Source organism: Argopecten irradians, chromosome 9 (assembly GCF_041381155.1).
Source record: "Argopecten irradians isolate NY chromosome 9, Ai_NY, whole genome shotgun sequence".
In the NCBI taxonomy this organism is placed as follows: Eukaryota; Metazoa; Mollusca; class Bivalvia; order Pectinida; family Pectinidae; genus Argopecten; species Argopecten irradians.
Window position 1 is genome coordinate 42323864 of NC_091142.1, and position 144179 is coordinate 42468042.

General features: G+C 34.6%; 3 protein-coding genes and 1 long non-coding RNA gene across 4 annotated transcripts; 1 reads left to right on the forward strand and 3 right to left on the reverse strand.

The window, feature by feature from the left end:
* The first annotated feature begins 6313 nt into the window (after window positions 1-6313).
* LOC138332377 (antigen WC1.1-like) lies at window positions 6314-18001 on the forward strand. The gene is made up of 10 exons (XM_069280457.1): window positions 6314-6447; window positions 8196-8261; window positions 8934-8984; window positions 9325-9463; window positions 9658-9845; window positions 10257-10352; window positions 12822-12965; window positions 13589-13706; window positions 13838-13989; window positions 14707-18001. The coding sequence occupies exons 1-10, from the start codon at window positions 6444-6446 to the stop codon at window positions 14775-14777; spliced, it is 1029 nt and encodes a 342-aa protein (XP_069136558.1). The 5' UTR covers window positions 6314-6443; the 3' UTR covers window positions 14778-18001.
* A 1958-nt stretch (window positions 18002-19959) lies between these two features.
* LOC138332382 (uncharacterized) lies at window positions 19960-49202 on the reverse strand. Its single transcript, XR_011209827.1, has 3 exons — window positions 48840-49202; window positions 25117-25343; window positions 19960-22938 (listed from the first exon to the last, which is right to left on the reverse strand). It is a non-coding gene; the product is annotated as an uncharacterized lncRNA (long non-coding RNA).
* A 3973-nt stretch (window positions 49203-53175) lies between these two features.
* LOC138330782 (lipoxygenase homology domain-containing protein 1-like) lies at window positions 53176-83062 on the reverse strand. The gene is made up of 5 exons (XM_069278302.1): window positions 77748-83062; window positions 77340-77451; window positions 58867-59093; window positions 58459-58570; window positions 53176-58327 (listed from the first exon to the last, which is right to left on the reverse strand). Exons 1-5 carry the CDS (start codon window positions 77904-77906, stop codon window positions 58320-58322), a joined length of 618 nt encoding a protein of 205 aa, XP_069134403.1. The 5' UTR covers window positions 77907-83062; the 3' UTR covers window positions 53176-58319.
* Window positions 83063-84689: 1627 nt separating this feature from the next.
* On the reverse strand, window positions 84690-119569 carry LOC138332375 (uncharacterized). The gene is made up of 14 exons (XM_069280455.1): window positions 119439-119569; window positions 118604-118720; window positions 116181-116407; window positions 115030-115141; window positions 114310-114426; window positions 113744-113976; window positions 108556-108667; window positions 107654-107770; window positions 106631-106857; window positions 105181-105292; window positions 104790-104906; window positions 95972-96198; window positions 95322-95433; window positions 84690-94626 (listed from the first exon to the last, which is right to left on the reverse strand). Exons 1-14 carry the CDS (start codon window positions 119542-119544, stop codon window positions 94619-94621), a joined length of 1944 nt encoding a protein of 647 aa, XP_069136556.1. The 5' UTR covers window positions 119545-119569; the 3' UTR covers window positions 84690-94618.
* Window positions 119570-144179: the final 24610 nt, after the last annotated feature.

A 144179-nucleotide genomic window follows, 5' to 3' on the forward strand; every position in this document is an offset into this window, starting at 1 on the left:
TCGATCTTGTTTTACATTCCCATTTTAAAAATTAAAAGTTTCGGAAAGGTAGTGGGTCTTTAAAACGAGATAATTAATGCGTTAAAACGATATAACTATCGCGTTAAAACGGGATAACTAGCGTGTTGAAGGGAGATAATTATCGTGTTAAAACGATAAAATTAACGCGTTAAACTGTCAGATAACTATTGCGTTAAAACGAGATAAATACCATGTTAAAACGATATAATTAACGCGTTATATCGACATAACCATTTCGTTAAAACGAGATTTTTGTGTTAGAATACGTTATCATTGGTATGCGTAGTCGTGATCTAAAATTTCTGTAATCGTCCTCGTGAATTCTCCATCCTTTCGTGATTATCTGCTCCTTCTTTATATTTTGTAAATATATTTTATATCTGATGACGGTATAATAGCTCTGCGTATCATAAACCCTCAAGTTCCATATCGTCATCACCCATCGCCCAAGGTTGTAAATTAGTCAATGAATTTACATAATGGATTGAATAGGTCAATGATCGATGCGGATGTGCATGTAAACAATTAATGCAGTAAAGCTAGCGATGAATTCATGGTGTATAACGCGTAAACAAACCTTAATGATTTTATATATATTCAGTGATTCACTATACCAAACAAAGTCAACCATGCGAAGCTATGCTCTAAACAACACAGCCAAAACTAAAAGGGTAGCACACGAAAGTTCTCAGTTATATTTGTTATAACCAAAGTCTCTGTAATACTTGCTATAACCAAGTTCCCTGTAATACTTGCTATAATCAAGTTCCCTGTAATAGTTGCTATAATCAAGTTCCCTGTAATACTTGTTATAATAATGTTCCCTGTAATATCTGCTATAATTATGTTCCCTTTAATACTTGCTATAATCAAGTTCCCTGTAATACTTGCTATAATCATGTTCCCTGTAATACTTGCTATAATCAAGTTCTCTGTAATACTTGCTATAATCATGTTCCCTGCAATTCTTGCCATAATTATGTTCACTGTAAGACTTGCTATAACCATGTTCCCTGTAAAACTTGCTATAATTAAGTGCTATGTAAAACTTGCTATAATCAAGTTCCCTGTAAGACTTGCTATAGTCATGTTCCCTGTAGTACTTGCTATGATCATGTTCCTTGTAAGACTTGCTATAATTATGTTTCCTGTAATACTTGCTATAATCATGTCCATGTATCACTTGCTATTAAGATTCTGTCATTTTTGGCGGGAAAATACTCAGCCATTTTGACAGATATGCCCCTGAAAATTGGCAGTGTTGTAGACTTTTATACCGACTACAAATATGCAAAACATCAGAGAGATATATTAAAACCCCTTGAAACAGGAAGCCGGCAAAGTGATGTGCAGAGACGCGTCTCATACGTGACGAACTTTACGGAGCCATATTTTGGCCATTTTTAAAGTTATGCAACCCGGACTTTGTGGAATTGTCATCATTTTTTACCATCTATCGTTGTACAAAAAATTAGCGCTCTAGCTCACAAATGCTATGTTATCTTATAGAAATGCACAAATGAGAAGAGGAATGACTATGTCCTTCCGTTACAACAGTTACACCATTACCACCATTGAAAAGTTTGAGCTTCTAATTTTACTTGAAGATAAAAATATTAATAATAATTAATTGCATCCCGAACGAAAATCATGGTACTATCTCCATTATGGAATAAAGTGAAAGCGTATGCACCAAAATGAAAAAAAAAAAAATCATCACCAATCTACAGAGTACTGAATGAACCCTGCCCTCCTATCATCAATCGAAAAAATAATTGAATATTTAACGAATCCTGCTATTCTATCAACAATCTACAGAATACTAAATGAACCCCGTCCTTCGTTCATCACACTATGGAATACCAAATGAACCCCGTCCTTCGTTCATCACACTATGGAATACCAAATAAACCCTGCCCTTCTATCATCAAACTACATAATACCAAATGAACCCCGCCCGTCTATCATCAAACTATATAATTCCAAATGAACCCTGCCCTTCTATCATCAAACTATATAATACCAAATGAGCCCTGCCCTTCTATCATCAAACTATAAAATACCAAATGAACCCTGCCCTTCTATCATCAAACTATATTATACCAAACGAACCCTGCCCTTCTATCATCAAACTATATTATACCAAATGAACCCTGCCCATCTATCATCAAACTATATAGTTCCAAATGAACCCTGCCCTTGTATCACAAAACTATATAATACCAAATGAACCCCGCCCTTCTATCATCAAACTATATAATACCAAATGAGCCCTGCCCTTGTATCACAAAACTATATAATACCAAATGAACCCCGCCCTTCTATCATCAAACTATCACATACCAAATTAACCCCGCCCTTCTATCATCAAACTGTAGAATATCATATGAACCTTGCCCTTCTATCATCAAACTATAGAATACCAAATGAACCCCGCCCATCTATCATCAAAGTATGGAATACCAAATGAAACCTGCCATTCTATAAGCAAACTATATAATACCAAATGAACCCCGCCCATCTATCATCAAACTATATAATACCAAATGAACCCCGCCCATCTATCATCAAACTATGGAATACCAAATAAACCCTGCCCTTCTATCATCAAACTATAGAATACCAAATGAACCCTGCCCTTCTATCATCAAACTATATAATACCAAATGAACCCTGCCCTTCTATCATCAAACTATGGAAGACCAAATAAACCATGCCCTTCTATCATCAAACTACCTAATACCAAATTAAGCCCGCCCATCTATCATCAAACCATAAATATACCAAATGAACCCTGCCCTTCTATCATCAAACCATATAATACCAAATGAACCCTGCCCTTCTATCATCAAACTATGGAATACCAAATGAACCCTGCCTTTTTATCATTAAACTATATAATACGAAATGAACCCCGCCCTTCTATCATCAAACTACATGTATATAATTCCAAATGAACCCTGCCCTTCTATCATCAAACTACATGTATATAATTCCAAATGAACCCCGCCCTTCTATCATCAAACTACATGTATATAATTCCAAATGAACCCGCCCTTCTATCATCAAACTACATGTATATAATTCCAAATGAACCCTGCCCTTCTATCATCAAACTATGGAATACCAAATGAACCCTGCCTTTTTATCATTAAACTATATAATACGAAATGAACCCCGCCCTTCTATCATCAAACTACATGTATATAATTCCAAATGAACCCCGCCCTTCTATCATCAAACTACATGTATATAATTCCAAATGAACCATGCCCTTCTATCATCAAACTACCTAATACCAAATTAAGCCCGCCCATCTATCATCAAACCATAAATATACCAAATGAACCCTGCCCTTCTATCATCAAACCATATAATACCAAATGAACCCTGCCCTTCTATCATCAAACTATATAATATCAAATGAACCCCGCTCTTCTATCATCAAATTACAGCATTTTTTTGTCATATAACTATGTAAAATTGATATAAAACTTATTTTTTTAAGTTATAGATAATGTGCAATGTAATTTGACTTTCAAAACGAACAAAACTGTGTGGGTAGATAAAAATGTTTGTGTTAGGAAAACACAAAGAAAAAAGTGTACATGACTGCGATATATTCATGCTGTTATTTGAATAAAAATGTGTAAAAAGTAAATGAACGTTATTATACTATTCCAAGGAAGTTCTTTGTTATTATGTAAGTTATAAATGTAACAAAGTTGTGTATATAACGAAAGAGGAACACATTTCAACATATGTGAACCCAGCATAAAGTTGCATTGGGCATTGCTCAAATCGTTAAAATAATTAAATGTGTGTGTATATCTTAAATTATTTATTTAAGTGTATATGAACGAAAATGTGTATATGGCTTAGTCAACATCTCAATGTCTTGTAAATGTTAAATAACTAATGTATGCATGAACACACGATATTGTATGTATTATTTTATTTTGCTCGTGACTTGATTTGTTTCGAGGACATGGGTTGCAAGCTAACAGCACCGTGGGTAGTGATTATTCCACAAGGAACCAAGAGTATCATTTTGGGATGGATCACAAACAATGGTACTACTCCATCGATTACCACCAATGCGTAAGAGAAGAATCGCAATACACTATAGAGTAAATAAAGGGGTATAACTCTAATCAGCTGTGTTGGAAAATGTTCACGTCCATTCCTAGCGATAGATTGATTGGGTTTGATTACAACAATGGCAGGCTTGAGTGTAAATGACTTATATAGAGTTTACACTATGGGTAGTTGTTGGATACTGAATTTATTCCATACGAGTGAGTTATTTTTAAAAAGTTACAAAAGACACGAACTTTAGCGAGTGTTTTTTGTAACTTTAAACAAAATAACTTACGAGTGTGGAATAAATCCCATATTCAACAACCGCGAGCAGTGTGATCTATTTCTACCACAATCATATTCGTTGTTATCTGATAGAAATTCGAAGGGGAAACTTTAACTTGTATTTACCGAAATATGCAAGTAAGGTGTAGTAATATTTTCATCAACAAAGAGACACTAATGAGTATTCAAAAGTCATCGTTTGTTAAGAATCCCTCGATATCAATTTTTTCTGATTGGGAACATATTTAGGAATAAATTAAACTAATTTAACGTCTCATTGAGTTCAAATCTTCATAATTGCTTCCAGAAAATAAAACTCAATGTCGGATTTCATGTATACATGGAAAAGCATTCACACCACAGAACATCGTCTTTTATCCGCCAGATAATCATCAAGCCATACATCAATTTAATCAACGAAGCTCATCAGTGAAATTCTTGTTCGTCAAGATGTATTATTAGTACTTTAGGTCAATTTAACATGTTTGAAAACCGTCACGTATTTTGACACGACCACCACGACGCATACGCTTTCCAACAGCAGTTTTGGACGTCAAGCGGCGTTCACAACATAGAATGACGTCATTAGATCAACATAAAATGACGTCATTAGATCAACATAGAATGACGTCATTAGACCAACATAGAATGACGTGATTAGATCAACATAGAATGACGTCATTAGATCAACATAGAATGACGTCATTAGATTATTAATGACGTGAACAATGATACTATTTCTTTGTTAAGAGCCTGCTGGTTGGGTAGTTTTGTGTATTTTGTTAGCAGCAATTTTAAAGCTCAATTCCTGGGTTGGAAAGTTCAAGAGTGTATTTTTGAAGATCAATTGATGAGGCGGATTCAACCCAAGATAGCAGCTTCCAAAAGTCGTTCAGCCAGATTGAAGATCTTTTTAAAAAAATATTCACAGATGTTATGAAAAAATCATCGAAATCAGTTTCAAATATTTACATGTCTATTGAGTTTTTGCTGTGTAATACTATCAACAAAATTGACGTTAAATTTTGTACGAACGTCACTTTGACGCTTACGAATATGTATTCACGGTGAATGGGATATAGGCACTAATTCGACAAATGGATACCTTTCGTATCCTAGTTTAAATTTTGAAATTAACTCATTCCCAAATTCCCAAAGTTCCAATTCTGATGAATATTTTATTTGAACATGTCTAGATTTGAAAACGCCATTTATCGGGACACTGCCGAACGTTAACATTATTTTCCATGGAAAACACCATTTGGGTCAATGGTCTCTATATAGAAGACAGTATCTTACTCTTACTAAAACGATCGCCAGGTCTTGTAGTTTAGCATCTGTATAGTATCACATTTAATTCACGATGTGTGATATCTTACGTAATGATAATGAAACGGCCATAAGAAAAGGAAGACCATGTTAATGTAACATGACTGCTGTGTAGTGTCGGATACTCTAACCCAGCTTTTTGTCGCGGTGACCTGAACTTCGCATTTTTTTTTTTTTTATACTTTCTCACGACGATTTAATTTCGCGATCTAGACTTCCTGGGTGCTACTTTATGTGATTACATTTTAGTGATGATTTATTTTCACACTATCTTATCACTCGCAAAGTATACAAAATTTAAGATTACATAAAAAAGAAAAAAACAATAATACATTATATTTTTAACTATGAGTAGGTAAGTGAAGATCACGGCACTTTGCACAATGTTATAGTCACACCTTCATTAATTCATACATAGCAATAATACTCCGTATAATAGACTTTTTAAATATTTTATATCGACACTATGAACAACGGTTATGGCTATCAACTATGAAATGAAAGTAAACTAATGTGTAACAGGTAAAAAGAACCTATAAATACCGTGCAGTAAAAACGTCTAAAGAGATTAGGTTTTTTTCTGTGTATTTGCTCAGAGGATCCGGGTGCCATAAGAAACGTTTATTGTACTGAACAATTTTTATCAAAGGCGAATCGATTACAATGTTATCTATATCTAGGAGAGTGAATCATTTAGATCACTAGGAAGTGTTTATTATCAACGAATAATGGGTGAGTATGAAGCAATTGAAGATTATATTGAAGATATCTTACATTTTGTATCAGTATGTTTAGACTAATTGAAATTCAGAATCCGATTTTTACTATCGAACAAGATGAACTTTTTGTATACATGTAACATGTGTAAAAGAACACGATTGATATCTTATCTATTATATTGTTTCAGGAATTCTACATTTTACCGTCGTTAAACAACAATATATGAATCATTCCCCAGCACGAAAGTACACACTCGAATCAATATTTTCTTTGGCAATACTTTTTTATTGACAGATTTGTTTTATCATAAAACCAACATTTCAGAACAAGCTTTTGTTACCCGAGTATAATCAATTTCAGTCTCAAGTAACTGTCTGAATATTGCAGACGAAATAAGATCGTTCTTGAGGATTGCAAGAAAAGATCATAACTGCCGTGTGTATTCACAGTAAATATTATATGTTGTTTTCGATCAATTAAATACTGTTAATACAATATTTTTATAGGGCAAAGAAGAAATTTTAACAGTGTGTACAAAATACTGTCGAATTTTCGAGACGATCTGTCCCTTTGTCAAGACACAAAAAGGACGGTCACGGACGTACACAAAAACATAAATAATGAACACATATAAAACATGCAGATAAACTATAGGGAAAATGGCTGTATTGTCTTGATCCCTTCGGTCAGTCGCTATAATTGATTGCGATCTCTAAAGCTCGGACACTTATATCGAAATCGTGTTAACTGGACTTCATATGAACAACTGTGAAATAAGTGTTAATATAACATAGCAAGCCTCAGAACTGAAACAGCGTGTTGTCATGGTGATCGAGAGCGGAGTTTACTAGACCGCCAATATAGGAATGGAATATAGACGTTATTCGCGACGTTACGTATAACGCCGTGCTTTGATTAATTAAACTTATTACAACATCTGGCGAGAATGATTGCGTTGAAAGAATATCGGTTTTTGGTGTTGATGACGTCAACAATTAATTATGACGTCAACAATATAAAACGCATGCAAATGTTCCGTGCCGGTCAACAGTCAAACTATTGACCGGTCAATAGTGGAAATTTACATTCATATAGAGAGTCAGGTAACAATAAAGTTTACCACTACATTTCTTCAAAATGTCAGCAATGTTATATTTACAATTAAAACACATGTAACACAAATAATCAATCCTATATCTTTGATTTTTCGTACGGTTTGGGTATTGGCGTTATATGTTTCTTGGATACATATATATTTCACCGATGTGATCTGGTAGAGGAAAAAGGTCTGTCCGGTCACGAATTATTTCTCAGAGAATTACATTCACTCTTATATATACAACAAAAAACATGTATACTCTTTTAGAATATAGTATTGTTTTAGCATAAAATTATGTAATAACGAATCTGAAAAAAAAAGAATGGAGGGTCGGAGGGTATTTTAACGAAATTAATTTGCATTATTATATATTTATGATAGGGGATATTTTACCCCCGGTTCTCGATGTATACATATGAAAGAATATTCTGATCTTTTGTTTGCAATTATGTTAAATAAAAATCAGTTTCTTTTAAGCAAAGGCATGGTACATTTTTGCGTTCATATTTGTTTCTTTGTATTCGTTTCATAATTATGAAAGTAACGTCAAAATTGTGGTATGGTACCAATCACATGTAAAACGACTTTCCCCTTGAATACAATCTTATGTACATGTCTCCTTGTACCATATACCTTCATCTCATTAGCGTTTCCACTGTAGATCAGACGAACATGCTGCTCCTGAAAACGATTCTTATTCTTCAACTACACAATTTATTAACAGCAGGTAAGTAGTACATGCGACTATTGCAAAAGTGATACTGCAGTTGTCCTTAATATAATATTTTAAAGTTTGATGGTTTATGGTGATGGAGTATGGCTTGAAGTTTGTTGTTGGTTCATCGTCCGTGAGGTTACTGTGGTTATTGTGTTGATGTAGAGTTGAATGATGAAGAACTCCAAAGTTGTGTCAACATTTTATTTTGTGTGGTACATTTTAACTTACAATATACGTGAAAGCATGGTTACAGAGTAATGCTGTGGTTGGCCCCAAAATGGGACCAGACACGGGGTGTGTCCGCTATCCGTCCCTCTACTCTGTATATGTATATATGTCTATGTATCACTGGCCAGTCCCATTATATACTGACCAGATACTGCATACATGTATAAATGACAGGTATTACATGTAAGTACAACATAACATAATGACCTGACAGCAAGGAAGCTATATTGACTGACCGGTCTGACTGTTACATTCATTAGGCCTTGGGACATACATGTACATGGCAATATATCTTCCTGTTTAATTACAAGTCTAGTTTTAGACAATGGCAATATTATTATGAATCTCTAAAATAAAACTGATTATGTTATACTAAGTTGTCTTTTCAACGAGTTACCAACGAGATATACAGCAACATATTATTTTAATAACAACATGTTTATTGCATTACAGGCAATGCAACAGAGCAGCAGAAACGGAGATCCATATCCTCCGGTTTTCAAGGTAATGTTCTCTGATATGAAATGAGATATCTGGTTATAGTCAATTGCAAGAGCTCAGTGGGTGATTAGACTTATGGACGGCTTCAATTCTATTTATTATAATACAATATAGTATGATATAAAAATCGAGAAAATAGCATTTGGATTTGTTATGGACGCATTACAAATATTGCAAGGACATTAGTGATGATTGTGACCGGCAACTTAAGTTAAAACTCTTCACCAGTCTATTGCCCATCCCGGAATAGTACACTAAATACATTATCTTCAGTAAATTTCTGTGATTTCAGACTGTAAACAATGTACGAATGTATTATATATGTATGATATATTTGATGTAGGTATCCTACGGTTAGTGAATGGCAGTATGCCCAGTAAAGGTCGAGTGGAGATTTACCACGACAGCCAGTGGGGTACGATTTGTGATGACCACTTTGGTTATGATGAAGCTAGAGCCGTATGCAAAGCACTGGGTTTCAGGTTAGCGATTCAGTTCGCTTTTTTAATCATGTATTTATTTTGACACAAAAAATATCAAGGTACATCACAGACCAAATTGTTAGTCTCTAAAATATTTGTATAAATTAGATGTTAATGCGTTTATATAAGGATTACTGTGTTATCATCGAAAACTCCGTTACTTAAACTGCAATTCGCTGTTTGATTTATTTTAGTTACGGAACTCCATATCTACATGCCAAATTTGGGAGAGGAACTGGGCCTGTATTTGTATCTGACCTGCGTTGCTCATTTTTAAGCTCTGGACGTTATTCGTTGCATCTAGGAAAGAAGAAGTGTTATTTCAAAGGTTGGGGCGTATCCAACTGTTACCATGGACAAGATGTTGGAGTCGAATGTATCGGTACGTTTTTCAATCCTTCATGTATGGCTAATATTGTAATGTTATTTGTTCTACTTTCTACTACTAATTGTATATCAACTTTGATTTAAAATAAACAAATATTATTGAACTTAAAACATTAAGACTAAATAGCATACACCATTTATAATCTGTTCGTTCAGTTAAAAGGAAGTATGATATTCGCATTATCATGGTTATATCATTTCATAGAAACGCCAATACTATATCGAAAGCAATTCACTCTGGTCATGGAAGAATGTGTACTAAAATAAAATCTAAATTTCAATTCTACTAATGAACAAATCCGATTAAAACTGTTGTACAAGTTTAATATATTAAGCTTAATATCGCAGTATTAAAGCAACTCAAAAGTGAATTATGGCTATCAATTATATTTTCTGTCTCTCATAGCATGCCATTGCAGGGTTCCTGGATGTAACTTAAAGACTGGGGAGTGTCATATTGCAGGCTGTTTACCAGGATGGATGGGATCAACATGCTCAGAAAGTAAATATTTTACACGTTAATCGTAAACCACCCATTACTACATAACCAAATATACAAATGTCATCCTTTTCTGTGCCCGTCTGTGTAAAGCATTAACAGCTAGATGCTGGTTTGAAAATAAAAGTAGGTTAATTTGAATTGAAAATTGAAAGACTCATTATGATAGGTTTTTGGGATTTTGAAGTAAAATATAATACTCAATAGGCCATGGGCTAGGAGGGTCCCACATGCACCCCCCCCCCCAACCTCCGGACCAATATTTTTCTGAACCCTTATAACCCACTGATCATAAATCAAAATGTTAACATTGCATAAGTTGGGATGAACTTACGGTTATGACGTCATCAAGATGGCCGCCATCTCGAATTTCACTAAAAATGAAAAATAGTCATAACATTGACCACAATAGAACAAGAAATACATATAGGGACCAAAACATCCAATATATGTAGTGATTTCCACGCAGGAAATGGAAAAATCTGATTTTAAGCTCAAAAATGGTGATTTTTCAGCAAATTTTTCATATTTGGCTTGACGCAGCAAAAATGTTTCCCAACAGCAAACTATTATTTCTAATAAGTTTTTTGATCACTTATCAATCAATTTAAGCAACAAAATCAACAAAAACCAATGTTAACATCGTATATGTTCCGGTAATGACGTAATTAAGATGGCCACCATCTCGAATTTCACTAAAAAATGAAAAATAGTCATAACATCATCCATTTTCATGTTCGAAATATTGTAGACTAGTAGCCTTTCAAACTGAATTATTACAGCAAAACGCCAACTAATAGCTATAGGGTTTCAAATTAAAATTTCGTGAATACCATGACACCTTTTGAAACGTGCTGTGCCTTTAAGAATGAGCACATCCATTGTTTATTTCCTGTGTACATAACGTACACCTCCGAACCAATAGTCAATGTTATGACTATTTTTCATTTTTCAACGAATTTCGAGATGGTGACCATCTTGATGACGTCATAACCGGAACTTATGCGATGTTTACATTGTTTTTTTAGCTTAAAATCAGATTTTTTCATTTCCTGCGTAGAAATCACTACATATATATATGTTTTGGTCCTGATATGTATTTCTTATTATATTGTGGTCATTTTGATACCTTATTTGTCTACTTTGGTTGAAAAATGTCAATGTTATGACTATTTTTCAATTTTTAGTGAAATTCGAGATGGCGGCCATCTTGATGACGTCATTACCGGAAGTTCATCCCAACTTATGCAATGTTAACATTTTGATTTGTGATCAGTGGGTCATAAGGGTTCAGAAAAATATTGGTTCGGAGGTTTGGGGGGGATGCATGTTGGACCCTCCTAGCCCATGGCCTAAAAATTTACCATTGCCACAAAGGATACATTTTCATTTTTGGCCGCCACTTTGGTCATAAACAAGAAGCCCATGGGCCTTAACTGTCATCTGACTATTAGCACAATACAACATACTCGTTTGAAGATTTTAGCCTATTTGACCCCCGTCACCTTCATTGAAGATCAAGGTTATTCATTTGAACAAACTTGGTAGCCCTCCATCCCAGCATGTCACAGGCCCAATATTAGGTCTCTACGCCTCTTAATTATTCACAAGAAATCCTTTAAAGATTTTAGCCACTGTGACCCCTGTGATCTTGGATGAAGGTCAAGGTCATTCATTTGAACAAACTTTTTAGCTCTTCATCCTAGCATGTCACAGGCCCAATATCTGGTTTCTAGGCTCCCTAGTTATTCTCGAGAAGTCGTTTAAATATTTTAACCTATTTGACCCCTGTGACCTTGAATGAAAGTTAAGGTCATTCTTTTGAACAAATTTGGTAGCCCTTAATCCCAGCATGCTGCATGACCAATATGAGTATCCTGTGCCTTTCGGTTCTTGAGAAGTTGTTTCAAGATTTAAGCCTATTTGACCCCTCTGACCTTGAATGAAGGTCAAGGTCATTCATTTGAAAAAAAAAACGTGGTAGCCCTTCATCCCAAAATGCTATAGGCCAAATATCAGTTACCTGGGCTTTTCGGTTATTGAGAAGAAGTTGTTTGAATGAAAAGTTTACGCACGGCGCACGACGACGGACGGTGCATGATGACAATAGGTCTTCCTGTCAATTTTTTATCAAGTAGATCAATACATAATCAAGTTAATTGTTTTTCAAATCATGTAATCAAAGACGTTAAGATTACCATTAGCGTCTTTTTCCACAATTCTTACGACTCAAACGTTAGAGATATAATTTATTTGACAATTTAAAACGAAGACTTCCGCATCTATAGCATAAATTGCGATCAAAACATATTGCTATTTACAAAAATGTTAAAAAATAGCTTTTGTTTAATTATGGAAACATTGAAATGAACACATAGATTTTAAGCCAACATGATATAAGCAAAAACCTTTTAAATTAACATACTTCAATTGAATTCAAACACTATTTATATATTGATCAAATGTTTACAGTCTGTCCTCCTAGACATTTTGGCAACTCATGTTCATCTACATGTCACTGCGGTTCCGGCACTGGCTGTACTTATGACGATGGTATCTGTGTATTTTCATCGTTAGGATGCGAGCCTGGCTGGACAGGCGTTAGGTGCGATAAAGGTAAAGCAAATGTATATTGGAGAAGCCATAAATGTCATTTTCGTCAATGCGTATAGAGAGAAAAAAGAGTCATAAAGCAGCGAAATCATTAAATTCGCTAAAATTTTAGTTAATTATAAGTAAATCTGCTTTTTTAAACCGGAAGAGCGCACTGTAGGGCAATGCAAAATGTGGCTATATCGTCATTGATAAACGGTTTTCCTGGTCTTACCTGCTTGCATATGAAATGATATCTTTCTTATTGAATATATTTGTTTTACTTTAAAAATAGTCAATGCAAGTACAATTTTGCACCGTATCCCTTGGGAAATAGAGGACAAATATAAATAAATATATGTATATGCTTATTAGATACATTTTACGACATTTCTTTTATTCCACATCTGGTGTTGTTCAATGCCAGATAAACATACACTTTTTTCATTCCTTGGTATATATACATTCGTATACAGGCATTATGTTAAAACCATTAGAAGAGTCAGATAGTTTGTCTAATCTCAACAACGTCGTTGTACTAAAGAGCATTTTCTGATTTTTTCCAAATCATTTTATGAAATATCTGTGTTTTCGCCATATCTGAATCATTTTAGATTTTATCTCACATTTCTTACTTTATTTGAAAGCTATTATCACAAAGGTCCACAACAGCATTGACGGGTACAAAGCCGCCGTTTCTGTTCTTGCTGTACTACTGACACTTGCTGCGATCATCATTATTTGTGTCTGTGTTAAATATAGAAGGTACGTCAACCATATAAACCTCTAATTATAGTTGTTGCTACAAGGAATGCGAACAAACTGTGTATGGTAACACAGAAATACATAAACACGAATCTGTACTGTTACAGTAGTGTTTGGTTTCCAATTTGCAGGATCAAGAAAGAGAATGGAAATCCACTGACTGGTGACAATAACGGAAATTCAAATAATAACAGACAATTATTCACAGTAGCCTTACCTGGACAAAGGGGTATGTTGGGCGGTTCCCGCAATGGACGAGGCAATGCAAATGTTGCCTTTTATGGTACGTATACTACCTGTCCATACACCACGTTACTGTTTTAAGTTGTCAACTATATGAAAACATTATTTTCTAAGTACGACTATTAATGTCAATTTGCAGTTAGTTTTGATATTGAATGTGTAACGGTATTGGAATTTGGAAACGACTGATCTTCCGGTGAAACAATTATTGAATTATCGTGGCCAGTAGCTCTTAACTGAGTGACGGGTATCACTACACATACTGTAATGCAGAACACTAGACAATTTCACAGTTCAACCCGAACTGTCTTTACAGTTTGATTTAATTTGAGTTTAATTATCAAAATCTAATTTTTAATGGAAAGAATTTTTTACATGATAATTAAGTTACACTGCATATTCTACACGTTCAGACTTCTAAAACTGATTATGCGATTATGCTAAAACATCAGTGTAATGAAAATGAAAACTGTTTATGGTAGTGTCTTATGGTAGTCAGTAACCTGTTTTTTGCTCTTTCTGTGATGCAAATAGTCTGACTGAGCTTCAAAAGGACGGATATAGACATAGGAGCGTCCAGTCTTACGCGTTCCATTTTGTGGTAACTGAACGCACGTGTATTAAATGCAACCACTTGAACAAATCAATGTTTTGTTAGGTTAATTGTAATGTTTTATTAGGCGGAAAGCTAGTACATATAATATAGTAATATTAAGTGGTTGTTTACTGATAGCATATTATTATTGTTTTCATTTAGGAGCTCAGGTTGACATAAACCTTGGTGGAATTTCAAGGGATCAAAGACATAATCAGAACAACAGATCTTAGAGACATAATCAGAACAACAGATCTTAGAGACATAATCAAAACAACAGATCTTAGAGACATAATCAAATCAACAGATCTTAGAGACATAATCAAAACAACAGATCTTAGAGACATAATCAAAACAACAGATCTTAGAGACATAATCAAAACAACAGATCTTAGAGACATAATCAAAACAACAGATCTTAGAGACATAATCAAAACAACAGATCTTAGAGACATAATCAAATCAACAGATCTTAGAGACATAATCAAAACAACAGATCTTAGAGACATAATCAAAACAACAGATCTTAGAGACATAATCAAAACAACAGATCTTAGAGACATAATCAAAACAACAGATCTTCGAGCTGGTGACTTTGATTCAACACGTTTGCGGATATAATTTATATCTGAACCTGATTATGTCTACTTGCGATGAGTGGTGAACCTCACTGCGTTCGGTTTGTTCAGCACTTTACTGGGCCTTGAGTATAAGTCAGCGTTTCATAAAAGTACTTGTAAATAATCTGTAAAATATTATATTACTGTCAACTTCTAATATCACTTTATCAAACATGTGTGTCTGTGTTTCTAAATGTACGATAGGCGACATCGCAGATAGTTCATTCAAAATTGTAGCGACGTAAAACTAGGTCAGAATGTAAAGAATGTCTTCTATTACCGGTCAGAGGTCAGCGCGTGACCAAGCATCTCCTTTGGGAAATGAAGTGATGATCAGATTTTACTAGATTCATTGAGGCGAAGCGAAGTGAAAATGTAAATAGAACCTTGTGATGTTATTGTTAATAGATTTGTGTTGGTAAACTCTGTTGAAGCCCTTGTATTAGCACTTCCTTGCCACAATCCTAAACTACCGAATTGTGGTAACGTCTATCAATATGTTTTAAGTCAAACCAAGATAAAACACTAGTTTATACCATGCATTCATTAATCAGTTACTATTTACATTGATATCGCATTACATGTTCTAATTGCTGGTTTATGTATATGATAAAACTGCATCAGGATCATTACTACGCATATCTGATGGATATGTATAACTCTTCATAAAGTTTCATAGGGCACATCGATGTCATTGTAATAATTAAACGTTGACCACATAATGCAATATGTGTCCTTGAAGAACACACATATTTACTTGACGTATGCAGTGTCAATAGTAAATCAACTGATTGAAATGCATACTTCCGCCTTCACTCCAATTCCATAGAGGATATGGCACTGCACATAAGAGCGCAAGTTCTGGTGACATTTGCATTCCCTCATTTTGACTATGCTAGCTGAATGCGTCATTTTGTCACAACATTGATTTGCTCTTTGTGTAAAGTCATTTAAAAATAACATACAGATTATAGCAAGAGAGGTATACGGAAGTTTAAACTTTGTCCTTTCTATGTAATTTGCTTTCTAATGAATAAATACATTGCAGTTAGTAAAATGCACCTTTTAAAACAAAAATTCGAATCCAGGAATAGGAGGATACGGAACATATGGAATTAAGCCCCTTAGAACAATTTAAAAGTTACTAAGAAGTACAGTAAAATTTTCTTACAAAGCAAGCAACAATGTAAATAGTGTAAGAAATGGATTAATAGATATAGCGCAGCGAACTCTTCTCGTGAACCGGAAACCGGAAGTCAAAACATGGTCCAGCGTTGCGCGAGACAGTATCCAAAGTCACACTCTAGCGTAATTACAAACAAGTTGCACTTTGAAACTTTCAAAATGAAACATTAGGGCAGGATAAACCCTCCAATTTATTCTTACCTGAATCTAACATTTGTCCTGAATCTTAACTTAAAAGCCATTTTATGTGACCATTTGCCTTGGAATTCTGCGCCTGGTAACGGAGAATGACGTTTAGATATATTTTGTAGCCGCAGTCACGTACCTTTGTCGAAAGTGAAAGTAGAAGTATTCTGTGGCAATATTGTTTTCTTGTTATAAACTCAATGCCAACAATTTAGCAAATCTATGATTTTAATAATTAATAATTCTATAAACAGTTTCTAATAATACAGTTAATCAGCGCACACAAAAAGCAATAAGAACAAAACACGTTTCAACATTGATAAGACTGATGGATCAGGGGAGGTTACTATTTCGCTGTTAGAAATCCTTTATTTACCAGGCATTTTTTCTATTTACAGCCAGTAATTTTATTCAAAGCATCCAGTAATCCCAGTAGTTCAACCCAATTTACGTGACTATTTTGCAAAATTTCTTGTGTACAGCTGCATGTTTTCTTGCTCAAAAGCCATAAATGTATATATATTTAAAAACAATTCTCTTAATTGTTATCCTGAGTGTCGATTTCAGAAATTATCCAGTCCTGACGCATTTTTACATATTACATTATTGACACATAACGGGACAAAACAAAATAAGATATATGAAATCCATTACGATCAAATCAAATAATAACAAAAACATAAAGCGCTAAAACAAATAGATAAGCGTGTTATTACATACAAATTACTTACACTTTCATTTACAATTGAACTTATCTTGGGGACTCGACATGATACCTTTTTAAGCGCTCGGCGTATTTTCTAGGGGACTCGACATAAATGTAAGACTTCGAGCACCTAATTTATATTCTCGGTGCCTCGACATACAGTTCAGACTGTCTGAGCGACCCCCTGTATGTAGCGACTCCGTGTCTTATGTGACCTTACTTGCGACTCCCAACGTATTTTGCTATATAATATGTTTGTTTTCCGCGACTCCCTGTCTTACGTGACAAGCGACTATGTTTTTACAACCCAAACATCATAAAAAGTCTGTTTTGAGCGATTTTCATTCGCCTGAGATGATTTAGAAGTGTGAACATCGAACTAAACATTGACTGTTGACTACGATTAGAGTACATTACTGTGTAACCAGTTTTGACGGATCATGAAAGATCTTTTTTCCCACAAAATGTTGCCTTAAACTATTTCATAAGCTAAATATCATTAAGATATTTCGCAATGCTAAACAATGGTTAAGATTGATAATTAAACGTTTCTCATAACACCAAAAAGTCTTGTAAAAACAAATGCATCTGACTTGGGCTTTTGTAATGGCCGCCATTTGGTAGCAGTGTACAGTAGATTTGTAAAATTCAGCAAAATAAAGCCCAGGCTTTAAAATGTTGCCTCTACTGTACAGTAGTAATGTTTTTTAATTAACACAACATCTGCAGATATGTTTTGCAATGGTTGTTTTCGGACAGGTGCGAATTTTGTAAAAAAAAATCAAGCCTGAAAAACCATGACAAACACATGTTTTTCAAATTGCAAAAAACAATACATAATGTAATACTTGACGGCTACCAATTTCTAGGGAACTCTACATAAATTTAAGACCTCGAGCGCATAATTTTTTTTCGGTGACCCGACATACAAAATGCAATACTTTGAACGCTCGATTGGATATCGGGGACTTGGCATGACATTTCTTAAACAATTGATTAAGAAATAAAATAATGATGTACATGTCCCCAATGCATCTCCATATTTGTTTGTAATGAACATGCCATAACACATAAAATTATATTTTATCAGTCGAATCTCAAGATTCATAATATACATTCCAGTTGCGTTAAAGTGATATGTGACGTTATGTTCATATTCACGAATCACGAAACGCTATGGATTCTTTATTCACCATAAAAATACCAACATTTTGAGAATAACAGTATTTATAATGTATACGCTTAAATTTTATTAATTTTATATTCAAAAGTATACATATAGCTGAAAATGATTTTTGACAGTACTGCCAAAAATCATTAAACTCTCATCTACAACGCATTGAAATGAGTCATGTCTCCAAGTTGTGGTTTACAATCCCAATTTACATTAACAGTGTCATTGATATTTGTAAAGTGATTTATTCATGTACCTTTCCATCTAAATATACATAAGATATAAAGGCACCATTTAAGTTTGTCTGATAATTTGAATGATTTCCACAGGTTTATTCATCACACCAATAATCTACTGAAGAAAAGAATAGCCATTCAGAATGTTCGTCCAGTTACGGCACATGTAACTTTAAATATGTTATTGCTTTTGTATACTTCAGAAGACATTTTTTCCCAATTCAATGTCTTTAAAAGATAGCGACATCATTGCTTCAACAAATGTGTACATAAGTCTTAATGTGAAACGTAGTCGAAATTCGTCAGGCATACAAATTATTATATGTATTAATATACAACTACTTTGTATTAGACAGAACTAAATATTGCATGACCCTATTGCTCACGGCTGAGTAAGCGAATAGCTTCACACAGTTAATTGATTGTTTCTTTGCGTGTCGAAGGTAATGGTATTGTAAATTTAATTACAGTTTGATTGTAAAATGATTAATTTATATTCTGTAAACACCCTCTGGAAACAAAACTCATTCCAATGGCGAATTAAGACCAACATTAGCTAGAGAGGTTACATAAAGGGGAATAACTCTCGCCGCCTTGCTAACCTATCCAATACTGTTACACCTTCCACGTGCTGTAAGCGTAGTCTCACTAATGGTCATTACAGATGACGAGGTTTATTTAACAATTAAGCTGTTTTCCTAAGGTATCTATGGTCTATAGCTTTACGGATAATCTTCACGATAGAGCTAGAGCATTATGAGTTCCCAAAACTCTATCATGGTGTCCTGTGGTCATTTTAAAATGTTACCGAAGTCGACAGAAATTGCAATGGATCTCATAAAATTCGTATTTTAACACCTTTCTACTTTCGATACTTCAGGGGTTAACTATCACTTCATGTATACCCACTCCTCAACCATGTCATAGTAAATCCGAAGGGTATAGGACCAAACCAAGATTGGACAGGTAGTTTAGATGTTTGATGTACATCAGAAGAATAAACTAATGATACAATATATGGCTTCGAGAGTCACTCTCTGTTAATCCTAAGATGAAGTCTCATAGGCCTCTGATTGGTCAGGTCAGGTGTTTTCTCCCGAAATGCCCTCAGGGAGCTGACATAGTGGTGGATATGCTGCGGGTGATAATCAGCTCTGGATCGTTGATACATTTTGATCACGTGATAACTTATTCTAATTCATATACACATTAAAAATAATATCAAGTTTTTGGAGAATACTTTTTGAAATTCTAGGCCACACCTACTGATTGTGAAATACGAATACCATGAATAATAATAACCGGCCACCTACCTACTACAAGTAATTGTAAAAAATACTACCTAAATACTAATAACCAGTCGTCTGCATCTTATATTTCTACACACCGAAGTAACTACATGTATTTGTAAAAAAAAAATATTAATATAAAACCTACGGACCTTTGTGTCGGTTCATATAGTGCTATACCGGCCTGGTATAATCTAACATAATGACCTGAAATGGTCGTACAAAAATGTAGGGTCATTTTTTCTCTTTTGTAGTTTCGGAAGATAATCAAGTGCTACTAATACCGCCTAAGGTTATTCCGCTATTCAATTTTACAATTTTCAATTTGCCCTTGTGATCATTACGTCGTAATTGTGGAACCATAAAGTCATGTTTACATACAAATATGAAGCCATTTCCGCGCACAAACTAATGAGGTAACAATCGAAATGATATTTTCATCGTCAATGCTGCATTCTTATTGCTCAAAAGTGAGTGTAAATATCAAAAGATAATTCCAATTTACTTTGGTTGTCGCTATAACAGAGAATCTAGTTCTGGGATGACTATAATTGTGTACAATATAATCATTAATATTTCTTGGAGGATAAGGGTTCCTTTCACCTACTTAGTCTGGTAACAATGTATTCTGATATGAGGACGTGGTTTTGTTTCGCAAAGAAAGATTTCTTCTTCCTCGTCTAACATAGAACGTTTCCCACTCTGTTCCAAAGTGCAACAATTACCGGCAACCACGTAACCACCATTAATATTGTAGCAACGATTACCGGCAACCCAGTTTCCACCGTTATAGCTTCCAATTGACATTGTCTAGTAGTAGATAGACCACTCAAGAGTTCACATGCATACATGGTATATATTTCATTAAGAGTTTGTCTGTTAACAAGGAATTTCAATTTTCTTGAAGCATTTATCTCTTTAGACGCATATAACAAAACAAACTTGTTTATTGTGTTTTTGCTGATTAAATGACGATTTTTTAAAAGTGGTATTAGAGGGCGATTAATTAATGTTCTTCCATCTATTTTGATAGTTTACTTCCATGCGTTAAACTATATGGCAAATTGGCCAACAAAAAATACCGGGGTATAACTCTAGTAATTTGTAAGTTAAAAAATCTACGTTAAAACAACCATTTTTTTATTCGCTATGCACTAGGTATATATCCACATTTTTTTAATATAAATGGAGCAAAATGATAAAGTTATTTAAAAAAAAATAGGGCTGGTATACTTATATAGATGCATATATTAATTAAGTTAGATGACAAAATAACAAAAAAAGACAATTGATGTTTCGGCCAGAGAGTTATGAAACGAGTCATTCTTAACCAAACGGTAAATCATGTGCATCTTATATCAATGATATTAAGTAAAGATGGGCTTCTTTATCGCATAGCAAATATGTTAATAATATACACAATAAGCAACACAAAACACACCGTCAACATAGAAACATAAAATACTTACAAAATATGTTAAAGAGACTAGACATCAGTACAAAATACATATCAACGCACAAGTTTAGAAATGACTGTGACCCACTTGCTACACCATGTCAAAGTTTTGGTTTTTTCCATTTATTTAAATTTGAAATATTTTTTTTCAAGAGGATTTAGCTCCCAGAAGAGAAATATGCAATTTAAATGAAGAGCGAAGGAAATATAACACCCTAGTCTTTTTGTGAGTTAAACACCGGTTGCTACCAGATTTTACAAAGATACATAATGCATTCAATATAATACTATTTCATGGGCCAATGTGCCTTAGCCTATATCATATAACTAAACTTGTCATCCAGGAGATCCCCCCTCCAAACACACACACACACACACTTTATCACAGAACTAGCCCGTCCAGCCATGTCATACGGCCATGTCATAAATATCGTAAGACACATTTTGTAATAACACTATTGTGACGTCAAAGATAGTCTTTACGTCATAATCTATAAATGACGTCGCATGATTGTCTCAATAGACGGAAACGTCACATCCAAGTAGGATTACTACTGTTTGATATAGATACAAATCTTTTTTTCTCTCTTATATTTATATTATTAAAAGTTATGTGATAAATAGAATCTTACACTCGTGACTATGTGATATGAAATTTATCAAATTCGTTAAATACTCTGAAATGCTACTCGCCTAAAGACTCACGGCATATCAAATTATTGAGCTCGTTTGATAAATTTCGTATCACATAGTCATGTATGTAAGATCCACTATATAATATAGGGACATTTGTTTCAACACACTCAATGTATCTATACTGTATAAGAAATATTGCAAACAAGTTTTGTCGAAAACTCTAGTAACTAAGAAAGGATAATCGGTGTACTTTTTAGAAAAAGGGCCAAAATTCTCATAAATAAGTTCTGATGTTGATTACGCATGTTTGCACGAAATAAGGACTATTGCCACAAAGTCTCTTTGAAATCCGTCCTTTAGTTTTCAAGGTATAGTCCGTCAACCCTTGTTTAACTGACGGACAAACTGTACCCAGTGTATCCATATATTCGTTATAATCTACATTGGTTCTACACAAATAAGTCATTAATTACTTTCTCAAGGCGGCAGAGACGACTATGTGTCACATATATTTTTACTTATAATGCAGAATAAACAACATTATTTATAACCTTAAACTTGAAAATACAAATCGCTACCATAAATCTCAAGATCATGAGATATATAAGAAATCACAAAATTTCAATTTGAATACATAAAATAAAATGAAACCTTTTCTTTCTATAAATAGATTTAAAATATGCAAACGATTTTGTCCGAGTAAAGGGACCTACGATTTTCTTCAAAAGGTCAGGTTCATATGTATCAAGCAATTCAAATATGTCATTTTACTCTTATCACTGGGAGTAGGGGGAATCAGTTTTCAGGCCGGAGAAGCCAGGATGGTCGAGCCGTCTCATCCATTTCTATCCAACAGTTACACAGAAAAGTATACAGATCCCCATCACCATCACTCGCCATGGTTACCTAATGAAAATACAACGAATTAGTGAAAGTACATGGCAACATTCCTGCTAAGTTCAATTATATCTGTTTTTGTATTCCAAGCTCAGATGTAGTACGTCAACTGTGCATGCTGAAGTTTACCTGATACTGTTTCCTATATAATAAGAGCAAACATCGAAAATTCAATAGCTTATCTAAGACTGCATTTTTTAATGTTTGCAGTTGTAGAACTGTGAATGTGAAGTGAACCATAACATTCATAATTTTGCGCATCTTCACTGACAAAGATGTTCATAGAATCAACATTTACAAAAATAAAGTGATTCCTAGCTGAAATGAGTTTCTGAAACTAAATCGCACCAATATCGATCGGGTGTTAAAGCGGAGAAAAACATAGAATACACAATATCATAATACACATAATACATTTTATTGATAGAATATACTTTACAGATGCACCGACACATTTATGGATAATAATATCTTTTTTGGTAGTTCTTTCGAATTTCAAAGTTCAGTAGGACATCGATATTTGGACAGGACCGTGAACATACAGATGAAATGAGTTCTGTGTTGTTGTTTTAATATTTAAACATATTTTATTGCAAAATGTGCATTGGGATTGGGTAAAAGTTGTACAACTTATAAAAAGCCAGTTCCCAAATAATTAAAACATTCAAATTACATATTTACAATATAAGATATACATAATATATAAAGTTGTTTTTGAGACACAGAGAGAGGGAGAGAGTGAGTGAAGAGAGAAAGAGAGAGATGGGCGGGGAGGGAGAGAGCTATTTTATAACCAGTATGCTTCTCGAGGTGATAATTTCAACTCCCAATATGTTTTCATTTTAAAATTTCTCCCTAAGATAAAGGCGACAGAAGTTCTACACCACTTTTCATAACTTTCAACTTATCAATGTTCATATGTTCTGTGTAATGAAACATATATGAGTGGTTATCCCGATCTCAAACTTTAAATACTTTTATTTATTTGCCGTTAAAATACTGAACACACCGATTTGATTTTAGGCGTTTGTCTTACACACGCTCACACAATCCATAGTCTATTCAACTTGCTTTTAACCTCAGAGTAATTGCAACAGAAACAATTTAAGCTACAAAGTACCAATTATTTCATTATAAAGCACATAGTCAAAATCAACAAAAGTCGAAAAACGCAAAATATTGCTTTGAAATATGTTGATTAACACATAATATTAATTACATAAGGAACAAAAAACGATAACTCATATAAAACAAACACAGAGGACTATAAAAATAGTAAATGTACAAGACCTTTTTAAGTGTTATTAAGAGACATGTTTGATCAAGACGGTGTTTTGCAATATAAATTCATAAAGGTGGTGTTCAAGTTAATATAAAAAATTCCATAGAAACTGCCTACAGCCCAAATTTTTTTGAAACTATGCATATTAAAAGTACTACTAGTTGTCCCTTTGAAATACACTACGTTTCCCTTTTGTGAATTCAAAAAGGCCCAAAGGACCCGAATTCTTCATATATTCATTAAAACTATCTGTACAAAGATGTCAGAATAGGTTAGTTATTAAATATTCTACATTTGTTATTCATAAATCAATTGACTAAATGGAAATTGTGTTATTTGGGTTACGATGTATGCTGAATAACATGGTTTCTTTTAAAAAAAGATTGGTTGCCATGGAAACAAAACTGAGGTATCTAAATCGTTGAAATATAGATATAATTAGATATAATTGAAAATTGGTACATATGGGTTATGGAGTATTGCAAAATGAGATATTAATAGTTTTAAATACGTTGTTGTCATTGTAACGAAATAAAGGCCTCATTATTGGTCAAAATTAAGATTGTACCATTTGTGGTGCTAGTGATTAAGATAAACAACTAAGATGTAGTAATGACTTTATCAAAAGCAAATAGACATTCAATTATATTTAAAAACTTTCTTTACAAAGATTGTATCAAAAAGAAAAAAGTCGAAATATCGTGTCGATAATTGCTACTACGAAAGGGAAATATCTCGATACCGTCACACATATGGTTTCAACTGCGATTTGTTCTTTAAGTATCACTGACATCAGGATGGAATAACACGATGTATTGTAGTAAAAAAATATCTTAAAATAATTTAACCATAACGTACGAGTGAATATATTTATCAGTGCCTAAATACCGGTTTATATTTCCTACCTTCACTATTCTCATCCCATCCACTCCCTCTTGATATAACCGGATGTATTCAACGTGTCCAGAGTAGCCTTCAAACCTCCTTTGATACGTCTCTCCTATGTCGAAATATTTCCCAAGGAGGATGTTAGAAACCTTCCACTTCGGTCCATACACGTCCATATAAAGAGTGTCTTTAGACCCAGCATATTTGTGTGTGTCGATGTAGACGTATACAGTCCATTTAAAACCTACACGTCAAACAAAAACACAAAGAAAAGGTTAGAACATGTCTATCACCTCGTCACATTTCGGCATACTGACCATCGATGTCTTTTCCGCATTCACATGCCCTCTTTCATTACAATACATGAGATGTATATGTACAATATGTATAATGCAATGAAATACGTTGGACATTTCTTTCATAATATATTAGTTTAAAGATACAATCACATAGAAATACCATTTTACCAGTCTCACACAGCATTGAATGTCCCCGTAATTATATGTTCGGTAAACTTGTTCAACGAAGAAAATATGTATTGTTATGTATCTCCCGTTAACGTTTCGAAGATAATGAACAAAATATTCTATGATAAATGTACTGTTTAACGTGTATTTATATATGGGTTTTTTCATGAGAAAATGCTTCTATTCTCGTCATAATAAGTGGTTAGTGATATTGCTGGTGGTTGTAACATATCGATCAGTTTAGGTTCGCCGACTTGTGTGAAGTACTTTCAGTCTATTTACTGTAGAACTGATATGCGTGAGCTGAGTAACATCGGTTGTTTGACGTACCTGGTTGTTGTCTAACTACTACAGTATATGGCAGGGGGTCGAATGTGTTCTGGTATGCGAATGTGTAATTTGGTATGCGAAGGTGTAATTTGGTATGCGAAGCAAATATGGCGTCAAAAGCTCCGCTTCTAGTATCAACCGTGATTGCTTCGTGCAACACTCTTATAGATATCGCGTTTCAGTGACAAAGGTATTGCAGTTTCTAAAACTGCAACAGATAATATCTGTCCTCACTTAAATAAAAAAAGACTATTGAAGAAAACCCACGGGATTTTTCACGCAAAACAGCATCTAGGTATGGTACAGGGTTTGTTTGCCTGAATGTGAAACTGTAGTTCGATAGAACAGTCGTACGACAGACAGTATCTTTTAAAGCAACCTATCAAGCAATGTTTACTCTGTTTCCAATGTAAAAAATCGGTGAATTTACAGTACCGATTATTTTATTTTTGTGCACGCAATTATTGGTATGCACAGTCGTGGACACCACCGGTTTGGGTATGTTGAGGTCTGTTTACATACAAGTGATGAAGATATCTGGAAGTGGTATAACTGCTTAAACATGTGATATTAGTAGGTTAAAGTGTTACATTGTTTTTGTGTCAAACGTTCTATAATGGACTAAACATCAAATTTATTAGCGGGCCCTTTTTGTCATACATACTCAAGAAAAGTCTATAATAAAAGGTAAAATTGCTCGAAATGAAGAAAAAAGATATATATGTTCTTTGCTAACTGTAACACCATATATTATGCGTTTCTGTTCACATTGCTCCATGATTGCCGAAATTGAATGCTATATTTGAATTTACAAAAAAAGGAAATACAACTTTGAATTTTTTGAATGTGCTCACTTAGCCCTGTTCATCCGTTCAGCGGTGTAAAAATGTCTGACTCGCGGCGGGACAGAATTGGACGGGGAGGAACGAACATGCATGCCTGGGAGATAGGGGACCCTATAAATGTATGCTCCTTAATAAATATCAATCGGCCTTATGTGGATATAAGTCATAAGAAATTGAACAATGAATCAGTCAGGTTCAAAATAGTTCTTTTCAAAGCGATTCGAAAATTGAGTCAAAAGTGGTTAGTCCACTGCTTTGATCGTGGCCATTCACAATACCATGTAACCAAGCAATATGGCACACAAGAGTCAGTTCTATCAGAGCCCTTTGAAACCCGTGAGTTAAAATCCCATTATGTTTTAATGACTGTTCTACAAAATTAACATCAATGATCCTTATGAATGTATATTTACTGAAGTTTGTTTAAATATGTACAGTTTCGACGGAGAAGGCATGCAAAGATATCAGTTATCATGGTCGGACACATCCTCCATCCCAGGTGTTCGTTGTACGATCGTTTGCTAACCCCTTGGACCAAAGGACGCATTTGCTATGGTCAAAAAACTGCCCACCAATGAACAATCATGTTCAAGATATCGGCATCCTTGTGTTAGTTGGAGCCGCGGTGGCCAAGTGGTTAATATGTCCCGACATATTACCACAAGCTCTCCATCTCTGGGATGTGGGTTCGAATCCCAAGTGGGTACTTCGGCTTTCTTCTACCAACAAACCTGGCACGTTCTTACATTACCCTGGATGTTAATAGGGCGTTAAACTAATAAAAAATGTGTAAGTTGAACCAACAAATAAAAAGAATCGTCGGGATATATATACACCAGCATAACACAAGTATATAAGTTAGTCGCCACGTCCCTAGAGACAGGACAGTGCTGTAGCAGACGACTATTTCGAGCTGAGAAACAGGAATTATATTAAACATGTATAATAAATTCAGCGTATGTAACTATATTTTAATGCATCACATGCAAACATCGTTTGTGATTTAATAAAACAGAAATCATCAAAATGTATTCAGTAAGGTAAATGATAGAATAACCGGAACATTAAACTAACCAATCATGCAAAACGATGAAAACACAACATTGATATTATGGATGATTGCATTTGTTTGTTCGTTTATTTAGCATATAACCTCCTATTAACAGCAAAAGTCATGTACGAACGTCTCTCATGTATGTGGAGTGTAGCGTGTAAGAAGTGAAGGGGAAAATTCCAAAAATAGAACATACGAAGTATCTGCTGCAGCTAGGTTCATTGTTTGTTGGACCAAAACTGATTTATCTTACCTCTGTTATATATAACAGCATTAATTCTTGGTAAGTCAAATGTTGGTAAAATAATAGAAAAAAAATCCATCATACCAAAAATGGTTATGTCCACGACTACGTGTACCAATGATGGCGTACACCGAAAAAAATCGGTACTGTAAATTGAGCAATTTCTCAAAGTGGAAAAAAGCCCCATTGTTTTGTAGGTAAACATTGTTTGATAGGTTATTTTACAGGATTCTGACTATCCTACGGCTGATCTGACGAACTACAATTTCACACTTGGCCAAACAAAGACCTGTACAATGCTCAGGTGATATGTTTTGCTTGAAAATTGAACGGTTTTTCTTCAATATATTTTTAACTAAATGAGGAGACTAATTATCTCTTGCATATTTAAAACCTACAATACTTTTGTCACCGAAAGGCAATTTTTACAAGAGTGTTGCATGAAGCATAAAAGAGACATAATTGATTTCCCAGTGACAGGTAACACTCTATGCGGAGCTCTCGACGCCATATTTGCTACACATACCAAATTACACCTTCTCATACCAAGATACGTTCAACTTCCTGTATGGGCTATATAATCACTTATTATACCTCACTTTCATTAAGAATGTTTTGATTGGATTAAACTTGATCGCACGGCATTCAATAAGTTAAATATTTCTTCGGAATTGGAAGGCCATGGAAATAACCCCATGAAAATAAACGTCATCTGCAACGTCATCTGCAACGTCAACCAACAATGGTAACGCTGTTGCGTTTTTTTGGTAGTCCGACGAATTCATCAACGTTGTTGTGAAAATCTTCATGAGCTCTTTCACCAGAGAGTTTCTTCTATTAATTTTGTTCGATTAGATAAGAGAACCATAATTGTATTTTAACCTACGTTACAGTGGTGATGAAGTTAAAGAAAGATGCATGAAATAGCATAAAACATTCTCATCAGATCCATATAGTTCAAAACTGTAATGTTGAATTGTCATAGAACAATACTTTAATAAAATTGATGTGTTACTAGTGGGCGACACCTGAAGGAATGTCGCAGATGAAATGAAGAGAATTACGAAAGGAATATTACACTTGCTAAGAGAACGATTTCATTAGCCTAGGAAATAATATCCCACATTTTTTTACGATTTTAGTCTATATATATTTGATCTTTGTGACTGTGACCTAGAATGAAAGTCAAGGTCATTCATTTGATTAAACCATTTAACTCGATAGCCCTTCATCTCAGCATGCTACAAAGTTACAAACATAATACCATGACTACAGGCCTGTCATTTATTGATTGGGGAGTCATTTAAAGATTTTAGACCATTTGACAATGTGTCCTTAAATGAACGTCAAGGACATGTATTTGAACACATTTGGTAGACTTCCATTTCAACATGTTGCAGACCCAACATAAGGTCTGTATGACTATTGACAAGAACTCAATGCAGATGGAATAAAATTGACACTCCCCAATTCAAACCTAGTAGATCAATTCTTTTATAACTTATCCCCATCTTCACAAAGTAGCTGATTCTTTTACGACTGATCCTAATCTTCATAAAGAAGCTTGTACACATTAACACAACTGTTTGTTGAATAAAATATATTACAAGTTTGACTTTAAAAGTGAATAGTATTTAAGCTTCTCAAATGTATGACAATATTTGTATCAGACATATGACTTCATACTTAAAGGGACAATTCATTCTAAGAGAACAATAAAATTTGTACATATATCGGAAAAACCCAGTTCTAATGGATCAGTCGGTTTTACTGTGATGTGCCTGAAAAGCCCATGGTGGTGACATGTTTTGTAGTGGTAGTATGAACTGTTAAACAACCACTAACATTTTAAATGCAGAGGTTATTTTTAACACCCAATAGGGTCACCATGATGTACCGTATATGTACAAAATCAATATTACAGGAACTAACGAACGATTATTAAGTGTCAAATATAGACACCTTTTAACGCAACCGGAAGTTTTAAACAAATAGTACGCATATGTATAGTACTATACCAGTTGAAGAAAGCATCAATGTACATCAAACAAGCCCAGAAGCTTACCAAAGATGTCATTTCAGCGATTCAGCGATGTGTGTGAAATTTTCAAACTCGCTCGCTGTCCGCCATTACACATTGTGGTCGAACTTCTTGTATGCCGAACCCTGTCCCTTGCTCGTAGAGTAATGCAACTTTTGTCTATAACTGCTCAAATCGCTCTGACTATAGTTTGTTTACTTTATTAGGTGAATTATCTTGCCTCAAAATAATTTTATCACCTTCGCAGTGGTTATGTAGTTCATTTGTTTAACGTGCGTGACTTTGGCTCGGAATACACTGTAGGTACAGCGCCCATATTCTACCTGCTTAATCGTATTGATCAACGATTTGATATTTCAACGATATTAATTAAAATACTTAACAATGACGTGGAATTTGTCAATGTGTAACGTTATTTGTTTCATAAGAAATATAGAACAATACATTTATACCATATTTCACTTCTTGGTTATGTAAAAGAATTAGCCTGAATGAATTGTCCCTTTAAAAGTTTCTGAATATGCATTAAAAGTTAATTTATATTTGAATAAACTGGTTCTTCTGAAAATTGAAGTTTTAATTGGTATTGCTGTAACCTGCCTACTGGTATGTGCTGTGTAGTGATCTGGTTTGTAGTTCAAAGAATAGGCTTGCTCGCCAGAACTAGAATTGGTGTAAGCCGAACTTGAACCCGATCACTTCAGTCGAAATATGTTCCTAAGTCCAGAACTACTTAAATCACTGTTGTTGTTACTCTAAACAGACAAATTTCATTATGATAGGAAACAATATGTAATATGTAATGTAATACCAGAGTTTGAAGTAATTTAAAGAGTTTAGTCTATTTGACCCCTGATACCTTGAAGGAAAGTCAAGGTCATTCCGTGGATAAGCCATGATAGTCATTTATCCCATTATTACTGGAAATATACCTGAAAGATAAATTTTGATTGCATTTTCTGTAAAAAAAACAAGGAGTCCCAAAGTGTGGCATTATCCCCCGTAGTCGGTATAAAAACCCAAATACATCAAGTTCAAAGTAACAATTATTCAAATATAACAGTTATATTTGAATAATTGTTACTTTGACCTTGATGTATTTTTTTTCAGTTTTACAATACTCGAATACAGTTATAGTTATAATATCTATATATATAAAGTGAAAAAAATAACAGCAGGTAACAAAAAGAAACTGTAAATTGATATTTTTGACTAAGTTTCCATGATAATTAAACATAACATCTAATATCGAAGGTCCGCAATAGCAAAAGGCACAACTAGGGCACTTATATGATGTATTTTTAAAAAAAATCCTGGAGTTGCGTTGAACGGTTTTGGAATTATAGTCCGGAAACAAAAGGAAACATTAATTCAGTATTTTCGACTAAGTTTCCATGGTTAATAAATTTGGTAATCCTTCATCCCCGCATTCGACAAGCCCAATATGAGATCTCTAAGCGTCTTAGTTATTAATAAGAAGCTGTTTAAAGCCTGTTTTAGGCCTATTTGACACTTGTGACTTGAATGAAGGTCAAGGTCATTGATTTGAAAAATTTGGTAGCCCTTTTTGCCAGCATGCTACAATTCATATCAGTCGTTTGAATGAAAAGTTATGCATGGCAGATGGAGCATGTCAATGGATGGAACATAATGACTATCGTTCATCATGACCCTCCATGTCAGATGACCCAACAAGGGGAGGTAATTAAACAAGAGATCCCAGAGGGTTCTTCGCGCCCACCAAAGTATGATCTACGTCTGACAATGGAAAGAGGGATTTTTTCTCTGCTTTTCAAACTTTTTCAAACATACAACATATATGAAATATGAAAAAGATCACTTCATTACTTTTTTTAGAAATAGCAGTAACAAACTTCAACTATCAAAATCCAACATGGCTACCGATCGGTCCTAAAATGCAATATGCACAACTAAGTTCCTAGTTGAACATGCATCTAAAATTTGAGAGAGATCGCTTCAGTACTTTCTGAGAAATAGCGGTAACAAACTTTAACTATCAAAATCCAAGATGGCTGCCTGGCGGCCATCTTGTTGACCAATCGGTCCCAAAATGCAATATGCACAACTAGGGCCCTAGGGGAACCTTCATATGAAATTTGAGAGAGACCCCTTCAGTTATTTCTGGGAAATAGCAGTAACAAACTTTAACTATCAAGATCCAAGATGGCGGCCTGGCGGCCATTTTGTTGACCGTTCTGTCCCAAAAAAACATTATGCTCAATTTGGGTCCTAGGGGAACCTACATATGAAATTACAGAGAGTGATTGCTTCAGTACTTTCTGAGAAATAGCGGTAACAAACTTTAACTATCAAAATCCAAGATGGCGGCCTGGCGGCCATCTTCAGGGATCAATGTAGGTTTTGGGGGGAAAAACCTTTTTTCAGAATAGGGGAAGATTTTGGCGAAATATAGGGGAATTTCAATCTTCTTATTTCAGTCCAAAATTATATTTATTTTGACGAAAGAGTACTCTAAAACAACTAATTTTACTTTTAGTTTTAATAAAGCAAGAATAAAGCAAGAATTAAAGCTCAATAATGAAAATTTGAGTTTATCATAAAATATGCAGTAGCTATATGATAAATATGAAGAAATTTGCATCCAAAAGTCTAAAAGAATTAATGAAAAATAAGTCACAGGGGAAATTGTGTTACAAAAACGGTCATTTTTTAGCTTCAAATGGGGAATTTTTAAATCTTTAGGGAAATTGAGGGCCAGACGGGAATTCATTCCTTGAGGGGAAATTTACCCATAAACAGTAATAAATCAGAGCTATATTGATCCCTAATCTTGTTCACGGATCTGTCCCAAAATGCAACATGCACAACTAGGGCCCTAGAGGAACCTACATATGAAATTTGAGAAATATCCCTTCAGCCCTTTTGGAGAAATAGCGGTAACAAGAAATGTTAACGGACAGAAGGACGGACGACGGACCACGGACGAAAAGCGATTTGAATAGCCCACCATCTGATGATGGTGGGCTAAAAAAACAAAGTATCCTAATAAACTATTACTCTACCATTATCTTAAATAAAATGGATTTGAGACTTTAATGTAGTGTTTGTCTCTATGACATGTATTAGAAGAGAAAAAAACAAGGAGTTCATAAATACTGAACTTATTATACAATGTTATTACTATCAGTAGGTACATGTACATGTATCTATGACACCATAATTTTTGGGACTAAAGTGGCCAAGTGGGTAAGATGTCCCAACATATTACCGCAAGCCTTCTACTTCTAAGATGCAGGTTCAAATCCCATGTGGGGCTTGCGTAGTTACCAGGTTAAATGACCGCTGGCGGTGGTTTTTCTCCAGCTTTCCTTTACCAACAAATTTGGCATGTCTTTACATGACCCTGGCTGTTAATAGGATGTTAAACTAATAAAACTAAAAGTATAAATACTCAATGACATCACCAATATCAGCACAAATCCTACTGACACTGTGATATAACAAGAGGCCCAAGGGCCTTAACGGTCATCTGACTATCTTGGCAATAATCATATGTGTTCTCAAGATGGCAGCTGTGGCGGCCATCTTGGATTTCGGATCGACCCGAAAAATAACAACACTTTGTCGGGACCATGTCAGGGTCATTTCATGAAAGTTTCAGCCAAATCGTACCGGTAGAACTTGAGAAGAAGTTCAAAATGTGTTTTCAAGATGGCGGCTGTGGCGGCCATCTTGGATTTCGGATCGACCCGAAAAATACGAACAATTTGTCGAGACCATGTCAGGATCACATCAAGCAAGTTTCAGCCAAATCGCACTGTTAGAACTTGAGAAGAAGTTCAAAATGTGAAAAGTCAACGCACGGCGCATGGATGACCTAAAAATCACATGATATGAAAGATTCAGAAATGTCATGACATCACAAGTTTTGTATTCTTAAAATTGAAATATGTATTACATTGAACAATCATGCAAAAATCTCTGCTAACCCCATTTTATCAAAAAGAAACTGTTTTTTTTCTCATATTTATTTAAATAAGAAATTGGAAATAGTCGACAATAACGGCCTCAGGCCGAACACTCAATCTCTTACAAATACATACATTTTAGAGAACAAGAAAAGTTTAATAGTGTTTTTATAGAGAAAATAACACTACAGTTTCCATGGATATGATAGATTGTATGACATTCAATAAGTTATTATATATTGACTTACTTTTTTCAAAAAAAATATATATATATCTGTTCAAATCATCATTAAGCTTGATTACATTTATACTATGAAAACAAGCAAATAAGCCAATTACCTTCCCTTACCCATCTCAAAACCATACCAAAAATTGCTGAAAATTGTTCATAATACATTTCAAAGAATCCTTAAAAAGTAGTCATTCTGTGAAGGAATATGTATCTGTTTGTATTTTCTATGGAATTTGTCAGTAGGGGGAGATAACTCCAAATTGCAGGAAATTTTGAGCACCAACCATCACATAAACTTACAAACTTGGACCAATGGTGTTAAATGTTTTGGTATGTAAGTTGTTGTGCATTAAATAATACTGTTTCCTTATAAACTAGAAATTCAAAAAACACAATGAACAGAAAAGGATGGATGTAGTGAGACCATTGGTCTTCTAATGAAGCAACTTGCCCCCCCCCCTCCCTCAGATAAAAAAAATATGAATGTTATTTTATTATTATTTAAAAGTCATACATCTAAAATCAATATAACATGAATATTAATAACAATATTATATATCATACCATTTAGCGTGGCACTATAAACATGGTATAACAAGAGACATGTTGATTTCAATTTTGAAAAATAAGCCCCAACCTAACACACACATACATGATAGGGTGTACATTGTATGTACATGACAGTCTGCACGATAAAGATTTGATGCTATAGGCCCACTCCAGAATCAGCAGGCCCGATCAAAATTTTACAGGTCCGAAAATTTCAAGAAAAAATCCATAAAATAAAAGTAGAAAACTGAAGCTGAACACTGTATAGATATTGCAGTTTTTAATGGTTTTAGTCTCTGATGTTGAAAAAGAGCATGTTATCAACCTCCCTCTCGCTCATTTCATTATCAAATTCACCGTCGTCACTCCCATAATCTGAATCAGAAGATGAATCGTAGCTTTTCTGGATATTTTGAAGGAGCTTAAAAAGAGAGTAATAAACAAATTAACAAATGAAATATTATATTAATTTGAATATTTTGTTGGTTTGAAAGCAAAGTTATTTATTACAGTCATGATTTTTTTGCAATCTATTTCTGATACATTTTTAAAATCCCTATTAAATATCTGTTCTTGTAGTGACACATTAGTTTCCCTGCACATTGTGCTGTAGAAACGAAAACTCTGGTGGGATTTAGCAAGTACATGGGCTGTCCTAAACTTGATAACAAGTCTGTCATATTCTGCTTTTTTAAACTTCATAAGGCAGTCCGCTGTCTGGCATTTTTTAGGTTTTTTCCATTGTTTTTAGCCTTAGATATTTCAAAGCGTATTTCTTATGAATATTGGTATTCTCATGCTGCTTTATAGCAGTCAGCTTAAAATTATTTGTCCCGACACAAAACGCGCCGATCGTTTCATTTTCACGACAGCATTCACAAAACATGTTACCATTTTCATATTTTAACCAAGGCCTACCTTTATGCCATTTGGCGAGAAACTTGCGGACCCTTTTTTCTTTATATTTTTTGTTTGAAGAAACTGTAGGTTGGCTTTCCGTTTCGATTCCAAGTTTCTTTTCAGGCGTTGCCCCATCAATATATCGAAGCATGCTGGCCATTTAGAAGCAAACCGGAAATGTGTATTAGAGTTACGTCCCTTAAACCGGAAAATGAACTGTATGCCTTCGCGATTACTAAACGCGATGTTTCAACATGCAATGACTTCGTATTCCAGTTTAACCTTTTTATCTCAATGAAAGAGTTCAGTTTCGTGTTTAAAATAGATGTATTATTAACTGATGGATAAATTCTTTGTATAAATTTCATAGGTCCGTCGGGATTTAAAGGCCCGGGTCTCGGGCCTGTGGTTAACGTCGCAGACTGAATTGTCATGAGTGCCACGATGATGAGTATGCATACATCTACATGGTGCACATTATATAGACTGGGGCCCAGAAGGTGTACACATAGATTTGCTAATTCCCTAACCGCATTTTATCAAAAATTAGCTGTTTCAATAGCAATTATCTCTTAATCATTTTAGAATTATGCTGTTAAATAATTTTAAAAACTAACAAAACAGCAAATTACCTCCCTTAACCTATTCTAATTGAAAACTTTTCAATGACATATAGTTCAAGTATTACATTTGTAATTAATGATATGAAGCTATAGTACTGCTAAATAAAGAATAACAAAGCAGTCAAAGAAAAATAAATTGCAAACTTCTTTCAGTAGTTAATTGTGCTAATTGATCATAAATAAATGGAATTTGTCTTTAGTGTTGTTTTTTCTTTCATGGGTGGGAGAGGCCTGTATACTTCACTTTTAGCTTTAAGCTTGAAAGCTTTTGTTTAACTTAGTAACTGTTTGCCATGCATTAAAATGCAAACATAACATGTGTACATTGTACATGTACATGTAGATCTACAATAATCTTTGTTGATGTTTTATTCAAAGTTTAAAAAAAAGTCAAATAAATGAACTTCTATCTCTCCAGTACTGTACATGTATGTTTGCCATTTTAAAAATTATGACGCATACATATTGTACGTGCCAGGTTAAGAAGGCGAAGAAAAGCTGGAGTACCCAAACGGGACATTGTCAGATCTTTTATTGGAGCGTAACGTAGAGCATGGTATCGGAGCAGAATTACAAGTCTAATTTTAATTAGATTGATTGACAGCTGGCGATCACTTAATTATGAGATAAGCAGGGGTAAATATAATGTCAGTGATAGTAACCACTGGCTTATCCAGGATGATTAGGCTATTATTCAGCCATTTTTTTAAATTAAAGTGAGATTTAAAATTTGAATGTGGCATTTTATAATTGTCCCTATGACATACAATTAAGAAAGAAGTTCATCATAATTGCTATGACATCATAAATACTCAATATCAGCTAATCACTAATATCAGCACAAATTATACTTACACTGCTGTCTATCTAAACATGTAAATATTAACTGATTTATGTATAAATAGTGACATAATATCAAAGATTTGGAGATGTCATTGACATGTATATACTTGTTCTTGACCTCACAAGTTTGGTATTCTTACCCTGCAGCTGCCTGGGATATGCATATACATGAATAATTCAATTTTGCTTGTTACGAGCATTTTCATTGGCTTAAAAATTTACTTTATCAGCCCATAAAGGAAACAAATGGCGTCGCCGTTTGTAACGTCGCTTCTGATTGGCTGAGATGACGGCGTAATAATTTTATAGACTAAAGAGTCCCAAAATGAATTTTAAATGTTGAAGAGATTATCTTTAGTAAATTGAATTATAAGGATTAATTTGAATAGATTTTTTATGTTATGGAGATATAACACAAAAATCTGAGTGTACTCTCATCATAAACCGCTTCGCGGTTTATTTAGAGTACACTCAGATTTTTGTGTTATATCTCCATAACATAAAAAATCTATTCAAGTTAATCCTTAAATAATCATGTATAAGTCTCTGCTACCCCAATTTCATTTTTTAGAAAATTGATAATACAATGTAATAGACAATATCGCCTGGCTGAACACTTAATCTCTTACAATTACATATATTTTAGAGAACAAGAAATGTTTAACTGTTTTTTTTACAGAGAAAATAACAAAATAACACAAGTGCAATAAGTTTTCAAGGATATCGGGCAATCCATCAAGTTAAAAAAAATGAAAAAAATCATGTGCTTATACATGTACGGTACATCACGAATAATCATGTAAAAGTCTCTGCTAAAGTTTATCAAAAAGACATTTTTTCTTCATGTAGATAAAAAAATGTCAAAGTATAGACAATAAAGTCTGGCCGAACACTCAATCCATAAAAAAATATTTATACTCTGTTTTCGCAATTCTTTTAGTGATATTGAACATTTTACTCGAAAATATACCTTAAAAAAATAAACAAATGAGCCAATTACCTCCCTTTATACAATCCAAATAAAAACTGTTCATGTGACCAAGTAAAGAATATAAAGAGTGGTTAAGATGTCCCGACATATTACCACAAAACCTCCACCTCTGGGATGCGGTTCGAATCCAATGTGGGGTAGTTGCCAGGTACTGACCAATGTTTGGTGGTTTTTCTCCTGGTACTCCAACTTTCCTCTACAACAAACCTGGCATGTCCTTACATGAACCTGGGTGTTAAGAGGACGTTAAACTAATTATGGTACCAGGTAATTAAATTATTGTAAATCCTTGGATTATCTGATACAGCTGAAGGATATAAAAATCCGTGAAATAAATCCTCTCTTAATTATCTATTTGTAGCTTTTATACATACGCAGAAATGAATTATACCTTACAGATGATTCATTGCAGATGAAAAAAGTTTCATGAGCAAATCATATTTAAAAGTATATACCTCTAATAAGCCCTTTCAATTGATCATTTTTTTTTTAAATTTTATTTTTGATTTAAAAAAAATGGAAAACATTTAAAATTTAAAATTTAGCTGGTCTTTAAAAAGCTTGAAACTGATGAGGCTGTTACACGTTTAACATTGACTACTTCATAGTGAGGGTTATAGCTAGGTCTCCTTTACAAAAATATGATATTTCAAAAAAAAGAAAAAAAAATATTTAAATAAATGATATCAAAAAATCCTTAAAGGCTTGTGGTATATTAAATTATTTAACGAGTTCAATGAATTTCAAATGATGTTATGTAGCGACGAGTGTAAGATTTTATTTATCACATAACTAATATTTATGGTAATAGAGTCAAAACTTAAGTGTTTCTGACAGGAAAAAAGGCATCCATGGTGCTTTGTTTAATGCGCACCGCACCTTCAGCTTGACCTCAATTAATAACCATCAGAGTCAAGGGGCACCAAGATGATATCGATATTGACAACATCATTTACAAGGATTTTTTAAAAGAATTTCTTGTTGTTTATTTAATGTTAGATCTATTGAATCCTTGTGAGAATAGCCAAGAACTAAGCTCTACGTCAAAATTTGGATTACTTTGAATTTTGTTTTAATGTAAGAATGGCGAAATCAGGCTTGAATTCGACATGTCAACCGAGACAATCATACAACATCACAGCAAAATGTAGATGTCAACTCATAAATATCTGCGACGCCACAATATTGTGACAACAGGCCTAGTGATTGTCTTACAAAATTTATGACATGACCGTATATGACATGGCTGAACGGGTCAATGTGATATTATACATGTATGCTAATTTTCATAATGCGGGTTAATCTGCTGATTCCTCTCGGCATCCTAATTAACACATAGTAGTTGATCATGACTATCACTATACACAACACAGCAAAATTGTGACATGGATCTTCATTGTTTAATAACATTTATTTTGACCTCATCCACCAAGTCTGTACAGTAATTTAAGCCTAAGCAATTATTATGTGCCATGTAAAACTGCAGTGCATACAAATGTATATCGAAATCTAATAATGTTGATCATCCATTGCCAAACTACATTTTTACCATTTTTTCTGGTTTCTGTTCTTTAGTATTCTAATATGCAGATTACTAGAAGCCGTTTCGGTACCTTTTGAAAGTCATTTCGCCATGTTCACTTTATGATACCGAAACGACTTCCGCATGTACCGAAATGAAATTGTAACGAAACTAGGCAGGCCTACCACAGGCGTCTGCATCTGGTTTTGGAAAAATACAATGTCCTACCCCTACTATATGAACAAGGTAAGACACTCCATGAACCGGAAGTTGAGGATACGCTCCAATTCACTTTGAAATTATACCAAATTTGAGGAAAATATTGAGTGTCCGCTCTTTCAATCAACGTACCTTAGTTAAGAATCGTCTTTTTGCAATGTATGTCAGGTTTTTGTCGCGAAGTTAAGGTTTTTTAATATGACACAGGACACGAAGTATCCAAGTAGCGGACGATGCGTCAACTATGGAACGGAAGTTGATCTTTCAAGCAAGCAAGTTGCAATCTGATTGCTTAATCAAATTAATTGGCCAATCAGATTGCTTCTTGCAACTGCTCGCTTGAAGAGTTCCAATTCCGTTCCACAGTTGAAGTATCGGAGTGTTTCACCTTGTTCATATAGTAGGGGTAGGTTATTATATTTTTATCAAATAAGAAGCAGACGCCTGTGGGCCTACGATAAAACATGTGAGCCATCACACTACCGAAACGACCTGCATTACTTTATGGTTTAACTACTAGCAATTTAATCATACATGTATAATCAAACAATATATTAGAAGATGCATATATTCAAACTGCATCTGCCTCAAAGACAGTACAATGTCAGTTTACGTGCTGTTAAGCCACGATTTATAACGTTAACGCATGCATGGTCCTGTTGTCAGTCACTTGCGAGGATGATCATATTAAACAGACTGTAAAAAGTATAATTTGCAAGCCTACAAAACCAATCAAATATATCGGATAATACTAATATCCACCGATAATGATATTGATGTCTATAACAAGTAAAATGCACAACTACTTACCTGACATGACCGAATTTAACTTGAACATCAATGCGGCTTCAACGTTTTCACTCAACCGGATGCACACAATACACATTCCTCATAGGGGGCGAGGTATATAAGTGGATAAACAAGAGGCCCAGAGTGCCTGTATCGCTCACCTGGTTTGTTATGCCAAGTAATGATCTGAATATAGGTTCACTGTTTCCTTTCTGAAGGAATTTTAATATTAACCTCTTAATCCCCTATTGGGCCCTATTTATAGGATTTACCTCTATTTCCCCTATTGGGCCCCACCCGTCCTGCCCCCGGGGTGTCAGAGCCAAAATATATATAAAGTTCTGTTCCCCTTCTCCCAAGGATGTTTGTGGCCAAATATGGTTACAATTCATGCAGAACTCTAGGACAAGTAGCGATTTATAGGATTTACCCCCTATTTCCCCTATTGGGCCTTGCTTCTCCTGCCCCTGGAGGGGGGTCAGAGACAAAATTTATACAAGTTCTATTCCCCTTCCCCCAAAGATGTTTGTTGCCAAATTTGGTTACAATTCATGTAGAACTCTATGAATAGCAGCGATTTAAAGGATTTACCTCTATTATCCCTATTGGGCCCCGCCCCTCCTGCCCCCGGGGGGTCAGAGCCAAAATTTATACAAATTATGTTGCCCTTCCCCCAAGGATGTTTGTGGCCAAATTTGGTTACATTCCATTCAGAACTCTAGGACAAGTAGCGTTTTATAGGATTTACCTCTATTTCCTCTATTGGGCCCCGCCCCTCCTGCCCCTAAGGGGGTCAGAGCCAAAATTTATACAAGTTCTGTTCCCCTTCCCCCAAGAATTTTTGTGGCCAAATTTGGTTACAATTCATGTAGAACTCTCTGACTGGTAGCGATTTAAAGGATTTACATCTATTTCCCCTATTGGGCCCCGCCCCTCCTGCCCCTAAGGGGATCAGAGCCAAAATTTATACAAGTTCTGTTCCCCTTGCTCCAAGGATGTTTGTGGCTAATTTTGGTTACAATCCATGCAGAACTCTAGTACAAGTAGCGATTTAAAGGATTTACCTCTATTATCCCTATTGGGCCCCGCCCCTCCAGCCCCCGGGGGCCAGAGCCAAAATTTATACAAATTCTGTTCCCCTTCCCCCAAGGATGTTTGTGGCTAAAATTGGTTACAATCCATGTAAAACTCTAGGACAAGTAGCGATTTATAGGATTTACCTCTATTTCCCTTATTGGGCCCCGCCCCTCCTGCCCCCGGGGGGTCAGAGCCAAAATTTATACAAATTCTGCCCCCCCCCCCTCCCCCAAGGATGTTTGTGGCCAAATTTAGTTACAGTCCATGCAGAACTCTAGGACAAGTAGCGATTTATAGGATTTACCTCTATTTCCCCTATTGGGCCCCGCCCCTCCTGTCCCCCGGGAGGATCAGAGCCAAAATGTATACAAGTTATGTTTCCCTTCCCCCATGCAGAACTCTATGACAAGTAGCGATTTAAAGGAAATGTTGACGGACAGACGGACGACGGACGCCGACAGGCGCCGACGGACGCCTACGGACGCCGACGGACGACGGATGCCGCGCCATGACATAAGCTCACCGGCCCTTTGGGCCAGGTGAGCTAAAAATGGGATAAAACAGAGAGCCCAAAACAGTTACGTAGGCATTACATTGGTCCGTCCCGTTCAGCTACACTCTTGTAGATTTATACTCTCAGTCACTCAGACACTTGATTATCGTGGATATGCCTGGTGGAATGGTAATGTACATTATAATTAATTCAGCTTAAAATATTGAAAATGAAGCAGAACGTTTCGACGCAATACACCTTCATAACTTTTTTACTATTATCACGTCAACTTTTTAGAAGTCTATCTGGCTGTTACAGCTATATATATATAATACTGAGGCGTATGGGGCATTTTATGTCCAAGAATCATAAATAATCCAAAAATACCCCTATATATTCAGGGGTATATTTTTGATATATTTATATATTATTGACAGGATATCAAGCTCCTGTTGTCCAATATAGTAACAAACAGTCTGTTTTATAGGACGTTTTGTGTCAAATATAACCAGATAACCGGAACAGTATGTGCAATACAAGAGCTGTTCTGTGTGACGTTTTATGTCCGATATAACAGGAACAGATGTGTATAATACATAATCTGTTCTATGGGACGTTTTATGTCCAATATAACACGAACAGTATGTAATATACAGGATCTGTTCTATGGGACGTTTTATGCCTTGTATAACAGGAACAGTATGTAAAATGCATGATCTGTTCTATGAGATGTTTTATGTCTTATATAACAAGAACAGTATGTATAATACATGATCTGTTCTTGTCTGATATAACAGGAAAAGATGAGTATAAAACATTATCTGTTCTATGAGACATTTTATGTCCAATATAACAGGAACAGTATGTGTAAAACATGATATGTTCTATGAGACTTTATGTGCGATATAACAGGAACAGTATGTATAATACATAATTTGTTCTATTCGGCGTTTTATGTCCAATATAACAGGAACAGTATGTATAATACATAATCTGTTCTATGGGGCGTTTTATGTCTGCTATAACAGGAACAGTATGTATAATATACCGTCTGTTCTATTGGACATTTTACATCTGATATAACTGGAAAGTACGTATAATACATGATCTGTTCTATCCTCTATGGGACGTTTTATGTCCTATTTAACAGGAACAGTATGTATAATACATACCCTGTTCTATGAGACGTTTTATGTCTGATATAACAGGAACAGTATGTATATATTACACCGTCTGTTCTATTGGACGTTTTATGTCTGATATAACAGGAACAGTATGTATAATACATAATCTGTTCTATGGGACATTTTATATCTTGATATAACAGAAACAGTATGTATAATACACAATCTGTTTTATTGGATGTTTATGTCTGATATAACAGGAACAGTATGGTATAAAACACTGTCTGTTCTATTGGACGTTTTATGTCTGATATAACAGGAACAGTATGTATAAGACATAATCTGTTCTATGGGACGTTTTATGTCTGATATAGCAGGAACAGTATTATAATACACAATCTGTTCTATGGGATATTTTATATCTTGATATAACAGAAACAGTATGTATAATACACAATCTGTTCTATTGGATGTTTATGTCTGATATAATAGGAACTGTATGTATAATACACCGTCTGTTCTATTGGACGTTTTATGTCTGATATAACAGGAACAGTATGTATAATACATAATATGTTATATGGGACGTTTTATGTCCAATATAACAGGAACAGTATGTATAATACATAATCTGTTCTATGGGACGTTTTATGTCTGATATAACAGGAACAGTATGTATAATACATGATCTGTTCTATGGGACGTTTTATGTCCTATATAACAGGAACAGTATGTATAATACACCGTCTGTTCTATTGGATGTTTTATGTCTGATATAACAGGAACAGTATGTATATAATACACCGTCTGTTCTATTGGACGTTTTATGTCTGATATAACAGGAACAGTATGTATATTACACAATCTGTTCTATGGGAAGTTTTATATCTTGATATAACAGGAACAGTATGTATAATGCATAATCTGTTCTATTGGATGTTTATGTCTGATATAACAGGAACAGTATGTATACTACACTGTCTGTTCTATGGGACGTTTTATGTCAGATATAATAGGAACTGTATGTAAAATACATGATCTGTTCTATTGGACGTTTTATGTCTGATATAACAGGACAGTTTGGTATAATACACTGTCTGTTCTATAATGAAATCTACAAGAGTGTAGCTGAACGGGACGGACCCATGTAATGCTTACGTCACTGTTTTGGGCTCTCTGTTTTATCCCATTTTTTGTCCACTAATATACCTCAGGGGACGCAATAGTGTACGGCTTGGTTTTGTGCGATCGAGACACTACTAAAAGATTTATGTAAACTGTTGCACTTTTTAGGCGCATTTTGTAACAAAAAATTGATCATTAATGCGTAAATTAGTTAAGCATATTATTATGTTTAGTCAGTTCTACAGAAAAATTCATAAATATCACTCATTTTAAAATGGTACATTTGCGGCCCAATTGTTTAGAATAGCTCAGGAGAAAGGCTCTCGTCTGTTGTGGAAATTTACCGAGAACCTGCTAAATATCACTATTATTCAAGGCTGTACTGTAGCCGTTGTATATAACATTTCCAAAAGTTAGAAATACCGTTTTGTTCAGAATTACAAGGGCTTTCCATATGTAGAGTCCTAGCTTGTCAGCTTTACAAGTTAATCTACCAGGATGAATTAAACAGAAAACAGTGGTCAAAATGTCGATTTAGGGGGTTTTACACAAAAATATCTCGTCATTTTGAATTTTCACAGCTAAGGTGATTATTTCAATAGATAGATCACGCCGGGATTAGCTTACATTCAAAATTTCAGCAAAAAAGTATCGGTGGATTTCCTTATTACTCAAATCTCGAAAATAAGCAGGTTGAACGAAAGGTAGAACGAAAGGTTAACACAGCTAAATAAAACCATTCTTCGATTGTTCAACATAGAGCATTTTAGCACCAAGAGAAACTCTACTTAAGAACGTTATCAGACTAGGATAATGCTCTTTATGATATATACTGCATTATGTATTAATAATATAGCCAAGAGGTCAGTATTAAATCAATAAATATTTTACATAAGATATCAATACACGCTGATGATGTCAATGGTGGTCCAATCTATTAAATCAGTCAACCATTCTATTCCTAACTTAAAACTTATTAGACCGAGTCAATCAACTGAAGCCTCTGTATAAAAATAATCAGTTATTTTCCTTACCATGAGGCTACATTCTTAAGAGGCGTTGTATGGATAGCCCATAGTGGTTTCTTAATTTTTTTGTGACGTAACTGGGCAAAAATCTTGACATGTTATTTTTTCTTCATTAATCTATTGAAAATCATAAGGTTTAATGCATTAAGACATGAAAATCATTCAAATGGCTTCAGATGCTTCATAAACGTCAGTTACAACATAAAAATTATGTACTGTAAAACTGGTGATTTTTTTGCCTAATGTTTACTTAGATGGGAACATTCCTGCAGAAATCACTTTACTATTACTAATTACACTGTAAGAATTGAAATGAAATTATAGAACTTAATTTGGCGTCAAGGTCTGACCGCAGGTACAATGTATTCAGTTTGGTTTTAAGAAACACATGTCAACAGTTGATGCTACATTTGTCTTACAGTCGTTAATATGCAAAACATTAAAAATACAGAAACAAATTGTATTGTTGTTTCATTGATTCTAGGAAATCATTTGTTTTTGTAAATCGTAAGGATTTAATTGGGCGTGGAAGGGAAAATGCTACGTATAATACGCTCACTATACAATGATGTTACATGTTATGTAAGTATAACAATGAAATGTCTAGTTTTTTGAGTGCAAGAACGGTTTATTCCAAGCCGAAATATTGTCATCTTTAATGTTCATATTGTACGCAAATGATTGTAAGATGAGTATTTATCAGATGACTGTCCGTCTATTGAATTGCAAACACTTAATCTATTGCTATTGATGTACGCAGACGACATGGTACTTTTATCCGAAACTGCAGAGGGTTTACAAAAAATGCTAAATTCACTTTCTACTTACACCAAAAAATGGAACTTAACTGTAAATACTGATAAAACTAAAGTATTAGTTTTCAGAAACGGCGGAAAACTAAGAGAGGACGATATTTGGTTTTATAAGGACTACCAGGTAGAGATTGTAAACGATTTTAATTTCATGGGTATTCTCCTAAATTTTAACGGTTAATTCAGGAAAGCACAAGACAGAAATTCTGAACAAGGTAAGAAAGCTTTTTTTGCAGTGTCAATGTATGTAACAAAACTCTTTTTTTTTAACATTGAAACACAACTTCATGTATTTGATACCAATGTTGCTAGTATTTTAAATTCACAGTAGTGAAGTGTGGGGGTTTCACAAAGCACCAAGTATAGAAAATTCCACTTGAGGTTTTGCAAACGATTTTAGGAGTTAAGAAAAGTACAGCAAATTGTATAATATATCAATAATTAGGAAGATTACCGATGGCTTTTGTGAGAAAATTTAGAGATGTTAAATATTGGGTTAAATTAAAGACTTAAAATAACTGTTTTCTAAATGCTATCTACATGTTTCAAAAATGCTTGAGAAGGGATGTGATTGGTCGGATAGTATCAGAGATAAATGATACAGAGTGGGGTTAGGTTATATTTGGCATATTGATAAAATAATTGACAAAGATATTGAACTTATCAAACGTAGAATGTATGGTATATTCCAACAAGACAGCAGTGAACAGTGAGAGTTATCTTCTAAGTGCTCCTTGTAGAAATATATTAGCGAAGGTTTTGGTCTACAGAAATAGTAAGCACAAATCTATAGGGACTCAAAATTTAAAAGAAATATCCAAAATCCGTATGTCGTCACATAAGTTAGATATAGGGAGAGGTCGTTATAGCAATACAGATAGAATTCGTCGAATTTGTGCACCATGCAATAGCGGGAATATCAAGGATGAATATCATTTGATTCAATACGAAAGTTTAAAAGATATAAGAAATAAGTATATCAAGAGCTATCATTTTCAAAACCCTTGTATGTTTAAATTTGTGCAATTCATGACAACTGATCAAGATAATATAAAAGCTTTGACAAATTTAACCAAATTTATCTGATTGAGCAACAAATAGAGAGGAGAGAAAGTTAAGCATAAAATAATGTCATATCGTATCAATATTGATGTACATGTACTATCAAAGCCGTGGTTATATTAAATATGAAGGCTCTATTTGAATGATTATATCAATGTGATAATATTATATAATGTAATGTTACATTTATATGTGAAAACACTAATAATGTAATTTGAGTAACGTAAATGTAATATTATGAGAACAAGATCATGTATACGTAATGTAACGTAAGAATGAGATAACATGAAATAATAATAATGTACTGTGCTTACATGTATAAGAAATAATTCACTCTGTTGATTGCTATTCACACAAAATCCATGGTAAAAACCGGATGTGTACCCACAGAAATCTAACTCAATCTGCTTGTCGATTTCAGAGGTAAAATCACGTCCCGGAGGGTTTTCACTCTATATGTTGAACTATCAAATTTTAGTGTTTAACACGTGCACTTTGAACTGTTGTTTATATGGATGTACATTTTTGTATATGTACATGTATACATGGAATCACTTATTACAAATTCGTTATGTCTTTATATACCAAACCGTTTTGGTTATAAGATAAATGCAGATATATATTTATGAAATCCAATGTGGTTCCCGATTTTTGAGGTAAAACCACGCCCCGGCAGGATTTTTACCCTAACATGGGTACAACATTAATTAAAAATGGCCATTAAAACCGTAATAAAAAATAGTAATGTATCTATATAACAAATGCTTCGGTGAAAAGATAAATGCAAATATATGTTTATGAAATTGTAGTAAAAACGTAGTAAAACGAGTCACGTGCTTATACCTCATTCATGCCATTGGCCGAAATATCAAGTTGTATTATGGGTAACTAGTTTTTGCGTGCTTACTTCCAAATTTAGTGATTTCTCTGACCTGATGAATGTCAGATAAGTAACGTGTAGATGTAATATAAGAACATTATTGGATATATATCAAGAAACGTTCAAATGTAATACATTATTATAAATTAATGCATTATGAGTAAAATAGAGATATAATATGTTTACTGTAAGTAACGTAAAAATGTAATATGAGAGTGTTAAAACGTGTTGTGTGTCATATATACATAATGTGACAATAACATGTTAATAGTATATCTTAATAATTGATGAAAATATAATATGGAAGTAAAAAATAAATGTGACGAATGTAAATGTATTTTTATGTGAGATATCTCTCTAAAGTACATACGTGTACGCTGCGAGTGTGTTGTGTGTCTGTACATATCGTATGTTTTTTCCTGTAGTATATATTCATATATATATATGTACTGTACTGATAAATCAAAAGTAAAAAAAAAAGAACTGAACTGACCTGATTTCACTGTATTCAGCTTTAGTTTGTGCATGATCTCTACTTACTCGGTGCCGAGAAGTACATGGTAGTGTTGGTCAAATCCGACTGATCCGCACTGACGACCAGATGGGAGTAAATGATACAATCGGTGTCCTCCTGTTTGAGTGAGAAAGCGAAGCAGCCATCGCCCAATAACATACATTGGAATGCACACATGATTGTACTCGTGATTCCGCTATCTGATTTGAGAATATGTAAATTCTGCTCCGATAGTACAGTGCTCTGAATTCTTTTAAAATAGGTACTTTCACAGAGTATAACTATATATACAAAACATACTGTGATACATACTGTATGTAACATTTCTGTCCGTCACTATATCAGTATATTTCCAGTATCCGTTACATTAGCCATCTGACAACCACCTCGTAAGGAATCTTTGCTACTAGGTAGACAGGGTTCACTCTCCAATGGAAGGTTTGCCCCGCCCCTAGTGACCTGTCAGAATGAGTGACGTCTAACACGAGCTCTATCAGTGGATAATTAACCCGATAGTCAGGTGTGTAATGGTAACAACCAAATGGTCCGATCACACCCGGTCTGAGTATATAATGAAAAATAGTTATCAACCTACCTTGTTGGATTGTTGCAATACCTCCATTTTACAATTTCAACATGACACAATTGATTGCAATATAATATTGATTATTTAACAACAAACGCAGACCAGAACTGTTTATGTTTTCATTTGTCATTGCTTTCTGAAATGAAGCCAGTTTTCTTTGTAAAGATATTGTTCAGGGTCCACATGGCTCAGATCCAGGATGACATGTCATTGGATATAGGTTTTAAAAAGCTAGAAGTACCGTTCAAATACACAAAATATAACCGCATGGACAATATTGCAACATGAATAAGTTTTACAAAATAAAATACAAAATTAATACACAAAAAATAAAGAAAGTTGACCAAGAAGTTTATTGGCAAACCATGATTACAGAAAGCTCATAACAATCATATTTCACCAGGTTATTTTTTCTTCCAGGGTTACTTAAACCAAATAACTGTAACTTATTCTTGTATTTTGACATAAACAAACTTACTATTTGTTTGTAATATTTTTTTTCATATGAGGCTTGAATTTAATACCGTGTGCATGGACTGGGGGAGTTAGTGGACCACAAATGTTTCGACCGTCGCCATCCATTAAAAAGTATATCTTCTTGATCCTGATATATATTAGTATCATGACAGTTTATGCCATTGAATGCAATATGTTGTGCGAACATCCGTATGTTTTGGGAGAATGAGATTTATAAGCTTACAGCCCAAAGACACAGAACAGCACATCTAGCCCCAAAACATACCGACAACAGCCAAGCCAGTCGTATTGATCTATTTGTGCAGAGTGTTAAGCAATGTCAGACACTACCACTTTTATAAACTATGCTGTGTCGCAGCAGAAACATATATATACATAGAGATTGGAAAGTCCTTCTTTGTCTTTGTTGACAGGCAGTGGTCCCTTTGGTTTATAGGAATTTTGCCTTGGCTAACTACTTTAAATGTATTCTTTTAAACATGACATTTTTGCATCAATACATAGTTATTACATCATAAATATTACATCATGGTTTGATGTGACTAGTTTTTCCCATTGATGTTTTTTCATATGATTTTTGAAAGCATGAAAATCGGCAATTTTACCTAGTTTTTCGAAAATCATAGATTCAAAACCGGAAGTGCCTTTTGTTTTATTAATATATAAGTTAAAATATTTTTTTTCTTTCCAAATCGTACTCAAACCATCTAAAAATTACTGAACTCTTATAACATTTCAAAGTTATTCTGTTGTAATAACTATTTAAAAGTTAATCTAAAAACCCTAAAGCCCATACAGAGGTACATCTGCCGATCGTAAAAAATGGAGGAGTTGCCAATCTCTATGTATATATGTTTCTGGTCGCAGCCAAGAGACATAATTCAGAGCATTTGGCACATCCTCAACGCTGACAGGGACATGAGTAAGGTGATGCTGGGGGAAATGTGTGGAAGATAAAACAATGTAAGATCACAAATTGATTCGCATTTTACGATAATGCAATGATGGCAACAGGTACCATATAAGCATCCTATTTGCAGTTAAGTTGCGTATTGGTCCATCTAGATGAGCCACTAGGCCATATCGTAGAATCGGATCACTAGGATTTTATCTTCGACCTCCGCTTCAAGAAGAAAACAAACCTTTTCTGGTCTCTCTTTCGATAAGTATAAAGGACTGGAACTCCACACGTTGTACAGTAGTCCTATTAAGGTTGTTTTCTGGTGAGGTTTTTGACGTGAACTTATCCGTGTAGAGGGACGTAACTCTTCAGCAACATTACTATGACGTAAACCATTTTTAAAATATATTTTGGTTATTAAGTCGTTTACTGTTAAAATAAACTAAAATTGATGTTTCTATGAAGTCACGAGTGTCTATTTTTAGTTTTAGTGAAGAATAGTATCATTTTACGACATATCGTATATCGGCGCAATGACCTTAAATGTAAACAATATCGGTCGAGTTTTCATGTGTGTGGTGAGAGTGACGTCTTTCAACCGTCATTAGGAGAATAATATAGAGTCAGTGCACTTGTAATGTGATACTAGAAGAAAGACAAACATGAAACACCAAGATTTAGTTTATAGTGGAACTTTAATTAATAGCAAACTTACTGTTGACTAGACGGACAGACCAACGTGCAGTCGGGCAGTAGAGCTCATGATTATAAACTTGTCAACTTGACAGCTGCCCTGGAATGTTGACTGAGTGATCATGCTGATAATTTACGACAGTGTGTTTGGTGATTCAGTTGTGGAAAATGAACCCTGTCTTACATCGATATCACGTAACTGCCTCTAAGTATTAGTACTTAATACTGACTGACACTGTTCAGAATATCTTTGGTTAACAAGTTATTCAACGTGGCAAGATCTTCCAACTGACGGCCATAAATAAGGTACATTGTAAATGTAAGTACATTTACATTTTTATAACATTATCTATACACGCAATTATCAAATGCAGTAAATTAACAATGTGTAAAACACTAAGTTTTTCTATAGCTGAAATATTGTACATTGCACACAGGTATTATCCCCATCAGCCCCTCCACACATACAGTTCAAGTACAGTTGAGTACATGTACAATGTGCACACATTCATTTATCAGATTTAGGTCTATAAAAAATAAATGATAATAGGTTAGGGTATTAAGAAAAGAATAAAAACTTGGTCATCTCTTGTTTTTTTCTGAACTGATATTGTTGTAAAATTTATGAAAGTAACAAATCATATTTCTTTGGCTTATGAAAGGCCTACATGATATACATCTGTACATGTATGTTCTGAATTTTATTTACAGAATGGCTGCAGGCACATCACAGTATTATTCGACTAGGAACAACTCCAGGAGTAATTTTTGTTCAACATGTGTTTACAAGAAGAAATGAAATTTCTGTGACCAAAAACATTTCCAGTTTTGGTACTCTAACAATTAATTTATCACAATGGTGTAAAAATTTCGTGGACATGTGTCATACACATAATGTGAAAGAGGCATATATACCTGGTGTATGTTATCAGGTGAAATTCTATTATGTGAAATAAATAAATCAATAATGCAGTATTGTGTTAGCTTCTTTCATATTTGATATATATACATGAAGTATACATGTGTAATATAAGAGGAGCAGACAAATACATGACAAGACAAGGGTTCCAATCTTGGATCTCAAATTTACAGATAAACTACTGTACCTAATACTGATCCAGAACCATTGCACATGTAAAGGGAATATCTAGATAAAATTTCTTATTCCTGCCAATGAAGGCAATTTCTGGTGCAAAATCACTGATATATAGTACCTTTCACATACAATGTACATATATAAATATATATACTATATATATAAAAAAGAACAACAAAATTTCGTGCTAGCACTTTTGTTGTGTCATGATTGATGGCTCTTTATATATACCTGGTATATACTTGTTAGCTGTAGGGCGGAGTAAATTAAACATGCATTGATTAATTATTGATGTATACTAATGAACTGGATACAGATGTCTGAAGCAGATGTGAAATGGAATTCAAATGATTTATAAAAAAAAATTACAACTTATATTCGCCATTTACATCATATTTCAAATGGATATTTCTTCTCCGACATCTAAATAGTAATGACATTACACCATTCATTCTTCTTGTTAAAACAATAAAATCGTAAATACATATAGGTGAAATTTAAAAAAAAACTATAAAAAGACATTTTTTATTAAATTAATTTATTCAACATACTTATGTAAAATAAATATGAATATTATAGCTAAGACACTTTGTGGTTCTGTCAGTCATGTTAAAAGTGGCAAAATTTATTATTATATATGATTCTCAATGTCCTATATTTGTGTCTGAAAAACAATATAAATTTTGAAAAAAATAATCAACTATATACTATTACTATTTTGGAAGAGTAAAAAATGTTTGTTGCTATGTTTGCATTAATTTGGATGTACCCCAATGTGCATATGAATAGCAATGTGTTAGGTAAATTGGGCCAGGGGAGATAACTCTTTAATTTTTTGTTTTTTTATTTTGTCATTATTATTTCTAAAGTTTCAACACTAACCTATTGTTTTTCCTTAAATATTTGTTCGTTTAGGTCTCGTTTATTATATGAAAAAATAGATGTATTTACAAAAATTTGGATAAATTTTAGTTTAAACGCTAAAATAATGTATTTAAATCATTCGATACATAATCAATCATACCCAGATGAAAATAAGAAGCAAATGGCAACACATGCATTTTCATTTACAATTTTTTGCTCAAACTTTGTCAATGATATTGTCATGAATCAATTTGAAGAAGAAGAAAATTTACCTGATACTTATTTTTGGTTTATTTTAATAATTATTGTTCATAATTAAATTTTTCTTGGAAAATTGATGAAAATGATTTGAATAAGTAGGCATTTTCAAGAAGCTATAGAGAAAAAACAAGCAAACCAACATGTAATATTTTTCATTGCATTCTTATATTTGTCAAAAAACCCTCTTTCAAAAAGAGTCATAAGAAAAAAATGTATTTACAAGAAATCATTGACCCCTCAGCAAAATACATCCTTAAGCAAGGGAATTACGACCCTTTGGCATATATGACAGAGCCCTTTAGTTCGTCAAATTAGTTTTATTATCTTACGCATTCATTTTCATGCAGTGAGATAGAATTTGTAAATTAGGTTCGATATGAATTTTTAACATAATTTCATGAACATCAGAAAAAAGAAACCAGCTGCTACATTAGATGTTTATATATATGTACAAAATTATTCTTCAATATTTACAGCAAGTTGGTCTACATAAAATTGATATTCCAATATTATCAATATGATAAGTGAATTAGAGATCATAAGTTAAACAAAATCAAACTAATGATATATATTTTAGTCCAGGTGCGTTTAAAGGCCCATTACCTTTCCGGAGCAAAAAATAAAGGTTTCTTAAGAAAACATTATTAACATCAGATAATGCATACAGATGACCTAAAATAAGGTTACGACACCAAACATATGCAAGAGATCCTGCGTAATATACGAAAACAGTGGAGAGGCAATTCGCTGTTTTGCCGTCTGGCGCAGTGATAGTCAACTACCGCGCAGTATTTAGGACGACGGCGAGAAACATAAGACGACCCGCGTTACGAAAATAAGCATTTTATTTATTTGAATCAAATCGTTCAGAAGGTTATGATAAATGTAGTATTAACGGTAAGTTAATAACTTTTGCGACTCTACAAAATTATCGATCTTGTTTTACATTCCCATTTGAAAAATTAAAAGCCGTTTCGGAAAGGTAGTGGGCATTTTTAATGGTGATTCAACTTTTGATCTTTTTCCATAACCTCTCCCTTGACAATGCCTCTCCATTTGCGTTGAGGTGAAAGTTCGTCTCTTTGAGGAAAACTCTTGGTTCTATAATGCGATGCTAAGCCCAGAACATAAAGTAACTAGTTTACCAATTGTCAGTATTGCGTTACAGTTTGGTGGATTGTTGTTGCGGCATACTATAGTGGGATTGCACGATAAGAATAGAAAGAATTCCAGTATCACATTGAGACACAACACGGATTTACAGTAGCTTCCCAAATCATACAAAGTGCTTACAGTGGGAAGCGTGGCTGGTAATAGAACGTTAAGACCAAATTTATTCAAAATGTAGAGATGTATCCATTAACATTACCATCAGCGCCATTTTGAAGATTAAAAGTATAGTCATCAAACAATCAAATACAACAGGCATAAATTTAATGATTGTTTGTCCTGATCCAATCAAATTTTGACTTGACTTTAACAGTGACAGGGAAGTCAATGTGAGAAACTTATTACTAAGGTAACAGTAGCTGAAAGACAGGTTCCCTCGTACATTTCTTTTGTGAATATCCCAGGAAAATAAATGAAAATGACATTAGATTTTAATAACTACAAACTTACTCAATTACAATTAGTTTTCTCAAGCGCATTCGAAAATGAATAATGAATAATGCTTATCTAGTTTTAAAAACCTAATTGGGGTGAGAACATGCTGTCTGTCTTTCATATGTATTAATGAAAGAGCAAAACACACAGACAAAACTCTGTTAGTAAAAAAAGTATATAAACCAGGGAAATATGATGACGGTTAAGCAAATGAAAAAATGGCTAAATGTACAGGACAAGCTACACAGCAATGTATAATAGAAGCTGTATAGAAACTAGAGGCACTGATCTAGAGGGCATTAATGAAGTAAATAACGACCCCCTCCCCACACATATACACACTAAATATTGAAATAATGAAAATGAATGCTTTAACATGTTAATTGAATGAATTGAAAAATTACCTATACTTTAGAAACTCGGCATTTTTAATGGTGATTCAAAAAACTCTTTTTAAAAGACTTGATTTATTTCATATACAAAAGTACAAATATAATTTTCATCTGTAATATTGTTGTGTATACTTAGCGTACACGCAATAAATTCAGTCTTGCAATCACGATGACTGGTAACTAGGTTTTTTCTGTCTACTTGTAAGACTAAAAAGAGAATATAAATATAAGGATGAATTTCCTTTTGATTTCGTATAAAGTAGCATGAACTCAGTTGACAGCGGCCATAACGCCCTCAATAACATATGTTCGTTGTCAACTGCATTCAAACTATCGTATACGCAATAAGCTCAAGTCTTGTGGCGCAGTTTATTTAAATTTTCTATGTTTTCCCTGAATTTGTTTTTTTATGAAATTGACGTCTTATTAACAGCCAGGGTCATGTGTTGCGTGTTTTAAAGACTGCTGTATATTGTGTCTTCTTGTATATCACTGAAGCATGTTGTCGAAGACACCAAGCAACACACCCCAAACGGTCACTGACAACTGGGAAATATGACATCCTACTACCTGTTGAGCGCTTAGCAGGAGCAGAAACTACCACTTTTATAGACTTTGTTGTGTCTCAGAACCACCTCATGACCTCGTAGGGGCGTGAGTGAGGCGGTGTAATTGGAGACGTTTCGCGGCAACTGCTATCTCTCCTTGTGATGAATAAGACCTAAGGCGACTTTTTAGCAGTCATAATTGAGGTTATCGCAAAATAACTTTTACATGTGTTCCATACTTCCCATTATTGAAAATGACATTTATGTGTTTGCATTGATCCAGTTATATTGGAATATAAACATATAGGATCCGGGTAAATACGAGATCCGAGAAACATCTATATGTAATTAGACACAAGAAGAAATATTTACATGGGGATCTGTAGGGGCATTTTACACATTTCCTTCTTTCTCTAATGATCGTGTTTAAAGGTGGTGTTTAAGGTAATGTTAAAATTCCCATGCAAACTGCCCACAACCCAATTTTCTTGAAACTGTGCATATCGAAAGTACTACTACTTGTCCCCTTGAATTACTTTTTCGTTCTGTGATTTTAAAATGGTCCAACGGACCTGGAATCTTCGTGTTCATTTTCAATAAAACCATCTTCACAGCTGTGTAAAAATATGTCATCTTTTGTTAAAAATATGTCATCTTTTGTTAAAAATTCTACATCTTTTATTCAGAAATCATTTGAGTACATTGTATATCGTATATTTTATATTTGAGTCATTTTTTTTCAGATTTTGGACGAAACATTTCGTTTTAAATAATTATTTTAACAAACAAAAAAAAAACACTTTTGGGGAAAACGAAATATTAAAATCTGGAAAACATTGTTTGGATGATTTAAATAAAACGAATCAGCGTAGTAACAGAATTATGTTTTGTTAAAACACCCAGCTGAACATTTATAGTTTAAGATTCCATATTCCAATTTAATTCACTAACGAAAATGCTATGTATAGTTATCTAATTATCATATGATCTCTGATATTAAAAAAGATACAATTTGCATATCTAGTAAGTAACTTTTTTGTACTCTTAGGGAAAATGCAAGAATAAAAAAACACTAATTTTATAGAATATATGCTAGTTTACGAAATTCTTTCACTAATTGTTGTTTTGTACGGTAACTATGGTCAGTTTTGAATTTACCGTCACCAAGGATAAATTTGATTTTTTAGAAAATCCTCTACATTTCAGCCATTGAAATTCTATTTTCATTTACCCTGAGTAAAGTCATTTCAGACCCTTTATGCCTTTTTAAAAAAAAATGAAAAAATAGAAAAAAAACACACATAAAGCAGTGATATACCTAGACCTATAACACTGCAAAATTGGGAAAAAAATAATCGGGACGTGGGCAGATTTTGCAACCCCACCTGTGGAGTATAGTTGTTTTAAAGTGGGTACAAACTGATGTTTTTATTAACCAAGACACTTTCTAGTAAAATCATTCATTTCGAAATTTATTGATTTGATTATCATGTTTAAGTAAACTGAATGTAATAAATGGCTTCAACATTGTAGACAAAATGTAACTTAACCGTATGTATTAATGCCTTGAAATTAATCTAAAATATTTCTTTATTCAGTTTACGGAAGGCATGTGTATTGCACTGGGAACTATGAAGTTACTTTATGTTTTATAAATAAATGCTAATTAGAATGTCCCTTATACCAGATACGCATATACGATGTATATACTCTAACCGCCCTTATAGTACAGACATAAATCAATGTATAAAAGCCGTCTTTTGCTTGCAATTTATTTCCGCTCATTTCCTGATTATATCGTAAGCTATTGTAATTTAATTTTAAATCCACAAATATATACTAACAAAAATTCATTTTACAGAACCTACTATCAAAATATGGACACTACTTCATATTGCAGACAATAAGTACAATGCTTCATGAAGCAAAAGCGTTAAGTAAGATAATGTAGATAATATATTAGTTCTTTACTGTATGACACAAAACGGAAGTCGATTAATATTCGTCCATGAGCTGTTCTCTGTAACCATTAGTTGCGCATTGATGTGCAAACACAGCGGCCCTTTCCACTTCCCAACGTCACCTAGACCACTGGAAGAAAATAGTAAATTTATATTAACGACATAAAGTACTTTCTTATTCGATGAGACAATATTGTCTTTGTTGCTTATGATAATTTGAAAGACAAAGACAACGGAAGCATTACCACTATTATTACTTACTTTCCGGTTGAAGAATCCATGACGCTTTGCTGTCGTCTTCCGGCTGGTCTGTCTGTATCCAACAGTTACAGACGAATGTGTATACACAACCGTAAATATCCTCCATTGTAACCTAAATATGATCGTTTGTAAATATCAGTCGGTAATTCTTTTTATAGTTTTCTTCCCAGAAATCAGATAGTTCTTATACTACCTCTAATTACATTTAAGTGATTAGCTAATAAATCAATGTGTTTCAATTATCTATCGCAATATTTTTTCTCGGTAATTTATTTCTAGTTTTAGAACCATTATAATCATTACGACTATAAATGACTAAGGTAAGGATGATATATCTTAAAATAATGTAAATATTACATACGAGTGAATATATTTATCAATGCCTATATACCGGTTTATATTTCCTACCTTCACTATTCTCATCCCATCCACTCCCTCTTGATATAACCGGATGTATTCAACGTGTCCAGAGTAGCCTTCAAACCTCCTTTGATACGTCTCTCCCATGTCGAAATATTTCCCAAGGAGGATGTTAGAAACCTTCCACTTCGGTCCATACACGTCCATATAAAGAGAGTCTTTAGACCCAGCATATTTGTGTGTGTCGATGTAGACGTATACAGTCCATTTAAAACCTACACGTCAAACAAAAACACAAAGAAAAGGTTAGAACATGTCTATCACCTCGTCACATTTCGGCACACTGACCATCGATGTCTTTTCCGTATTCATATGCCCTCTTTCACTACAATACATGAGATGTATATGTACAATATTTATAATGCACTAAATTGGACAGTCTCACAAAGCATTGAATGTCCCCGTAATTATATATTCGGTAAACTTGTTCAACGAAGAAAATATGTATTGTTATGTATCTTCCGTTAACGTTTCGATGATAATGAACAAAATTACTATGATAAATGTACTGTTTAACGTAGATTGAAGAAAACCAACGAGATTTTTCACGCAAAAAATAGCATCTGGGTATGGTACAGGGTTTGTTTGCCTGAATGTGAAATTGTAGTTCGTTAGAATGGTCGTATGATAGACAGAATCCTTTAAAGTAACCTATCAAGCAATGTTTACCTTGTTTTCAATGTAAAAAATCGGTGAATTTACAGTACCGATTATTTTATTTCGGTGTACGCAATCATTTGTATGCACAGTCGTGGACATCACCGGGTTTGGTATATTGAGGTCTGTTTACATACAAATGATGAAGATATTTGGAAGTGGTATAATTGCTTACATATGTGATGTTAGTAATTTAAACTGTTACATTGTTTTTGTGTCAAACATTCTATAATGGACTAAACATCAAATTTATTAGCGGGCCTCTTTTGTCATACGTACTCAAGAAAAGTCTATAATAAAAGGTAAAATTGCTCGAAATGCAGAAAAAATATATATTCTTTGCTAACTGTAACACCATATATTATGAGTTTCTGTTCACATTGCTCCATGATCGCCGAAATTGAATGCTATATTTGAATTAAAAAAAAGGAAATACAACTTTATTTTTTTTAATGTGCTCACTTAGATCTGTGCATCCGTTCGGGGGTGTGAAAATGTCTGACTCGCGGCGGGACAGAATTGGACGGGGAGGAACGAACATGCATGCCTGGGAGATAGGGGACCTAATAAATGTATGCTCCTTAATAAATATTAATCGGCCTTATGTGGATATAAGTCATTAGAAATTGAACAATGAAGCAGTCAGTTTCAAAATAGTTCTTTTCAAAGCGATTCGACAATTGAGTCAAAAGTGGTTAGTCCACTGCTTTGATCGTGGCCATTCACAACACCATGTAACCAAGCAATATGGCGCACACGAGTCAGTTCTATCAGAGCCCTTTGAAACCCGTGAGTTAAAATCCCATTATGTTTTAATGACTGTTCTACAAAATTAACATCAATGATCCTTATGAATGTATCTTTACTGAAGTTTGTTTAAATATGTACACTTTCGACGGAGAAGGCATGCAAAGATATCATGGTCGGACACATCCTCCATCCCAGGTGTTCGTTGTACGATCGTTTGCTAACCCCTGGGACCAAAGGCCGCATTTGCTATGGTAAAAAAACTGCCCACCAATGAACAATCATGTTCAAGATATCGGCACCCTTGTGTTAGTTGGAGCCGCGGTAGCCAAGTGGTTAATATGTCCCGATATATTACCACAAGCCCTCCATATCTGGGATGCAGGTTCGAATCCCAAGTGGGCAGTTGTTAGGTAATGACCGCTGGTCGGTAGTTTTTTCTGGGTACTCCGGCTTTCTTCTACCAACAAACCTGGCACGTCCTTACATTACCCTGGATATTAATAGGGCGTTAAACTAATAAAACGATGCGTAAGTGAAACCAACAAAAAAAAAAGAATCGTCGGGATATATGCACTCCAGAATGACACAAGTATGTAAGTTAGTCGCCACGTCCCTAGAGACAGGACAGTGCTGTAGCAGACGACTATTTCGAGCTGAGAAACAGGAATTATATCAAACATGTATAATAAATTCAGCGTATGTAACTTTATTTTAATGCATCACACGCAAACATCGTTTGTGATTTAATAAAACAGAAATCATCAAAATGTATTCAGTAAGGTAAATGATAGAATAACCGGAACATTAAACTAACCAATCATGCAAAACGATGAAAAGACAACATTGATTTTATGGATGATTGCATTTGTTTGTTCGTTTATTTAGCATATAACGTCCTATTAACAGCAAATGTCATGTACGGACGTCTCTAATGTGTGTGTAGTGTAGCGTGTATGAAGAGAAAGATTCCAAAAATAGAACATACGAAGTATCTGCTACAGCTAAGCATTAATTCTTGGTAAGTAAAATGCTGGTAAAATAATAGAAAAAAATCATCATACCAAAACTGGTTATGTCCACGACTACCAATGATGGCGTACACCGAAAAAAATCGATAATGTAAATTCAACAATTTATCGCATTAGAAAAACCTTGTTTTGTGGGTAAGCATTTTATTTTACAGGATTCTGACTATCTTACGGCTGATCTAACGAACTACAATTTCACACTTGGTCAAACAAAGCCCTGTTGCAAAGTTTTTCTTCAATAAACTAAATGAGGAGACTAATCACATCTTGCATTTTTAATACCTGCAATACTTTTGTCACCGAAACGTAACATCTACAAGAGTGTTGCATGAAACATACAGACATAATTGATTTCCTAGTCACAGGTGACACTCGATGCGGATCTTTCACTGCCATATTTGCCTCACATACCAAATTACACCTTCTCATACCAAGAAACGTTCGATCCCATGTATGGGCTATATCATCACTTATCAAACAGAAGACAAACACAAAATTGATATTTACCAAGACTTAATTTTAATTGAAAATATCCAATCAATATTCAATCAATAACAACCTACATTATAATACTTAGCCTTCAATGGGAATATTAAACTATATATGAATATATTTTAACCTAATATGAATGGCAGAAGTTGGCCAAAGCTTCAAAGTGAATTAAAAACAGCTAATATTAAAATGGAAACTGGGAACAGGAAATTCCACAAAATAGAAGCTGTTGTATAATAGACTTACAAATTCTATATCAGCATTTTCTGTTGCTCCAAGTGAAACACCGCCAAATGGAATTTACACGAACAAATTAATTCCACGACAAAGTTCAGATAATCATTGCTACCGCAATATGTCCCAAACAATCTGTGATGTCCTGGAATAACTTTCACTGCACTCTGGGAAATCATGCTGAAGCCTCGACGAAGGATCTTGGAAGTGATGAGCTGAAACATACATATTAAAAACCGACAGCAGAAACGCAAGATATCAATCAGCACACTAGCAATAGAAAAATGGGTGGGAAGGGTGGGTTTTTGGCAAACAAATCTATGGGAGCAAATAGTGTGCACCTTCCCTGTACGTAAACTAGATTAAAAATGATTTTATCCACCTCCCAACTGGAGAGTTCCACTGCTATAAAAGGACAGGGGGTGTAACTCTTTTGTCTTCATCTGATAAACTGAACTAATTGAGAGACCATTAGTTCTTATTATCAAACAGAAGACAAACACAAAATTTATATTTACCAAGACTTAACTTTAATTGAAAATATCCAATCAATATTCAATCAATAACAACCTACATTATAATACTTAGCCTTCAATGGGAATATTAAACTATATTTGAATATATTTTTAACCTAATATGAATGGCAGAAGTTGGCCAAAGCTTCAACATGAGAATTAAAAACAGCTAATATTAAAATGGAAACTGGGAACAGGAAATTCCACAAAATAGAAGCTGTTGTATAATAGACTTACAAATTCTATATCAGCATTTTCTGTTGCTCCAAGTGAAACTCCACCAAATGACAACATTAGATGTTGTCACCGCCAACAGAAATGCGTTACAGTCAGGACAATTCCAAGAAAAAATGGCCAAAATATAAATAAATTTGCTGCGTAAAGCCATGTCAAAAATGACATATAAAATGCTAAAATAACAAGATGCACCATACAAATAAGTGCCAAGCCATATAAAAAATGGCATATAAAATGCTAAAATTACAAGATGCACCATACAAATAAGTGCCAAAATAACAAATATGAGGAAGAGCAGATGTCAAAATGAGCCAATTGCTCTGCTGGAAGCGTAACCAAACAAATGTACGCACAAAAATTATGCAAATCGCATAAAAGAGGACACCGACCCAACCAAAATTTGGGCGTATTAGGGCGACCAAAAATAAAACCAGCAATATCAAACTCTTCCTCCAAATATACAAATCAATGCAGCATAGCAAAACAAAATCAATCAATAAATTTTGTTCATCATTTTTTTTATTATTATTATTGTCCTGACTGCAAGCACCAACTGAACGAAACGTGCACCAAACAATCACCCACTACATTTGCTTAAAACTAAAGCAACCTGGCCCAAGTGCCTTATTCGCCAAAAGCAGAAGAAACAAATGCTGCAAACGATACAAAAAACAGAACAATATCCGACTCAAGTGAACACCATCCGAAAACAAAACTTAGTTTTTATTAGTTTTTTCTAGATATCTTATGTAACAACCACCTCACCTACCAATGCAAGACCCTATCTGGCTAATGATTCTCACTGGAATCAGTTTAACTGTAAAATAACTTCACTCCATCAATTAATGCGGGGTAAAATGGCTGATCATACCAGTCTAGTGGTAGGGAACATATCCTGAAAATTCGTCAAAAATCCTTATCATCCTATGCCTTAACTCGCATGAATTAACCTGTGCTACATCATTCACCCCACAATGTATAACTAAATGGGCTGGTGGCTCAACAATTGTAAAAAGCGAGCTGAAAATAATACCGACTACAAACCACTGATAATATCTGTATTAACATAACTAACAACTCTGGTGATCATGAGATAGGAAGACGGCTATCAACTCTATCATTTAGTCTTGACATGAATTACAGACATCTGTTTGTTTTTGACCAGACTTATTACCTACTACTCCACAATTTCCATACACATAAGGGAGCCACAACTCCTGGTACACCTGATACCATAGCAATGAATTATGACGAGCCTTTTTAAGGCGAACCTGTTCGTCATAAGATTTCCATGTCAGTCCTCCAGTTCTCCTGGCCCCTAACCTAACTGTATGCATATACTTTAACAACCCAGAAATATCCTCAGGATGGGCAGATGTATAGACAGAAATGAAAATAGTAAAAGCATCCGCCCACATGTCAATGTCATTTATCTTCACACTCTTTTGTTTTCTTACATTACCAACAGAAAAATGTTTATCTTCAACAATTGGGGCAGGTTTTGACAAAAGCTGCCCCAGACCAACAAATACCCAAATGATTATCTTTTGTCTTATAGTGCATGATAATGAAACACCCAAATCGTCACAAACACTTTGAACCTGATGTAGGATTGGGTTAAAATGGTTTACATCTCATGCCAAAGATTGTAATGAATTCTGAATTATACTAGTACCTTCAGGTTGAGGAGTTGTGCGAACCAGCTCAGTTGCCTGATGGACTGCTTCCACTAGCTGTTGGGCAACCCTGGCAGACACCTGCTCAAAACAGACTCCAGCTGATCCGCTGATAAAGGACCATGGACCGGTTCCCCGTTACCTTTTGACTTTTAAACATATCTTTAATATTATCATAAATGTACAAATGGATTAGGCAGTTATTTCAACATAAGAAGCCTTCTTCAATCAACATGAAATATTTACAGGTGATGACATACATACTAAAGGTATAAATGATAATTACGGGTATATTTGTCAGAGTATATAATAACAAGATATATACTATATATTATAATATTATGCAGAATTCAAAATCTTCTGCTGGACTTTATAAATGATAGCACAAGTTCAAATACATAACAGTTTACTACCAAAGCCAAGTTTTCATTTCCATAAAGTAATAAATTTAAATTTACTTGTATATCTAAATCATTTAAAACTTGGAGCTTTTCTGTATGGGCAGCAGCATAATTTTGACATACAAAAAAGAAATGGTTAGCATTTTCACAAGTGTAGCCACAATTTATACAAATAGAATTTGGTGCCAAATTTTCACGGAAAAGGTCATCTTTTAGAGAACTACATTGATGTCTTAATTTAATTAGTATGTATAATATTAAATTTGCTTTCTCCATAATTAAAATAACATGCTGGTAGACTCGTAGATATAGGCTGAGAAAGAGCTAGTTTAAAGGAAGAAAAAGGTAGGAATTTAACATTAACATCTAAGTTGTTCCAACTTCTTAAGTAGTGGGAAAGAAAAATTTTGTTGTAGTAGAGTCGATAAATTGGAATTTGGAAACTCTCACTATTTCTTAAAAGTATAAGAATTATGATAGCCTATTGTAGGAGGTATAAGTTTGATAGATAACTTGGAGTCATATTATTATTTATCTTTGTATAGCAACTGTAGTTTTCTTTTAGCTCTTCTGTCCAAAAGCGGTTCCAATTTTGTTTCAAAATATAATGATTCATTTCTAGTATGACACTGTAACCCAGTAATAATTCTAGCTGCTTCACGCCGAGCCCGCTCAGAATCAGCTTGAGAGCATCCGAACCTAACTTCACTTGCATATTCAAGAACAGGTAAAATAAAAGACTTATAAATTCTTAAAAGAGCACCACGCTTTAACATATATTTGATTATATGATAACTACTAAAATCTAAAAACGTTCCATCAAAAATTAAGTCCAAATTTTTGTCAATGTTATCAAAATTTGATATAAAAATTACCTCAGTTTTATTAGGATTAAAAGAAACAAGCCCCTTTTTTTATTTATCTAAATCCCTATGTAAATCTGTTTCTATTTCACGACACGAAGATGATGGCTTTATAAGGGTAGTGTCATCAGCGAATAAACGTGATGTTGATTGAAGTTCATCAGCTAAATCATTTATATAAATAAGGAAAAGAATTGGTCCAAGAATTGAGCCTTGAGGGACACCTGCTCATATCATACCAATATCAGAAGAAGAATTGTCTATAAATACTAATGTTTTTCTCTTAAGTAATTTTCTAACCAGGACAATAGGTTACCCAAAATACCATATGATTTTGATTTAATTATAAGACCTTTGTGCCAGACTCTGTCAAAGGCTTTAGAAATGTCCCAGAATATCATACAAATGCCGGGTATGCTTTTTTTTTTTAGATTTAGACAAATGTTACGGTATATTTCAATTAATCGGTATACTGTTGAATGACCAGACATAAATCCGGCTTGAAACTGGTAAAATAAATAAAAACAAATATTTTAGAATGTCTATCTCCTTTTTGGCTTTCGGCGATAGCCGAGCGCCTATAGCAGTATAACGCGTAGAATTTTGTGCATTTGACAAGTTATAGTAATGCGTGCGACTTAGTGCACATCAACTTTGAGAATGCTCTTTGTATTCATAGCCCTAATTAACTGATTGAACATTGCTATATAAATGCTAGTTATTTGCAGCTGACCCAGTTAATAAGGAGGGGGTAGCTCCTGTCCCGCCAGCTAGTGGAGGTCGCTAGTCACCTACAGCCGAGCCATTATTTCATTTTGCATCGGGCGTCCCGTAGCTACAGTACATAGACCTAATGTATATGTGTACCGCTAAATATTCAGATATGTTACCGTCTATTTATTTTATCGTGATTATACAATCATAACAAGCGTAAAGGTATACATTTGTAAATAAAATCGCATCAAAGAAATTAAAATTGAAAAGGACTATAAATACCACCAGGCCTGCAGGTGGTCATTAAGGAGGGGGTAGCCTGTCCCGCCGTCTCTCCGTTACAGCTCGTATCAGTTAAGTATTATTCGTTTCATACAATGTAGTCACGCATACATATATAAAAATTAAATGCACCACTAAATTTCATTATTTAGAAAATACAGCAGACCCTTTGGTTAATACTTATTACATTAACAGATCGTATAAAATATCCGGATGTATGCACAATTTTACACCTGGATGATGATCATAACAAGGAATTTTAAACGGACTATACATTATAATTACATTTCCAATTTGTAGTTTGTATGGCAAATAAATAAATCAGTAATAAAATATATACAAAGCAAAATCGGTGGAAAATGAATGTTTTGAATATATAATATCTTGTTATTTCAACGAACTTTGACATCAACATACAACATACACTTTTAAAAACACATAAGTGTAGCAATAATATATCTGGCCACGATTTCTCGAAACAAACTTTAGTCAAAAACTGACTTAATTAATAAATTTTCATAACAGTTACATAAGAAGAAAAACTTAAGTTTTGACTCAAGTCTGCTCTATTGTTTCGAGAAATCGGGGCCTGATCAATGGATTATGAGCGCTTAGGCCTGTAGGCCTCTTACATTATAAGTACATTTCCAATTTTTGGTTTGTATGGCAAATAAATAAATCAGTAATAAAATATATACAAAGCAAAGTCGGTGGAGAATGAATGTTTTGAATATAGTAAATCCTGTTATTTCAACGAACTTTTACATCAACATGCAGCATACACTTATAAATACGCATACAAGTGTAGCAATACTATCTGATGTATGGACTATGAACGCTTAATTAGGCCTCTTACATTATAAGCACTGTACATTTCCAATTTTCGGTTTGTATGGCAAATAGATAAATCAGTAATAAAACATATAAAAGCAAAGTCGGTGGAGAATGAATGTTATGTGTTAAGCCGGCCGAGAGCCTCGTGGCCTTTGGCCTCTTGTTAAAGAGATGCATAACTTTAGCCATTTTCCATACATTTGGAAATACACAGGTAGATAGAGAAAAATTGAAAAGAATTAACCTTAAGAGGTTTACAAACTGTATCAGCCGTGTATTTATGCATATGGTGACTTATACCATCTTCACCTGAAGCTTTTCCAAGCTTTAAATTAATTAAAACATCATAAATTTCATTAGAAGTAACAAGTAGATTATTTCAAACACTACTAGTTTTCAACTGTAAAATAGGCACTTCACTGTTGCTATCGTCAATATTAGTAATACTACAAAAATATTCATTTAATAGATTTGCCTTGTCTTTATCATCTACAATGTTACCCCCACTAGCTACTGTTGGAGCTGTAACACTCAAGTACTGGGACCATTCTCACTCCGACTGGCTGCTGCACTCAACGACCTGGAACCATTCTTGTTCCTTACATAGGGGCTGGTAGAGAGCCTCTAGGGTCGCTTTCCCTAACCACACACGACTGAAACTCAAATAGGTACATATAGAACACATCGACATTATCCGACATACAAACATGCCCCTACATCCTCGGTAACTCGGTATTGGAATTTACTTATCAGCGTTAGCGTATATAACGCCCGGGTCACCGAGGATGACAATAGATCTAGACTAGCGAAAGTTAACAACACTTACACATGATCAAAGGGCAGCAACTCCCATCAACGACAATACCAAACACAACTTAAACGAATTAAAATGAATTAAATTATCGCCACTTACATTAAAAATAATGACGACCTACAGTCTGAAAATATATCACGATACGAATAAAAATAGTGATACTCAAAATCACTACCTAATATTCATGTCTCCGCTAATGCTAACTCCGTTTGCTATATGAACTAGAAGTGCAAGATTAATTCTACGATAAAATAAAAATACCGAAATAAATTCCGGTATGGGATAATGCAGTAAAATTCTGGCAAATCATTAGCAATGATGCCAGGAACAAGACATTTCTTTTTAAACGGTGTTAACGACTGGAACCGGGACGAACACGTGTTTAATGGTAGGATGGCCATGGCCGCACCATGCGGTACCTAACATACGGCTGACCACACGACATATCAAAATCGAACGACATCCGCTTCAATACAAACCAATTCTGTATAACAGACACACAAAGAATGTCCGTATGAACTTAAATTACTGCTGGCACCACAAAACTTCAACGAGCGATCTTTTTTTTTCTTTTTTTTTTTGGCAAACAAATCTATGGGAGAAAATATTGTGCACCTTCCCTGGTAAACTAGATTAAAAAGGATTTTATCCACCTCCCAACTGAAGAGTTCCACTGCTATAAAAGGACAGGGGGCGTAACTCTTTTGTCTTCATCTGATAAACTGAACTAATTGAGAGACCATTAGTTCTTATTATTATACCTCACTTTCATTTAGAATGTACTGATTGGATTAAACTTGATCACATGGCATTGAATAATTTAGATATTTCATCGGAATTAAAAGGCGAGGGAAATAAACCCATGAAAATAACCCCTGACGGAAATAACCCCTGACGGAAATAATCCCAGGGAAATAACCCCATGGAAGCTCCGCACGTAATTGGATTTTGACGTCATCTGCAACGTCAACCAACAATGGCAGCACTGTTGCTTATTTTGGTAACCCGACGAATTTATCAATGTTGTTGGGAAATATCTTCATGAGTTCTTTATCTAGAGATTTTCTTCCATTATTTTGTTCGGTAAAATAAGAGAACCATAATTGTATAAGTAAAGGAAAGATGCATGAAATATCATAAAACATTCTCATCAGATCCACATAGTTCAAAACTGTAATGTTGAATTGTCATAGAACCATACTTTAATAGAATTGATGTGTTATTAAGTCAATTTACATTAAAATCATTCTTCGATTGTTCAAAATAGAGCATTTTAGCACCATGAGAAAATGTACCTAAGGACGTTCTCAGATTAGGATAATTCCCTTGATTCAGTTATGTTTTCCTGTAATAATATAGCCTGGAAATCATTATTAAATCAATATATATTTAACATAAGATAAGAATATAACGCTGATGGTGTCAATAATGCTCCAATCTATTAAACCAGTCAACCATTTTATTCCTACCTTCAAACTTAATGTTGTATTTCTTGTAATTTCACCATCACAAACTCCCATAAAACGTACAATGTGTGAGTATGAATGCTTATATATGATGGTTCAGATCAATGAAAACACCAATATACTACTGAGATAGCGGTAAATGTCGCATGAAATATCACACGTTTTGAAAGAACCGCCACAGTCAACGCCATGTTTCAAACTATCGGGTAATATCGGAAAACCTGAAGTTGCATCAAGTGACCGACATCGGCGATACCCGTATAGATCGGAACCTCCCGAGCCGTATCACGTGCTCAATACCGGCAATACCCATACCGATCGGAATAGATCGGAACAGTTCGGATATTTCCGAGCTATTTTAAACATGTACATGTTAACAAGATTTTTTACTTTTATAATTAAAAATACTCCCAGTGCTGCAACTTTATAAAAAGTGGTAAAAGTATAAAGAGAGAAAGGAGAAAAATGTGTATAACACTTAAAGAGTTTTCACTATGACAAAAAGAGCGAAAGTGATAGACCATACAACTTCAAGGAAAGTGTTATTAGATCGAGTCAATCAACTGAAGCGTCTACATAAAATATATTAATTATTTCCCTTACAATCAGGCTACATTCTTAAGAGGCCTTTATGGATAGTCCATAGGGGTTTCTTAAAATTTCATGTGACGTAATCTTCATTAATCAATTGAAAACCATAAGGTTTAATGTATTAAGACATGAAAATCATTCAAATGACTTCAGATGCCTTAAAACGTTAGATACAACACAGCACTTATGTACTGTAAAAATGTTTTTTTTTTTCCTTATGTTTATTTAGATGGGAACATTCCTGCAGAAATCACTTTACAATTACTAATTACACTGCAAGAATGTTAAATGAAATTGTAGATCATAATTTGGCGTCAAGGTCTGACCGCAGGTACAATGTATTCGTGCTACTCTCTACTTACTCGGTGCCGAGAAGTACATGGTAGGGTTGGTCAAATCCGACAGATCCGCACTGACGACCAGATGGGAGTAAATGATACAATCGGTGTCCTCCTGTGTGAGTGAGAAAGCGAAGCAGCCATCGCCAAATAACATACATTGGAATGCACACATGATTGTACTCGTGATTCCGCTATCTGATTTGAGAATATGTAAATTCTGCTCCGATAGCACAGTGCTCTGAATTCTTTTAAAATAGGTACTTTCACAGAGTATAACCATATGTACGAAACATACTGTGATACATACTGTATGTAACATTGGAATGCACACATGATTGTACTCGTGATTCCGTTATCTGTGTAGTATAACGATGCCTTGAAATGGAAATTTAATTTAAAGATTTAACTTGATAATTTGATTGAAAAATGTGAATATATCTTCAGGCAGTTGATTCAGGAACATCGTCTAAAAATTAAGTCCATATAGGAAGTTAGTTCATATCTAGGAAGTTGTTATTGAATCATTGCTTGACATAATTTTAGGAAATCGTGACCTTTACGCCATTCCTGCTTCCTGGTATCGAATATATAAGAGACTCGAGATATTCTTTAAACACACTCTACACTCCATAGACACTCCGGACACAACAGACACTACAGACATGACACACTTCACACCAGGACACCTATGAAGATACCAACACTAGGAAGCATGGAAATAATTTTGTACATGTATTTTAGTAGACGGAGAAGTTATGATTGTAATTCCCGTCAGGATGTATAGGACTATATGGTCCTTTATCCACTGTACTAAGTATATATATGGAACCAAATAAAAACCATGCAACTGAAAGTCAACGTCTCCATCATCATTCAACTCTACAACTACATCGACACGAACATCACGAGCCATGGGGCAACAAGTTACATCAAGCCTTTAAACAACATGTAAAGAAAAGGCATTTCATTATATCTGATTTGATAATATGTAAATTCTGCTCCGATTGTACAGTGCTCTGCACTCTTTTAAAAAATGCACTTTCACAGAGTACAACCATATATACAAAACATACTGTGATACATACTGTATGTAACATTTTTCCGTCACTATATCAGTATATTTCCAGTATTCGTTACATTATCCATATTGCAACCACCTCGTAAGGAATCTTTGCTACTAGGAAGACAGGGTTCACTCTCCTGTGGATGGTTTGCCCCGCCCCTAGTGACCTGTCAGAATGAGTGACGTCTAACACTAGCTCTATCAGTGGATAATTAACCCGGAAGTCAGATGTGTAATGGTAACAACCAAATGATCCGAACACACCCGGTCTGAGTATATAATGAAAAATAGTCATCAACCTACCTTGTTGGATTGTTGCAATACCTCCATTTTACAATTTCAACATGACACAATTAATTGCAATAAAACATTGATTATTTAACAACAAACGCAGACCAGAACTGTTTATGTTTTCATTTGTCATTGCTTTCTGAAATGACGCCAGTTTTCTTTGTAAAAATATTGTTCAGGGTCCACATGGCTCAGATCCATGGATGACATGTCATTGGATATAGGTTTTAAAAAGCCAGAAGTCACGACCAATTACACAAAATACACCGCACGGACAATATTGCAACATGCATACATTTTCAAAAATAAAATACAAAATTAATACACAGAAAATAAAAAAGTTGACCAAGACGTTTAATGAATGAAAATCGTATTACTTTGCAAACCATGATTACAGAAAGCTCATAACAATCATTTTTCACCAGGTTATTTTTTCTTCCAAGGTCGCTTAAACCATATCACTGTAACATATTCTTGACTTTTAACACAAACAAAATTACTATTTGTTTGTTATATTTTTTGTCATATGAGGCTGGAATTTAATACAGTTTGCATGGGTTGGGGGAGTTAGTGGACCACATATGTTTTGACCGTTGTCATCCATTTAACAATTATATCCTCTAGATATTGATATGTATATATTAGAATCGTTTATGCCATATGTTGTCTATGTGCGATGTTTTGGGAGATTACGATTTATAAGCATACAGCCCAAAAACACAGAACAGCACAGCTAACCCCAAAACATACTGACAACAACCAAGCTAGTCGTATTGCTCTATTTGTGCAGTGTGTTAAGCAATGTCGGACACTACCACTTTTATAAACTATACTGTGTCGCAGCCAAGGGACAGAATTTAGAGCAGTTGCATTTGACACATCCTAAACGCAGGCAGGGCCATGAGTGGGGAGATGTGAGGATGATAAAACAACATAAAATCACAAATTGATTGGCATTTTATGATAATGCAATGATGGCAACGGGTACCATAAAAGCATTCTATTTACATTTAAGTTGCGTATTGGTCCATCTAGATGAGCCACTAGGCCATCTAGTATAATCGGATTTTATCTTTGACCTCCGCTTCATGAAGAAAGCAAAACTTTTCTGGTATCTCTTCCGATATGTATAAAGGACTGGAACATCACACGTTGTACAATGGTCCGTTTAAGTAAGGACATTACGACCCTTTGGAATATATGACAGAGCCCTTTAGTTCGTCAAATTAGTTTTATTATCTTATGCATTCATTTTCATGCAGTGAGATAGCATGTGAAAAAATAACGAAAAAAAGAACTAATTGGACATCTCTTTGATGAATATATCGCGCACAAAACATCTCCCAAACCCCTATTTATTACTTTTCAATATATTTACAAATCCTGGTATCCGTTTCATTAATATACAACGTATGGATTTTTTGTCAATGACGGTTAGAATAAATAACATATTGACCTGGTTTTGGAGGATTATCCAAACACCAAGTTCAAATACCATATAGTACATAACATAATTTCCGGACAAGACTAAATGATAACTTTACGGACGAATAGACCAAAAGGAGAACTCGGAACAAACTTATAACTTCCTTCCTTGATCAATGATTACTAAACGATTCTTGTATTTTTAATCATGACGATGTCATATTTGGCAAATGTCTTCAAAATAAGTTTTAAAAATATGACTGACAGCTTTTGTCAATTTCCATTTGCATTTTTATTAAGTAACCCAGAAAATATAGATATAGACACAACGCAAGGATCCTTTATATATTAGCTTTCAGGATATTAAATTTTAAGTATATTTCATGTATGTTAATTTTACTAATTACGTTAATATTTTCAATCAGCTACTCTAAAATTAGGGATAAACGAAACAATTACGAGTTTATATCAATTAGATTTATCGGCCACTTTGAAAGACCTTAGGCGACTTTTTAGCAGTCATAATTGAAGTTATCGCCAAAAACCTTTTACATGTTTCCCATCCTTCCCATTATTGACAATGATATGGTCCGATACTGTCATGCTTATCATACACATTTTGTAATGAAAACAACTGTGACACCAAATGGTGTATAGTATACATTTATTTGTTTGCATTGCGGGTAAAAATTGGAGTAATGGCATGATATTATCTATATGTAAGTAGACACAAGAAGGAATATTTACAACGCAAGCTCAACAGATGATCTGTACGGCAATTTAAAACATTTTCTACTTTCTTTAATGGTCGTAGTTAAAGGTGATGTTCATGCTAATGTTAAAAATCCCATGCAAACTGCCCACAACTCAATTTTCTTGAGACTTTGCATATCGAAGGTACTACTAGTTGTCCCTTTGAATTAAGACTACCTTTTCCTTTTGTGATTTTAAAATGGTCCAAAGTACCTGGAATCTTCGTGTTCATTTTCAATAAAACTACCTTCATAGCTGTGTAAAAATAGGTCATCCTTTGTTAAAAATTCTACATTCTTTATATATGAATCATTTGAATATGTCGTGTATTTTATATTTGAGTCATTTTTTTTTAGATTTTGGACGTAACATTTCGTTTTAAATAATTATTTAAGCAACAAAAAATAACACTTTTTGGGAAAATGGAAAACAAAATATTGCTCTTTGTTACCTCATTTTACCCTATTAAAGGAGGTATCCACAATTTTGCCCTGAATTAGAAATACTCTCAGGACATTCTCTATCTATGTGTAAATTAGTTTCAAAATTAAAATCTGGAAAACATTTTTTGGGTGATTTAAATATAGCGAGTCAATATAGTAACAGAATTCTGTTTTGTTAAAACACCCAGGTAAACATTTCTAGTTTAAGATTCCGGAGTCCAATTTAACTGAAAATTAGCATATAGTAATAATAATTGTGAATGCTAAATACAATGATAACAGTTTTAATAAATATTGGTTATCAAAATGGAGGCCCCTGATTTGCTGGGATAATGATACAAAGGGGTTATGAGGTATGTTGAATATCATGGTATCACTTTCAAAAAGATTGGATGCCATGGTAACAAAATGGAGGCCCCCAAATGGTTGAAATTTAGGTATTGTCAGATTTAAATGACAATTGGTATCTAGGAGTAATTAAGTATGCTGAATAACAAAGTAACACTTGTTTGGTTTCCATGGTAACAAAATGAGCGACTCTGATTGGTTGAAATTTAGATATTTTTAGATATATACTGAAAATTGGTACAAATGGGTAATGAGGTATGTCGAATATGATAGGAACAGTTATTAAATACTTTTTTATCATCATGGTGAAAAAATGAAGTGCCCTAATTTGTCAAAATTTACGATTGTAGCCTTTGCAGTGTTGATATTAATTTTAGTTTAAACGTGTTTTATTTGAAAATCAAATGAAATTGTTTTCACTCTTTTATTTGAATAAATTCAATTGCAAATAGTTATATCTACCGAGGAGGAAGTGATAACTTTAATCTGTATCTTTTGAGTTTTATTTACAAACGAAAATGCATCTCTTTCCAATTATTTTTTTATTTCTGATATGAAAAAAGAAACAATTTGCATATCTGGTTGTTAAGCTTTTTGTACTCTTAGGGAAATACAGGAATAAAATCACATTTATTTTATATATTATAGATTTTGTTAGTTTACGAAATTCTATCACTAATTATTGTTCTTTACGGTAACTATGGTCAGTTCAGAATTTACCGTCACCTAGGATAAATTTGACTTTTTTAAGAAAATCCTCTACATCTTAGCCTTTGAAATTCTATTTACACATATCCTGAGTAATGTAATATCATACCCTTTATGCCTTTTGAAAAAGACAAAATAGATAAAAAGCACATATAAAATAGTAATATACCTAGACCTATAACACTGCAAAATTGGGGAAAAAATCGGGACGACATTTTCTAGTGAAGTCAATCATTTCGAAATTTGCTGATTTGATTATCATGTCTAAGTAAAACTGAACGTAATAAATGGCTTCAACATTGTAGACAAAATGTAACTTAACTGTTATATTAATGCCTTGGAATTAATCTAAAATATTTCTTTATACAGCTTATGGAAAGCATGTGAATAGCAATGGGAACTTATGAAGTTACTTTGTGTTTTATAGGGCTAATTAGCAAGTCTCTTATACCAGATAAGCATAAAACATGTATATACTTTAACTGTCCGTATAGTACAGACATCAATCAATGTTTGTATACAAGCCGTTTTTTGCGTGCAATTTATTTCCGCTCATTTTTCCGATTATATCTTAATCTATTTTATATTTCATTATAAATCCACGAATACATACTTTAAAATAAAAATCGTAAAATTCATTTTACAGAACCTACTATCAAAATATGGACACTACATCACATCACAGACAATACGTACAATGCTTCAAAAAGTAAACGGCGTTAAGTAAGCTAATGTAGATAATATATTAGTTCTTTACTGTATGGCACAAAATGGAACTCGATTAATATTTGTCCATTTGTCCAACACTTGTTGATGAGTAAACACAGCGGCTCTTTCCACTCTCCAACGTCACCTAGACCACTGGAAGAAAATAGTAAACTTATATTAATGGCATAACAATAATTGGGATCAACTAATATAAAATGATAATTATTGACACCGATAGCTTTATAACAATTATGATAAATAAGAAAAAAAATACAAGTAAATCGTAACCCTAACGAAAAAGTAGACAGAAACAGACATCAGAAGAAAGTGGGTTCTACATGGTATACATTATTTGGCTGAAACTAAATGAATATCACAGAAAAACCGCTACCACATCAATAGAATATAATCTTTAATATGAGCCTGTAACTAGTTAAGGACACTAGATAAAAGTAAATGTATTTCATGTGACTGAAAAAGGAGTATCCAATGTCAATCTCTGTTTTCAAGCTTGCATGAGAAGAAAAAGATATCACAAATCAATCCGAATATTCATCGTACCTTGACTCTCTTATTGCAAACCTGAAATAATGTGACTTGGAAGATAACAATTTAAATACTAGAGATGAATCAGTTCCCTAAAATATTCAAATGAGCCACTACACCTAAAATTTATCAAATATAATGATACTATCAATTTATTAAAAATTAATGTACCCTCTGAATACATAAAGTACTTTCTTATTCGATGAGACAATATTGTCTTTGTTGCTTATAATAATTTGAAAGACAAAGACAACGGAAGCATTACCACTATTATTACTTACTTTCCGGTTGGAGGATCCATGACGCTTTGCTGTCGTCTGCCGGCTGGTCTGTCTGTATCCAACAGTTACAGACGAATGTGTATACACAACCGTAAATATCCTCCATTGTAACCTAAATATGATCGTTTGTAAATATCAGTCGGTAATTCTTTTTATAGTTTTCTTTCCATAAATCAGATAGTTCTTATACTACTTCTAATTACATTTAAGTGATTAGCTAATAAATCCATGTGTTTCATTTATATATCGCAATATTTTTTCTCGGTAATTTATTTCTAGTTTTAGAACCATTATAACCATTACGACTATAAATGACTAAGGTAAGGATAATATATCTTAAAATAATGTAACTATTACATACGAGTGAATATATTTATCAATGCCTATATACCGGTTTATATTTTTTACCTTCACTATTCTCATCCCATCCACTCCCTCTTGATATAACCGGATGTATTCAACGTGTCCAGAGTAGCCTTCAAACCTCCTTTGATACGTCTCTCCCATGTCGATATATTTCCCAAGGAGGATGTTAGAAACCTTCGACTTCGGTCCATACACGTCCATATAAAGAGAGTCTTTAGACCCAGCATATTTTTGTGTGTCGATGTAGACGTATACAGTCCATTTAAAACCTACACGTCAAACAAAAACACAAAGAAAAGGTTAGAACATGTCTATCACCTCGTCACATTTCGGCACACTGACCATCGATGTCTTTTCCGTATTCATATGCCCTCTTTCACTACAATACATGAGATGTATATGTACAATATTTATAATGCACTAAATTGGACAGTCTCACAAAGCATTGAATGTCCCCGTAATTATATATTCGGTAAACTTGTTCAACGAAGTAAATATGTATTGTTATGTATCTTCCGTTAACGTTTCGATGATAATGAACAAAATTACTATGATAAATGTACTGTTTAACGTAGATTGAAGAAAACCAACGAGATTTTTCACGCAAAAAATAGCATCTGGGTATGGTACAGGGTTTGTTTGCCTGAATGTGAAATTGTAGTTCGTTAGAATGGTCGTATGATAGACAGAATCCTTTAAAGTAACCTATCAAGCAATGTTTACCTTGTTTTCAATGTAAAAAATCGGTGAATTTACAGTACCGATTATTTTATTTCGGTGTACGCAATCATTTGTATGCACAGTCGTGGACATCACCGGGTTTGGTATATTGAGGTCTGTTTACATACAAATGATGAAGATATTTGGAAGTGGTATAATTGCTTACATATGTGATGTTAGTAATTTAAACTGTTACATTATTTTGTGTCAAACATTCTATAATGGACTAAACATCAAATTTATTAGCGGGCCTCTTTTGTCATACGTACTCAAGAAAAGTCTATAATAAAAGGAAAAATTGCTTGAAATGCAGAAAAAATATATATTCTTTGCTAACTGTAACACCATATATTACGAGTTTCTGTTCACATTGCTCCATGATTGCCGAAATTGAATGCTATACTTGAATTTAAAAAAAAGGAAATACAACTTTAATTTGTGGTGTGAAAATGTCTGACTCGCGGCGGGACAGAATTGGACGGGGAGGAACGAACATACATGTCTGGGATATAGGGGACCTTATAAATGTATGCTCCTTAATAAATATTAATCGGCCTTATGTGGATATAAGTCATTAGAGATTGAACAATGAAGCAGTCAGGTTCAAAATAGTTCTTTTCAATGCGATTCGACAATTGAGTCAAAAGTAGTTAGTCCACTGCTTTGATCGTGGCCATTCACAACACCATGTAAGCAAGCAATATGGCGCACACGAGTCAGTCCTATCAGAGCCCTTTGAAACCCGTGAGTTAAAATCCCATTATGTTTTAATGACTGTTCTACAAAATTAACATCAATGATCCTTATGAATGTATCTTTACTAAAGTTTGTTTAAATATGTACACTTTCGACGGAGAAGGCATGCAAAGATATCATGGTCGGACACATCCTCCATCCCAGGTGTTCGTTGTACGATCGTTTGCTAACCCCTGGGACCAAAGGCCGCATTTGCTATGGTAAAAAAACTGTCCACCAATGAACAATCATGTTCAAGATATCGGCACCCTTGTGTTAGTTGGAGCCGCGGTGGCCAAGTGGTTCATATGTCCCGATATATTACCACAAGCCCTCCATATCTGGGATGCAGGTTCGAATCCCAAGTGGGCAGTTGTTAGGTAATGACCGCTGGTCGGTAGTTTTTTCTGGGTACTCCGGCTTTCTTCTACCAACAAACCTGGCACGTTCTTACATTACCCTGGGTATTAATAGGGCGTTAAACTAATAAAACGATGCGTAAGTGAAACCAACAAAAAAAAAAGAATCGTCGGGATATATGCACTCCAGAATGACACAAGTATATAAGTTAGTCGCCACGTCCCTAGAGACAGGACAGTGCTGTAGCAGACGACTATTTCGAGCTGAGAAACAGGAATTATATCAAACATGTATAATAAATTCAGCGTATGTAGCTCTATTTTAATGCATCACACGCAAATATCGTTTGTGATTTAATAAAACAGAAATCATCAAAATGTATTCAGTAAGGTAAATGATAGAATAACCGGAACATTAAACTAACCAATCATGCAAAACGATGAAAAGACAACATTGATATTATGGATGATTGCATTTGTTTGTTCGTTTATTTAGCATATAACGTCCTATTAACAGCAAATGTCATGTACGGTCGACGTCTCTCATGTATGTGTAGTGTAGCGTGTATGAAGGGGAAGATTCCAAAAAAAGAACAAACGAAGTATCTGCTACAGCTAGGTTCATTGCTTGTTGGTCCAAAATCGGTTTATCTTACCTCTATTATATATAATAGCATTAATTCTTGGTAAATAAAATGTTGGTAAAATAATAGAAAAAAATCATCATACCAAAACTGGTTATGTCCACGACTACGTATACCAATGATGGCGTACACCGAAAAAAAATCGATAATGTAAATTCAGCAATTTATCGCATTGGAAAAACCTTGTTTTGTGGGTAAACATTTTACTTTACAGGATTCTGACTATCTTACGGCTGATCTAACGAACTACAATTTCACACTTGGTCAAACAAAGCCCTGTTGCATAGTTTTTTCTTCAATAAACTAAATGAGGAGACTAATCACATCTTGCATTTTTAATACCTGCAATACTTTTGTCACCGAAACGTAACATCTACAAGAGTGTTGCATGAAACATAAAGACATAATTGATTTCCTAGTCACAGGTGACACTCGATGCGGATCTTCCACTGCCATATTTGCTTCACATACCAAATTACACCTTCTCATACCAAGACACGTTCGATCCCATGTATGGGCTATATCATCACTTATTATACCTCACTTTCATTTAGAATGTTCTGATTGGATTAAACTTGAATTAAAAGGCGAGGGAAATAAACCCATGAAAATAACCCCTGACGGAAATAACCCCTGACGGAAATAATCCCAGGGAAATAACCCCATGGAAGCTCCGCACGTGATTGGATTTTGACGTCATCTGCAACGTCAACCAACAATGGCATCACTGTTGCTTATTTTGGTAACCCGACGAATTTATCAATGTTGTTGGGAAATATCTTCATGAGTTCTTTAACTAGAGATTTTCTTCCATTATTTTGTTTGGTAAAATAAGAGAATCATAATTGTATAAGTAAAGGAAAGATGCATGAAATATCATAAAACATTCTCATCAGATCCACATAGTTCAAAACTGTAATGTTGAATTGTTATAGAACAATACTTTAATAAAATTGATGTGTTATTAAGTCAATTTGCATTAAAATCATTCTTCGATTGTTCAACATAGAGCATTTTAGCACCATGAGAAAATGTACCTAAGGACGTTCTCAGATTAGGATAATTCCCTTTATGATATATAATGCATTATGTATTCAGTTATGTTTTCCTGTAATAATATAGCCTGGAAATCATTATTAAATCAATATATATTTAACATAAGATAAGAATACAACGCTGATGGTGTCAATAATGCTCCAATCTATTAAACCAGTCAACCATTTTATTCCTACCTTCAAACTTAAAGTTGTATTTCTTGTAATTTCACCATCACAAACTCCCATAAAACGTACAATGTGTGAGTATGAATGCTTATATATGATGATTCAGATCAATGAAAACACCAATATACTACTAAGATAGCGGTAAATGTCGCATGAAATATCACACGTTTTGAAAGAACCGCCACAGTCAACGCCATGTTTCAAACTATCGGGTAATATCGGAAAACCTGAAGTTGCATCAAGTGACCGACATCGGCGATACCCGTATAGATCGGAACCTCCCGAGCCGTATCACGTGCTCAATACCGGTAATACCCATACCGATCGGAATAGATCGGAACAGTTCGGATATTTCCGAGCTATTTTAAACGTGTACATGTTAACAAGATTTTTTACTTTTATAATTAAAAATACTTCCAGTGCTGCAACTTTATAAAAAGTGGTAAAAGTAGAAAGTTTATACCTCGGGCAGATGGAGAAAAATGTGTATAACACTTAAAGAGTTTTCACTATGGCAAAAAGAGCGAAAGTGATAGACCATACAACTTCAAGGAAAGTGTTATTAGATCGAGTCAATCAACTGAAGTGTCTACATAAAACACATTAGTTATTTCCCTTACAATCAGGCTACATTCTTAAGAGGCGTTACATGGATAGTCCATAGGGGTTTCTTAAAATTTCATGTGGCGTAATCTTCATTAATCTATTGAAAACCATAAGGTTTAATGTATTAAGACATGAAAATCATTCAAATGACTTCAGATGCCTTAAAACGTTAGATACAACACAGCACTTATGTACTGTAAAAATGGTAAAATGTTTTCCTTATATTTATTTAGATGGAGACATTCCTGCAGAAATCACTTAACAATTACTAATTACACTGCAAGAATGTTAAATGAAATTGTAGATCATAATTTGGCGTCAAGGTCTGACCGCAGGTACAATGTATTCATTTCACTCTGTTTAGCTTAAGTTTGTGCTACTCTCTACTTACTCGGTGCCGAGAAGTACATGGTAGAGTTGGTCAAATCCGACAGATCCGCACTGACGACCAGATGGGAGTAAATGATACAATCGGTGTCCTCCTGTGTGAGTGAGAAAGCGAAGCAGCCATCGCCCAATAACATGCATTGGAATGCACACATGATTGTACTCGTGATTCCGTTATCTGATTTGATAATATGTAAATTCTGCTCCGATAGTACAGTGCTCTGCACTCTTTTAAAAAATGTACTTTCACAGAGTACAACCATATATACAAAACATACTGTGATACATACTGTATGTAACATTTTTCCGTCACTATATAAGTATATTTCCAGTATTCGTTACATTATCCATATGACAACCACCTCGTAAGGAATCTTTGCTACTAGGTAGACAGGGTTCACTCTCCAATGGAAGGTTTGCCCCGCCCCTAGTGACCTGTCAGAGTGAGTGACGTCTAACACTAGCTCTATCAGTGGATAATTAACCCGGAAGTCAGGTGTGTAATGGTAACAACCAAATGGTCCGATCACACCCTGTCTGAGTATATAATGAAAATTAGTCATCAACCTACCTTGTTGGTTGTTGCAATACCTCCATTTTACAATTTCAACATGACACAATTGATTGCAATATAATATTGATTATTTAACAACAAACATTGCTTTCTGAAATGACGCCAGTTTTCTTTGTAAAGATATTGTTCAGGGTCTACATGGCTCAGATCCAGAAGTCACGACCAAATACACAAAATACAACCGCATGGACAATATTGCAACATGCATACATTTTCAAAAATTAAATTCAAACACAGAAAAAAAAAGTTTACCAAGAAGTTTATTAAACGAAAATAGTATTACTTGGCAAACCATAATTACAGAAAGCTCATAACAATCATATTTCACCAGGTTATTTTTTCTTCCAGGGTCGCTTAAACGATATAACTGTAACATATTCTTGACTTTTGACATAAACAAAATTACTAATTGTTTGTTATATTTTTTGTCATATAAGGCTGGAATTTAATACAGTTTGCATGGGTTGGGGGAGTTAGTGGACCACATATGTTTTGACCGTTGTCATCCATTAAACAATTATATCCTCTAGATATTGATATGTATATATTAGAATCGTTTATGCCATATGTTGTCTATGTGCGAACATCCGTATGTTTTGGGAGATTACGATTTATAAGCATACAGCCCAAAAACATACTGACAACAGCCAAGCTAGTCGTATTGCTTCATTTGTGCGGAGTGTTAAGCAATGTCGGACACTACCACTTTTATAAACTATGCTGTGTCGCAGCCAAGGGACAGAATTCAGAGCAGTTGCATTTGACACATCCTAAACGCAGGCAGGGCCATGAGTGGGGAGATGTGAGGACGATAAAACAACATAAGATCACAAATTGATTCGCATTTTACGATAATGCAATGATGGCAACGGGAACCATATAAACATTCTATTTACATTTAAGTTGGCCATCTAGTATAATTGAATTTTATCTTTGACCTCCGCTTCATGAAGAAAACAAAGCTTTTCTGGTATCTTTTCCGATATGTATAAAGGACTGCAACATCACACGTTGTACAATGGTCCGTTTAAGTAAGGGCATTTCGACCCTTTGGAATATATGACAGAGCCCTTTAGTTCGTCAAATTAGTTTTATTACATTATGCATTCATTTTCATGCAGTGAGATAGCATGTGAACAAAATAACGAAAAAAAGAACTAATTGGACATCTCTTTGATGAATATATCGCGCACAAAACATCTCTCAAACCCCTATTTATTACTTTTCAATATATTTACAAATCCTGGTATCCGTTTCATTAATATACAACGTATGGATTTTTTGTCAATGACGGTTAGAATAAATAACATATTGACCTGGTTTTGGTATGTTTTAAAAACATGACTGACAGCTTTTGTCAATTTCCATTTGCATTTTTATTAAGTAACACAGAAAATATAGGTACAGACACAACGCAAGGATCCTTTATGTATTAGTTTTCAGGATATTAAATTTAAAGTATATTTCATGTATGTTAATTTTACTAATTACCAACGTTTATTTTTGCAATCAGCTACTCTAAAATTAAGGATAAAGGAAAAAAATTACGAGTTTATATCAATTAGATTTATCGGCCAGTTTGAAAGACCTTAGGCGACTTTTTAGCAGTCATAATTGAGGTTATCGCCAAAAACCTTTTATATGTTTCCCATCCTTCCGATTATTGACAATGATATGGTCCCATACTGTCATGCTTATCATACACATTTTGTAATGAAAAAAACTGTGAAACCAAATGATGTATAGTATACATTTATTTGTTTGCATTGCGGGTAAATATTGGAATAATGGCATGATATTATCTATATGAAATTAGACACAAGAAGGAATATTTACAACGCAAGCTCAACAATTTTAAACATGTTCTACTTTCTTTAATGGTCGTAGTTAAAGGTGGTGATCAAGCTAATGTTAAAATTTCCATGCAAACTTCCCACAACACAATTTTTTTTGAGACTTTGCATATCGAAAGTACTACTAGTTGCCCCTTTGAATTAAAACTACTTTTTCCTTTTGTGATTTTAAAATGGTCCAAAGTACCTGGAATCTTCGTGTTCATTTTCAATAAAACCACCTTCACAGCTGTGTAAAAATAGGTCATCCTTTGTCACAAATTTAAAATTCTACATTTTTTATTGATAAATCATTTGAATATGTCGTATATTTTATATTTGAGTCATTTTTTTCAGTTTTGGACGAAACATTTCGTTTTAAATAACAATTTTAGCAACACAAAATAACACTTTTTGGGAAAATGGAAAACGAAATATTGCTCTTTGCTACCTCATTTTACCATATCAAAGGAGGTGTCCACGATTTTGCCCTGAAGTAGAAATACTCAGGACATTCTCTATCTATGTGTAAATTAGTTTCAAAATTAAAATCTGGAAAACATGTTTTGGGTGATTTAAGTATAACGAGTCAAGATAGTAACATAATTTTGTTTTGTTAAAACACCCAGGTAAACATTTCTAGTTTAAAATTCCAGAGTCCAATTTAACTGAAAATTAGCATAAAGTAATAATTTTCAATGCTAAATACAATGGTAACAGTTTCAAAAATATTGGTTGTCATGGTATCAAAATGGAGGCCCCTGATTTGCTGGAATAATGGTACAATTAAGCAATAAACTGTTACCAGATTGGACATAGAGTTGATATGAAGCCCATCCGGAAGGAATATAAATAGAATCGCGCCCGTTAGGGCGCCATGTATATTTATCTTTCGGACGAATGGGCTTCATATCAACTCTATGTCCAATCTGGTAACAGTTTATTACTTATATTTCCATTACGATTATTCAAATTCAAAATTATACACGTATATCTTTTGAATTTCCCGCTTGCGCTAGTGATGACGTCAACAAGTTGAATAAACGGAACAGCCATAGCATCAGCTTCTGAATATAGTTCAACACAAAACGGTTTGAAACAAGCGAACAAATGAAAACTATACGATAATATTTTTCAATACTTGTTATTTTGCCACCACGATAATATTGTTGTATTTCAAAGACCGTTATTTATAGGCGTAAGTATATATACACTGTATACATTGTCCGTGACGCGGCGAAAACGTTAAATATCCATACGCTTGTATGGTTTAACATAGATCAAACTGGAAACTGAAAGTAAAATGGAAATATAGGGGTTATGAGGTATGTTGAATATCATGGTATCACTTTCAAAAAGATTGTGTGCCACGGTAACAAAATGGAGGCCCCTGATTGGTTGAAATTTAGGTATTGTCAGATTTAAGTGACAATTGTTATCTAGGGGCAATAAAGTAGGCTGAATAACAAACAACCGGTTTGATGGCCTGTCGATGAGGTGGTGATTGCACCGTGCTCCAATATTTCCTTGATTTGCTACCTTAAAACTATATTTGTGCGCCTGGATTTTGGGTCGACACGCTTTATGACATTACCGTATTGACTACAATATTGAAAACCTATCACTGTGGGCTACCAGTTTTGTGTTTTATGTGAGTCGTAATTTGACTTTATATATTCACCCTTGTACACGTGTAACAAATTACATAACATGGCCAGTACAGGTAAAAGTGTACTTAGTGACCAGGCCAACTCACCTATTGACATTGAAGGTGAGTCTCCCAACGGGAGTGGTGGTAAGCCTGTCCCGAATATTACGGGCAACACGGCCGATGTTGCGGGGGAATACGCATGCAAGGATTTTGAGGATATCGAAAGGTGTTTTACAAGACTCCATTTGAAACTTACTGGAATTCGAGACGACGTTAATAGCCTAAAGGAAAAGGTCTCAAACCTTGATCAGTTTGCAGAGCACACAAACGACGCTATTAGGATTATCCATGAATCCACAATCCCTAATATTGAGGATAAGATCGCTGCTGCAGACAATGAGAGAATCAAGTTGGATATGTGGGGCCGCAAATAGAATTAAGTAATTAGGGGAGTGAAGGGTGAATTACGAGAACCCCCAAGAGCCACAGAGAAAGTAGTGAGGGATTTCCTGGCAGGTCAACTGAAAATGGGTGACTCCTTCTGTAAGAATGTTTTACTAACAGCTGTCCATCGCCTCCCCGGAGGTTCAGAAAATAGTCGTTACATTATCATCAGACTCAGTAGTTTACTCTATCGTGACGATATCATGAACGCGGCTTATGAACTTCACAGGGGCTCGGGTTTTAGTGTAGTACCTGACCTCCCTAATAGTGTAAGCAAATGCTGTTTATAGACCTGAACTGCCTCTTATCACTAGTAGTGTTTTGCTTTTTTTCCTTCTTTTTTCCCCTTTACTTTTTATTTTTTAGTGCAAACAGGCGACTGTGCAAACTTATACAGAAACTAGGGAAATATATGTTGTTGTTTTTTTTTTTTTCTTTATCTTCTTTAAAATACGTACTGTATGTAATTACATGAACATGCTGCTCCCCCTTAAGATATGATAGTATAAATAAAAGCGTGTTGGCACACATATGAAAAGGTATGAATTAGAATCATATCTATATATAGAGGGTCTCTCTTATATTTGTCTTGCGGATGAATGGTATAATAACAAGATCTACAAAATGTCTCGCTACGATCTTACATTTTAACAAGAAAATATGTGAATATATGTTTAATATGAACATATATGTGACTTTCAATTATATTATTTCTTGTAACATGTTAAAATGCAAAGAGAAAACGGTTTTCTCACAATTATTCAATTCTTTAGACATTTATGTAATAATCATATACTGTAATAAAAAAAGCGCGGGAAGTGTTACATTCCCGTCGCTTTTGTTTACCCGATATCGTCAGTGGTACATTAGTGCGACCTCGTCGCTTCACTTCGGACTGATGTGAGTTTTTATGAAAATAAGAAAGGTACTAATCTGAACATAATGTTCCTTCTGAATGTATTACACTTTTTTCCCCTTTAATATCATATAGTTTTTCATATGCACTGCACCAGTACACAAAGTCCGAACAGCGTAAAATATATTGGTAGATCTGTTGGTTTTTTGTATCCGTAAAATTAAGTCCTATTCGTAATTTTGTCTCGCCCTATGTTGTGCGACAACTTCCGGTTTTCTTAGATGGCAGACGACGATATCGATACCATGATAGGCTAGGCCATCGATATTAAAGTAAGTGTTTGATTTTGGATAAACTGTCTGTTCTGTTTTACAACTTCTTTTAGAATGTAATTAAACAATCAAGATAACTGTTCAATTGTTTTAAGTTACAATAGAGTGTGTCACACTCAATGTGATATTGCCCGATTGAAATCATTGTTTTCATCTCCTTTTCTGTAGATACTGCACAGCATATAGTACGGGTATACTTTAGGGTTTGTCTCAAACTGTCTTGTCGTGGCGTATTAATATGTTTTCTTCATATCCTGACTGGGGTAAAAAGTAGGGCTTATAAATAGAAAAAAATAACTTTATCGATTACCTACTTGGTTTTCTTGTTTGTTTGTTTTGTGTTGTTTTTGTTTTTTTGTTTTTTTACTTCTTTTGTCTATACATATGTACCTAAAATGCACATGTACAAATATTATTGCATATTTATAAGACGCTTTTCCCTTTGCATATTTTTCCCTCAGTCTTTTTTTTTTTTTTTTTTTTTTTTGTATGGAGCAAGGTGTTTTATGTTTAGTGAAAAGGAGACAGAAAATTGTCTTTTTTGTCTCATTATATATACTAAAGCAATATTGTATTTTCTTTTTGGGTGGGAAATGGGTTGTTTTTTACATGTAAAATTAGTCATATTTTATGTTTCTGTCATGCCAATTAAAGATTGTTGTACATAATGTCTACATCAAAATGTAGGAGCTTTGAAATACACACTGAATTAATGTATATTTTTGAAAACAATATTTATTACCTATTGTTAATGTTTTGCAGGTGAGGGTTTGAAAATATGTAGTGTAAATTGTAGGGGTTTATCTTCAGATCCAGTAAAAAGACGTAAAAATTTCGAAAAGTATAAAAAATACTTACGATATCATTTTTTAATTGATACTCATTCTAAAACAGAAATAGAGAAAAAATGGAAATCTGAATGGGGTTATGAAGCTTGGTTCAAGTCATACACATCAATGAGCCGCGGTGTTGCTATACTTTTTAATAATACATTTAACTATAAACTTTTATCAATAACAAAAGATAGGACAGGTAATACTATTATGTTAGATATAAAAATCACCTCAAGTAATAAAAAATTGACACTAGTGGCAGTCTATGGCCCCAACGAAACAAATTGTGAATTATATAATTTCTATCAAAGCAACTTCTTCTTCGTGAAAATACATCTGTAATTTTAGGAGGGGACTGGAATGTACCACAGAATTATACAACTGACACAAACAATTATGTAAATAGGAATAATGAAAAAAACCAAAAGGAAATTGTATCAATGATTGAAAAATTTGATTTAGTAAATATATGGAGGGAGCATAATCATGATAAATCTTATTTACATGGCACGGTCCCCACAGAAAACAAGCTAGGCTTGACTATTTTTTTATTTCATCAAATTTAATTCCCTTTGTATGTAAAACTGATATTGGTACAAGTTATAGATCTGATCACTCGCCAATGTCTTTAATCATAAAATTCATTGACCAGCCTAAAGTAAAAGGAACATGGAAGTTCAATAACAGTTTACTAAATGATATTGAATATGTAAATCTTGTCAAAAGTTGTACTAGGGATACTGTCGAACAATATGCTATTAATCTTGAAGAAGAAAACTAACAATGTATCTTTATCAATAAGTGATCAACTATTTTGGGAAATTTTAAAATTAATGATTAGAGGAAAAACTATTGCCTACTCAACATTCAAAAAGCGTGAAAGGGATAAATTAGAAAATTAACTAGAGTTAAAATCAGGGAAATTACAGCAAGAGGAAAATAGGAACCTAAATAAAATTGAAGAAGTAGAAAATGAGTTGAAATTGATAAGAGAATACAAGGTCATTATACTGAGAGCAAAACCAAGATGGAAAATTGAAGGTGAGAGAAGTTCCAGTGTTTTTTTGCAATTTAGAAAAAAGGCATCATCAAGAAAAGTTAATCCCGAAGCTAATTATAGAAACAGGTGAGGAAATTACAAACATACAAGATATTTTAGAAGAGCAAAAAAAAAAATTATCAATCACTATATTCCAGTTCATATGTCAGTGATAATACTGTTTATAATGAAACATTTAATGATGATGAAAATCCTTTCATAAATAAATCAACCAATGAACAAAGTAGTAAATTAGAGGGGGAAATAAATTACCAGGAATGTCTGAAATCACTAAAAAATATGAATAACAATAAGTCACCTGGAATAGATGGATTTACTGTTGAGTTTTACAAATTCTTTTGGGCTGATATCAACAGTTTTTTAATTAATTCTCTTAATCAAGCTTATGACGAGGGAATACATTCTATATCACAACGCCATGGTCTGATTACATGTATTCCAAAAGAAGGTAAATCTAAATTATATGTGAAAAATCAGAGGCCTATAACTTTATTGGATGTAGATTATAAAGCTTCCTCAGTTATTTCGAATAGAATTAAAACAGTTTTAGACAGTATCATAAGTGAAACACAAAAGGGCTTCCTCAAAGATAGATATATTGGCGAATGTACACGACTTATATATGATATAATAGAGAATACAGAGAAGAACAATATTCCAGGTTTATTGCTACTAATTGATTTTGAAAAAAAAACCTTTTGATTCTTTAGAGTTTGATTTTATTTTTAAAACACTTAACTTTTATGGGTTTGGTCCATCTTTTATAAAATGGATAAAAAACGTTTTATAATGATAATTCATGTTGTGTATTGAATAATGGGCACTGTTCCATTTTTTTAATGTTTGCCGTGGAGTTTGACAAGGTGACCCTATTAGTCCATGTATTTTCATCATATGTGTTGACATTTTAAGTTCAGCAATTAAAATGAATCCGAACATAAATGGTTTCAAAATAAATAACTCAGAATACTTGATAAACCAATTTGCAGATGACACGTCTTTTACTTTATCTGAAGATCCAAACTCCTTAAATTGTCTACTTGAAATTTGAATGATTTTGGTAATATTTCTGGCCTTAGAATAAATGTTGAAAAAACACAAGCAATTTGGATTGGGGCAAAACGGGGTTGTGGTGAGGAAATCCTTGCAGAAAGGAATTTGAGTTGGAACCATTCAGGTAAATTCAAACTATTAGGTATATATCTTATAACCTTCAGTCGGTAAATATTTTTGAAGATAATTTTAGACAAAAGTTAACAGCTGTTAAAAAACTTTTAAAAGATTGGTCATTCAGAAACCTCACGTATATAGGGAGGGTAACTATTATAAAATCATTAGCATTACCCATTTTTATTCAAACTTTTACTGTCTTACCAGAGACTCCCAAAGAAATTATTAGTGAATTACAAAAATGTTTTTTGAATTTTTATGGAATGAAAAGACTGACAAAGTAAAGCGCACTGTTATGTATGGCGATTATGATGAAGGAGGTCTTCGAGTACCACATATTGTGTCTTTTTGTCATGCTTTAAAAATGTGTTGGATGAAAAAATTACTTGATCCATTGAATTCCTCCCCTTGGAAAACACTGTTTAGGGATAAAATTGAAACTAATGGTGGAAATAAAATTTTCAAAAAGAAGAGAGAAGGTCTTTTAAGAATTTCAAATTCCCTAAACATTTTCTGGAAAAAGATTATAAACATTTTGGCAGATCTGTCTGGTGATGAACTCCCCACAACCCCTGGCAAAGTTGCATCTCAACCGATCTGGTATAATAATTACATAAAAATTGATAACAATATTATACAAACAATGGTGTGAAAAAGGTTTATATTTTATTGGAGACTTTGTTGAAAATAATGAATTTCTGTCATACAATAACTTTTGCAGGAAATTTAATTTGAATATTAATTTTATTGAATTTTATGGAATTTTGAATGGAATACCTAGATCTTAGAAACATATTTTGTACCAAAATAATACACCACTGGACATGAAACCATTTAAACATATTCAATGCTAAATAAGTCATGAAAAGGTTACATTTTTTTATAAATGTTTACTGACAAAAGTTACAGAGATACCAAAAAAGAGTCAAGATTCCTGGCAGGACATGTTACATGTCATTATTCCCAAAGAGTCTTGGTCTAAGTTTTACCTTATTCCAAGATATATTAAAGACGACACAATATTGCAAAATTTTCAATTTAAACTTCTTCATATAATAGTATATACAAATAACAAATTAATGCAAATTAAAATGAGCGAGACGGAAAGGTGCACGTTTTGCGAAGAGGGAAGAGAAACTTTAATGCACCTGTTTTGGGAATGCTATCATGTACAATCATTTTTATCATCTTCTTATACCTTTTAAGAACAAAATTAAGTGCCTAGGACTCCAATTATTATGTTTCTTGGAATTTTGGACAATGAATATGAAAATGTGATCAATTTTTTATTCCTAATGATAAAATATTATGTATACATGTGTAAATCGAAAAAGAAAATCCCTCAAATTATAGAATGGAAAACACATATTTTTCATTATAGAAATGTAGAAATGTATGGGCTACACATTTATTCAAATCATAAACAAATTACTATAAATCAAAAGTGGAATTTTATTGGCAGACTTTGAGAGTAATTATTAAAGTAATGAAATTGGCATTAGTTTATGATGTTATAACTAATACGGCAATGTCATTAAATAGAGTTGTTCTTCATTGTTTTTCTATTAAACTCCAATATTACAATATATTATAGCTGGTTATGCATGGATGGAATTACATTGAAAATATTGGTATTATGTAATATTTCTCTCTTTTTTTCCTGAAAGTATTTTGAATGTTGTTTCTTTACATATATTGATATTCATGAAAAACTTTTATTTTCACATTTTAGATTTACTTAGCAAATAGTGTCAATAAATTACCGTAAATAATAAGTGTTCTCCTTTAACCATATTGCTAACTAAGACCGTGTTTTGTTTTTCAACCAATTTTGCTTACATTGCTATATCTTTCATGTAAATAATGTAGACCTCTTGTGTACAAATAAGCTCACTCTTTATAGATTAAGCTCTTTTTATTGTAGTTAAAATTGTGTATGACATATGAATGTGATATCAAAAAATAAAAAATAAAAAAAAATAAAAAGTATGCTGATTAACAAAGTAACACTTATTGTTTGGTTTCCATGGTAACAAAATGAGCGACTCTGATTGGTTGAAATTTAGATATTTTAAGATATATAATGAAAATTGGTACATATGGGTTATGAGGTATGTCGAATAGGATAGTAACAGTTTTAAATACTTTTTTTATCATCATGGTAAAAAAATAAAGTGTCCTAATTTGTCAAAATTTACGATTATTGTCTTTGTAGTGTTGATATTCTTTTCAGTTTAAACGTGCTTTATATGAAAATAAAATGAAGTTTTTTTCGCTCTTTTATTTACATAAATTCAATTGCAAATAGTTGTACATGTATCTACCGAGGAGGAAGTGATAATTTTAATCTGTATCTTTTGAGTTTTATTTACTAACGAAAATGCATCTCTTTCCAATTATTATTTGATTTCTGATATGAAGAAAGAAACGATTAACATATCTAGTTGTTAAGCTTTTTTGTACTCTTATGGAAAATACAGGAATAAAAATGCATTATTTTTTTAGAATATATGATAGTTTGTATGTTAATTCTATCACTAATTGTTGTTTTTTACGGTAACTATGGTCAATTTTGATTTTACATTCACCGAAAATCATCTACATTTCAGCCTTTGAAATTTTATTTTCACACACCCTCAGTAATGTCATTTCAGACCCTTCATGCCTTTTGAAAAAGGCAAAATAGATAAACAGTATATATAAAGTAGTAATATACCTAGACCTATAACACTGCAAAATTGGGAAAAAAAATAATCGGGACGTGGGCAGATTTTGCAACCCCACCAGTGGAGTATAGTTGTTTTAAAGTGGGTACAAACTGATGTTTTTATTAACCAAGACACTTTCTAGTAAAATCATTAATTTCGAAATTTATTGATTTGATTATCATGTTTAAGTAAACTGAATGTAATAAATGGCTTCAACATTGTAGACAAAATGTAACTTAACCGTATGTATTAATGCCTTGAAATTGATCTAAAAATATTTTCAATACAGTTTACGGAAATAATGTGTATTGCACTGGGAACTTATGAAGTTACTTTGTGTTTTATAGGTCTAATTAGCAAGTCTCTTATACCAGATAAGCATAAAACATGTATATATTCTAACTGCCCTTACAGTACAGACATCAATTAATGTATGTATACAAGCCGTTTTTTGCGTACAATTTATTTCCGCTCATTTTTCCGATTATATCTTAAGCTATATCACATTTATATAAATCCACGAATACATACTTTAAAATAAAAATAGTAAACTTTAGTTTATAGAACCTACCATCAAAAAATAGGACACTACGTACTTAACAGAAAATAAGTACAGCACTTCAAAAAGCAAAAGCGTTAAAATGTAGATAATATATTAGTTCTTTACTGTATGGCACAAAACGGAACTCGATTAATATTTGTCCATGAGTTGTTCTCTGTAACCTTTAGTTGCGCATTGATGTGCAAACACAGCGGCCCTTTCCACTTCCCAACGTCACCTAGACCACTGGAAGAAAACAGTAAACTTATATCAATGTCATAATAATAATCGGGATCCACTAATATGAAATGAGAAATCTTGACATTATTGACATCGATATTTATATAACAATAACGATACATAAGAAAAAAAATACAAGCAAATCTTGCAAGTAAGCCTAACGAAAAAATAGACAGAAACACACATCAGAAGAAAATAGGTCCTACATGGCATACATCCTTTTGGCTGAAGTTAAATGAATATTATAGAAAAACCGCTACCACATCAATAAAGTAGAATCTTTAAAGTGAGCCTGTAACTAGCGAAGGACAGTACATAAAAGTAAATGTGTTTCATGTGACTGAAAAAGGAATATTACATGTCAATTTCTTTCTTCAAGCTTGCATGAGAAGAAAAAAATATCACACTATATTCCGAATATACATCGTACCTTGACTCTCCTATTGCAAACCTGAAATACTGTGACTTGGAAGATAACAAATTAAATACTAGAGATGAATCAGTTCCCTAAAATATTCAAAATGAGATACTACACCTAAAATTTATCAAATGTGATGATACTATCGAATAACTAGAAATTAATGTACCCCCTGAATACATAGAGTACTTTCTTTTTCGATGAGCCAATATTGTCTTTGTTGCTTTCATATAACAACTTGAAAGACAAAGACAACGAAAGCATTAAGAGTATTATTACTTACTTTCCGGTTGGAGAATCCATGACGCTTTGCTGTCGTCTGCCGGCTGGTCTGTTTGTATCCAACAGTTACAGACGAATGTGTACACACGACCGTAAATATCCTCCATTGTAACCTAAATGTGATCGTTTTTAAATATCAGAAGTTTTTTTTTTTTATAGTTTTCTTCCCGTAGATCTCATAGTTCTTATACTACTTCTAACTACATTTGATTGATAGACTAATGAATGCGTTTTAATGATATATATAGCAATAATATTTTTTGGTATTTTTCTAGTTTTGTAACCATTATAATCATTACGATGACTTCCAATGACTAAGGTAAGGATAATAGCCATTATAATGGAACACCTTTCTTACTTGTTTATATCACCTTACCTCCCGTACACGTGTCCCATCATCTCCTGTCTGGAAAAGCCTGATATCGCCTTACCTTTCGTACATGTATCCCATCAGCCCCTGTCTGGTAAAGTTTGATACCACCTTACCTTTCGTACCCGTATCCAATCCTCCCCTGTCTGGTTAAGTTTGATATCACTTTACCTCCCGTGCACGTATCCCATCATTCCCTGTCTGGTATAGCCTGATATCACCTTACCTTCCGTACACGTATCTCATCCACTCCTGTCTGGTAAAGCCTGGTATCACCTTACCTTTCGTACACGTATCCCATCGTCTCCTGTCTGGTAAAGCCTGATCTGGTTGATGACGCCGAAGTTCCGTTCATACATACGTTGTCTTGTCTCTCCCTTCACGAAGTCGTTGCCAAGGCTGATCTCTGTGATATTAGAACCTGTACTCCCCACATCCATATAGAGGGCGTCGTGTGATCCCGAGTTGTCCATCGTGGCAATGTAAACAGATATCGTCCACTGGTCCCCTAGTAAAGGCATCATGTTATCGGATTATGTCATGCTTCAATATGTTAGTAAATACATGGTTTCATCGAAAATCTAACCACGGCTATTGCCTATTGTGAATCATACCTCTACGGTTTATTGGGAGTACAGTTTTAAGGATTTTTACGACAAATAACTGGTAATTGGTATGGTGGCCTTGATCAATGTATGCTCTTTTTGCTAGTTATCTCAAGTATGTTGCAGTGCTCTATATTTCTTAACCGCACCGTCGATATCAATAATAGTTCATGTTTGTAATTCTGATGCTTTAAGAGCTTCATATGAATTCATTTTACCCGAACATTCTTTAACCCTAATTGTGTAAACGTTGCTGCGTAGTATTTTGTCCATTTCATATTGCAGTTTGAAAAAACTACACTGTATGTGGCTGTGAACACGAAAAGTGTCGAAACTAGAAAGCATATTTCTGTGATTATTCGGGAAAAAGTATAAACGCTTTACCCGCATTTTGAAGTTGTGATTTTTTATGATCTTTCCTCAACGTGTGTTAAGGGGATGCAATCCAACCTCGCTCACAAATACATAATGTAACCACCAATACCTAAACTGACATGTATGACTAACGCGATCTTAAGTTACATTGTCTACATTTCAAATTAGCTTACAGTATTTAAATGCTCATTGATTATAACGACTATGACTATGACTTTGTTATGATGAAAAGTTGGTTAATAATCCAAAAAATCTTTCCCACTAACAATGATTACAACGACTATTGTCTGTATCATAATCATGTCTGGAAACATTTTTATTCCAAATAAAACTACTGTTCGGAGGGTTCAAGACAAGAATATCCCTACTAACATACATAAGATCTGTCAACCTGGTATGTAACATGTATCGTTACCTCTACAGACTCCTCTAAGGTGATATCCCACCATACACACATCACACCTGTCTGACATGTTACACGTATAGTTACCTCTACAGACTCCTCCGTCAAGGTGATATCCCTCCATACATACGCATCACACCTGTCTGACATATTACACGTATAATTACCTCTACAGACCTCTCCGTCAAGGTGATATCCCTCCATACATACATCACACCTGTCTGACATGTTACACGTATAGTTACCTCTACAGACCCCTCCGTCAAAGTGATATCCCTCCATATACACATCACACCTGTCTGACATGTTTCACGTATAGTTACCTCTACAGACCATTCCGTCAAGGTGATATCCCTCCATACATACATCACACCTATCTGATATGTTACACGTATAGTTACCTCTACAGACCATTCCGTCAAGGTGATATCCCTCCATATATATACATCACACCTGTCTGACACGTTACACGTACAGTACCTCTACAGACCCCTCCGTCAAGGTGATATCCCTCCATACATACATCACACCTGTCTGACATGTTACACGTAGTTACCTCTACAAATCCCTCCGTCAAGTTGATATCCCTCCATATATACATCACACCTTTCTGACATGTTACACGGGTAGTGACCTCTACAGAACCCTCCGTCAAAGTGATATCCCTCCATACATACATCACACCTGTCTGACATGTTATACATATAGTGACCTCTACAGACCCCTTCGTCAAGGTGATATCCCTCCATACATACATCACACCTGTCTGACATGTTATACATATAGTTACCTCTACAGACCCCTCCGTCAAGTTGATATCCCTCCATACATACATCACACCTGTCTGACATGTTACACGTATCGTTACCTCTACAGACACCTCCGTCAAGGTGATATCCCTCCATACATATTTCACACCTGTCTGACATGTTACACGTATAGTTACCTCTACAGACCATTCCGTCAAGGTGATATCCCTCCATACATACATCACACCTGTCTGACATGTTACACGTGTAGTGACCTCTACAGAACCCTCCGTCAAGGTGATATCCCTCCATACATACATCACACCTGTCTGACATGTTACACGTGTAGTGACCTCTACAGAACCCTCTGTCAAAGTGATATCCCTCCATACATACATCACACCTGTCTGACATTTTACACGTATAGTTACCTCTACAGACCTCTCCGTCAAGGTGATATCCCTCCATACATACATCACACCTGTCTGACATGTTATACATATAGTTACCTCTGCAGACCCCTCCGTCAAGGTGATATCCCTCCATACATACATCACACCTGTCTGACAAGTTACACGTATCGTTACCTCTACAGACACCTCCATCAAGGTGATATCCCTCCATACATATTTCACACCTGTCTGACATGTTACACGTATAGTTACATCTACAGAACCCTCCATCAAGGTGATATCCCTCCATACATATTTCACACCTGTCTGACATGTTACACGTATAGTTACCTCTACAGACCATTCCGTCAAGGTGATATCCCTCCATACATACATCACACCTGTCTGACATGTTACACGTGTAGTGACCTCTACAGAACCCTAGGTCAAGGTGATATCCCTCCATACATACATCACACCTGTCTGACAAGTTACACGTATCGTTACCTCTACAGACACCTCCATCAAGGTGATATCCCTCCATACATATTTCACACCTGTCTGACATGTTACACGTATAGTTACATCTACAGAACCCTCCATCAAGGTGATATCCCTCCATACATATTTCACACCTGTCTGACATGTTACACGTATAGTTACCTCTACAGACCATTCCGTCAAGGTGATATCCCTCCATACATACATCACACCTGTCTGACATGTTACACGTGTAGTGACCTCTACAGAACCCTAGGTCAAGGTGATATCCCTCCATACATACATCACACCTGTCTGACATGTTACACGTATAGTTACCTCTACAGACCTCTCCGTCAAGGTGATATCCCTCCATACATACATCACACCTGTCTGACATGTTATACATATAGTTACCTCTACAGACCCCTCCGTCAAGGTGATATCCCTCCATACATACACCACACCTGTCTGACATGTTACACGTATAGTTACCTCTACAGACACCTCCGTCAAGGTGATATCCCTCCATACATACATCACACCTGTCTGACATGTTACACGTATAGTTACCTCTACAGACCATTCCGTCAAGGTGATATCCCTCCATACATACATCACACCTGTCTGACATGTTACACGTGTAGTGACCTCTACAGAACCCTCCGTCAAGGTGATATCCCTTCATACATACATCACACCTGTCTGACATGTTACACGTATAGTTACCTCTACAGACACCTCCGTCAAAATGATATTCCTCCATACCTACATCACACCTGTCTGACATGTTACAGGTACAGTTACCTCTACAGACCCCTCCGTCAATGTGATATCCCTCCATACATACATCACACCTGTCTGACATGTTACACGTATAGGTACCTCTACAAACCCCTCCGTCAAGTTGATATCCCTCCATACATAAATCACACTTGTCTGACATGTTACACGTATAGTTACCTCTACAGACACCTCCGTCAAGTTGATATCCCTCCATATATACATCACACCTTTCTGACATGTTACACGTGTAGTGACCTCTACAGAACCCTCCGTCAAGGTTATCCCTCCATGCATACATCACACCTGTCTGACATGTTATACATATAGTTACCTCTACAGACCCCTCCGTCAAGGTGATATCCCTCCATACATACATCACACCTGTCTGACATGTTACACGTATAGTTACCTCTACAGACACCTCCGTCAAGTTGATATCCCTCCATATATACATCACACCTTTCTGACATGTTACACGTGTAGTGACCTCTACAGAACCCTCCGTCAAGGTTATCCCTCCATGCATACATCACACCTGTCTGACATGTTATACATATAGTTACCTCTATAGACCCCTCCGTCAAGGTGATATCCCTCCATACATACATCACACCTGTCTGACATGTTACACGTATAGTTACCTCTACAGACACCTCCGTCAAGGTGATATCCCTCCATACAAACATCACACCTGTCTGACATGGCACACGTATAGTTACCTCTACAGACCTCTCCGTCAAGTTGATATCCATCCATACATACATCACACCTGTCTGACATGTTACACGTATAGTTACCTCTACAGACCCCTCCGTCAAGTTGATATCCATCCATACATACATCAAATCTATCTGACATGTTACACGTATAGTTACCTCTACAGACACCTCCGTCAAGGTGATATCCCTCCATACATACATCACACCTGTCTGACATGTTACACGTATAGTTACCTCTACAGACCATTCCGTCAAGGTGATATCCCTCCATACATACATCACACCTGTCTGACATGTTACACGTGTAGTGACCTCTACAGACCCCTCCGTCAAGGTGATATCCCTCCATACATACATCACACCTGTCTGACATGTTACACGTATAGTTACCTCTACAGACACCTTCGTCAAGGTGATATCCCTCCATACATACATCACACCTGTCTGACATGTTACACGTATAGTTACCTCTACAGACCTCTCCGTCAAGGTGATATCCCTCCATACATACATCACACCTGTCTGACATGTTATACATATAGTTACCTCTACAGACCCCTCCGTCAAGTTGATATCCCTCCATACCTACATCACACCTGTCTGACATGTTACACGTATAATTACTTCTACAGACCCCTCCTTTTAGGTGATATCCCTCCATACATCACACCTGTCTGACATGTTACACGTATAGTTACCTCTACAGACACCTCCGTCAAGGTGATATCCCTCCATACATACATCAAACCTATCTGACATGTTACACGTATAGTTACCTCTACAGACACCTCCGTCAAGGTGATATCCCTCCATACATACATCACACCTGTCTGACATGTTACACGTATAGTTACCTCTACAGACACCTCCTTCAAGGTGATATCCCTCCATACATACATCACACCTGTCTGACATGTTACACGTATAGTTACCTCTACAGACCATTCCGTCAAGGTGATATCCATCCATACATACATCACACCTGTCTGACATGTTACACGTATAGTTACCTCTACAGACACCTCCGTCAAGTTGATATCCCTCCATACCTACATCACACCTGTCTGACATGTTACACGTATAATTACTTCTACAGACCCCTCCTTTTAGATGATATCCCTCCATACATCACACCTGTCTGACATGTTACACGTATAGTGACATCTACAGACACCTCCGTCAAGGTGATATCCCTCCATACATACATCACACCTGTCTGACATGTTACAAGTATAGTTACATCTACAGACCATTCCGTCAAGGTGATATCCCTCCATACATACATCACACCTGTCTGACATGTTACACGTGTAGTGACCTCTACAGAACCCTCCGTCAAGGTGAAATCCCTTCATACATACATCACACCTGTCTGACATGTTACACGTATAGTTACCTCTACAGACCCCTCCGTCAAGGTGAAATCCCTTCATACATACATCACACCTGTCTGACATGTTACACGTATAGTTACCTCTACAGACCCCTCCGTCAAGGTGATATCCCTCCATACATACATCACACCTGCCTGACATGTTACTCGTATAGTTACCTCTACAGACCCATCCGTCAAGGTGATATCCCTCCATACATACATCACACCTGTCTGACATGTTACACGTATAGTTACCTCTAGAAACCCCGCCATCTAGTTGATATCCCTCCATACATACATCACACCTGGTTGACATGTTACACGTATAGTTACCTCTACAGACACCTCCGTCAAGGTGATATTCCTCAATACATACATCACACCTGTCTGACATGTTACACATATAGTTACCTCTACAGACCCCTCCGTCAAGTTGATATCCCTCCATACATACATCACACCTGTCTGACATGTTACACATATAGTTACCTCTACAGACCCCTCCGTCAAGTTGATATCCCTCCATACATACATCACACCTGTCTGACATGTTACACATATAGTTACCTCTACAGACCCCTCCGTCAAGGTGATATCCCTCCATACATACATCACACCTGACATGTTACACGTATAGTTACCTCTATAGACCCCTCCGTCAAGTTGATATCCCTCCATACATACATCACACCTGTCTGACATGTTACACGTATAGTTACCTCTACAGACCCCTCCGTCAAGTTGATATCCCTCCATACATACATCACACCTGTCTGACATGTTACACGTATAGTTACCTCTACAGACACCTCCGTCAAGGTGATATCCCTCCATACATACATCACACCTGTCTGACATGTTACACGTATAGTTACCCCTAAAGAGCCCTCCGTCAAGGTGATATCCCTCCATACATACATCACACCTGTCTGACATATTACACGTATAGTTACCTCTACAAACCCCTCCGTCAAGGTGATATCCTTCCATATATACATCACACCAGTCTGACATGTTACACGTATAGTTACCTCTACAGACCCCTGCGTCAAGGTGATATCCCTTCATACATACATCACACGAGTCTGACATGTTACACGTAAAGTTACCTCTACAGACCATTCCGTCAAGGTGATATCCCTCCATACATACATCACACCTGTCTGACATGTTACACGTGTAGTGACCTCTACAGAACCCTCCGTCAAGGTGATATCCCTCTATACATACATCACACCTGTCTGACATGTTACTCGTATAGTTACCTCTACAGACCCCTCCGTCAAGGTGATATCCCTCCATACATACATCACACCTGTCTGACATGTTACACGTATAGTTACCTCTACAAACCCTTCCATCTAGTTGATATCCCTCCATACATACATCACACCTGTCTGACATGTTACACGTATAGTTACCTCTACAGACCCCTCCGTCAAGGTGATATCCCTCCATACATACATCACACGAGTCTGACATGTTACACGTAAAGTTACCTCTACAGACCATTCCGTCAAGGTGATATCCCTCCATACATACATCACACCTGTCTGACATGTTACACGTGTAGTGACCTCTACAGAACCCTCCGTCAAGGTGATATCCCTCTATACATACATCACACCTGTCTGACATGTTACTCGTATAGTTACCTCTACAGACCATTCCGTCAAGGTGATATCCCTCCATACATACATCACACGAGTCTGACATGTTACACGTAAAGTTACCTCTACAGACCATTCCGTCAAGGTGATATCCCTCCATACATACATCACACCTGTCTGACATGTTACACGTGTAGTGACCTCTACAGAACCCTCCGTCAAGGTGATATCCCTCTATACATACATCACACCTGTCTGACATGTTACTCTTATAGTTACCTCTACAGACCCCTCCGTCAAGGTGATATCCCTCCATACATACATCACACCTGTCTGACATGTTACACGTATAGTTACCTCTACAAACCCGTCCATCTAGTTGATATCCCTCCATACATACATCACACCTGTCTGATATGTTACACGTATAGTTACCTCTACAGACCCCTCCGTCAAGGTGATATCCCTCCATACATACATCACACGAGTCTGACATGTTACACGTAAAGTTACCTCTACAGACCATTCCGTCAAGGTGATATCCCTCCATACATACATCACACCTGTCTGACATGTTACACGTGTAGTGACCTCTACAGAACCCTCCGTCAAGGTGATATCCCTCTATACATACATCACACCTGTCTGACATGTTACTCGTATAGTTACCTCTACAGACCCCTCCGTCAAGGTGATATCCCTCCATACATACATCACACCTGTCTGACATGTTACACGTATAGTTACCTCTACAAACCCCTCCATCTAGTTGATATCCCTCCATACATACATCACACCTGTCTGACATGTTACACGTATAGTTACCTCTACAGACCCCTCCGTCAAGGTGATATCCCTCCATACATACATCACACGAGTCTGACATGTTACACTTAAAGTTACCTCTACAGACCATTCCGTCAAGGTGATATCCCTCCATACATACATCACACCTGTCTGACATATTACACGTATAGTTACCTCTACAAACCCCTCCGTCAAGGTGATATCCTTCCATATATACATCACACCAGTCTGACATGTTACACGTATAGTTACCTCTACAGACCCCTCCGTCAAGGTGATATCCCTCCATACATACATCACACCAGTCTGACATGTTACACGTATAGTTACCTCTACAGACCCCTCCGTCAAGGTGATATCCCTCCATACATACATCACACCAGTCTGACATGTTACACCTACAGTTACCTGTACAGACCCTTCCATCAAGGTGATATCCCTCCATACATTTGGGGCCGCGGTGGCCGAGTGGTTAAGATGTCCCGACATATTACCACAAGCCCTCTACCTCTGGGATGCGGGTTCGAATCCCATGTTGGGCAGTTGCCAGGTACTGACCGCTGGTCGGTGGTTTTTCTCCGGGTACTCCGGCTTTCCTCCACCAACGAACCTGGCACGTCCTTACAAGACCCTGGCTGTTAATAGGACGTAAAAATAAACAAACCAAACCAAACCTCCATACATACATCACACCTGTCTGTCATGTTACACCTATAGTTACCTGTACAGACCCTCCGTCAATGTGATATCCCTCCATACATACATCACACCTGTCTGATATGTTACACCTATAGTTACCTGTACAGACCCTTCCATCAAGGTGATAGCCCTCCATACATTTAATACACCTGCCGATCTGACATGTTGTACGCGCTACGTTTGCACAGTTTCGTATTGCATCCTTCCAGTAACAATCTGTTGAGAAAACATATGATATTTATCAGGAGCAACAAAAATGAATACTTGCCTCTTGGTGATACTTAACCTCCCTTGCATTCGATTTGAGCGGGATATTTAAAATGAACATACCGATCCCTCTTTTACATGTTGATGTAATATTCATAAAAATTATTTTGAAAACAAAATCTGAGAAAAATGTGTTCGGTTAAATTAAAATTATTTATGAAGATAATAGCAGTAATAATACATATCACCTAGGATCGTGTTAATCCGAATAACTGATCCTTACTTTCGGTTGATAACAGCCATGACGGTTTACTGTCGTCTGCCGGCTGATCTGTCTGTATCCAACAGTTACACGTGAACGTGTACTGGCGGCCATGTCCGTCGTACAGAGTCACCTAAATATAATATACCGGATTATGTATTGTGAGCTCTTACGGATTCAATTAATAAGGATTAAATTGAATTCGCGGTTTATTCAGAGTATACTCAGATTGTTGTGTTATATCTCCATAACATAAAAAAATCTATTCAAATTAAGCCTTAAAATTCAATTTACTTAAGATAATCTCTTCAATATTCAAAATTCCTTTTGGGATCCTTTGTCTATGACATCATTACGCCGTCACCTCAGCCAATCAGAAGCAACGTTACAAACGGCGTCGCCATTTTTAACATTATGGGCTGATAAAGTAAATTTTTAAGCCAATGAAAATGCTCGTAACAAGCAAAATTGAATTATTATACAGTAAACTAATATAAATCGTTGCCATTTTCATTATGAATGAAAATGAATGAAGGCAGTATAAAGCCATTGCCATTGCATTACATACTGATTACCTGAACGGATTCATATAATAGTACGCGAAAGAAGAGCTTTCTATCCTGATAGAGATGTATGTTTCACCTTTGAAATCTACCGTAATAATGACCAAAATCGATAAATATAAATAATATCAAACTGCACTTACAAGAAAAAAAAACGTAGCATAAAAGGAAAAGAGTTTAAAACTGGTACCGGTAGCTTAGAGTGTTTTGAAAGAGAATATGTGTAGTGATTTTGAGAAAAGAGTTTGTTTAGATAGAAGGTTAATATGTTTTATTTAGTGTACATATGGAAAATAGTTATAGTCAAGTCGATCTGTTCTACTCCAGTACGGAGGCCTTTGAGTACTGTAAAGGCTGTAAAAGTAGTCTGGTATAGGTTTACGCATCTCGCTTCGGTTTGTATATAGCACCTTGCCATTTAAACGCTGTAGTTTCACACGTAGTGGTCATCTAGGTAGAGATGTGTACACAATTTTGGGCAGTGTCGCATTACGGTCTCGCCTTAGTCCATATTAGGCACATGTTGAGCACGTGCATAAGGTAAAAGGTTAGTATTAGTCAATAGAACAATTTGGGGGTTAATGAATATTAATTATTATTGAAGCCATATAAACAGAGGTGTGCGCTTTACATAAAGAGTTTTCCTGTAGTTTTAGAAGAAGGTGGAAGTGACGTTACTTTGTGAGGAAGAATTTATCAAAAGACTTGTGTGAACATTGTGTGAAAGAGACTGGCCAGAATTAGTGTGAAAGTACGATGTGGATTTATACTGTGTTGTCAACTGTATGTACTTTGGATTCACTGTGGATTAATAAAGTTTGGAACTGTATCAATGTGGTCAAGTCGTTTATCGCACTACATTTCATCCCATGTCAGAACTCGTAAACGTTACATATATTGTATCTTACATTTGTAACACGCATCCCGTCAAGTCCTGGCTGATATAACCGGATGTGAGTTACTTTCCCGAAGTCTCTGTCAAACCGCAGCTGTCTCGTCTCGCCCGGAATGAAGTTGGCTCCCAGATTAATCTCGGAAGAGTTGTAAAGTGTCCCTATAACGTCCATGTAGAGATTATCGAGGGATCCAGAGTAGTCGATGTTGTCGATGTAAAGCTTTAAAGTCCATGGTTCAGCTGAAAGACGTTAACAATGAGCATTAGCGTCTACTAATTTGGACTACATCGACGTACATTGTACTCGATGTTTTTTTTTTTGTTTTTTTTTTTGTTTTTTTATGTATTCATAACAATTTTTTTATTTGTATTTTTTCCGATAAAGCTCAGTCTTTATCGTGTCTACTTAATAAGATAATTTTGACTCCCGGACATTTGAAAATGGCCGTTGTCAATATGTTTTTTCCATTGCGACCACGCATTGTTAAGTATAAAATTACATAACATATAAGCTTTCAAAAGAATATGTGTCGTCCCCGACGACACTAACGTGTTTGTTCTAATGTTATTATATGCATTGAAATGCGTTCATGTGGCAATAATAGGAGGATAAATACCAACTCAATAACGACAAATTCACATCGAAAGGCGTGAGTCATTAAAATTGTATCTTGGCACTACACATTCATGATCATCTCCCAATAACTACACATGGACTAAATAAATAAAAGCATTTCAGTGTTTAAATAAAGGAAATATTCTCTGCTGTGTAGAAGTTAAAAGTTAATCGTACTATTTGTTTTCGTAATCAAATTATTTGCTCTACTTTTTCCATCGATCAATCATATTAAGCATATAATCACAATTTATTTAATCCGTACACTTGAAATCCTGCTAAATTAGCATATAAAGGATACAGCAAAATAAATAAAAAAGCAGTTACCTAGGTATCCGCTCCACGTAAGGTTCAAATACAAGTTAAATGGATAAAGAATGCTTTAAAAACACTAAAACCCGAACAAAGATAACTATTTACCAGTGCAGACTCCATTGTCCATGTGATAGCCAGCCAAACATTTACTACATTGACCGATCTGACACGTTACCCGGGAGACCACAGCACAGTTCAGTATAGGGTCGGCCCAGTAGCAATCTATCAACAATACAAGAAATGGAATACACTAAAGAAAGATAATCTGAAAATTATAGGTTATCATACACATTCAATCGTTACCAAAAGTTTGTTTTTTAATATATTATTGCAAGACTTCATTGATTTAACTACATAGATATTGTATTAGACAATCATACACTGCATAATGCTTTGCGCACAACCCCTTCCAATAAGGCTTAGGATGTACTCAAAGAATGATTGGTAGCTATTGGTGTTATGTAGCCTGGTTCCCGATAAGCTTTTGATGTTAAGTCGTTATTTCAATCTCGCTGCCCCCTACCCCCACCCCTACCCCCACCCCCACCCCCACCCCCACCCCTACCCCCACCCCTGCCCCCGAAAAAAAATCGTTTTAAAAACAGACGACCTCCTTTTTTGACCGGTGTTGTCTTATGTCGGAAAAATGGCCAAAACCAGAGGTGTATTCCCGATTTCACTCTATCCCGGATAGGCCATTACTAATTGGCTTATCTTTATCTATTTGAACTTTTGAGTTGATTTGTACTTCTTTTAATTATCCACATATGTAGTCTACAATGTTGACTAATTCTAAAATAAAGAAACACCTGCAATACGCTACATTATTTAAGATAACCGTTTTCTTTTAATTCTTGTGAGTACAAGCGTTTACACTGCACAGGGAAATGTAAGCATAATGCATAATTTCAACGGTTTTATTATTAATATATTATGGGAAAATACAAAATAATTTCGAATGGAAACAGCAAATAATCATTATTAAAAGGATGACAATGAGGACCTACTCTCAGAATGGAGAAGCCAAGACGGTTTACTGTCGTCTGCCGGCTGGTCTGTTTGTATCCAACAGTTACACGTGAACGTGTACTGGCGGCCATTTTGATCCTCGATAACCACCTAACAGAGCGAAGTAAAGAGTTATTATAACAAATCGTGTGTTAGTTATCATCTAATGGGCATGTCTGATAGCGAAGAAAAGGGTAATTATAACAAATCGTGTGTTAGTTATCATCTAATGGGCATGTCTGATAGCGAAGTAAAGGGTATTGTTAGTTATCATCTAATGGGCATGTCTGATAGCGAAGTAAAGGGTAATTATAACAAATCATGTGTTAGTTATCATCTAATGGGCATGTCTGATAGCGAAGTAAAGGGTAATTATAACAAATCATGTGTTAGTTATCATCTAATGGGCATGTCTGATAGCGAAGTAAAGGGTAATTATAACAAATCATGTGTTAGTTATCATCTAATGGGCATGTCTGATAGCGAAGTAAAGGGTAATTATAACAAATCATGTGTTAGTTATCATCTAATGGGCATGTCTGATAGCGAAGTAAAGGGTAATTATAACAAATCATGTGTTAGTTATCATCTAATGGGCATGTCTGATAGCGAAGTAAAGGGTAATTATAACAAATCATGTGTGTTAGTTATCATCTAATGGGCATGTCTGATAGCGAAGTAAAGGGTATTATAACAAATCATGTGTTAGTTATCATCTAATGGGCATGTCTGATAGCGAAGTAAAGAGTTATTATAACAAATCATGTGTTTAGTTATCATCTAATGGGCATGTCTGATAGCGAAGTAAAGGTAATTATACAAATCTGTGTTAGTTATCATCTAATGGGCATGTCGATAGCGAAATTATAACAATCATGTGTTAGTTATCATCTAATGGGCATGTCTGATAGCGAAGTAAAGGGTAATTATAACAAATCATGTGTTAGTTATCATCTAATGCATGTCTGATAGCGAAGTAAAGGTCTGTTTTATAGCTAATGGGAAGTAAAGGTATTTAATTCGTGTAGTTATCATCTAATGGGCATGTCTGATAGCGAAGTAAAGGGTATATAACAAAGTTATCATCTAATGGGCATGTCTGATAGCGAAGTAAAGAGTAATTATAACAAATCATGTGTTAGTTATCATCTAATGGGCATGTCTGATAGCGAAGTAAAGGTAATTATAACAAATCATGTGTTAGTTATCATCTAATGGGCATGTCTGATAGCGAAGTAAAGGTAATTATAACAAATCTGTGTTATTATCATCTAATGGGCATGTCTGATAGCGAAGTAAAGGGTAATTATAACAAATCGTGTGTTAGTTATCATCTAATGGGCATGTCTGATAGCGAAGTAAAGAGTTATTATAACAAATCATGTGTTAGTTATCATCTAATGGGCATGTCTGATAGCGAAGTAAAGGGTATTATAACAAATCTGTGTTAGTTATCATCTAATGGGCATGTCTGATAGCGAAGTAAAGGTTATTATAACAAATCATGTGTTAGTTATCATCTAATGGGCATGTCTGATAGCGAAGTAAAGGGTAATTATAACAAATCATGTGTTAGTTATCATCTAATGGGCATGTCTGATAGCGAAGTAAAGAGTTATTATAACAAATCATGTGTTAGTTATCATCTAATGGGCATGTCTGATAGCGAAGTAAAGAGTTATTATAACAAATCATGTGTTAGTTATCATCTAATGGGCATGTCTGATAGCGAAGTAAAGGGTAATTATAACAAATCATGTGTTAGTTATCATCTAATGGGCATGTCTGATAGCGAAGTAAAGAGTTATTATAACAAATCATGTGTTAGTTATCATCTAATGGGCATGTCTGATAGCGAAGTAAAGAGTTATTATAACAAATCATGTGTTAGTTATCATCTAATGGGCATGTCTGATAGCGAAGTAAAGGTTATATTATAACAAATCATGTGTTAGTTATCATCTAATGGGCATGTCTGATAGCGAAGTAAAGAGTAATTATAACAAATCATGTGTTAGTTATCATCTAATGGGCATGTCTGATAGCGAAGTAAAGGGTAATTATAACAAATCATGTGTTAGTTATCATCTAATGGGCATGTCTGATAGCGAAGTAAAGAGTTATTATAACAAATCATGTGTTAGTTATCATCTAATGGGCATGTCTGATAGCGAAGTAAAGGGTATTATAACAAATCATGTGTTAGTTATCATCTAATGGGCATGTCTGATAGCGAAGTAAAGAGTAATTATAACAAATCTGTGTTAGTTATCATCTAATGGCATGTCTGATAGCGAAGTTATCATAACTAATGTGGTTATCATCTAATGGCATGTCTGATAGCGAAGTAAAGGGTAATTATAACAAATCATGTGTTAGTTATCATCTAATGGGCATGTCTGATAGCGAAGTAAAGTGTTTATTATAACAAATCATGTGTTAGTTATCATCTAATGGGCATGTCTGATAGCGAAGTAAAGGGTTATTATAACAAATCATGTGTTAGTTATCATCTAATGGGCATGTCTGATAGCGAAGTAAAGGTATTATAACAAATCATGTGTTAGTTATCATCTAATCGTGTCTGATAGCGAAGTAAAGAGTTATTATAACAAATCATGTGTTAGTTATCATCTAATGGGCATGTCTGATAGCGAAGTAAAGGTTATTATAACAAATCATGTGTTAGTTATCATCTAATGGCATGTCTGATAGCGAAGTAAAGTAATATAACAAATCAGTGTTAGTTATCATCTAATGGGCATGTCTGATAGCGAAGTAAAGGTGTGTGTTAGTTATCATCTAATGGGCATGTCTGATAGCGAAGTAAAGTATATAACAAATCATGTGTTTAGTTATCATCTAATGGGCATGTCTGATAGCGAATAAAGGGTAATTATAACAAATCATGTGTTAGTTATCATCATTAATGGCAATGTCTGATAGCGAAGTAAAGGTAATTATAACAAATCGTGTGTTAGTTATCATCTAATGGGCATGTCTGATAGCGAAGTAAAGGGTAATTATAACAAATCATGTGTTAGTTATCATCTAATGGGCATGTCTGATAGCGAAGTAAAGGGTAATTATAACAAATCGTGTGTTAGTTATCATCTAATGGGCATGTCTGATAGCGAAGTAAAGAGTTATTATAACAAATCATGTGTTAGTTATCATCTAATGGGCATGTCTGATAGCGAAGTAAAGAGTTATTATAACAAATCATGTGTTAGTTATCATCTAATGGGCATGTCTGATAGCGAAGTAAAGGGTAATTATAACAAATCATGTGTTAGTTATCATCTAATGGGCATGTCTGATAGCGAAGTAAAGGGTAATTATAACAAATCATGTGTTAGTTATCATCTAATGGGCATGTCTGATAGCGAAGTAAAGGGTAATTATAACAAATCATGTGTTAGTTATCATCTAATGGGCATGTCTGATAGCGAAGTAAAGGGTAATTATAACAAATCGTGTGTTAGTTATCATCTAATGGGCATGTCTGATAGCGAAGTAAAGGGTTAATTATAACAAAAAATCGTGTGTTAGTTATCATCTAATGGGCATGTCTGATAGCGAAGTAAAGGGTATTATAACAAATCGTGTGTTAGTTATCATCTAATGGGCATGTCTGATAGCGAGTAAAGGTTATAACAATGTGTTAGTTATCTGATCAAATACATGTGTTAGTATCACTAATGGGCATGTCTGATAGCGAAGTAAAGGGTAATTATAACAAATCATGTGTTAGTTATCATCTAATGGGCATGTCTGATATAGCGAGTAGTAAAGGGTTATTATAACAAATCATGTGTTAGTTATCATCTAATGGGCATGTCTGATAGCGAAGTAAAGGGTAATTATAACAAATCATGTGTTAGTTATCATCTAATGGGCATGTCTGATAGCGAAGTAAAAAGAGTTATTATAACAAATCATGTGTTAGTTATCATCTAATGGGCATGTCTGATAGCGAAGTAAAGAGTAATTATAACAAATCATGTGTTAGTTATCATCTAATGGGCATGTCTGATAGCGAAGTAAAGAGTTATTATAACAAATCATGTGTTAGTTATCATCTAATGGGCATGTCTGATAGCGAAGTAAAGGGTAATTATAACAAATCGTGTGTTAGTTATCATCTAATGGACATGTCTGATCATCCTAAAAAGGGAGTAAACAAAATAAGTAAAATAAATAGAGCTATGATATAAAATTGTTTAAAAAGTTCACAACTGAACCGGCGAGAACATGAAACATGCTAATCATATATGGAAGCGATGTATTACTAACGATCGTCTCCGCCGACAAGTCATTTTGTCTGATATAGATGTTTTGTAAAGAAGAAGTTCATACCTTGGAATAATATTTTATGCTGGTGTGGTTAGAATATGATTGTGCTATATTATAAAGGAGGCCATGAGTCTGCCAATGTTTACCCAGTCTGTTTTTAAAACATAATGTTTAATGCTATAAAAATATATTCGGGAAGCTTGTTCCATATTGTTACAGTTCTTAAAGCAAAACAGTTCTAAAGAATGTCCAATCTTGAAAGATGTGTAAATACTATCACTTGATGTCTCGTTATATCAAGGCAAGTGCGATTTTAGTGAAATCTTCATATGAAGAAATGGTACACTTTCTAATCTCTACAAAGCGTAATAAATGGTTGTTAAATGGGTCATTTCTTAAAACTAGAGTAAGAAAAATTCTATTAACAAAATAACTGCAATCTTTTGGCAACTTGTTACAAACATAGATTATTATTATATTTTTAAAAACAAATCAAAGATAAAACGAGACTGAAACCTCATCAAAGAACATTCATAAGGATATTTTAAAATAATAAATTTTATCCAAACATACAATGAGTTCAAATACAACATTGTATACTTGAAATCAATTAGATATTACAGCTGTGTTAAAGTTTTTAAAGTCAGCTAGAGTCATGTAGATATTACAGTTGTGTTATGGTTTATAAAGTCGGCTAGATTAAGATAGGTGAACATTTTCACCAGACGATATGTTCGCGAATTCCTGAACGATTGAAGTCGAGAAAAATAATACTTAAATGGAATTAACATTTATTGCCTAGTCACGACCACTGCTGTTATAAATTCTTAAGCCGAAATTGCGATTTTTTTTCGCTTGCAAAACTCAACGACTATATGGTATTATTTTCACCGTCTTAACACGTATTCCATCCTCCCCTGTCTGATAAAGCCGGATATGGTTGATTTTTCCGAGGTCCGTTCTCTGTTCGTACACCCTCCGTCTAGTCTCACCAACAGTAAAATCTCGGCCTAGACTTAACGCTGAAATGTTGGCTACCGTCCCCTCTACGTCCATATAGAGTGTGTCAACAGAACCAGACGCGGAGTGAGTGTCAAGGACAACAGTTACCGTCCACAGATCAACTGGAATATAATAAAATTAGACGCGGAGTGAGTGTCGTGGACAGCAGTTACCGTCCATAGATCAACTTGAACATAATAGTGTTATCAATAAATTGGTCAGTTAAAATTAACCTCAAGAAAATATTAAACTCCTTAGCAATTCGATTCAATTTTGTTAAAAAAGGCCTATCTATGAAGAATTATTTATTCTACCACATCTGCGAGTTGAGAAGATCTTTGAAATCTTAATATGTTTACCTGTTTTGGTCCCAGAGGTAACTTGTGCATACTAACAAGAATGGGAAAAGGACAAACTAAGAAAAAACAGTTATTATAATGATATTACATAGTTACCTCTACATACTCCTTCATCAAGATGAAACCCTTTCAGGCATTCATCACACCTGCCGGTATGACATGTTACCCGCGACACTGTAGCACAGTTTGGTATCGGATCATCCCAGCTACAATCTGTCGATTGAAATTCGTGAAAATACATTGTTCTAAAACTGATGATAGATTGTAACGAGTTACTCATATATTTTCAAATTGAATCCGACTTTTAGTTTTCGTATTTTCCATACTCCTATAAAGAAAAAATTGAAAGAATGTTGCGTGAAAATGAAGTTTTCATGATTCACAATAGATACATCGACGTTAAGTATTGATTTGGAAAATAATTTCGTTGCAAATACCTGAAATCATACGTTGAAACTTACGCTATTTGATCGAGTAGTCTAAAACGTAATCAACATTCATGTGTTTATTTTTTTTTTAATTTCACCGGGTTATGAAATAAATTTGTTACGCGGATTCACACAGTTTGCAACTAATCCTTTAATGCCCCGATTATATTACGTATGCTTAAATAAGGCTAAGGTAAGTATATTTTCCCTTAGGAAACCAGTGACAAAAACAGTTTCCAAGTAATGTTATACATGGAACTCAAAATCATAATATCTTCTATATATTTTTTATTTTGATATACTTGAGGTGTCTGAGCGCCTGTATTCGACACCGATTTCTGATTTCGAAATCGCATTGAAAGATGTACGGTATCAATTATATTCCTACTTTCGTATTCAAGATGCCATAATGCTTTACTATCGTCAGCTGGTTGATCTGTCTGTATCCAACAGTTACACGTGAACGTGTAGAGATGACCGTATTCATCCTGCATCGTCACCTATAAGAATACATCATTTCATATGATCATAACAAGTAACGCTGAAAAACGAAACAAATTGTCATCAAAACAAACCCAACTTGATAAAACAGTGTCCTGTTTTATCAAAATGTGTGCGAATGGTTTTCCTGAAATTTATCAACAAAGTGATGTTTATCTGGATGACATCGGCTTTAAGGATGACTTTGAAAATTACAATGGTACAGAGCCCTTCACTGAAACGCAACACATTTATTTTATTTTGTTTTATCGAAATTATATTTGGTTTTATCGAAGAGTTATTTCGTTTTGATTAAATACTATTTCGTTTTATCAAAATGTTTTGGGTTTTTTTTAAACGAAATTGTAGTTCGTTTTAACAAAGTAGAAATTATTAACAACATTATTTCTATTGTTTACTGCAAATATATAAAATGAAATACAAGTTACATTATTGGCTGATATTCAGGGTTATCCGACTTTAATCCACTTTCTAAACCCGTTATGCAAGAGATATGACATGTCGTATTATTTCAATAAAATTGATCTTATTTATTTATTACAAATGGAACGAAAACCGAGTGAATGCGGTGGGGTACAATGTCACTTTCTAAGAGGTGTTATATCGTTCAGGTGTGCGTTATATCACCTTGGCTGAGTATGAACTTGTTGTGGATTCTTGCATAAACAAACTACATTGTTTGTGGTTCTCAAATTTTCTGATCACTCCTCAATTTTTTATATAAGCCATCAGACTTTTGACCCTCTGTTAAAAATCTGATTAAACTAAAAAATAATTTAATAACATCTTGCTATTATTTCCTTTTTTGATAAAAAGAAATAATGTTTTATTAAAAACAAAAGCATTCTCGATAAAACAAAATAACGTTTCGTTAAAACGAAATAACATAATGTCATATTTAAACACATCAAAATTTAATCACCTTATTTTGATTCAAAAAGCGCCAATACACGGTACATACCATGCATGTCAACATTCGGTGAAGGTAACCTTATGACACTTAAGTTAACTGCCGTATCCCCAATCGAGTTGGCATACCTTCTGTAGACGTAACCCATCATTCCCCGTCTGATACAACTTGATGTAGTTAAGTTGCCCTAACGCTCCTTCGTAAACCATTTGCCTGACCTCTCCAATTGCAAAATTGTTTCCAAGACGGATGTTCGGAGCATCCGACAATGTGCCTCCGATATCCATATAGATCGTTCCGAGGGAATCCGAGTGCTCCTCTGTACCGATGTAGACCGATATTGCCCATCGTTCATCTATCAACATTACAAACAAAAGACCATCACTTACTTCACATAAGTATCGGTATGTTCTGCTCTGCCATGTCATATCTAATTTTCTCTCATAGCTATGGGTTGTCTAATCCATTTTACTCATGTTGTCTGGGGCTTGGACTGTATTACATGATTACCCATACAATATTACCTAGACGTCATGACGTCAACAAAATTACTACTTCGTTTGAATTTTTGAGAGAAAAAAATATAAACTAGGTTGGTTTTAATGTAAAAGATTCAGACAACTTAATTTGAGATTAAATATTACGCGATTTTCCATGTAAGAAGAATTTGCTTGGACTTTTTTTCAAATTTATTTTAAAATGACAAGATATCATAGGTGTAATATTTCACACACAAAAAAACTAAGACGATATTCTAACCTCGGGATCACATAATGATGATGACATTTTGTGACCCTCAGGTATGATATTCCCATCATTCATATTCACATAATATGAAAGAGTCTTATGTTATTTAATACCCCGTCATGTTGACTTACGTTAATTATAACAAATATTTTGATACAATTAGATTGTACCTTCAAGCAATTAACTATCAAGTAAGTAAGGAAATTGGTACTTTGCACAAATACAATTGTACATGTACGTGTTCATGTATATCAAATATCAAATATATTTTATTGGATGTATATATTCAGTTGCGCATGGTAAAATGCTTTTTTTTTTATTAATTTCATGATTTTCAGGGATGAGAGTCTCTGATAACGGAAGTGTATTCCTAAATGTTGTATTCCCTGGATGAGAGTCTCTGATAACGGAAGTGTAATCCTAAATGTTGTATTCCTTGGATGAGAGTCTCTGATATAACGGAAGTGTAATTCTTAATGCTGTATCCCCTGGATTCAATTTTATATGCTTCATTCATTTCTACTGGTTAGACATTTGAGGTTGTTTTGCATACTCTACACGAATTGTAATATCAGTATTAACTTGTGAGTATTATCACTAAATATAGGTAGAATGTTTTCATGGAAATTTTTGGAAGTCTTTGGTAATACTATTGGCTCAGATAGTTAGGACCGCATCACTGAACTTGACTAATTATAAAAAAATAAATAAAAGCAAACAAATTAATCCCTAACTAGTCACAGTGTATCACTGAATTTATCAAATCAAATAATAAGCATAATACTCAATATCTTTCGGTTTATGAAGCGGTGAAGTGTTTTTTTTTGTTTGATAGACGCGAATGGTTCGTCCGATTGTTGTACACGACTTCATAAACACAAGGGATAACGAAAATAACGTTTCAATTAAGTCATTTGAATTTGTTATTTATATAATTACAGACTAGCTATTCTCTTAAATAGTCAACGAGGTAAGAATTCAAATTTCCAGATTTGTTAAGAAGAATTCAGGCTGCAATGATTTTTTGTTTTTGATTTTTTATTCATTTATTTATTTATTTCATATTGATGCTCCAGGGAAGCAGTTCTTTGCCTTATTGGTTTTGTCGTTTATCAGTTGTATGGTTGTTTGTATACGATGAATATGAATGAAAAAAATCGACACATGATAAACATTAAGGTCAAGCTGGGAATGTAACAAAAACGAGCAGTCACTATCAACAGTGAAAGTGAGGAAAGTGATAACACATGATTTTATATAGTATCAAACACATCCTGTGTTCACTGTCATGTTCGTTATTATATTTCTGAAGGAATAAGACTGTATATAAATGGTAAATATGTGGCCAATCTGATCATATGTAAAGTATTATTATAAAATATGTTTAATTAAATCAGTACAGTGTACAGTCAACTATCGGGAACTTATGTCTCTCCAATATAATGTAAAGTGGAGTGAAGGTCATGGATAGAACAAGAATATTCCATTATGATGTAAAGAACAGATACGTATTTACAGAGCAAGAAAACATAGGACATAAGACATTTACAAAACATATAAAGCATTGAAATTCATAATAATCTCATGGTAGACTGACAAAAATAGGTTAACTCTACATGTCGGTCTGGCATATTACACGTATCATTACCTCTACAGACCCCTCCGTCAAGGTGATATCACTCCATACAAACATCACACCTGTCTGACATGTTACACGTATAGTTACCTCTACAGACCCCTCCGTCAAGGTGATATCACTCCATACATACATCACACCTGTCTGACATGGTACACGTATAGTTACCTCTACAGACCCCTCCGTCAAGGTGATATCCCTCCACACATTCGTCACACCTGCCGATCTGACATGTTACACGTGTAATCGATGCACAATGAGGGATAGGATAGTTCCAGGTACAATCTATAATCAAACGTTTTCACTCAGCTATAATATCGAATAAAAATGTAAAGCAATAACGTCCAAAGACTTTGTTTGATATGTAGGAGATATGTATGCAGATTTATTTTACAGCAGTATTCTCAAAACTTACTGCGGTCTTATGTAATACGATTTTATTCTCCCTTAGAATAACAACATTTACTATCCCTTACCCATCAGCTTTATCTTACAAAGTATAGCATTATTAGCAGTTCATGCTAGGTTTAACCCTTTTTAGAAATAATCTAATTGCTTGCTACTTGCTCGACAGCATATATAATCATATTATCACTTTCGATCAAGTAGAAATTATTAAACAGGTCTGCCTTTCTGAAGTCCTTAATGGAGTTTTATATACCATACGAACAGACTTAAGTTTGGCTATATTCTCCCATCATTATCACTGGTCAACTAAGCATATACCGCATACTGATGTAGATGTGGGACTTACAAGGTATTCATCGTTAAGTATTTACATTGCCGTTTTCTCCGGGCGCTTCGGTTTTCTCCCACTTTAATACCAATTAAGCGCTTTCATACAGGCCATCGAAAGTGATTTATATTAGTTAAATAACTTGTTTCGGAATCGATATAAAATTAATAAAGTGTATTATATTATCGGATTCACTGTTAATTAACGATTGCTTGCTTCAAGTTTAAGAGGTCCCCATAATATATACATTAACAAGAATAACACTACCTTGATGCTGTAGGAGCCATGACGGCTTACTGTCGTCTGCTGGCTGGTCGGTCTGTATCCAACAGTTACACGTGAACGTGTAGACATGATTATCTTCGTCCTCCATTGTCACCTAAACATGTTTAATCATCGGCGGCATTATACCAAGCAAACTATTACAAGGGTAGCAAAAGTAATGAGATTTAACTATTTAAAGAAAGAATGATTGTAGTGATAATTCGTTATGACATACATAAAGCATTCACAAATAACATACATTGTAATCTAATATATATTCGCGTCGATTTTTTTTTCAACATATTTTATTGACAATAAAGGGATCAGACAACAGGCAAGCCTATATTAGTCTTCTCCCACAAGCCTATATTAGTCTTCTTCGCGTGGATCGTTGTTCACGTAAGTGACCTGGCGATAAATATAGCCGCAATTTCTTTCAAATGCATGTAAAGTAGAGCCAATAAGTTAAATTTAGTGTGTAAAGTCAATGAGGTCTAGATCACAAAGATAAATCAACATGTAAAGTTAATGAGGTCTAGATCACAAAGATAAATCAACATGTAAAGTCAATGAGGTCTAGATCACAAAGATAAATCAACATGTAAAGTCAATGAGGTCTAGATCACAAAGATAAATCAACATGTAAAGTCAATGAGGTCTAGATCACAAAGATAAATCAACATGTAAAGTCAATGAGGTCTAGATCACAAAGATCACAAAGATCACAAAGATAAATCAACATGTAAAGTCAATGAGGTCTAGATCACAAAGATAAATCATGTAAAGTCAATGAGGTCTAGATCACAAAGATAAATCATGTAAAGTCAATGAGGTAGATCACAAAGTCAAAGATGTCAAAGATGAGTCTAGTCAACATGTAAAGTCAATGAGGTCTAGATCACAAAGATAAATCAACATGTAAAGTCAAAATCACAAAGATAAATCAACATGTAAAGTCAATGATGTCTAGATCACAAAGATAAATCAACATGTAAAGTCAATGATGTCTAGATCACAAAGATAAATCAACAAATGTAAAGTCAATGAGGTCTAGATCACAAAGATAAATCAACATGTAAAGTCAATGAGGTCTAGATCACAAAGATAAATCAACATGTAAAGTCAATGAGGTCTAGATCACAAAGATAAATCAACATGTAAAGTCAATGAGGTCTAGATCACAAAGATAAATCAGCATGTAAAGTCAATGAGGTCTAGATCACAAAGATAAATCAACATGTAAAGTCAATGATGTCTAGATCACAAAGATAAATCAACATGTAAAGTCAATGAGGTCTAGATCACAAAGATAAATCAGCATGTAAAGTCAATGAGGTCTAGATCACAAAGATAAATCAACATGTAAAGTCAATGAGGTCTAGATCACAAAGATAAATCAACATGTAAAGTCAATGAGGTCTAGATCACAAAGATAAATCAACATGTAAAGTCAATGAGGTCTAGATCACAAAGATAAATCAACATGTAAAGTCAATGAGGTCTAGATCACAAAGATAAATCAACATGTAAAGTCAATGAGGTCTAGATCACAAAGATAAATCAACATGTAAAGTCAATGAGGTCTAGATCACAAAGATAAATCAACATGTAAAGTCAATGAGGTCTAGATCACAAAGATAAATCAACATGTAAAGTCAATGAGGTCTAGATCACAAAGATAAATCAACATGTAAAGTCAATGAGGTCTAGATCACAAAGATAAATCAACATGTAAAGTCAATGAGGTCTAGATCACAAAGATAAATCAACATGTAAAGTCAATGAGGTCTAGATCACAAAGATAAATCAACATGTAAAGTCAATGAGGTCTAGATCACAAAGATAAATCAACATGTAAAGTCAATGAGGTCTAGATCACAAAGATAAATCAACATGTAAAGTCAATGAGGTCTAGATCACAAAGATAAATCAACATGTAAAGTCAATGAGGTCTAGATCACAAAGATAAATCAACATGTAAAGTCAATGAGGTCTAGATCACAAAGATAAATCAACATGTAAAGTCAATGATGTCTAGATCACAAAGATAAATCAACATGTAAAGTCAATGAGGTCTAGATCACAAAGATAAATCAACATGTAAAGTCAATGAGGTCTAGATCACAAAGATAAATCAACATGTAAAGTCAATGAGGTCTAGATCACAAAGATAAATCAACATGTAAAGTCAATGAGGTCTAGATCACAAAGATAAATCAACATGTAAAGTCAATGAGGTCTAGATCACAAAGATAAATCAACATGTAAAGTCAATGAGGTCTAGATCACAAAGATAAATCAACATGTAAAGTCAATGAGGTCTAGATCACAAAGATAAATCAACATGTAAAGTCAATGAGGTCTAGATCACAAAGATAAATCAACATGTAAAGTCAATGAGGTCTAGATCACACAAAGTAAATCAAATCAACATGTAAAGTCAATGAGGTCTAGATCACAAAGATAAATCAACATGTAAAGTCAATGAGGTCTAGATCACAAAGATAAATCAACATGTAAAGTCAATGAGGTCTAGATCACAAAGATAAATCAACATAAAGTCAATGAGTCTAGATCACAAAGATAAATCAACATGTAAAGTCAATGAGGTCTAGATCACAAAGATAAATCAACATGTAAAGTCAATGAGGTCTAGATCACAAAGATAAATCAACATGTAAAGTCAATGAGGTCTAGATCACAAGATAAACAAAGTAAAGTCAAGAATCTAATCACAAAGATAATCAACATGTAAAGTCAATGAGGTCTAGATCACAAAGATAAATCAACATGTAAAGTCAATGAGGTCTAGATCACAAAGATAAATCAACATGTAAAGTCAATGATGTCTAGATCACAAAGATAAATCAGCATGTAAAGTCAATGAGGTCTAGATCACAAAGATAAATCAACATGTAAAGTCAATGATGTCTAGATCACAAAGATAAATCAACATGTAAAGTCAATGAGGTCTAGATCACAAAGATAAATCAACATGTAAAGTCAATGAGGTCTAGATCACAAAGATAAATCAACATGTAAAGTCAATGAGGTCTAGATCACAAAGATAAATCAACATGTAAAGTCAATGAGGTCTAGATCACAAAGATAAATCAACATGTAAAGTCAATGAGCAGATACAAAGATAAATCAACATGTAAAGTCAATGAGGTCTAGATCACAAAGATAAATCAACATGTAAAGTCAATGATGTCTAGATCACAAAGATAAATCAACATGTAAAGTCAATGAGGTCTAGATCACAAAGATAAATCAACATGTAAAGTCAATGAGGTCTAGATCACAAAGATAAATCAACATGTAAAGTCAATGAGTCTAGATCACAAAGTCACATGTAAAGTCAATGAGGTCTAGATCACAAAGATAAATCAACATGTAAAGTCAATGATGTCTAGATCACAAAGATAAATCAACATGTAAAGTCAATGAAGTCCTAGATCACAAAGATAATAAATCAACATGTAAAGTCAATGATGTCTAGATCACAAAGATAAATCAACATGTAAAGTCAATGAGGTCTAGATCACAAAGATAAATCAACATGTAAAGTCAATGAGGTCTAGATCACAAAGATAAATCAACATGTAAAGTCAATGAGGTCTAGATCACAAAGATAAATCAACATGTAAAGTCAATGAGGTCTAGATCACAAAGATAAATCAACATGTAAAGTCAATGAGGTCTAGATCACAAAGATAAATCAACATGTAAAGTCAATGAGGTCTAGATCACAAAGATAAATCAACATGTAAAGTCAATGAGGTCTAGATCACAAAGATAAATCAACATGTAAAGTCAATGAGGTCTAGATCACAAAGATAAATCAACATGTAAAGTCAATGAGGTCTAGATCACAAAGATAAATCAACATGTAAAGTCAATGAGGTCTAGATCACAAAGATAAATCAACATGTAAAGTCAATGATGTCTAGATCACAAAGATAAATCAACATGTAAAGTCAATGAGGTCTAGATCACACAAAGATAAATCAACATGTAAAGTCAATGAGGTCTAGATCACAAAGATAAATCAACATGTAAAGTCAATGAGGTCTAGATCACAAAGATAAATCAACATGTAAAGTCAATGATGTCTAGATCACAAAGATAAATCAACATGTAAAGTCAATGATGTCTAGATCACAAAGTTAAATCAACATGTAAAGTCAATGAGGTCTAGATCACAAAGATAAATCAACATGTAAAGTCAATGAGGTCTAGATCACAAAGATAAATCAACATGTAAAGTCAATGAGGTCTAGATCACAAAGATAAATCAACATGTAAAGTCAATGAGGTCTAGATCACAAAGATAAATCAACATGTAAAGTCAATGAGGTCTAGATCACAAAGTTAAATCAACATGTAAAGTCAATGAGGTCTAGATCACAAAGATAAATCAACATGTAAAGTCAATGAGGTCTAGATCACAAAGATAAAATCAACATGTAAAGTCAATGAGGTCTAGATCACAAAGATAAATCAACATGTAAAGTCAATGATGTCTAGATCACAAAGATAAATCAACATGTAAAGTCAATGAGGTCTAGATCACAAAGATAAATCAACATGTAAAGTCAATGAGGTCTAGATCACAAAGATAAATCAACATGTAAAGTCAATGAGGTCTAGATCACAAAGATAAATCAACATGTAAAGTCAATGAGGTCTAGATCACAAAGATAAATCAACATGTAAAGTCAATGAGGTCTAGATCACAAAGATAAATCAACATGTAAAGTCAATGATGTCTAGATCACAAAGATAAATCAACATGTAAAGTCAATGAGGTCTAGATCACAAAGATAAATCAACATGTAAAGTCAATGAGGTCTAGATCACAAAGATAAATCAACATGTAAAGTCAATGAGGTCTAGATCACAAAGATAAATCAACATGTAAAGTCAATGAGGTCTAGATCACAAAGATAAATCAACATGTAAAGTCAATGAGGTCTAGATCACAAAGATAAATCAGCATGTAAAGTCAATGAGGTCTAGATCACAAAGATAAATCAACATGTAAAGTCAATGATGTCTAGATCACAAAGATAAATCAACATGTAAAGTCAATGAGGTCTAGATCACAAAGATAAATCAACATGTAAAGTCAATGAGGTCTAGATCACAAAGATAAATCAACATGTAAAGTCAATGAGGTCTAGATCACAAAGATAAATCAACATGTAAAGTCAATGAGGTCTAGATCACAAAGATAAATCAACATGTAAAGTCAATGAGGTCTAGATCACAAAGATAAATCAGTCACAATGTAAAGTCAATGAGGTCTAGATCACCAAAGATAAATCAACATGTAAAGTCAATGAGGTCTAGATCACAAAGATAAATCAACATGTAAAGTCAATGAGGTCTAGATCACAAAGATAAATCAACATGTAAAGTCAATGAGGTCTAGATCACAAAGATAAATCAACATGTAAAGTCAATGATGTCTAGATCACAAAGATAAATCAAGCATGTAAAGTCAATGAGGTCTAGATCACAAAGATAAATCAACATGTAAAGTCAATGAGGTCTAGATCACAAAGATAAATCACATGTAAAGTCAATGAGGTCTAGATCACAAAGATAAATCAACATGTAAAGTCAATGAGGTCTAGATCACAAAGTTAAATCAACATGTAAAGTCAATGAGGTCTAGATCACAAAGATAAATCACATGTAAAGTCAATGATGTCTAGATCACAAAGATAAATCAACATGTAAAGTCAATGAGGTCTAGATCACAAAGATAAATCAACATGTAAAGTCAATGAGGTCTAGATCACAAAGATAAATCAACATGTAAAGTCAATGAGGTCTAGATCACAAAGATAAATCAACATGTAAAGTCAATGAGGTCTAGATCACAAAGATAAATCAACATGTAAGTCAATGAGGTCTAGATCACAAAGATAAATCAACATGTAAAGTCAATGAGGTTTAGATCACAAAAGATAAATCAAAATGTAAAGTCAATGAGGTCTAGATCATGTTACAAAGATAAATCAACATCCATACATACATCACACCTGTCTGACATGTTACACGTATAGTGACCTCTACAGACCCCTCCGTCAAGGTGATATCCCTCCATACATACATCACACCTGTCTGACATGTTACACGTATAGTTACCTCTACAGACCCCTCCGTCAAGGTGATATCCCTCCATACATACATCACACCTGTCTGACATGTTACACGTATAGTTACCTCTACAGACACCTCCGTCCAGGTGATATCCCTCCATACATACATCACACCTGTCTGATATGTTACACGTATAGTTACCTCTACAGACACCTCCGTCCAGGTGATATCCCTCCATACATACATCACACCTGTCTGACATGTTACACGTATAGTTAACTCTACAGACACCTCCGTCCAGGTGATATCCCTCCATACATACATCACACCTGTCTGATATGTTACACGTATAGTTACCTCTACAGACCCCTCCGTCCAGGTGATATCCCTCCATACATACATTACACCTGTCTGACATGTTACACGTATAATTACCTCTACAGACCCCTCCGTTAAGGTGATATCCCTCCATACATACATCACACCTGTCTGACATGTTACACGTATAGTTAACTCTACAGACCCCTCCGTTAAGGTGATATCCCTCCATACATACATCACACCTGTCTGACATGTTACACGTATAGTTACCCCTACAGACCCCTCCGTCAAGGTGATATCCCTCCATACATAAATCACACCTGTCTGACATGTTACACGTATAGTTACCTCTACAGACCCCTCCGTCAAGGTGATATCCCTCCATACATACATCACACATGTCTGACATGTTACACGTATAGTTACCTCTACAGACCCCTCCGTCAAGTTGATATCCGTCCATACATACATCACACTTGTCTGACATGTTACACGTATAGTTACCTCTACAGACCCCTCCGTCAAGGTGATATCCGTCCATACATACATCGCACCTGTCTGACATGTTACACGTATAGTTACCTCTACAAACACCTCCGTCAAGATGATATCCCTCCAAACACTCATCGCATCTGCCTGTTTGACAGGTTACACGCCTTATCGTATCACAGCTCGAAATCGGTTCATTCCAATGACAATCTGTGAAATGTTAGTGTAGATTAGACCATGGTTATGAAGGGAGTTAATAAAGTTAAAAGATTTGTCCTTATTGGATAATTCGTCAGTAATATATTGACAATATATGGGCATATATACATATATACACAATATACATTGTGTGTATATTACTCTTATATAAAGAGCTGAACGGTTAGGAGTAATTGTATGACTGTATCATGGAATGATACTCGTGTATCATAAATCAGACGTGGCTGGATGTCCATTAAATTAAACCTCATTCCGTATGTAATGGTTTTAATTAATCTGTGAACACTTACATGTTACATTTTGATACAATTAAGCTTGAGTTACCGTGAATTTGGACCATTAAAATATTGCACTTTATATATTTTCAAAACAAAAGTTAGAAACAATTTATTGGTCAACATAACTTATGTAAAAGATAAACACTTAATCCAAATTAAAGCAATGATATTCCTACTTTCAGAGGGAAGAAGCCATGATGGTTTGCTGTCGTCTGCCTGCTGGTCTGTCTGTATCCAGCAGTTACAGAAGAACATGTAGATTCGATGACTTTCATCAACCATTGTTACCTTTAAGTATACAATTATGTTCATTGTCTATTCATGGTTACGTCACACACATCAAATGTAAAAACAAATCAGAGGTACACAATAATATGATGTGGTCAGTTATACCCAATTACCAAATATAAAAAATAGGACATCGTCAAAAGACAAACCTTGACATAAATGTATATAATAAAGATGATTAGAGCTTTAAGGTAAAACATCTTAAATAATTAATGGATTGATATTGGGTAGTTATATGTTTTATATAAAATTTACAAAACTTCCTTTGAAATCATGCAAAAATTGTATTATTATATAACGGATTACCATAACTTGAATCTTGGTTCGAGTTGTACAACTCCTTAGACATCCTAATGTTACGAGGTGTACTACAAAATGGATCGTTTAAGTAAAACTATAAAGCATTTGTAACACTGCATAGCAGTTCAGGTTAAATGCATTATATATATACTATATTCTATACTGTAGATGTTAAAGTATGCACTTGTCTAAATTGAATGTGAAAAGTAATCTCGTTTTCACGATTTCTTAGTTGCGTATTACATAGCTAGCTGCTCTCGCGGTTAGGTATTGCTTTTGAGGTCATGTTTCTAAGTGTAACGTCATTTTTTTTTTCTCAGAGAAAACGATGTGAGTGTTGATCACAAAATATGACAAAACAATGAATACCTAACCGCAAGGGAGATAACTTTCTAATTTGCAAAAAGGTGGATTATCTCACCAGTCGCAGACGTACACCGTCGACGCCTGATTGATGGAGCCTGATAGATGTGACTTTGCCGACGGCTCCTTCGTAGATTATTTGCCTTGTCTCACCAATTTTGAAGCTATTACCGAGACTGATGTTAGAGACAGTAGAAATAGTTCCGGTCACATCCATATAAATGGTATCAATAGAATCAGAGTGATCCATCTCGTCGACATATACAGTGATAGTCCACAGTTCACCTGTAATTAACAACGACACCACACTCAAAAGCATTTAAATGAAAATTAATTATTTTATACAGTTATCTCTATGTCAAGGTGATATACCTCCATACATACATCTCACTTGTCTTCCATGCTTGACAGGGTTATCACGCGATTGCTAGGGAAAACATAACTCTGTCTTTACCGGGGAAGGGAACAGACAGCTCACACGCGCTAGAAAATGACGTGACGTCATCAATAAATGCGGTGCCTAATGTCGGCGACGTCATTAATTTTGACGCACTATAACGTTCCTTTGATTGCGGCGCATTGAAAATGTTTCATAATGTTTCGTTAAAGTATGGGAGATAGAGTCAAACATGGGTCTATCAAGTGGACACGGATATCTCAACCATCTAGAAATATATTGCCCGCCAACCCTCGGCATGCCTCCGGTTGACCATCAAAAGTCTTTCACTCGGGTTGAGATATCCCTGTTCACTTGACAGACCGTTGTAAGATTATATTAGTCTAACATGTTAAACGTACATGTATAGTTACCTATACAGACCCCTCGGTCAAGGTGATATCCCTCAATACATACATCACACCTGTCTGACATGTTACACGTATAGTTACCACTACAGACCCCTCCGTCAAGGTGATAGCCATTCATACATACATCACACTTGTCTGACATGTTCCACGTGTAATTACCACTACAGACCCCTCCGTCAAGCTGATATCCCTCCATACATACATCACACCTGTCTGACATGTTACACGTATAGTTACCTCTACAGACCCCTCCGTCACGGTGATATCCCTCCATACATACATCACACCTGGCTGACATGTTACACGTATAGTGACCTATACAGAACCCTCCGTCAAGCTGATATCCCTCTTTACATACATCACACCTGTCTGACATATTACACGTATAATTACCTCTACAGACCCCTCCGTCAAGGTGATATCCCTCCATACATACATCACACCTGTCTGACATGTTTCAAGTATAATTACCTCTACATTCCCCTCCGTCAAGTTGATATCCCTCCATACATACATCACACCTGTCTGACATGTTACACGTATAGTTACATCTACAGACCCTCCGTCAAGCTGATATCCCTCTTTACATACATCACACCTGTCTGACATGTTACATGTATAGTTACCTCTACAGACCCCTCCGTCAATGTGAAATCCCTCCATACATACATCACACCTGTCTGACATGTTACATGTATAGTTACCTCTACAGACCCCTCCGTCAAAGTGATATCCATCCATACATACATCACACCTGTCTCACATGTTACACGTATAGTTACCTCTACAGACCCCTCCGTCAAGGTGATATCCCTCCATACATACATCACACCTGTCTGACATGTTACAAGTATAGTTACCTCAACATACTCCTCCGTCAAGGTGATATCCCTCCATACCATACATACATCACACCTGTCTGACATGTTACACGTATAGTTACATCTTCAGACCCCTCCGTCAAGTTGATATCCCTCCATACATACATCACAACTCTCTGACATGTTACACGTATAGTTACCTCTACAGACCCCTCCGTCAAGGTGATATCCCTCCATACATTCATCACACTTGTCTGACATGTTACACGTATAGTTACCTCTACAGACCCCTCTGTCAAGGTGATATCCCTCCATACATACATCACACTTGTCTGACATGTTACACGTATAGTTACATCTACAGACCCCTCCGTCAAGTTGATATCCCTCCATACATACATCACACCTCTCTGACATGTTACACGTATAGTTACCTCTATAGACCCCTCCGTCAAGGTGATATCCCTCCATACATTCATCACACTTGTCTGACATGTTACACGTATAGTTACCTCTACAGACCCCTCTGTCAAGGTGATATCCCTCCATACATACATCACACCTGTCTGACATGTTACACGTATAGTTACCTCTACAGACCCCTCCGTCAAGGTGATATCCCTCCATACATACATCACACCTGTCTGACATGTTACACGTATAGTTACCTCTACAGACCCCTCCGTCAAGGTGATATCCCTCCATACATACATCACACCTGTCTGACATGTTACACGTATAGTTACCTCTACAGACTCCTCCGTCAAGGTGATATCCCTCCATACATACATTACATCTGTAGGTGTGGCATCCTACGCGTTCCACAGTGGCACAGTTAGGGATGGCATCCCAGTAACAATCTATTATCATAAAAAACAGAACTCATCTCTGATTTTGAAAACTTGTTAATTTCTTTCTGTTTTAAAGATATGGATTATAATTTTAGATCGGGTAAAAAGCTTTTGTTATGCTCGAATAACATAACAAAATACCATTGTCAGCAGTTCACAAATTATAACTGATTGGTGAGCATTTCATATAGTAGGTGATTACTTTACAAAGTCTATGAATAATAAACGTCAAAATCACATTTTGACGGTAAAGCTCAAATCACGACTTTAAGTAATAATATATATCAATTTACAATATTAAATGAAAAACACGCCATATAAAAATGTATTAACATTTGTGGCAGATGAAATGTTTTAATATACAGAATAATCGTTTTCGTACGGATGCAAATGAATAGAGAAAAGAAAAGGTTTAGAAATATTTAGTATAATATGTTACACTGGTTAAATGTCCAATGAATAGCAAGTAAAGCGTACTCTCAGACAATATCATCCAAAACGGTTTGCTGTCGTCTGCCGGCTGATCTGTCTGTATCCAACAGTTACACGTGAACGTGTACTGGCGGCCATCGTTATCGTCCATTGTCACCTGATTTGAACATATTCAAAACAATTCAAAATGTAACAATCCAAACAATGAAACTATCCTTAAAAATATATCATTTGAGGGTAAGTTTAAGTTATCAAGCTACAGTGTAAAAGAAAAATGAGGAGTCTAAAATAAATATGACAAAGTATATCTCCATACCAATCTACTAATGATATGTCACGTTTATATAGAGGACACTCTGATACCAATCTACTAATGATGTGTCACGTTTATATAGAGGACACACTGATACCAATCTACTAACGATGTGTCACGTTTATATAGAGGGCACACTGATACCAATCTACTAATGATATGTCACGTTTATATAGAGGCACACTGATACCAATCTACTAATGATATGTCACGTTTATATAGAGGGCACTCTGATACCAATCTACTAATGATATGTCACGTTTATATAGAGGACACTCTGATACCAATCTAATAATGATATGTCACGTTTATATAGAGGACACACTGATACCAATCTACTAATGATATGTCACGTTTATATAGAGGGCACTCTGATACCAATCTACTAATGATATGTCACGTTTATATAGAGGGCACACTGATACCAATCTACAAAATGATATGTCATCGTTTATATAGAGGGCACTCTGATACCAATCTACTAATGATATGTCACGTTTATATAGAGGGCACACTGATACCAATCTACAAATGATATGTCACGTTTATATAGAGGGCACACTGATACCAATCTACAAATGATATGTCACGTTTATATAGAGGGCACACTGATACCAATCTAAAATAATGATATGTCACGTTTATATAGAGGGCACACTGATACCAATCTATAAAATGATATATCACGTTTATATAGAGGGCACACTGATACCAATCTACTAATGATATGTCACGTTTATATAGAGGGCACACTGATACCAATCTACTAATGATATGTCACGTTTATATAGAGGGCACACTGATACCAATCTATAAAATAATGATATATCACGTTTATATAGAGGGCACACTGATACCAATCTATAAAATAATGATATGTCACGTTTATATAGAGGACACACTGATACCAATCTACTAATGATATGTCACGTTTATATAGAGGGCACACTGATACCAATCTACTAATGATATGTCACGTTTATATAGAGGGCACACTGATACCAATCTACTAATGATATGTCACGTTTATATAGAGGGCACACTGATACCAATCTACTAATGATATGTCACGTTTATATAGAGGGCACACTGATACCAATCTACTAATGATATGTCACGTTTATATAGAGGGCACACTGATACCAATCTACTAATGATATATCACGTTTATATAGAGGACACACTGATACCAATCTACTAATGATATGTCACGTTTATATAGAGGGCACACTGATACCAATCTATAAAAAATGATATATCACGTTTATATAGAGGGCACTCTGATACCAATCTATAAAATAATGATATGTCACGTTTATATAGAGGACACACTGATACCAATCTACTAATGATATATCACGTTTATATAGAGGGCACACTGATACCAATCTACTAATGATATGTCACGTTTATATAGAGGGCACACTGATACCAATCTACTAATGATATGTCACGTTTATATAGAGGGCACACTGATACCAATCTACAAATGATATGTCACGTTTATATAGAGGACACACTGATACCAATCTACTAATGATATGTCACGTTTATATAGAGGACACACTGATACCAATCTACTAATGATATGTCACGTTTATATAGAGGGCACACTGATACCAATCTACTAATATGATATGTCACGTTTATGAGGGCATAGAGGACACACTGATACCAATCTACTAATGATATGTCACGTTTATATAGAGGGCACACTGATACCAATCTATAAAATAATGATATGTCACGTTTATATAGAGGACACACTGATACCAATCTATAAAATAATGATATATCACGTTTATATAGAGGACACACTGATACCAATCTACTAATGATATATCACGTTTATATAGAGGGCACACTGATACCAATCTACTAATGATATATCACGTTTATATAGAGGGCACACTGATACCAATCTATAAAATAATGATATGTCACGTTTATATAGAGGGCACACTGATACCAATCTACTAATGATATGTCACGTTTATATAGAGGACACACTGATACCAATCTACTAATGATATGTCACGTTTATATAGAGGACACACTGATACCAATCTACTAATGATATGTCACGTTTATATAGAGGACACACTGATACCAATCTACTAATGATATGTCACGTTTATATAGAGGACACACTGATACCAATCTACTAATGATATATCACGTTTATATAGAGGGCACACTGATACCAATCTATAAAATAATGATATGTCACGTTTATATAGAGGGCACACTGATACCAATCTACTAATGATATATCACGTTTATATAGAGGGCACACTGATACCAATCTATAAAATAATGATATGTCACGTTTATATAGAGGACACACTGATACCAATCTACTAATGATATGTCACGTTTATATAGAGGGAACACACTGATACCAATCTACTAATGATATGTCACGTTTATATAGAGGACACACTGATACCAATCTACTTAAAATAATGATATGTCACGTTTATATAGAGGACACACTGATACCAATCTACTAATGATATGTCACGTTTATATAGAGGACACACTGATACCAATCTACTAATGATATGTCACGTTTATATAGAGGGACACACTGATACCAATCTACTAATGATATGTCACGTTTATATAGAGGACACATGATCCAATTTATAATGATATTCACGTTTATATAGAGGGACCACTACTGATACCAATCTACTAATGATATGTCACGTTTATATAGAGGGCACACTGATACCAATCTACAAATGATATGTCACGTTTATATAGAGGGCACACTGATACCAATCTACTAATGATATATCACGTTTATATAGAGGGCACACTGATACCAATCTATAAAATAATGATATATCACGTTTATATAGAGGGCACACTGATACCAATCTACTAATGATATGTCACGTTTATATAGAGGACACACTGATACCAATCTAAATAATGATATGTCACGTTTATATAGAGGGCACACTGATACCAATCTACTAATGATATGTCACGTTTATATAGAGGGCACACTGATACCAATCTACTAATGATATGTCACGTTATATAGAGGGCACACTGATACCAATCTACTAAGATATATCACGTTTATATAGAGGCACCTGATACCAATCTACTAATGATATGTCACGTTTATATAGAGGGCACACTGATACCAATCTATACTAATGATATGTCACGTTTATATTAGAGGGCACACTGATACCAATCTACTAATGATATGTCACGTTTATATAGAGGGCACACTGATACCAATCTACTAATGATATGTCACGTTTATATAGAGGGCACTCTGATACCAATCTACTAATGATATGTCACGTTTATATAGAGGGCACACTGATACCAATCTACTAATGATATATCACGTTTATATAGAGGACACACTGATACCAATCTACTAATGATATATCACGTTTATATAGAGGACACACTGATACCAATCTACTAATGATATGTCACGTTTATATAGAGGACACACTGATACCAATCTACTAATGATATGTCACGTTTATATAGAGGACACACTGATACCAATCTACTAATGATATTCACGTTTATATAGAGGGCACACTGATACCAATCTACTAATGATATGTCACGTTTATATAGAGGGCACACTGATACCAATCTACTAATGATATGTCACGTTTATATAGAGGGCACACTGATACCAATCTACTAATGATATGTCACGTTTATATAGAGGACACACTGATACCAATCTACTAATGATATGTCACGTTTATATAGAGGGCACACTGATACCAATCTACTAATGATATGTCACGTTTATATAGAGGACACACTGATACCAATCTACTAATGATATGTCACGTTTATATAGAGGACACACTGATACCAATCTACTTATGATATGTCACGATAGAGGACATGATACCAATCTACTAATGATATTATATAGAGGACACTCTGATACCAATCTATAAAATAATGATATGTCACGTTTATATAGAGGGCACACTGATACCAATCTACTAATGATATGTCACGTTTATATAGAGGGCACACTGATACCAATCTACTAATGATATGTCACGTTTATATAGAGGGCACACTGATACCAATCTACTAATGATATGTCACGTTTATATAGAGGACACTCTGATACCAATCTACTAATGATATGTCACGTTTATATAGAGGGCACTCTGATACCAATCTATAAAATAATGATATATCACGTTTATATAGAGGGCACTCTGATACCAATCTATAAAATAATGATATATCACGTTTATATAGAGGGCACACTGATACCAATCTACTAATGATATATCACGTTTATATAGAGGACACACTGATACCAATCTATAAAATAATGATATGTCACGTTTATATAGAGGGCACACTGATACCAATCTACTAATGATATATCACGTTTATATAGAGGGCACACTGATACCAATCTACAAATGATATGTCACGTTTATATAGAGGGCACTCTGATACCAATCTACTAATGATATGTCACGTTTATATAGAGGGCACACTGATACCAATCTACTAATGATATGTCACGTTTATATAGAGGACACACTGATACCAATCTACTAATGATATGTCACGTTTATATAGAGGGCATACTGATACCAATCTACTAATGATATGTCACGTTTATATAGAGGGCACACTGATACCAATCTATAAACCAATCTACTAATGATATATCACGTTTATATAGAGGGCACACTGATACCAATCTATAAAATAATGATATATCACGTTTATATAGAGGGCACACTGATACCAATCTACTAATGATATGTCACGTTTATATAGAGGACACACTGATACCAATCTACTAATGATATGTCACGTTTATATAGAGGGCACACTGATACCAATCTACTAATGATATGTCACGTTTATATAGAGGACACACTGATACCAATCTATAAAATAATGATATATCACGTTTATATAGAGGGCACACTGATACCAATCTATAAAATAATGATATATCACGTTTATATAGAGGGCACTCTGATACCAATCTATAAAATAATGATATATCACGTTTATATAGAGGACACACTGATACCAATCTACTAATGATATGTCACGTTTATATAGAGGACACACTGATACCAATCTACTAATGATATGTCACGTTTATATAGAGGACACACTGATACCAATCTACTAATGATATATCACGTTTATATAGAGGGCACACTGATACCAATCTACTAATGATATGTCACGTTTATATAGAGGGCACACTGATACCAATCTACTAATGATATGTCACGTTTATATAGAGGACACACTGATACCAATCTACTAATGATATGTCACGTTTATATAGAGGACACACTGATACCAATCTACTAATGATATGTCACGTTTATATAGAGGGCACACTGATACCAATCTACTAATGATATATCACGTTTATATAGAGGACACACTGATACCAATCTACTAATGATATATCACGTTTATATAGAGGGCACACTGATACCAATCTACTAATGATATATCACGTTTATATAGAGGGCACACTGATACCAATCTACTAATGATATGTCACGTTTATATAGAGGACACACTGATACCAATCTACTAATGATATATCACGTTTATATAGAGGACACACTGATACCAATCTACTAATGATATGTCACGTTTATATAGAGGGCACACTGATACCAATCTACTAATGATATGTCACGTTTATATAGAGGGCACACACTGATACCAATCTACTAATGATATGTCACGTTTATATAGAGGACACACTGATACCAATCTACTAATGATATATCACGTTTATATAGAGGGACACTCTGATACCAATCTACTAATGATATATATCACGTTTATATAGAGGGCACACACTGATACCAATCTACTAATGATATGTCACGTTTATATAGAGGACACACTGATACCAATCTACTAATGATATGTCACGTTTATATAGAGGGCACACTGATACCAATCTACTACTAATGATATGTCACGTTTATATAGAGGGCACACTGATACCAATCTACTAATGATGATATGTCACGTTTATATAGAGGGCACTCTGATACCAATCTACTAAAATGATATATCACGTTTATATAGAGGGCACACACTGATACCAATCTACTAATGATATGTCACGTTTATATAGAGGGCACACTGATACCAATCTACTAATGATATGTCACGTTTATATAGAGGACACACTGATACCAATCTACTAATGATATGTCACGTTTATATAGAGGACACACTGATACCAATCTACTAATGATATGTCACGTTTATATAGAGGGCACACTGATACCAATCTATAAAATAATGATATATCACGTTTATATAGAGGGCACACTGATACCAATCTACTAATGATATATCACGTTTATATAGAGGACACACTGATACCAATCTACTAATGATATGTCACGTTTATATAGAGGGCACACTGATACCAATCTACTAATGATATGTCACGTTTATATAGAGGACACACTGATACCAATCTACTAATGATATATCACGTTTATATAGAGGACACACTGATACCAATCTATAAAATAATGATATGTCACGTTTATATAGAGGGCACACTGATACCAATCTACTAATGATATGTCACGTTTATATAGAGGACACACTGATACCAATCTACTAATGATATGTCACGTTTATATAGAGGGCACACTGATACCAATCTACTAATGATATATCACGTTTATATAGAGGACACACTGATACCAATCTACTAATGATATATCACGTTTATATAGAGGGCACACTGATACCAATCTACTAATGATATGTCACGTTTATATAGAGGACACACTGATACCAATCTACTAATGATATATCACGTTTATATAGAGGGCACACTGATACCAATCTACTAATGATATGTCACGTTTATATAGAGGGCACACTGATACCAATCTACACTCACGTTTATATAGAGGACACACTGATACCAATCTACTAATGATATGTCACGTTTATATAGAGGGCACACTGATACCAATCTACTAATGATATATCACGTTTATATAGAGGGCACGCTGATACCAATCTATAAAATAATGATATGTCACGTTTATATAGAGGGCACACTGATACCAATCTACTAATGATATGTCACGTTTATATAGAGGGCACACTGATACCAATCTACTAATGATATATCACGTTTATATAGAGGGCACACTGATACCAATCTACTAATGATATGTCACGTTTATATAGAGGGCACACTGATACCAATCTACTAATGATATGTCACGTTTATATAGAGGACACACTGATACCAATCTACTAATGATATATCACGTTTATATAGAGGACACACTGATACCAATCTACTAATGATATGTCACGTTTATATAGAGGGCACACTGATACCAATCTACTAATGATATGTCACGTTTATATAGAGGGCACACTGATACCAATCTACTAATGATATGTCACGTTTATATAGAGGACACACTGATACCAATCTATAAAATAATGACATATCACGTTTATATAGAGGGCACACTGATACCAATCTACTAATGATATGTCACGTTTATATAGAGGGACACACTGATACCAATCTATTAATGATATATATCACGTTTTATATAGAGGGACACACTGATACCAATCTACTAATGATATGTACGTTTATATAGAGGGACTGATACCAATCTACTAATGATATGTCACGTTTATATAGAGGGCACACTGATACCAATCTACTAATGATATGTCACGTTTATATAGAGGGCACACTGATACCAATCTACTAATGATATGTCACGTTTATATAGAGGACACACTGATACCAATCTACTAATGATATGTCACGTTTATATAGAGGGCACACTGATACCAATCTACTAATGATATGTCACGTTTATATAGAGGGCACACTGATACCAATCTACTAATGATATATCACGTTTATATAGAGGGCACACTGATACCAATCTACTAATGATATGTCACGTTTATATAGAGGGCACACTGATACCAATCTACTAATGATATATCACGTTTATATAGAGGGCACACTGATAACCAATCTACTAATGATATGTCACGTTTTATATAGAGGACACACTGATACCAATCTACTAATGATATATCACGTTTTATATAGAGGGCACACTGATACCAATCTACTAATGATATGTCACGTTTATATAGAGGGCACACACTGATACCAATCTACTAATGATATGTCACGTTTATATAGAGGACACTCTGATACCAATCTACTAATGATATGTCACGTTTATATAGAGGGCACACTGATACCAATCTACTAATGATATGTCACGTTTATATAGAGGGCACTCTGATACCAATCTACTAATGATATGTCACGTTTATATAGAGGGCACACTGATACCAATCTACTAATGATATATCACGTTTATATAGAGGACCACACTGATACCAATCTACTAATGATATGTCACGTTTATATAGAGGGCACACTGATACCAATCTACTAATGATATGTCACGTTTATATAGAGGGCACACTGATACCAATCTACTAATGATATATCACGTTTATATAGAGGACACACTGATACCAATCTACTAATGATATATCACGTTTATATAGAGGGCACACTGATACCAATCTACTAATGATATATCACGTTTATATAGAGGGCACACTGATACCAATCTACTAATGATATGTCACGTTTATATAGAGGACACACTGATACCAATCTACTAATGATATATCACGTTTATATAGAGGGACACACTGATACCAATCTACAAATGATATGTCACGTTTATATAGAGGGCACACTGATACCAATCTACTAATGATATGTCACGTTTATATAGAGGGCACACTGATACCAATCTACTAATGATATGTCACGTTTATATAGAGGGCACACTGATACCAATCTACTAATGATATGTCACGTTTATATAGAGGACACACTGATACCAATCTACTAATGATATGTCACGTTTATATAGAGGGCACACTGATACCAATCTACTAATGATATGTCACGTTTATATAGAGGGCACTCTGATACCAATCTACTAATGATATGTCACGTTTATATAGAGGACACTCTGATACAATCTATATGTCACGTTTATATAGAGGACACACTGATACCAATCTACTAATGATATGTCACGTTTATATAGAGGGCACACTGATACCAATCTACTAATGATATGTCACGTTTATATAGAGGGCACACTGATACCAATCTACTAATGATATGTCACGTTTTATATAGAGGCCACTACTGATACCAATCTAGGGCTATACAACTAATGATATGTCACGTTTATATATAGAGGCACACTCTGATACCAATCTACTAATGATATGTCACGTTTATATAGAGGACACACTGATACCAATCTACTAATAATATGTCACGTTTATATAGAGGGCACACTGATACCAATCTACTAATGATATATCACGTTTATATAGAGGACACACTGATACCAATCTACTAATGATATGTCACGTTTATATAGAGGGCACACTGATACCAATCTACTAATGATATATCACGTTTATATAGAGGGCACACTGATACCAATCTACTAATGATATGTCACGTTTTATAGAGGGCACACTGATACCAATCTACTAATGATATGTCACGTTTATATAGAGGGCACACTGATACCAATCTACTAATGATATATCACGTTTATATAGAGGGCACACTGATACCAATCTACTAATGATATATCACGTTTATATAGAGGGCACACTGATACCAATCTACTAATGATATGTCACGTTTATATAGAGGACACTCTGATACCAATCTACTAATGATATATCACGTTTATATAGAGGGACACACTGATACCAATCTACTAATGATATATCACGTTTATATAGAGGGCACACTCTGATACCAATCTACTAATGATATGTCACGTTTATATAGAGGGCACACTGATACCAATCTACTAATGATATGTCACGTTTATATAGAGGACACACTGATACCAATCTACTAATGATATATCACGTTTATGATATATCACGTTTATATAGAGGGCACACTGATACCAATCTACTAATGATATGTCACGTTTATATAGAGGGCACACTGATACCAATCTACTAATGATATGTCACGTTTATATAGAGGGCACACTGATACCAATCTACTAATGATATATCACGTTTATATAGAGGACACACTGATACCAATCTACTAATGATATGTCACGTTTATATAGAGGGCACACTGATACCAATCTACTAATGATATGTCACGTTTTATATAGAGGGCACTCTGATACCAATCTACTAATGATATATCACGTTTATATAGAGGACACACTGATACCAATCTACTAATGATATGTCACGTTTATATAGAGGGCACACTGATACCAATCTACTAATGATATGTCACGTTTATATAGAGGGCACACTGATACCAATCTACTAATGATATATGTCACGTTTATATAGAGGCACACACTGATACCAATCTACTAATGATATGTCACGTTTATATAGAGGACACTCTGATACCAATCTACTAATGATATATCACGTTTATATAGAGGGCACACTGATACCAATCTACTAATGATATATCACTTTATATAGAGGACACACTGATACCAATCTACAAATGATATGTCACGTTTATATAGAGGGCACACTGATACCAATCTACTAATGATATGTCACGTTTATATAGAGGGCACACTGATACCAATCTACAAATGATATGTCACGTTTATATAGAGGGCACACTGATACCAATCTACTAATGATATGTCACGTTTATATAGAGGGCACACTGATACCAATCTACTACTAATGATATATCACGTTTTATATAGAGGGCACACTGATACCAATCTACTAATGATATGTCACGTTTATATAGAGGGCACACTGATACCAATCTACTAATGATATATCACGTTTATATAGAGGGCACACTGATACCAATCTACTAATGATATGTCACGTTTATATAGAGGGACACACTGATACCAATCTACTAATGATATGTCACGTTTATATAGAGGGCACACTGATATACCAATCTACTAATGATATGTCACGTTTATATAGAGGACACACTGATACCAATCTATAATGATATATCACGTTTATATAGAGGACACACTGATACCAATCTACTAATGATATATCACGTTTATATAGAGGGCACACTGATACCAATCTACTAATGATATATCACGTTTATATAGAGGACACACTGATACCAATCTACTAATGATATGTCACGTTTATATAGAGGGCACACTGATACCAATCTACTAATGATATATCACGTTTATATAGAGGGCACACTGATACCAATCTACTAATGATATGTCACGTTTATATAGAGGCACACTGATACCAATCTACTAATGATATGTCACGTTTATATAGAGGGCACACTGATACCAATCTACTAATGATATATCACGTTTATATAGAGGACACACTGATACCAATCTACTAATGATATGTCACGTTTATATAGAGGGCACTCTGATTACCAATCTACTAATGATATGTCACGTTTATATAGAGGCACACTGATACCAATCTACTAATGATATATCACGTTTTATATAGAGGACACACTGATACCAATCTACTAATGATATGTCACGTTTATATAGAGGGCACACTGATACCAATCTACTAATGATATGTCACGTTTATATAGAGGGCACACTGATACCAATCTACTAATGATATGTCACGTTTATATAGAGGGCACACTGATACCAATCTACTAATGATATATCACGTTTATATAGAGGGACACACACGATATAGAGCAACTGATATCTACTAAAAAATAATGATATATCACGTTTTATATAGAGGGCACACTGATACCAATCTACTAATGATATATCACGTTTATATAGAGGGCACTCTGATACCAATCTACTAATGATATGTCACGTTTATATAGAGGGCACACTGATACCAATCTACTAATGATATATCACGTTTATATAGAGGGCACACTGATACCAATCTACTAATGATATATCACGTTTATATAGAGGGCACACTGATACCAATCTATAAAATAATGATATATCACGTTTATATAGAGGGCACTCTGATACCAATCTATAAAATAATGATATATCACGTTTATATAGAGGGCACTCTGATACCAATCTACTAATGATATGTCACGTTTATATAGAGGGCACACTGATACCAATCTACTAATGATATGTCACGTTTATATAGAGGGCACACTGATACCAATCTACTAATGATATGTCACGTTTATATAGAGGGCACACTGATACCAATCTACTAATGATATATCACGTTTATATAGAGGACACACTGATACCAATCTATAAAATAATGATATATCACGTTTATATAGAGGGCACACTGATACCAATCTACTAATGATATGTCACGTTTATATAGAGGACACACTGATACCAATCTAAATAATGATATATCACGTTTATATAGAGGACACACTGATACCAATCTACTAATGATATGTCACGTTTATATAGAGGGCACACTGATACCAATCTACTAATGATATGTCACGTTTATATAGAGGACACACTGATACCAATCTACTAATGATATATCACGTTTATATAGAGGGCACACTGATACCAATCTACTAATGATATGTCACGTTTATATAGAGGACACACTGATACCAATCTACTAATGATATGTCACGTTTATATAGAGGGCACACTGATACCAATCTACTAATGATATGTCACGTTTATATAGAGGACACACTGATACCAATCTACTAATGATATGTCACGTTTATATAGAGGGCACACTGATACCAATCTACTAATGATATATCACGTTTATATAGAGGGCACACTGATACCAATCTACTAATGATATGTCACGTTTATATAGAGGGCACACTGATACCAATCTACTAATGATATGTCACGTTTATATAGAGGGCACTCTGATACCAATCTACTATAATGATATGTCACGTTTATATAGAGGGCACACTGATACCAATCTACTAATGATATGTCACGTTTATATAGAGGGCACACTGATACCAATCTACTAATGATATATCACGTTTATATAGAGGACACACTGATACCAATCTACTAATGATATGTCACGTTTATATA

Bases quoted from the DNA above. Each gene is read 5' to 3' on its own strand.
- LOC138332377 (XM_069280457.1), top strand. The intron at 10,353-12,821 runs GTAAATATTTTA...AAATGTTTACAG, and splicing joins GGGATCAACATGCTCAGAAA to TCTGTCCTCCTAGACATTTT. The intron at 13,990-14,706 runs GTACGTATACTA...GTTTTCATTTAG, and splicing joins TGCAAATGTTGCCTTTTATG to GAGCTCAGGTTGACATAAAC.
- LOC138330782 (XM_069278302.1), bottom strand. From the start codon at position 77,906: ATGGACGTGTATGGACCGAAGTCGAAGGTTTCTAACATCCTCCTTGGG. The intron at 59,094-77,339 runs GTAAGTAATAAT...TTTGACGTGTAG, and splicing joins ATGGATCCTCCAACCGGAAA to GTTTTAAATGGACTGTATAC. The intron at 58,571-58,866 runs GTAGGAAATATA...GATCATATTTAG, and splicing joins ATGGGATGAGAATAGTGAAG to GTTACAATGGAGGATATTTA.
- LOC138332375 (XM_069280455.1), bottom strand. From the start codon at position 119,544: ATGGAGGACGAAGATAATCATGTCTACACGTTCACGTGTAACTGTTGG. The intron at 115,142-116,180 runs GTATGCCAACTC...GTATTCTTATAG, and splicing joins ATGGGTTACGTCTACAGAAG to GTGACGATGCAGGATGAATA. The intron at 95,434-95,971 runs GTAAGGTGATAC...GATCACATTTAG, and splicing joins ATGGGATACGTGTACGAAAG to GTTACAATGGAGGATATTTA.